Genomic DNA, 123,424 nt, shown 5'->3' on the forward strand with positions numbered 1-123,424 from the left:
AGAAAAACTTAATAAATAACACAGTAAAAATATCTGTTGATCATCAATCCTGATAGGCTTCCTTAATCTGATTTGCAATTTGTTTTCGATATGCTTCCCATTTTTGTTGTTGCGTACCACCTACCACATTTACAATATTCACAACATCATCATCATCACTATCAGTATCGTTATCTTCATCATCAAACTCTCCCCTCTCTGCTTTTTCAAAAAGCCAATCCGATGCTATTTGCTTTCTGATAAAGTTGTGTATTGTCACACAAGCAATCACAATCAATACTTGTGTCTTGAAACTATATTTGGGCATCATCTTTAAAATAGGAAAACGTTTCTTCAAGACTCCAAATGATCTCTCAATAACGGTTCTTAATGATGAATGTGCAAAATTAAATAGCTCCTCTACTCCTTGTGGTTCTCTATGTTTAAAATCTTGTTGATGATAGTATTTTCCTACAAAATTAAGATTAACAATTAGAATTCAAAGCGGCCACCTAGATAAAAATCAATTTAATAACGCTACAAAATAAAAAATATGAACTATTACCTGGTAGTGGATGGGGAAATTTCAAACGAGGAATGTTGATGGCTTCCCATAATATTCGATTGTCATATGTTGTTCCCTCCCAACCAGCCCAAACCCAAGTGAAGCACATATCAAACGAACATATAGCACATACGTTTTGGGTAACTTCATTTTTTCTACCAAACCTATATGAAACTTGTTTTGCAACTGGAATTGATGCACTTATGTGTGTTCCATCTATTACTCCAATGCAATTGGCAAAAAATGGATAATACTTTCAATTGGATTTGATGTGAGGTGGTTTTTCCTCAAATGAGGGTGGTTGTACCATCTCCCTAGCAAATGTTTGTAGTGCTTCTAATACATTATGGAAGTGACGACTCACTGTTTCACCTGAATGTTGAAAGCATTCCTGGATGACATCATTTCTAACATTGTGAGCCATCACGAATATTGTCATTGACAATTGTTCCTCAACCATGGTGTTCTTTGTGTTTGCCATTAAACTTCTCTCTTTTAATGCACGTACCAACCTAGTGAAATGCTCCCTTGACATACGAAATAGTCTTCGAAACCTTCTTGGAAGTGTACTGGGGTTTAGCATTTCAAATATCTAGGCATGACCTGTGAGTTGGCGTGTGTGCATTGGTTGTTTTGTAATTTGGGAAGTGATCTCATCATCATCACTGTCGTCATCAATTCTCTTCTTTTGCTCCAATTGATGATGTATACAGCTCAAAATAATTGGCACCAATGAGCCCTCCTCATTGAGAAATATTTCATCGTCACCATCCATAACAACTGATCATACATAATAACTCATATTAACACATATAAATTCAACTTAGAAGATTCACAATGAAAAAAAAAAAATATCACACACATAAATTCAACTTAGAAGATTCAAACTACATACATATATAGGTCCAACTTTCAAAATATTAAATGGCCATAACATGACACGCATAGTTTTAGCATGAAAAGAATGGAAAACTAAAGTAATTTCATAAGCATGATCTTCTTGTGGTCATGAGGCTAGATCAATACTTGCTTTTTGGTTCTCCATATAAGTTACTATCATTAGGGTCTAGATATCAATACTTGTTTTTTTGTTCTCATTAGGGTTACATAATGAAAACATGTTCAAAGGCACTTACATAGAAAGAAAAAAATAATCCTTGAGAATAACAACCATTGAATTTTCTAAATTCATGCCTCTTTGGGAATTACATTAGTGAGAATAACACCAAAGCAATATAAATATGTAGTCCCCCCCCCCCCCCACCCCCAATCAATTTGGAATTGAATAAAATGAATTGATTTGGTTTGGTTGTTGCCATTGATGGCTGAGGAGTTTTCACTCCCCATCCCACACTAGCTTTCTTCCTCTTTTCTCTCTCACAAATGGACTCGTTCTTCTCTCTCGATTTAGTAAGGGACATCTTTTCTCTATTTCTTATTTTCTTATCTTGTCTCTCCTTTCACATCATCTCTCTCTTTCTTCATTCTTTTTTTAACCAATTTCTGTTTTCACATGATCAATTTGTTAGTTTCCTATTTTTTCTCCCATCGTTCTCTCTCTCCTAGATCCTATTTTTGGATGGAATCTCCATTCTCCTACCACCCATCTATCACTTGTTTTCTCTCCCTTATATTCCCACGGTTGACAGGGTACCGTGGTACGGGAATTTGAAACTTATGGAGAAAGGATATGGTAAAAGATAGAAAGGAGAGATCGCATGGAAGGAAGCAGAGAGGGTGAAAGGTTGCACACACAACTCTATTGGCAGCACCGATAAGCACTTCTTTCAATTTCAATCAAAACAATCCAACCTCAATCGTTGGGTACAACCAAGTATTTAAAGGAAAATCAAATCCTAACCCTACCTTGAAACTGAAATAGAGTTAGACTCTATATGGGACTTGAACTGAAACAAACTCTACCTCTAACTCCACGTACGACTATACCAGCCAAGTATGTTCAGTTCAGGTGTTTAATAGATGATGGTTTGATGGTCGAAATATGCAGGAAAAAGCTGGGCATAAGGCATGTGTAGGTGCTATTGATACCCCGAATAAAAATGAAGCAAAAGAACAAATAATCAGCTACCATGGCAACTGAAGGCTGCTTTGGGGATGAAGGAGCAGGCAACAGGTGTGAGTCGATAAGGATTTAATGGATAAAATAAGGTAAATGGATAGCCATTCAATTGGAAGAGAACTGGTGAGAACTTGAACCAGAAATAGGGAGGCGAAAAAGAGAGGAAGACGATTAGTCACCTTAGACTCCACCATAAATTTTCTTTGAACCTACCTATACAGCAGCTTGTCCGTTTTCAAAGGAGGTGGGAGACCACTTCTTGCTCAAACTTGTGCTGGAAATCCAGTCTTCCTATAGTTACTTGCCATGACATGAAACAGAAGTACTCACCAAAAAACAAACAAACTCTTACTAACACTAAAAAAAACTTGTACAAGCTCTAGAAACCACAAATGATATACACTGAAAGCCCATAAAAAACATAGAGAACCCCAAATCCAGGGCCCATACAAAATCAAAGAAAACCCCCTACAACTTTCAATGACTTGCACTCCTCCCAGATCCATTTGACCCAGATACTTGAAACATTTTAAATTAATTTATTGAAATCCTAAGAAATGCCCTCCATGGTCTGCATAGACCAAAAAACCTCAGAAAAGCTTGCTACACCCATCTGGAAGCCTGCAACAGTATTCTTCTCAACATCAAACCCTCAAGTTGTATTAGATAGAACCCAGCCCTGACTTGAATCTGAATTGGATTAACTATCTTCAACCTAAACATGCTGCTAATTTGATGGTGCTAAACAGAACCCACCCCTGCTTACTCATTTAACCCATGCAGGCATCAGCCCGTACAATGAGACCAATCTACTATTAAATTTATTAGAGTAAATTATATATAGCTGAGGTACTCAATGTTTGGGGTACCTCATATTTGAAATATTAAGTTTAGGGTTCCTGAACTTTAATATTTGAAGTATTATCCATTTTTGTCTGCTCACTGGAATTGTAGGCTCACATTGCCTTTTTCCCCTACAATAAAAATAACCAAGTGGTGATTCTACGCCACCATTTTTTACCACTCAACAGTCACCACATAATTTCAAAATACTGCTCGACAAATGCATAGCAACACAGATAAGCACAAACTGGAAATAAAAAATATTAAGTTATATATTTCTAGAATCAATCTTCTTCACGACAAAACCTGTGCTGGTTCAAAATTTAAACACTCATCCAGCCTTCAATGTCCCAATAGGATCAATTGAAGGAACTCCCAACGGAGCACCCAATACGTTTATTTCATTCAGATTGATTGTCAAGCAACATTCAATCAAATCCCCAAAACAGTTAGCACTCATCACACATCCCCAAAACAGTTAGCACTCATCACACAAACAAAATTCCAAAAGCCAGACCCAAGAACAACAGAAAACCCCCAAATAGAAAACCCCCAAATCGTCCAAACAAAGAGAGAGAGAGAGTGTTAGGTTTACCTTAGAACAGATATGAACTCAATACAAGGCTTGTGGCTGACCAAATATTCGAACCAAACGCAAGAGTGGTGAGAATATGCAAAACCAAAGTCAGAAATCAAAACTCTATACATATACACACACACACACACACACACACAGAGAGAGAGAGAGAGACCCAAATGGTGTTGTAATGGAGGGAAGGAGGCCGCAGAGAGTTGAGTTTTAGGGTTGGAGGCAGCAGAGTTCAGCGTAGGGTTCGAAGAGGTAAAGAAGAGAATAGAGGTAAGAGATGAGGGACGAGAGAGAGAGAGAATGAGAGAGGAGGGTTTTGTTTTTCTTATTTTTGGCCAATTTACAATTTGAACCCTCCAATAGAGCCGTTGTTTACACTTGCTTTTTAATCTTCTTAATTTTAGCGCACAAATAGCGAAAAACGCTTTTCAGCCAAAAATCATAAATGGCTTTCAACTTCTTTTTGATTTTTGATTTTTTTCAATCCTTTTTAAATAGAAACAGGTTCCATAAATGATACCAAACGCAACCAAAAACGTTTTTTAAATTAAAAATCAAAAATAAAAACTATACCAAAGATAGCTTTAGTAACAAAACGAAACCAATTCAGCCCAACTAAATCGGACCAAACCGACCTATTGACACCCTTGGGCCTCGAGCCCACCAAGCCCGAACTCGAAGGAAACCTGGAATTATGAGACTCCTCGAAGTGGGTTGAGTAACCTCCCCCCTCTTTATTCTCTACTCTGCAAATCCCTCTCTTTCTTATCCGATCGCCTTCTGTGATGCCCTAACCGTAGAGTAGAGCTCTCCAGTAGCACAGTTTTGTCGAGAAGTTCTCTGAGAGCATCTGGTATCAAACGTGTTGCAGGTACGCTGTTAACCCTTATAAAAATTTCTCCTTTAGAACCTCTACGTTTCACACTGCAGAATGCGGATCCAGAATTTTAGGGTTCTTTTTTTTGACCACTTGATTTGTATATTCTTAGCAAATGCGTGAATCCAGAATTGATGCCAGATGAAAAATGCTCAGGGTTGAGTTTGATTATTCCTATTCGTGTCTTATTATATCAGCATTACTTGGTTAGTCTTCATTGCAATGAAAAATAGAGATTATAAAAAGGGGCTGCGACCTGTGGGCCTGTTTGGTTTGGAGTTTTGACAGTTTCATGGCGGTGGGGACTGGGGACGGTGTCTGGACACTGGAAGTGGGGACTAGGAAGGGGAGGCGTGAGAGACTTGGGTAGGATGGGTGATTGGGTAAAAAACCCTTCTTGAAATTTGAAAAGGATATTTTCTGGTTCCTTAAGTAGCGTTGAGCATTCCTTTTTTTCCCCCCCTTCCCTTTAATGGATGTTCGATTGAAACTCTATCACCGATTTGATTCTTCTATAATGGATTAAGTTGAACATTACAAAATCATCCTGTTTCGTTTATCCAAACTAATGGGGTATTCTAATCACCTAAGGATTAGAGTTAGAAAATCTCATGTAATCCAGGAGCCCATTGGGACCCTGATTCAGGTTCATCATAGAAATTGGCTTATTTCTTTAGAAACAGGCCTAAGGTTGGGTTATATACATGTTGGGTCTTTGTTCCCAAGGGTTTTCTATATATTAGGCCACTTTAATGAGCCTAAACTAGGGGTACATAGGTTGCATACGGGATTAGCCCAATACTCAGTTGATTTTTTTGTTTTTTTTTTCATTTATAATTAAATACCTCTCCTTCACAAAAACGTGGAAGGGAGAGGTTTAAGTCTAATTAATTACTTAAAATAGTGTAATGACTTAACTACCCCTACTAACTTAAAAATAAAAGAATCTAACTTAGAACAATTAACTTAAGTGAAGATTCCATACTAGCCAATAGGATATAAGAACCTATTAGCCAATAGGAACATTTCACTTAAATTAGACCAATTGAACCAATTGGATGCAACCAATTTAAGCCGGTTCAATCTAAAAAACAGAAAAATAACTAAGTATGGAAAAATAGAAATCCTAGCCTACGGCTCCCTATTTAAACCCTAAGTTCAGGGTTTCTTCTTCTTCTTCTTCCTTCTTGGAGTTGCATCAACTCTCCCCGTCTTGAAAACATTCATCCCCGATGAATGGCTGGAGATCACAGAATGGTCTTCCAAATCAGGGTCGAGTTGCTTGAGTTCATCTTCAGCGGATGGTGCAATTTTGTATGCGGACAGCAGCTCTTTGGAGGATGAAGAAGATTGCAAATCTGGCTGGACAACAGCCTCTTGACGATTTACAGGAACACCTTGTAAATCTTCATCATCAAAATAATGTTTATCATCGTCAGGGGGAAGTGCATGAATGTGAATGCCGCCTTGGTCTTCATCTTCACCTTGAACTTTTTCTTTTTCAGCCACGATGAGAGGCTTCTTCTTATGTGGGCAGTCCCTAGCGGTATGTCCCTTGTCTTGACAATAACAGCAAGTAAGGGGGTCATTTCGGCCCATAGGAGTCTTGCCCTTGTCATCCACACATGGGGGAACAGCAGGACGAGAAGTGCTGCCTATAGAGGAACCTTGTTTAGAGGTGCTAGTGTTGATGTTGGCCGGCTTGGAAGTAGAACCCGGCTGTTTACATGAAGTTAATAGCTCCACTGCTTTCAAGGCCTTCTCAAAACAATCTCGAACATCTACAACATCAACCACTCCAATTGTCCTGTTGATCTCACTTGATAGTCCCAATTTGAACCTGGAAAGCATTGGGATGCCCTCCTCCCTAATGCCAATGCGAGAAGAAAGAGCATTGAATTGCCTCATGTACTCAGTTACAATCATGGTCCCTTGGCAGAGGGAGTTGAATTTATCCTGCATCTGAGACCGAAAGTGCCTTGGTAAGTATTGCTTGCTCAGGTCATATTTCATGTCTTCCCAAGTGCGAGGTGCAGTACCATTGAAGTCCATCTCTCTTTTAGCAGTTCTCCACCACTCACATGCAGCTCCGACAAGCTTAGCACGGATTAACTTCATTTTCCCTTCTTCAGATAGATCATACCAATCGAAATAGTCTTCTATTGTAGCAAGCCAATCATAAAACACTTGAGGGTCAGAATTACCATCGAATTCTTTCAGCTCAAGCTTCACCTTTTGGTTATCTGTATGTCATCGATTAGTACCTTGGTCTCCAGTGAAGTAGGACCTCATATACTCTTCAAAAGTGGGCTGCCGACCTCTGTCTCTATCCCGGTCTTCTCTATCTCTGTCTCTATAGCCTCGGTGGTGATCTCTGTGTTCCCGAGAAGACTCACGGGCATATCTAGGTCTGTCCCGACGATCTCTATAGTTGTCTCTATCATCTCTGTCATCTCGATCAGTCCTGAATCTGTCCCTGTGACCTATATGTCCATCTCTATAACCCCGTAGTCATCTCTAGGGCTTCCATCTCTCGTTAGGCGTCTCTGTACCACCTGAATGGGGTTGATACTGTCCTCTTCTATGGGTACATTGCTGTCCCCCATTAGTGTAAGCTGCCTATGTTCAATTACTTGCAGCCTTTCAGCCATAGCTCTCTGTTCAACCCTAAGGTCTTCAAACAAGGTCTTCTGGTCTGCAGTAAATTTCCTGAACATCTCTAGCATGGCTGCCATGGGGTTGGGTGGTTGTGGCAGCACCGGGTTGCCATGTTCATCCATGGTTTTGATACCAAAATAATGTAGTCCTAGAATAGGAAATAATCCTACTAGGAGCCAGGTAGAATCAAGCTCTGGTTAAGCCTGCTGTTTAGGGCTGATTAGGGGATGTTTTAGGGCAAAATTAGGGTTTAGGATGGGAATTTGGGAATGGGGTTTATAGGGTTTTAATCAGAGGTTTAGAGGGTCATTATGGTATAAAAATATCGGATTTGGTTAGGTTTCAAAATGCAGATTTAGGGTTAGGGTTTAGGGTTTTTAAAATTAGGAAAATAGCCAAAACTAGGGTTTGATAGGATTCGGGGGTAGGGGTTAAGGTCGAGTGTTAGAGGGACTAGGGGAAGGTTCGATTGCAGCGGGAAGGTTTTACGATGATTGAGTAGGTTTGGACTGAAATTAGGGTTTCGAGGTTTATAGTGATTAATGGGGAGTTAGGGTTTAGAGTGATGGAAAGGCAAGAAGCGAGATCGAGTATAGGCAGGGTGTGATGGAGCTATGGTCTGAATCTGATTGAATTCGATGGGTGATGAGTATTAAAAATAACCTAGATGATCTAGGGTTTAAGGGAAATCGATAGGGAGGGAGAGGAGAATGAATGGAAAAACAGAAATTAAAGAGCAAACTTACTACTAGATTCCACTGGCAGCAGCTTGATTGAAGAAGGATGAAGCCACCTTCGAATGAGAGATCCTCCCAGTCGTCATGGCGTAAGGAGTCGCAGGATTCCACCCACCTTTCCACCTTGATGTACCCACAAGGATGCAAACACTCTTGAAGAGCAAGGAGCGACGCGGCGAGTGGTCGGCCAGAGAAAACGAGGTTTTTTTACCAATTTCAATTGTGGGGGAGCCTCCCACGATCTCTTATATTTATAATAAGGCCATAGGCCAATTCCTACTACAAATTAAATACCTCTCCTTCACAAAAAACGTGGAAGGGAGAGGTTTTAGTCTAATTAATTACTTAAAACAGTGTAATAACTTAACTACCCCTACTAACTTAAAAATAAAAGAATCTAACTTAGAACAATTAACTTAAGTGAAGATTCCATACTAGCCAATAGGATATAAGAACCTATTAGCCAATAGGAACATTTCACTTAAATTAGACCAATTGAACCAATTGGATGCAACCAATTTAAGCCGGTTCAATCTAAAAAATAGAAAAATAACTAAGTATGGAAAAATAGAATGGAAAGAGGCAGCAACTGAGATCGAGTATAGGCAGGGGTGTGATGGAGCTATGGTCTGAATCTGATTGAAATGTTTCTACTGGGTAATAGGTTCTTATATCCTATTGGCTAGTATGGAATCTTCACTTAAGTTAATTGTTTTAAGTTACCCTAAGTTAGATTCTTTTATTTTTAAGTTAGTAGGGGTAGTTAAGTCATTACACTGTTTTAAGTAATTAATTAAACTTAAACCTCTCCCTTCCACGTTTTTGTGAAGGAGAGGTATTTAATTTGTAGTAGGAATTGGCCTATGGCCTTATTATAAATATAAGAGATCGTGGGAGGCTCCCCCACAATTGAAATTGGAAAAAACCTTGTTTTTCGCCGCCGCCGCCAACTATCGCCGCCGCCGCTTCCTGCTCTTCAAGAGTGTTTGCATCCTTGTGGGTACATCAAGGTGGAAGGGTGGGTGGAATCCTGCGACTCTTACGCCGTGACGGCTGGGAGGGTCTCTCATTCAAGGTGGCTTCATCCTTCTTCAATCAAGCCGCTGGAATCTAGTAGTAAGTTTGCTCTTTAATTTCTGTTTTTCCATTCATTCTCCTCTCCTCCCTATCGATTTCCCTTAAACCCTAGATCATCTAGGTTATTTTTAATACTTATCACCCATCTCGAATTCAATCGATTCGCACCATAGCTCCATCACACCCCGCCTATACTCGATCTCGCTGTCGCCCTTTTCCATCACTCTAAACCCTAACTCCTCATTAATCACTATAAACCTAAGAAACCCTAATTTCAGTCCAAACCTATTCAGCCATCAGAAAACCTTCCTGCGCAGCCAAACCTTCCCCTAGTCCCTCTAACACTCGACCTTAACCCCGCTCGAATCCCATCGTAAACCCTAGTTTTGGCTATTTTCCTAATTTTAAAAACCCTAACCCTAAATCTGCAGAATTTTGAAACCTAACCAAATCCAGATATTTTTATACCATAATGACCCTCTAAACCTGCAGATTAAAACCCTATAAACCCCATTCCCAAATTCCCATCCTAAACCCTAATTTTGCCCTAAAACAGCCCCTAATCAGCCCTAAACAGCAGGCTTAACCAGAGCTTGATTCTACCTGGCTCCTAGTAGGATTATTTCCTATTCTAGGACTACATTATTTAGGGTTAGGGATAAGTAATGACAATGAGGTTTATAGGGTTTTAAAAGGCAGGTTTCAGAGGTCTTAATGGTATAAAGATATTAGGGTTTGGAGAAGTTTTGAATTTCTGCAATTTTGGGCAGAATCGGGTCACAGGCTTTAGGGTTTAATGGAGTGAAGAGATGAAGGGGTTAGAGTGGGAATTATGGGCTAGGGCTGAGGTCGAGTGTGGGAATGATGTAGGGAAGGTGGACTGAGAATAGGGTTTGATGGTGATGGTTAGATCTGGAATTATAATGGAGTCCTAGTTGAAGTAGGAGTTGCAGGTTTAATGGGGTTGAAGGTTGAATGGATAAATTGCAGGGTTAATGTGCAGGAGCAGCAACATCTTGAAGATTGAAGAAGACCTCCGACCTTCACAAGGCAAGGAGTCGTAGGAGAACCCACCCTTAACCACCTTGAGTCCACAAGGATGTAGCTCATGCAGAAGGAGCGCAGCGCTTGAGAGCAGAGCCCGGATCCGGAAAACATATATTTTTTGATGTTTAAAGTTGTGGGGAGCCTCCCACGATTCTGCTATTTATAATAATGAAAGGTGGCCAAAGGCCTTACACAAGTATGACTTGGAATCCTAATTCCAAGTCCTAATCCAACTAGGATTAGTGACAACAAAACTGAAAATCTAATTACAACTCACTCACTTGTATTCTAATTAGGAATACAAGTTTCAACAAATAAAATAAATAATAAAAAGAACCACCTATCCCTCTAAAATCGTGGAGGGATGCTAAGCCAACTAAAAGACTGTTTTACCCCTACTTAAGAAAAAACAAACTTCAAAGAAATGAAAAGGCTCCAACGAAAATAAGAGACAGCCACTCATGGTTTCGGCTTCTTCTTCCTAGTGTTTGGATTTGCATCAGCTCTCCCCGGCTTAGAAACATTCATCTCCGATGAATGGGTGAATGCCATGTAGCGATCATACAACTCCGGATCGAGCCTCTTGAAATCATCAACATGTATCCAAGTGCTGTCCTGGCGTGGGCGACCTTTCCACTTGACATGGAAAGAGTGATAACCGGCGCCTTGACGAGTTGTCTTGTGCATATCATCCAGAACTTCTTCAATTACATCGTCTGGAGGTGGCTTTAGTTGGGGCACCCGTATCATGTGCTCAGAATCGCCATCATCAGAATGATGCCCCGTGTACAGATATAGATCAGCCACATTGAAAATATTGCTTATGCCCATATCATCAGGCAACTCTAGAACATAAGCATTAGGGCCAATACGTTTCAACACCTTGTATGGACCCATCTTCTTTGGACGGAGCTTACTGTTGACACCCGGTTGGTGTCTCTCTGGATTCACCCGTACCATGACCATGTCTCCTGGCTTGAACTCAACGAACCGGCGATGCTTGTCAGCAGTGACCTTGTAGTGATCATAACTGAGTGCAATTTTGCGCCGAACATCTGCATGCACTTCGGTGATATGACGAATAAACTCATCGGCTTCAACTCTTACCCGAGCTTGAGGGGGTAAGGGAATGAGATCAATCGGGCGGCGGGGTTGTATCCCAAGAAGAATCTCGAAGGGAGTACGACAGGTGGTCCTGTTCACAGAGTTGTTGTATGCAAACTCAGCAATGTCAAGGATAGAGGGCCATGTCTTCTCATAATCTCGGACCAGACACCACAACAAATTATCAAGGCTTCTGTTAACTACCTCTGTCTGACCGTTAGTCTGGGGATGGAATGCAGTAGAGAACAAGAGCTTGGTGTTTGTCTTCAGCCATAGAGTCTTCCAGAAATAACTCATAAACTTCACATCACGATCGGATACAATGGTACTGGGTAACCCATGGATGCGAACAATCTCCTTGAAGAATAGCTAGGCAATGTGGGAAGCATCAAGTGTTCTTCGACAAGGAATGAAGTGAGCCATCTTGGTGAATCTGTCAACCACCACCATGATGGAGTCAAATCTTTCTTTAGTAGGGGGAAGACCAAGTACGAAATCCATACTGAGATCAACCCATGGCTGGTGAGGGATCGGCAATGGTGAATAGAGGCCTGTGTTTTGCTTGGTACCTTTAGCTAGCTGGCAAACTCGGCATTGCTTGATTACATGCTCTACATCCTTGGCCAAGTGAGGCCAATAGTACCAATCAGTCACCTGTAAGATGGTTTTATCTTTCCCGAAGTGTCCTCCTAAACCTCCTCCATGTAACTCCCGGATAATGTGGTGTTGTAAGGACGAATCGGGAATGCACAGCCGGATTCCTAAGAACAAGTAACCATCATGTAATGAGTACTTAGGGTGCTGTCCACCCTGCTTCAAATCAGCATATAGGACTTGAAAGTCCTTGTCACTAGCATACTCGTCTCTGATCTGCTCGATGTTAAGTGCATGGGCTGAGAAAGTGTTCAAGGTCAGGACTTTTCTACTCAGTGCATCAGCCACTGTATTTTCCTTTCCTGACTTGTATTTGAGGGCAAAGTTGAAATCCTGTAAATATGCAACCCATTTAGCATGCCTGGTGCTAATGGACTTCTGTGAGTGGAGGTGCTTGAGTGCCTCATGATCAGTGTACAGGACGAACTCTTTGCCAATAAGGTAGTGTCTCCAATGCCGCAAGACCTGAGCAACAGCATAAAGCTCTATATCACAAGTAGAGTACTGAGTCTTGGCATCATTAAGTTTCTCACTGTAGAATGCAATAGGATGCCCACTCTGCATAAGAACTCAGCCTAAACCAACATGGGAAGCATCTGTAGCAACTTCAAAAATATGGTCAAAGTTGGGCAGGCGTAGTACTGGAGCTTCAGTCATCTTCTTCTTGATCAGCTGGAAGGCCTTTTGAGCGGCTGCTGTCCATGTGAACGGACCCTTGTTCTGTTTGGTGCATTCGGTTATGGGTGCCATGATGGCACTGAAATTGTGAATGAATCGCCTGTAAAAAGAAGCCAAACTGTGGAAACTCCGTGCTTCAGTGAATGTCTTCGGAATAGGCCACTCAACAATGCTTCGAACCTTTTCCGGATTAGCTTCAACACCCTTGGATGAGATTATAAAGCCAAGAAAAACAACCTTGGGCAGCATGAAGGAACATTTCTTTAAATTGATAAACAACTTCTCTTGCCGGAGTACTCTGAGAATTTAGGCAGGTTTTGGGGAGTTTAGAAAGCTAGATTTGGTTAGGTTTAGATGAGAATTCAAAATTCCAGAAATTAGGGTTAGGGTTTCAGGTTTTAGAAATTAGGTCAAATTTAGGGGTTTTGAAAGGCAAATAGGGGCAGCAGCTTAGGTCGAGTGTAGGGGGTGTTAGGGAGAGGCTATGGTTTGAATTTGAAATAATTCTAATGGTTAAATATGGCTGGGCAGCAAGATTTAGGGTTTAATGGAGTTAGGGTTTACGGGATTCAAACCAAAAATAAAGGGGGATCAATTGGGGGGAAGGATTAGAGGATTAGAAGAACAAATTGGGTGTCAAACTTACTGGAGATTCCACTGGCAGCAGCTTGAACAGATGTGAAGGATAGAACAACCTTCGAATTGAAGAAGATCCTCCCAGCCGTCACGGCGTAAGGAGTCAACCGGATTCCACCAGTCCCTTTCCACCTTGATATCCACAAGGATGCACACTCACAAGGAGCAACACTCAACAGAGTAGGGCAGCAGCAATGACAGCAAACAAAAGCTTTTCATTAATCAAATTCGTGTTTCATATTTGGTCCCCTTACAACCTTATATAAAAGACTCAAAATTAGACTCCTACACTAAAAAGGAAAGGCCTAACCCAATCCTTAACCTATTAGGCAACTTAAACTAATTAGAAAACTAAAATACTAAAAGAAATAGACTCAAAACATGGCTAGACTTATAGAGTCCTAATCCAGCCCAACTTACATCACATGACCACTTAAGTTGTCACATGACCACTTAACCAAGTCACATGATTACTTAAATTGAACCAATTGGATGCAACCAATTTGAACCGGTTCAATTAAAAAAACAAAAAAATAAACCGAGTATTGGGCTAATCCCGTATGCAACCTATGTACCCCTAGTTTAGGCTCATTAAAGTGGCCTAATATATAGAAAACCCTTGAGAACAAATGCCCAACATTTATATAACCCAACTTTAGGCCTGTTTCTAAAGAAATAAGCCAATTTTTATGATGAACCTGCATCAACTCTCCCCAACTTGAAAAAATTTGTCCTCGAATTTTGCAGTGATGGGGGGGAATCAACATGTGATCAGTAGCTTTGACCATCCCCAAACAAAATTCCAATGTGGCAGGAACATTGGGGATAAAGTCTTCAATGCATGGAGCTTTCTCTTCGAAGAACCATAGTGGCATAACAAACTCTATGTGTTCTTTCTTTGAATCAGCAGCAACTGTCAATGTCTCCTCTATAGAGCCTTCAATATTAGCAACCTTCTCATCTAATGCGTGAGACACAAGCTCCACCTCTTCAAGAATAGCATCTTAAAGGTCATTGTTTTCCTTTGGAATGCTCTCAATCAACTTTTCATCTTCTACTGTTTCAGCTCTGTCCACTTTGTTCTCTTCAATGTATACCTCTTCAGTAGAATCTTCTACAATTGTGTTTTGGACCTCCGCATCAATTTGATGGCCGAGCTTCTCAATTATGATCTCAACTACTGGTGTAGCTTGGTCTACTTGAATTTCTTTAGCTATCGGTTCTTGAATCTCTTCAACACAAACCGCCTTAGTAAAATCTTCTGTTGGTACATCCGCCATTGGTGAAACTTCAAACACAGTCGATGCCACTTGCGTTTGAGTTGACATGTTTGGCAGTCCCTGTGGTTGTACAGTCGATGTGGTCACCTTTGGTTGTAACCCTTTTAGAGTAAACAAATGGTATAGACGGTGTCGATCAGGTAGGGCACGCGAGTTGTTTTCAGGTTCAATCCAACCTTGTCGCTCGTCCAACCAATCACAACCTACTGCAATAAAGCTCTTTGGAAATGGTACCAGGCCGACACCAAGCACCGTCAAAGTATGAGGAATGCTCAAATTCAACAAAGACTTTACCTGTAGGCATGATGTAAATCTCTCCTGATTGGGACAACATATCCACCACGGATTGTGAAATAATGTTGTTACGTCGCTTCTCATCAACAATTAATATGACTGTGCTCCCATTGGGTAGACGAACTCGGGTCTTGAAAACAAAGGGAGATAGGTCTTTCGAGGCTTGGTTGGAGCTTCCCTTCGCCATAGCTCTTATACCAATTTAATGTAGTCCTAGATAGGTAGGAGAGCTACTAGGAGCCAAACAACAGGATCAAATAACAAAAGGGGCTGCTGGTTTGAATGGACAACACTAGGATTTAGGTCAATTCCTAGGGTTAGGATAGGATAATGGGAATATAGTTTATACGATTAAACTAGGCAGGTTTTGGGGAGTTTAGAAAGCTAGATTTGGTTAGGTTTAGATGAGAATTCAAAATTCCAGAAATTAGGGTTAGGGTTTCAGGTTTTAGAAATTAGGTCAAATTTAGGGGTTTTGAAAGGCAAATAGGGGCAGCAGCTTAGGTCGAGTGTAGGGGGTGTTAAGGAGAGGCTGTGGTTTGAATTTGAAATAATTCTAATGGTTAAATATGGCTGGGCAGCAAGATCTAGGGTTTAATGGAGTTAGGGTTTATGGAATTCAAACCAAAATAAAGGGGGATTAATTGGGCGGATGGATTAGAGGATTAGAAGAACAAATTGGGTGTCAAACTTACTGGAGATTCCACTGGCAGCAGCTTGAACAGATGTGAAGGATAGAACAACCTTCGAATTGAAGAAGATCCTCTCAGCCGTCACGGCGTAAGGAGTCAACCGGATTCCACCAATCCCTTTCCACCTTGATATCCACGAGGATGCTCACTCACAAGGAGCAACACTCAACAGAGTAGGGCAGCAACAATGGCAGCAAACAAAAGCTTTTCATTAATCAAATTCGTGTTCCATACTTTGCCCCCTTACAACCTTATATAAAAGATTCAAAATTAGACTCCTACACTAAAAAGGAAAGGCCTAACCCAATCCTTAACCTATTAGGCAACTTAAACTAATTAGGAAACTAAAATACTAAAAGAAATAGACTCAAAACATGGCTAGACTTATAGAGTCCTAATCTAGCTCAACTTACATCACATGACCGCTTAAGTTGTCACATGACCACTTAACCAAGTCACATGATCACTTAAATTGAACCAATTGGATGCAACCAATTTGAACCGGTTCAATTAAAAAAACAAAAAAATAAACTGAGTATTGGGCTAATCCCGTATGCAACCTATGTACCCCTAGTTTAAGCTCATTAAAGTGGCTTAATATATAGAAAACCCTTGGGAACAAAGGCCCAACATATATATAACCCAACCTTAGGCCTGTTTCTAAAGAAATAAGCCAATTTCTATGATGAACCTGCATCAGACCCAAAATTGAAACCGAAATTTAATGACTTCCCAAACTGCAACTCAATCCATGAAGCACAAACTTAAGGCCAAAAATAGAAAGTTTCATCAAGTAGAAGTCAGAATTAGTAACTCAAAAATTCATAAATCAGAACAGAAATCAGACCAAAAAAAAGAAACATGTTTGAAATTAGTGACTGAAACCAGAATAGAAAGCATTAACCGATCAGATTTAGAAAATGAATTTAGAACCTGCAGTAACAATGTCCAGAATTAGAAACTATGTAGATCTGAATATAGAAACTCTAGCTGAATTCTGTTCAGCAACTACAGGAAACAAATTAGTGAGTGAGTTGGGAAATAGAAATTAGCAGTAACATGGCAGAACTCTAGAGTAAGGCATTGTACGGCCAATAAGTTGTGAAATCAATGGAAGAGAGGATGGCGACATCAATTGCAAAAATCTGATTTGAAAACTGAGAAAAAAATTACTCAATGGAAATTAGTGGACAGAAATAGCTCCTAGAAGATCAAATAGAATAGTAACTATTATGTGCATGAATGAGATAACACAAGAAGAAAGAAGATCTGTTAGGCCTCTTGCCTAACTGCGGAGAAGGAATCCCACCAACTCCAAAGAAAATAGAAGATATGTTAGGCCTCTCACCAAATTGCGGAGAAGGAATCCCACCAACTCCAGCTTTGGCTTCTCACCAGGGTTTCCCTACTGCTACTGTGGAGCAGTTTTGATTCTTTTGAGTCCCTTTAAAACCATGCTCTGTCTCTCAACAAACTCATAAGCTCAAGGCTAAATTATTTCTCAAATCAATGGCAGTGGGTAATTGATGCAGCACAAGTCCATCAGTTGGATCCAAGGCAGGCCCATATTTTGGGGCTATTTAAGCCCAGGTTTCTGGACAGAATTTCCCCACCGATCCCGTGTTTGTGGGCCATATTTTTATATTATTTAAATCCACAAACCAAGCCCTCATTGCAGCCATTGAACAGCCTGTTCAGAGAGGGGATTCTTTCAGATTTGGTCTATCCCATGGCCAGCTCACATGGAAGAGATTAGGGAGAAGAACTTGGAAAATTTTTTTCCAGATTTTTATGGGCCCCATTCTATCTATAGTGTGGAGATAACTAAGGGTATAGTTGCACTTAAGATGGAGCTTAATCTGTGGAAGATTTGACAGATTTTGTGGGTCCTTGGTAGCTGTTGTGTAGAGAGATTTCATGGTAGTTATTTCTTTGCTTGAGAAGATTTGGAGGACAGCTGTAATGGACACTTAGTCAATGTGTGGAGGACTGTTATGGCTTTTATAGTTAGTTTATTAATTTGTTAGTAGGCTGTCAAAAATTGTTATGTTAATAGTTCCTATTTGTGTGCTACAAGTAAGGATCAAGAACTCGGGTTTCGACCGAGATTTGGTTGAAACCAGTTACTTTTTCCAATCCATCTCGAAACCTTGGTTTCGGTGCCCAAAAATGCTTTTTTAGGTATGATTTTTTGCATATAGCGTATTTTTTGACATTTTAAACACAATCCATGAATTATTTCACCAAAAAATATTCAAAATGGTACTTGTGGTTATTGACCCAAGTTTACTAATGTACATGTTGATACACTAAATTGGTATTATAAATACTTAGTTCACATAAATTTAAAGTACGAGAACCTTAAAGAATACATATTATCCAAACAAAACATTAAGCTGCTCCTTTCTCAATTACATGCAGAGTTTCTTGGTGGGTCTAATCCACGAACAGCGTACCACTGAAGATTGCGAAGCCGTTCCTCTGAATGCACCACATATGTATCCCATGACATGTTATGGGACCAATTGTTCTCATAGTCCATAGCGGCCCATTGATAAGCCCCATCATCAACTTGTCTAAGATATACCAATCTAGGGAAGGGCTCACCGAAAGTGTAAGAAGGTGGAGCCGGCACACATGGCTGGGATAGATACCCTAAGATACTGTCGGCAAGAGATGATCTAGCACCTGATCCATCCCCATATCCACTTGTTAGAGATGGCCAGTGCTTTGATGTTTGCAAGGAATGTCCCATCTCAATATTGGGGGGATGCGGTTCTCACTGCGGCCTATCTCATCAATAGGCTACCTTCTTGGGTTCTTAACTCCCGTAGCCCCTCTGATGTTTTACTGGGAAATTCCTCCTTTATTGTGCCTCCCAAGGTGTTTGGTTGTGTGTGTTATGCTAGAGATACCAAAATTCCAGGCAAACTTGAACCTCGGGGGCTCCGTTGTATTTTCTTGGGTTATTCTCTAACCCAGAAAGGTTGTAAGTGTTATCATCCCCCTTCCCGCCGTACCTTGGTTAGTATGGATGTTATTTTCCATGAGTCCCTTTCTTTTTATTCTTTGCCACCTCTTCAGGGGGAGAGTTTTAGTGAAGATGTGTCTTTTGAGATTCCTCTACTTGAGGTTCCTCTGGCTGCTACCCTGCCTTCTTTACCACCACCCACAGTTGCTGTCCATCTTCCCATGATGCTTTATTGTGACAATAAACAATAAAGCTGCCATTAGCATTGCTCATAACCCTATCCAGTATGATCGTACTAAACACGTGGAGGCTGACCGACATTTCATCAAGGAGAAGCTTGAAGCTGGCCTCATTTGTGTTCACTTTGTGAAGTCTACTGATCAACTGGCTGATATGTTCACTAAGGGACTGAGCAGCAAACTGTTTCATCCTATCTTAGTCAAGTTGGGCATGCATGACATATATGCTCCAACTTGAGGGGGAGTGTTAGATATATGGGCCAAAATACCGTGGGGGTATTTTGGACCTTTTTTCCTTTGTTATTATGTCTTGTTTCTTGTATGTGGTTTAGTCCCACATTGCTCATGTAATTATTTTATTTGTTTCATTATGATTATAAATATAGATGTGCTTAGGATGAATTGATCATCCAAGCCTTACCCTAAGTCCCTAATTTTAAATCTCTCTACATAGTTAGTATGAAACAATCCACACAGGTGTTGGTAAATTATAAAAAAAAGTCATTAAAATCATAAGAAATTTAGGATAAATCACAATAAAATACGAAAACTTTGACTAGCATTAGACTGGTTAGATCAATATGATCCCGTATGGAAGCCTAGGTGCAAGCTTGGGAGGCCCACAAGGTGCTGGTGGCAGTCCAATGGGCTGAAAACAAGCTTTAGGTAGTTAAATTATAGGTTGGGCCTTTTATTTTCTTGGGTTTTATTGTCATAGGTCTAAGTTATAAGCCCATAAAGTGGGTTTGAAGTTAGTGCACAAGATTAGTAGTTAAGTGTTTAAGTTTATTTAGGATACTAAATAACTTTTAGGAGTTCTGATTAGAGTCTATTAAGTCAGTGTATGATTAGATATATATATATATATATATATATATATCATACTATATAATAAATGTAGAAACTCAAAAAGTCATGGCAAATCTTTTCATACCAAAAATACCGTTCAACAATATCAATAAGCCCAAAAAAGTACCCTTCATTAATTATTAATTGTTATAATTTTCAGCTAAATTAAATTCTTCCGCCATTAATAAACCCCCCCCCCCTCAATGTTACATTAATTATTCTTTTATAAAAATTAATGGACCAATCGTTTCCCTACTCAATTTTCTCACGTTTTTTCAGATAAATTCAAAAAGAGATAATTATTATTAATTAGAAATTAGAAATTATAAAGAGAGTAAAATAATCCCATTTTTCGTTGAACAATCTATAAAACCCCACTCTCCAATGTATAAAATAATCCCATCTTATCTTACCAAAAAAAAAAATTACAATATTATCCATTATTCCTTGAACAATCGATAAACCCCCCTCAATTAATTGTTATAATTTTGAAAATACCCTTCATTAATTATTAATTATTAATTGTTATAATTTTCAGCTAAATTAAATTCTTCCTCCATTAATAAACCCCCCTCAATGTAATGTAGTCCTAGGTAGGTAGGAGTCCTACTAGGAGCCAGACAACAAGATCAATCGCAAAAGGGGTTGCTGGTTCGAATGGACAATACTAGGATTTAGGTTAATTCTAGGGTTTAAGATGGGAATTTGGGAATGGGTCTTATATGGCTTTAATATGCAGGTCTAGGGGGTTATTATGGGATAAAAATAATTGGATTTGGGAAGGTTTTAAAATTCTGCAATTCTGGACAGAATTGAGTTGCAGGTTTTGGGTTTAATGGAGTGGAGGAATGGAGGGGATATAGTGGGGATTATGAACTGGGTTTAAGGTCGAGTATAGGGAGAGGTGTGGGGGATATAGGCTGGAAGTATGGTTCAAAATTTATGGCCAGATCTATAGTTATAAGGGAGTCCTAGTTGAAGTAGGAGTTGCAGGTTTAATGGAGATTAGGGTTTGATGGATGGAAGGGGAAGGTGGATTAGATCTAAGGGAAGGATGAAGGATGATAGAAGAAGGTTTAAAATAAGAAAACAGGTTCAAACTCACTGTATTGCAGGAAAATGGCAGCAGCTTGATGATTTGAAAGAACCTCCCGATCTTCACAATGCAAGGAGTCGCAGGAGTCCACCTACCCTTCACCACCTTGAGATCCACAAGGATATACACTCACAAAGAGCAGCAGCAGCAATGGTAGCAAGCATAAAGCTAATTTTTATTAATCAAATTCGTATGTAATGCTGGCCTCCCTTACAAACTTATATAGAAGACTCAAAAATAGATTTAGACACTAAAAAGGAATGGCCTAACCCTATCCCTAACCTATTAGGAAACTAGAATACTAACTAGGAAATTAGAATACTAAAGGAAATAGACTCAAAACATGGCTGGACTTATAGAGTCCTAATCCAGCCCAACCTACATCACATGACCACTTAAGTTGTCACATGACCACTTAAGTTATCACATGACCACTTAACCAAGTCACATGATCACTTAAATTGAACCAATTGGATGCAACCAATTTGAACCGGTTCAATTAAAAAAACATAAAAATAAACTAAGTATTGGGCTAATCCTGTATGCAACCTATATACCCATATTTTAGACCCATAAAAGTGGCCTATTACATTAGAAACCCATGGGATCAAAGGCCCAACATGTATGTAACCCAATCCTAGCCTTATTCCCAATGAAACAAGCCCTATTTGGTGATGAATCTGCATCACAACAGATGTATCATGACCATAGCTCAAGATCTCTCGATTTCTCGCCATTTTGGGTTGGTCAAGATATCCGAAATTTACCGAAATTTCGCCGAAATATGGTATTTTTTCTGCCATATTTCGGCAGTCCATCTCGGTGGATTTTTTGCCATATTAAGGCCTAATACTTCATGTACACCCTTATTTAAGCTAAATAAACACATTTAAACCTTCATATTGCAAAAAAGTGAACTCAAAGTGCTGTTTTGGGTTTGCACCCTTGATTGACAGTATACGGTCGGACCCTGATGTATAAATAGTTAAATACACATTGTATAAGTACATAATATACAATGCACTTAAAAAACATGTAGAAATTACTTTCATATTTTTTCATGATTTTTCAAACCAAAACCTAATATTTTCCTTATTTATTTATTAAAATTTTTCTTAATTTCTAAAAATAAAAATAATTATTTATGGGTAGAAAAATATTTTTGACACCGTGAAGCCGTAGATCGACCATTGGTGTCTAACATATATTTAATTGATCCCCATCCAATTTATATTACTCCTAATTCTTTCCTATTTTTGTTGTAGGAAAATCAATTTTTATAATAAGAAAATATAAAATATAAAATACATATTTTAAAAAAATTTCTACACCGTGAGGTTGTAGATTGACCTTCGGTGTCTAACATATATAAATATCATCACCATCCAACAACTCTTGAACATAGTATTTTCAAAGAATAGTTTTAGAGGGAAAAAAATTACCTTAGATAGTGAAAAATCCTTCACAATCTTGGGAGGAGGTGTTTCTGATGTGTTTCCTGCCATGATCCGTCGAAAAGGATGAAGAACAAGGTACAAGATGCTTAGAATCCAAGTTGGAAGAGTAGAAAAGAAGAAAAACCCCCCAAAATGTGCTTCTGCCCAGCTCTCGTTTGATATTTCGACTGTTAGCAACAAAATGTGGCATTTATAAGGAGGCTTTAATGAGTCACGCGGAGGGGGGGTTGTAACATTTTGGCGATATTTTGGTATATCGCCGAAATATGCCGAAATGGTCCGAAATATCACCAAAATATGGACTTTTTTCATTTCGCCATGCCATTTCGTCTCGGTAGGCTCGAAATTACCGAAATTTACTGATATATCTGCGAAATTTCGCGAAATTTACTGATATATCGGCAAAATTTCGCGAAATTTTGAACCATGTTCATGACCACTCCCATATCCAAATAAACCAATGCTCTTAAAGGATGGTCCACCAGCATATCCACGCCCATACAGTCATACCCAACCGGAGTTGTCAAGGTGTCGCCTAGGCAACGCCTAGGCGTCTAGGCGCTTTGGTCGACTTGGGCGTATAGTTGTCACGACGTGTAGGTGACCCAAGGAGGTGAAGAGGGATAAAATCAAGGCGGCACCAATTAGGCGGCGTCCAAGTCGGGCAAGGTGCCTAGGTGTCGCTTAGGCGACGCCTTGGCAACTATGCTTGGGCGCCTAGGTCGCCTAGGCGGGCGCCTACTTGGTGTCGCCTTGATTTTTTACCCTCTCCAATGCCTTGGGATGCCTAACCGCCGTGACAACTATAACCAAACATGTGATGCTGATCTGACGCTCTCAACTTGTACATGCACCAAATGTCGCCAATATGCAAAGAAATCAAGCCTTGGAGGCCAAAAATGTAGAAATCCCCCAAGTTTCCCACCTTTTCTGTCGAAACCTTGAGTTCTTTGTCGAAATTAGGAGCTTTCGATCGAAACTTGTGAAATATCACAAGTTTCGACCGAGATGGGTGATTTTATGTTAAAGGTTTGGGTCGGTTCAACTGGTTTCGACCGAAACCAGTTATTTTTTAAATTCCCCATTGGTTTCGTCTCGGTTTTCCACGAAACCGAGATATCTTGGTTGGTTTCGACCAAGATGATGTTCCAAGGCTACAAGTAACCATGGAATGAGGTCTCACCGAGATCTCTGAGATATCTCAGTTTTTTGAAGGTCTGAGACGAGACAGAGGATGAGTCAAGGAAACAACATCGACTCGAGATCTCGGTATTATCTAGGTATTTTGCATTAATTGTATGCTTTCTCCTACTAAATTATGTGGAATAGGGCCTATTAATACGTTGTAGCCTACCAACCTAGGGTCCGAAGACAAACTCTTACTTGGACTTGATATTTCAAAATCTGATAGTACCATTGTGTTTAAATGGCCCCAAATAGGTTGTATACCAAGTTTCATGACCTAACTAGGTCAAAAACCCATTGAAACCTAGCTTTGAGTTAGAAAAAAAATTGCACCAACTCGCTGGGATCTAGGCCCAACTCGGTTTTCTGCCTGGACAAAACCAGATCCGAAATCGAGACCTTGAACCATGCAAGTGACTAGTAGGTAGTTTCTATTTTAGTTACTTGCAACCTGCTAGCAGAATTGAGAGAACACAATGCTTGGATGAATTGAACTCCATCCCAAGCCTTCTATTTATAATAATAAAAAACTTAAAAGACAAGTAAATTTGGGAAACAAGAATTCCTAATCATAGTAGACTCCAACTAGGATTCCTAGTAGGAGTCTACTTAACACAATCCTACTCATACCAAAATACCCCCACGGTATTTTGGTTTACATATAATAAAAATAAATAAATAAATAAAGTGTAAAAGGACCAGAATACCCCCACGATTTTCTGGTAGAACATAACAGAGACAAAAAGGTCAAAATACCTCCACGGTATTCTGGTTATTACAACACTCCCCCTTAAGTTGGTGTGTGTAGATGTCGAAAATGCCCAACATCCCCTCTATTTCTGGATATTGTACCTTTGTAGGAGGTAACCTGGTTACTTGGCATAGCAAGGAAGAAAAATGTAGTGGCACGTTCCAATGCTGAAGCAGTTTTCGTGCAATGGCACAAGGTATTTGTGAGTTGTTATGGCTCTAGGGTTTACTAGAAGATCTTGCTGTTCCTTTTTGACAACCTATGATGTATTGCGATAACAAGACAGCCATCAGTATAGCACATAATCCGGTACAGCATGACTGGACCCAACATGTTGAAGTTGACAGGCATTTCATCAAAGAGAAGTTGGAAGGAGGACTGATTTGTGTTCCTTTTGTGAAGTCTTCAGATCAGCTGGCCGGTATCTTCACAAAGGGACTATGTACCAAGGTGTGCAAAGGGACTATCCACCAAGGCGTTTCATCCTATCTTAGTCAAGTTGGGTATGTTCGACATCTACACGCCAACTTGAGGGGGAGTGTTGAAATATATATATATTACCAGAATACCGTGGGGGTGTTCTGGTCCTTTTACACTTTATGTATGTAATTTCTTTTTATTATATGTTTCTGGGTATGGGTAGGATTGTGTTAAGTAGGCTTCTACTAGGAATCCTAGTTGGAGTCTACTATGATTAGGAATTCTTATTTACTAAGTTTACTTGTCTTTCAAGTTTTTGATTATTATAAATAGAAGGCTTGGGATGGAGTTCGATTCATCCAAACATTGTGTTCTCTCAAAGCTTGGATAAATTGAACTCCATCCCAAGCCTTCTATTTATAATAATAAAAAACTTGAAAGACAAGTAAACTTGGGAAACAAGAATTCCTAATCATAGTAGACTCCAACTAGGATTCCTAGTAGGAGTCTACTTAACACAATTCTACCCATACTAGAATACCCCCTACCGAGGGGGTATTCTGGTTTACATATAATAAGAAGAAATTAAATAAATAAAGTGTTGAAGGACCAAAATACCCCCACGGTATTCTGGTAGAACATAACAGAGACAAAAAGACCAGAATATCCCCATCGTATTCTGGTAATATATATATCAAGTTTTCAGCACAACCAATAGAGGTTAGTTTCTATTTTTTATTTTCCTTGGTGTACAAGACTATAAGGTATCCAGAGCTATGCATGGGCCTTTATTGGTGACTTTCTATTTTCCTTTCTTCCTTCTGGAGTTTACCACAGTCCTCTCTATGTAAGGGCCTTAGTACCTACAGTAAAGATATATTTTGAAGATGAAAATATTGGCTTTATGCCAGAATGCTGAGAGATTCAGTAGCTCTGTGAGAGAGTATGGTGAGATACTGAGATGCCATTGGTGAGAGACCAAAATACGGTGAGAGGCCATGGGTGAGAGACCCTTCCCTATTTCCCTTCTTCCCCTCTTGAGTGGATGGGGGAGTCAAGATTTCTACCCCTTAACAGATAGGGTGGCGAAACAATTCGGCCTGGAGCCTTAATAAAAAAACACACATGGGCAACAGTCCAAAATCAAGCGGGCTAAAGTGTGTGATCCCGTATGCTTTCTCTATCGTGTATGCTTTCGATATCCTTGTTTTTATTTTCTGTTCTGTGACATATCCCACATCTGAGACACATTTGAAGGCCTGTTGTGTTGCTAGAAATCTTGCTGTAATCTATTGATTAGATATTGTCACCTTAAGATCCTCCTGTGAGACCAGTACCAGTAGTCTATTGGTGAACTGGCCTTACATCAGTAATGGATATGATCCCCTACTCTTTATTTGTAACTTAATTGGAAACAAGCATGTTCAAACTAAAAGCAAAAGCAACAACAGAAAAACGCAAAGGCATTTAACGTGGTTCAGCCATGGTGGGCTACGTCCAGTCTCAAACCCCATTTCTTCTTATCATCTTGGGGTGATTTCATTACTCTTAAATAGAGGATTACAACGGTGGGTGTGGTTACCCAAATTACAGTCCTTCAATAATTCTAATTGATCTCTTTCCATATAGGTGAGATTTCTTTGATCCATATGAATTCCTATTAAGGAAAGGCACAGCTTGCCAATCTCATCTCTATCTCACAGCTTGGCATCCTTATCTGAGTCGATCCTTCTGGCGACTTAATCGATTCAACACTCCCCCTCCAAGTTGGAGCGAAAACGTCCTCTGAGGTCAACTTGGACACAATATTTCTGAATGCTCCCTTGGGCAATGCCTTAGTAAAAACATCTGCAAGTTGATCTGTGCTCCGGATGTAGGGAGTTTCAATAGTCTTATCTTGGACCTTTTCCCGCACAAAGTGACAATCCACCTCTATATGTTTTGTCCTCTCATGGAAGATAGGGTTGGAAGCAATATGAGTGGCAGCTTGATTGTCACAGAATAGTTTCATAGGATTTTTGGAAGAGTTAACCCCCAATTCCTTTAACAGCAGACGAAGCCAAACAAGTTCACTGGTGGCAGCAACCATTGCCCTGTATTCAGCTTCAGCACTTGATCTCGCAACGACACTTTGTTTCTTGCTCTTCCAAGTGACAATGTTTCCTCCAACAAACGTACAGAAGCCAGTAGTCGATCTTCTGTCAATAGGATTTCCAGCCCAGTCAGCATCAGCATACCCAACAATCTCAGTATTTCCATTCTTTTTCATCCATACACCTCTTCCAGGACAAGATTTCAAATAGCACAATATGCGATTAACCAGATTCATGTTTCCTTTCGTAGGAGCATGCATAAATTGACTGACATAACTGACAGCATAAGTGATGTCAGGCCTGGTGATGGTTAAGTATATCAGACGCCCCACGAGTCTCTGGAATCGACCAGCATCAGGCAAAGGAGATTGGTCATCTTGGAACTTACTATTGTAGTCCATGGGTGAATCAACAGGTTTAGCACATAACTTCCCAGTTTCTTTTAGCAAGTCCAAAATATATTTCCTTTGTGAGATGAACAGCCCCTTCTGCAAACTTGCAACTTCAATTCCAAGGAAATAGCGTAATTTTCCCAGGTCCTTGATGTCAAACTTTTCATTCAAGTGCTGTTTGAGCTTGGTGATTTCAAGCTGGCTATCACCTGTAATGACAATGTCATCAACATAGACAAGGACCACAACAGTCCCTTCAGGTCGTCTTTTAACAAACACAGAGGAATCAGATTCACATTTTATAAAACCAAAGTTTAGCAGGGCTGTACTCAATTTACCATACCAAGCTCTTGGTGATTGTTTCAAGCCATAGATGGCTTTGTTGAGCTTACACGCAACACCTTCCGTGTTTTCAAAAGGATGACCTGGTGGAATGGTCATGTAGACTTCTTCTTCTAAGTTACCTTGCAAGAAAGCATTCTTCACGTCCATTTGATATAGGGATCAACTAAGGTTAACAGCTACAGACAAAAGTACTCTGACTGTACTCATTTTGGCAACTGGAGCAAACGTCTCTTTGTAATCGATGCCGTAAGTTTGGGTGTAACCCTTAGCAACAAGCCTTGCCTTGTATCTTTCAATAGAGCCATTGCTATTGTATTTGATTTTATATATCCAACGACACCCTACTGGACGAACCCCCTGAGGTAAGTTAACAACATCCCAAGTGTGGTTCTTATCAAGAGCTTTCAATTCTTCATCCATAGCTTTTACCCAGTTTGGGAATTTCTTTGCTTTCATAAAGCTAACCGGTTCCCTGTGGGTATCAATGGCCGTGATAAAGGCCCGAAAATTGGAAGATATATTCTCATAGCTCACATGAGCTTGTATGGGAAACGCTACTGTATGGTAAGTTTCGTAATCCCTCAGTCTGGTAGAAGGTTGAATGGCACGGGTAGATCTTCGAAGAGCTGTAGTGCCTTCAATGTCACCATTATTGTTAATGGTACCGATTTCATCACCGTTTTCAACATTTTCCACGGTTTCCAAAGTCGGGTTTGGAGCTGGATCTTCAGCCACTTCAACCGAAGTGTTTGGTGTCTCATTATCAACAACTGGTACAGGGGTGGTACCAATATTAAAGTCAAGGTAATCAATAGGCACATTCTCCCCCTGAATCTGATTCCTGCTAGGAAAATACATGTGAGCTTCATCAAATTTAACGTCACGAGAAATAAACAGTTTCCTGGTTGCAGGGTCGTAACATTTGTAACCCTTCTTGACAGGAGAATAGCCCACAAAGACACATTTACGAGCTCTAGGGTCAAGTTTCCCCCCCCCCCCCCCCGATTGGGAATGCACAAAACATGTACACCCAAACACACGTAAGTGTGAAACATTAAAGGGGCGACCATAGAGCACCTCCAATGGAGACTTGGAGTTTAGGACCTTACTAGGAAGACGATTTATCAGGTAACAACTGGTAAGAACAGCATCAGACCAGTAATGTTTAGGAAAATTCCCATGAAACAGTAAGGAGCGTGTGACCTCCAAGAGAAGCCTATTTTTACGCTCCGCCACTCCATTCTGTTGAGGAGTGCCAACACATTAAGTCTGGTGGACAATACCAAGATTCTTGAGTTAGGTTGCAAAGGGTATATTGGTATATTCAGTGCCATTGTCAGTTCGCAAAACCTTTATCTTTGTAGCAAATTGATTTTCAACCAAGTGACAAAATTCTTGAAATACTTGTAAAACCTCAGTCTTAGAGTGAAGCAAATAGAGCCAAGTGGCCCGAGACTTGTCATCAATGAAAGTAATAAAATACTTATATCCTTCTCTAGAGTCAACAGGGGCATGGCCCCATACATCCGAATGCACCAGATCAAAAATATTAGTCGAAAGATGAGTACTACTAGAAAAAGGTAATCTATGCAACTTTGAAAATTGACAAGTTTCACATGAACTAGAATCCAAAGATAAAGAGGAATCAAATGAATGAAGCACTTTATCAGATGGGTACCCCATACGCCAGTGCCATAGGTAAGACTTCTCAGTATTATTCCGGTGAGCAACGAACACGTCATGAGACACATCCAACAAATACAACCCTTGATGAAATCTTCCTTCACCAATCGTCCTCCCTGAAGTTCTGTCCTGAAATAAGACCTTGTTGGGCAGAAACATAACATTACACTTTAATTCTTCAGTGAGCTTATTGACAGATAATAAATTGGATGCAAGAGAAGGCACAAAAAGAACATCAGTGGTAGTAAAAAATAAGGTGAGTTTCCCAACTCCCTCAACCAAAACCTGAGCACCATTAGCAACAGTTATAGGAGGATGATTCTTATCAACCTTAATATCAAATAGGTGATGCCTGGAACAACACATGTGATCGGTGGCTCCCGAATCAATAATAAAATAATTTTGAGCTAATGAAGTAAAGGCCAGAGTATTACCAGTGTTTTGAGCAACATTACTGGATTCGGGTGTGGCCTGAGCAGCATTGGTATGTTGAATGAGCTGTTGGAGTTGCTTAGCAATCTTGCCTAAAGAGTCCTGAAAATCACTCCCATTAGCTTGAGCCGCCACCTTAGTTGCCTCAGTTCCCTTATCTTTATTAAGGCGAAGATGAGGAAACAAAATCCAGCATCTGTCTTTGGTGTGACCATCTTTGTTACAATGGTCACAATGGTAAGGGGGACGAGGTCCAGATCCACGACCTCTCCCTCTACCTCTTGTAGATTGAGATCTTCCACTATTGTCACTTTTATTAGTGTTTGCAGTGTGGGCAGAATTTTCAGTATTCACTCCCCCTGTTTTGGATTCAGAATGCATAGCTCTACGCCTGGTTTCTTCTCTTTGTATAGTGGCACAAACAGTAGAGAAATTTGGGAGGGGTGTGCTCATCAACAGTTGTCTTTTTAGGTCTTCATAATCAGATCCAATACTAGCCAGTAATTGAAAATTTTTATCTTGCTCTTCACGTTGAGCATAGACATCAACAGATTGAGTAGGAGGTCTATATTGACGGACCTCATCCCACTTCTTTTTGAGGCTGCCCAGATGGGCGGTGAAGGACTGATCTGGAGCTTGCTTGATATGAGCAAGCTCTTGTTGCAATTCAAAAACACGGGCAGCATTGTAAACATTACCATACATCTCTTTAACCGAATCCCAAAGGGATTTAGAGGTCTCAGAATAGGCAAATATCTCATATATATGAGATTCCATTGAGTTGAATAACCAAGACATAACCATATTATCAGTTGCACTCCAATCGGCATATTTAGCATCAGCCACATCAGGGGCCTTACTCTGCCCAGTAATATGTCCAAGTTTTGATCTTCCTCCCAAAGCAACAGACACAGCACGAGACCATGGAAGGTAGTTCAACCCGTTAAGCATAATGGAGGTGAGACGATTATTCATCTCAGCCCCACTAATTTTATTAGAAGCATTAGATGTGGTATTGGAATCTCCCATAATGAAGAAAGGAAGAAACACACTTATCTAAGAAACCCAAAGTTCAGAGAAACCGCAGGTGATACGGCTCAGAGGTCGACAGAAGATGATGATAACCCCAGCAAAATAGCAGAAATTTCTGCAGAAAGCATGATCAACCAAACTGCCGAAGGAGACGCTGCAGTAGGGGGAAGATACGCCGGCAGAACTGCGACAAGATGAACACGATTTGGATGCACAGCAGAGAGGAGAGCACGAACGATCAGCAGCTTCCCAGAATGAGTTGCTCTGATACCATGTTCAAACTAAAAGCAAAAGCAACAACAGAAAAACGCAAAGGCATTTAACGTGGTTCAGCCATGGTGGCCTACGTCCAGTCTCAAACTCCATTTCTTCTTATCATCTTGGGGTGATTTCATTACTCTTAAATAGAGGATTACAACGGTGGGTGTGGTTACCCAAATTACAGTCCTTCAATAATTCTAATTGATCTCTTTCCCTATAGGTGAGATTTCCTTGATCCATATGAATTCCTGTTAAAGAAGGAAAGGCACAGCTTGCCGATCTCATCTCTATCTCACAGCTTGGCATCCTTATCTGAGTCGATCCTTCTGGCGACTTAATCGGTTCAACAAAGCAAAATAGGGAACCCCCATGTATGGTAGGGAGTATCCCTTACAACTAAAGTCTCTCTTCAAAATAGAAGCTATTCTAGAACATTACAAAATAGAAATGAGCTACTTAATCCCGTATAGGACTTAAATCCTTAATACCTGGGCTTATAGAATTGGCCATTACAATAGTGAACCCAAAAGTATAAAGCCCATGGCTAATGCAACCCATTGGGCACTCGAATTTAGCCTATTAATCCATTCTTGGTCCTATTTGATCGCCTGGTTTTGCTGCTGACCTTATTGTTCTTTTGAACTATATCACAAACTACGAGACTTATCTCCTACTGGAGCTTGGCTTGCAACATATATGCATCTTGCTTCTAAGTATTGAGTGGCACCCCTCTGTTACACCCTTCCGTTCAAAAGAATTCATTGACTAATGGGAGAATCATATAGGCTCCCCAACAAACTCTGTATAGGAACACCATTGTCTTAAAATTGTTCATGTAGGTCAAATCTTTCCTTTCTTTCTTGGAGTGGTTACTGCTTTCCAATGACCTTCCTTCTGGAGACTCTTTGGTTGGTTCTTTTTTTTTTTTTTTTGCTTGCACTTTTGCTATAATTAAAGCTTGTAGGAACTTTCTATGTGCTTGACGTGTGGGTTTCTTGCCCAACAGTTATGATTCATGTTAGCAGGCAACCTCCATACCAACTGAAGCATGGAATCCAATAGCATGTGGCAAGAACGTATAAATTGCAATATCACACACACCCAACATCTTTATTGTAATTATGTTTGTTGGATGTCCTTAAACTTGAGTATAGTTCTTGTTGAGGACATGATATCCTGTGATTGATCATTACAATTCTTTGTGTCTATTCCACATTCTATTTGAATATTTGAAGGTATGGCTAGCGGTACAAACTACGATCAAGAGTCAGCAAAATGGACAAAAACTGAAGTAGATACTTTTGTAATGTTAATGGTAGATGTAATTCCACTGATTTTTGTTCTCAGGGAATAGTTTGGGAGCAGGATTGCGTTTGGTAAATCCGACTTGATTTTATGCTCTTGCATATCGAACTGGTCTATATATTGATGTGGGAGCAAGAGATCAAGAAAAAAAAGATGCTCTTGCAATTTGGAACAACATTAAAAAGAGCGTCCCAGTGCACGAGGCTCCTGCTACTGCAGGGTCTGAGAGGGGCAAAATGTTCGCAGCTTTACCCCCGCCTCGCGGAGAGGCTGTTACCATGTTTTGAACCCGCAACCTGATGGTTGCAATAGTGCAACTTAACCGTTGCGCCAAGGCTCGCACAACGTAACAATTCCGGAACAACATTACGGGATCAAATTAACCCTGAGCCTTGATATTTTCCTCTCTTTTGATTGCAGTTCTCATGGAACCTGCAACTATGAGTCTCGGATCACAGCGGATGATGGAGTGCTTCAAAAGGACACACACTTTGAACGAAGAAGACGATGGTCTGGCTATAGAAAATTATGGAACAACCAAGAGATGTGTTCCGCTCGCTTGAGCGCAGGAATATGACGAAAAAACGGAGCACGAGAAAGGGGAAAAGTATGAAGGTCATCATTATTGTTTCATAAATGTTGCACGAAATGTGGAAATCAGTAAGCAGATTGGGAGGGATATTTATTTTGATCTTGTGGATTACGCTAAAGTCAGATGCTTTGACATTCAAAAACAATTTCCTTTTATCCTTTTCAAAGAAGAGGTTGCTAAAGAGTTTGGCATTCCAGTGCAGTACCTGCGCTTTTGGCTGTGGGCCAAGCATCAAAACAATACCTATCGTCCAAGCAGGACATTGACTAGTATGGAAGAGGATCAATCTGTTGAACAATTAATGGAGGTTTCAAATGAAGCACATAATGCAGAACTTAAATTATTCTTGGAAGTGGAGCTTGGGCCGGATGGGTGTGCTATTCCTCTACCGGACAGAACAAAAGGCGATATTCTGCTTTTCTTCAAGCTATAAGACCCGGAGAAAGATGAGCTCCGGTATGTTGGAAAGCTTTTTGTTAATGGTATTGATAAGCCTATGGATATACTAAAAAAACTAAATCAAATGGCTGGCTTTGACCCTAATGAAGAAATAGAACTCTATGAGGAAATTGAGTTTCAGCCTATTGTGAAGTGTGAACACATTGACAAAGAACTCACTTTTCAATCTAGACAGATTAAAAATGGGGACATTATTTGTTTTCAGAAGTCTTCTCCTTTTCATAGTTCTAGACAATACAGATATCTTAGTGTTCCATCATTTTTGGAATATGTACAAAATCAGAAGCTGTTGCTTGTATAGTGGACTTGATTGCTGATCCGTAGCAAATTGGGTTTTTGGTATTAGTTGATGGTGGCAGGCTGGCAGCACTTGGCAGTTGTGAGGCTTTATGGTGAATTGATGATATTATGTCTGAAAGTAAAATGCTTACTTGATCCCCCACCCCTCCCCTACCCCTTTTTTACAGGATTTGTGATACACCCAAATACATGTTTGTACTTTGTATTTGAATTTGGAGCAAAATCATCCTAGTTTTTGTGACCTTGGCAAAACCATAAGTTGAATTTCCCATGTTTGTACTTTGTATTTCAAATTCTTTCATGGTTCATCGACTTGAAAGCTGCCATAGTGGATTGAAAGTTTTAGGTATGCCATGCAGTAGGCCTCGTTTTACCACTTCTCTACACCTCTCCATACCTCAATCTCTCTCTCTCTTTCTCTTTGAAACTTGTCCAACAGCAGTGGGGGTGCTTCGATCGGCCTCCATTACTCTCCGTCTCTCATCACCCTCTTTCCCTTTTTACCTGGACCTCTCCATTATCTCTTTGACCTTTATCTTCTTCCTCTCTCCCTCTCTACGTGTCTCCAACCTTGTGCTTCGTCCTCTTTCCCACCTTGATCTGCTCCCTATTTCTCACTGCCTCTATCTCTGTGTATCCTGATTCTTGTCTCTGAGCTTAGGGTTTACAACCTCAAACCCTAGAGCAACACACATACACACACAATTTAATGTATTTTTCATTCATCAATCATTGACCATTTATTCCTAAAATGACCTCAAGTCCCATCCACAGTGAACGAGTATTCCCATTATTCTTCTGCTGGGATATTCCAACTTTTCCCCTAACCCTGCAATTTTATCTATTTCCATTTGGGCCCATATAGTTGCAAAAAAAGCCCACATGTCTCCGATCAACTCTCAATCTCTCTCAATTTCCCATTTTCTCAACACCTCCACCTTGTGAAAATTGTTCCATCCGGGCTTTGTCCTCCTCTCAAGTGCCGAATTCATCATCACTCCACAACCTCTGGAGTTCAAATCTTTCAAGATCCAAAACACCCAACCCAGGTACGTTTAAAATTTGTTTCCCATTTCTTTAGTTTAATGTTTAAGAATAAGAAGAAAAAGAACCAATTGGCATTCTGTTATTCAACCTTAACCCATTTTTTGTTTTCCCTTTCTGGGTCTCCAGAGTCGGACCACGAGGAGCAGTAGTTGTTCATACATGGTGACCATAAAAACGAGCTGTTCATCAGAAATAAATGTTATTTTTCATGTTTTAGTTCAAGAAATTCTCAATTTGAGGGAATTGACTAATGAGAGCTATACATGATTAAACCATGGTCATTCGCGCATCCCAAATTTTGAAATAAATGTTATTTTTCAACTTTTTGTATTGCATTTCAGTAAAACATTTTCTCCTTTCTAATACTTATATAATTTTGTATTGATTTTTAATGAATCTTGTAAAATATTTTATAACGAAATAAATGCAACCTAAGTAAAAGTTTCTTTAATGTAACGTATAAGAAACATTTAATAAAGAGAAAAATAACTCTGTCCGGGAGCGTGGCATATTCTAGTGCTCCTCTCATGTATCTATCTCTCTCCTCCCCTGTAAAAAGACATCTCTACCCCTTGTTTGAGGAGGAGAGAGATATAGACACAGGGAGTGCTGGTGTAGGGAGCACTGGCATAGGCTGCGCTCTTGGATAGAGAACCACTTCCCCATAATAAATTAGGAAAAGGGTTCTCTAAACCTACATCATTTCCTACACCTTCTCACAGGGAATTTTTTAGGTTCAATTTTTTAAGAGACAGAAAGAGGTTCCCCAACAGGTTTGGACCGGTCCAAGGAATTGCTCCTGCATCAGATTGTGTAAGCCTTCTTTGTCCTGATAAAGACATTTACTTCGAAGCCCATTAATTAATCGTCAAGGTAGGGTCTCTTACCTATCCAACAGTTGAATCAACCAAATCAGGCCTCAATGTGCCTCAGATATTTGACCATGTTAACAAGCCTCTCTCATAGCAAGGCCATGATGAAAAAATTTTCCTTAAATTTTATAAATGGTGTTTTTAATAGGGTTAAGGTTTATCTCGTCTTCCCAATCAGATAAGCTTTTCAATCTAATCAATCCAAAAATCTTGTCACGAGTCATGTCATATGAGGCTCAAATTTTATAGACAGATAGACCCCAAGGTTGCCTGCCCACCTGCCAAGTTTTAGCCTAATTGCAGCTGGCCAAGCACCAAAATAAATCTACAAGATAATGCAGATCAATACATGGACAACTAAAAATACATGAGTGCATAGTCATAAAAAAGATTTATCAAAAAAAAAAAAAAAAAAGAAGACATACATGGGAGGATATTTGATTGAATTTTTGTTTGGAATTCATCAAAGGACCAATCCGGACATTGCCATTTCTATCCAATGGTTGTAATCACCACGTGATGGTAGAATTACATGGACAAACTACAAAACCTTATCTGGTTGGGCCTTATGAATTTGGCTACATATTTCCTATTTTGCCATTCCACCCTGTTTAGAGATATGTTTGAAGTCATGCTATTTTCATATATTTTCTTACTATATTCCACTTGGTCTTTTACTCTATAATCATATGGTTCATGCTCTGTTTTTTTCTTAATTTATTTTTCTATTTTACATCAAAACAAACAGATCCATATATGTGAAAAATCCTGATTATTCATCCAAGTTCTTAAATAGGAAGGATTTTTTTTTCTTCCACTTTTGTATTTTCTAGCTTCCAATTGAAAGAGTCCATTTTAATGGATACGTTTTTGCTATTTCCAAAGTCAAAGATCTCACTTCAGTGAATACAAAAATTTCCAAACTGAATCATATTCTTCAACTAGAACCCAAAAAAAAAAAAAGGACGTGTGGTTACTTTAAATTGCGTTTCAGTTTCAAATTGAATTAGTATTGGTTTCAACAACTTTTTGGAAAGTATCATTTTGAGTTCCCCTCAAATCATGTATAATTGGTACTCATAGAATAGGTCAAGATTTTACTAAAGAAAAAGAAAGAAAAAAAGATAGAATAGGTCAAGAAATTAGAAATCAATACAACCATGTTCTAAAAGTAGTGGAGGATGGAAACCATTCCCCATGGATGGTGGAATCATTTTTACAACTTAGGTTCCATTTTTTTAACAGGAAAAATAAAATATTACATGTAAAATTCATTTGAAAAGTTTTATATAAATATTTCTAATGTGTAATAGATAAAAGAATGATAGAAAATACTATTGTAAGATTTTATAATGTTTGTTTTCGATTAATTTCACATTGTAAAATCAAATTATACAATATGAGAATTAAATATGAATGAGTCTTATAGATTTGAAAGTTTACGAGAGATGATTTTAGGTCAAACGACATGTAAAAGTTGCTAGAGAAAAATCTAAAAATATGTGGTTCCCTTATAAAATTCTTCCGTATTTTAAAAACAAACATTGACAAATTAGATTTTGCGATAATTTTTTTTTCTCTCAAATTACTTTATGCCGAAACAAACGAAGACTAAACAAGTTTTTACGAACCTTGAAAATGATCACCTCCAACTCTTCACATCTTAGAATGTCAGAAAGAAAAATGACGGTGAGAATGAAATCAAGTTTATATGCTACAAAAATGTGATGAAACCAAAAATCTACATTTCTAGCTTTGCACTAAACATAAAAGGAGATTCGAGGTGTTTTGCCGTCGAATTTAGACATACAAGTGGGGTATGATATGGTTGAGTTTATTCTAATCCAAGGGTGTAGAGAAACCATATATAACCAGCCATGCATCAATTTTTCCCCCCCTTTATGCATCCTAAAAAGGACCATATTGCATAAGTGCATGTATCGTTCACTTTATGTTTGTGTAAAAGAAAAATCGTTAAACACAGTGAAAAGGGCTCATTTTTCATATGCTTAATTAATCTTTTCTTTCAAGAATATATGTGTCACTTTGTTGCCAGAAACTAAAAGTAATAGAGAAAAGCAAATTTCTGTGTGTGAAATAGAGACAAAGTAACCAAGGAATCTAACTCTAAAAGTTCAAATTTCCAATACTTCATTTTTTTCTGTGTCACTCTCTTTATATGTTCTAGTTCTCTCTTTTCTCTTTGTGGGAGAGAAAAGGTGGGGAGAAAACTAAAGAGTGAGGGAATCATGACCTCATATTTCTTACTATACTACAGACCAGCATCTGTAAATAAGGTTTATTGACTTAAAAAAAACATTGAATGGATGTTTGTATTGGAAAGACCAAATAAATGAACTTGAAGCAAAATTGAGGTGGAGAAGTAAACTAACCTAAAGAGACTATGGACGGTGCAGATCAGCTTTTGATATAGAAAATGGCAAGTGTCAAGTACCCATACACTGATAAACCACATAGTCCAAAGTCCTTTTAAGAAAGAGATGTGAAATAAGACTCTCTCTTTATTAAGCTTTCATCTTAAAATCAATTGATTCAAAATGGTGTGGTCTCTTGTGGCTCTTAAACTTGATGGTCGGAGCATCTATAGCCGATGTGGGATTACCTCAATACTCCCCCTTAGGTGCAGGCTTTTTTGTGGGATTTGTTTTCGTGGGTGGAGCACATCATTGACGGAAGCTCAATGTACCCTCTCTGATACCATATTAAGTTTTCATCTTAAAACCAATTGGTTCAAAGTAAGGGGGCCGCTTATGGCTCTTATACTTGATAGTTGGAGCACCCAACAACCGATGTGGGATTACCTCAATACTCTTGTATTTGTTTTTCTATATTCGTGTGGGTATACCTGTCATTCAGGGGGGCAAGGTGGTCATTTCGTCAAGGTGGTCATTTTGCCAACCCCATGTGTCTGGGCGCAGCCTACGCCCCAGAACATTTGGCCTTTCTTATCTTTTTAATATATATTTTTTTTATTTTTTAGCAAAAAAAAACCTCCCTCTTGATCCTTTCTTAATTTGAGATTCTATATCTTTTTTCTGATTCCTCCTCAAGATCCTAGTATCCCCGAACCAATGGTGAACAAGACTCCCTCTAGTTCTCAATGGTATCCTCCCTCTCTCTTATTTTTCTTTACGGGAGAAGGTTCCTCACAATGCAAATATGGATGGAATCTCCTCGGTCAAACCAATGATGATGTAGGAAATGATATCAATCATAGAAGGCGGGGAGAGAAAATAGAGAATTAAAAAAACCTATGTGAGAGGACAATAGTACATTAGCATGGTAAAAAAAAATAAAAAAAATTGGATATAAATAGATTCTACATTGACTAACCTTGTCCAAGGGTAAAAACTTGGCCATAATTCCCTATGTTTTTTTCTTCTTTCTTTTGTAGAGGATCCATCCAGTCAGTTGCTACAATGCTTAAAAGCATTCTGAGTACATGCAGAAGAAAAGCTCACCACCAGCTTTGTTTGGAGTGAAAACAGCTAAAGATATTGAATGCAATAATGTATTGGATTGGAACCTATATTCATTTCATATTTGGGTATATAATTGGTGAGGATAGATTACATACCTTTCGCATCCTATTGAAATGGTTCTCTCTCTCTCTCTCTCTCTCTCTCTCTCTCTCTCTCTCTCTCTCTCTCTCTCTCTATATATATATATATATATATATATATATATATATATATATATATATATATATATATATATATATATATATATCTAGAGGAAGGATCCATTTGGTTTATCTCACCTATGATATCTACCTTTTATCAATATCATAAACCAATAACTAGAAATGGGAGTCCATATATATTATTATCTTTCTAAGGTGGACCCTCAAAAATATCAATTTCTATACTCCTTACATGCTACCATATGGGAAATCTTGAATTGGATACATAGGCTGTATTGGTATGCATTTTTGGGATAAATTCTTGGTCCAGAACATATTTTAATTTTGGAATCCAAAAAATAGAGATCAGAATGCGTTCTAGACCCAGGATCTATTTCAAGAATTCATACCGAACACAATTTTATAAACATAAAATAAAGTGAGTGGATAAATAAAAACTCATGCTAATGTGAGGATAATCATATTTTATTAGTACCAATGTTATATTTAGAGAAGGTCTAGATATCACTATTCCTAGTGAAGTATAATACTTGGGTAAGTCCTTGGGAGTGAGGACTGGATAATCATCTCATTGGTATAATTTCAGCTTAAATAATGAGGAAATGCTTTAAATTACATAATTTTTATATTTTATATTGATTTATGTTTAATGACATTATCATAATTTTACCAAACATTTGAATTAGGGTTATTTAGAGCCACTTTCCTTACTCATTTAGGGTTAAAATTTAATCCTCAATCACATAGACTAACATATGTACTGTTAAGTGGCAAATAGTGAAGCTTTATATTTCACTAGACACAGTGACGCCTAGACAAACCCATTATTTATTAAATCTAAAAAGTTTTAGGAAAGAAAATCGTCAAGCTAACAATGCTACGAGTAAGCCTAAAGCTAGTTATTCAATCGTTCAACTAGCATTAATGCTTTAAGAAAGCATGCAAGACTCTGGAAGAGTGTAGTTGTCCAGCAGATGTCCAGCTCAAAAGCTGTCCGTTCTTTAGAATAAAGAAAGAAGAAAGTTCCGTCTCATTCCGTTGGTCTTAAAACTTTTTAGAGACTCATACTTAGAATTACATCAGATGATTAAAAGTCATTTGATCACTCTTTTTAGAACTTAATTAGATCAGATGGGTAAAAATAATCTGATTTTCTTGTCCATGTAATATCTAAAGATGGGACCTACTCAATTGCAAGTCTTGATAATTTCAAAGTGTAATATGTGGCACATAATGGGCACACCAGACTTGTGTAGAGGTTGGGGAGGAAAATCAATAATTTCCTACTCTTTTTTTACTTCCACACCAAGCAAGAAAGATGTGAATGTCTGATTTTGCAGGAGAGAGAGAGAGAGAGAGAGAGAGAGAGAGAGAGAGATGATGATAGCTAGGAATGGGCAAATGATACTTCCCCAAAATAAAGGCACTTGCATATTTCTATATTTGAGCAGAAGGACTAGGGGTATACCTCACAAGGAATCATCCATTCTAGTCAAAAAGCCCTTTCTTTTCCAAGATGGTCAAGACTGATGAAAGAGTTTGAACCAACAAGGGAAAGGCAAAAAAAGAGTGAGTTCCATTGGTTTCTTAATGGGAGCATTATACCCACATCATGGGGGTGTTTGGAGAATATTGATTGGTCGGTTAGTCCTCGTCCTTTTCAGGTTACCTCCAAACACGTGGCAAAAACCCAACTGGATTAGGGATATTCACTCATAAGTCATAACCCACCCATTTGCATCATTCTTAACTATTAAATTATAGGATTAATTTATCCCAACTAAACGGGTCGGCTACACGAAACCTTGCAACGACAAAACCCTTCAATCAGTTTTATTCGAGGTTATACTTGAAACAAGACCTATAAGTTATGTATGTTTTTCCTCACCACTTCTTCCAGTGTCATTTTATGTTTGTCCATAGTTCAATCTTTTAATTAGTACCTTCAATTTGAATCAAGTCACTCCAAACTGTAGCATCTGAAGGCCTCCATAGAAGATAATCATACCACTTTAAACGACTTTCTCGAATCTTTTCTTGAATTGGGGCAACTCCCAAATCATCTCTAATATTATCATTCTTTATTTTATTAGCTCTAATTATAAGATTCTTCCATGACAACCCAAAAGGATTGGATCCAATTTTCCTTAAGCTATGGTGAAAGACGAATTCCTTAATCGATGACTATCATTATGATTAGATGAGTAAAAAAGACAATAGAAGGCATTTTGAATCTTCAACATATAGGGGGATCGAATATTAATGATGATCATAGATTTGTAAGTGAACCCTTCACCGTAGATGAAGGAAAACTTTAACCAAAAAGGTATATACAATGAATCATCTAATTTTGATCCATTTCTAATCTTAGATATCTCTATTAGAGATCAGTCATGATCCGACGGCTGATAATATCCGGTGCTTGAGGTGGGCCCTGCTAAAATATTTTTAATAAATTTCTTATTCCATAAGATTGGTTTCACTAAATTAAACTAATGAAACTCCAGAGTTGGATTATTGGAATCCCAAAGCAGATCTTTCTTTTTTGACATAACAAAGTAGGTTTTTTTTATTTAACAATGACAGGTTCATTAGTGGGGTTTACTTAATTATTCAATTAAATCACTAAAATTGTGTTAAAGAAATATGAAATCACTTTCTTTATTGGAAGCTTCTCTTCTAAGAACCAATGGAAATTTCAAAGCCAAACATTGTGCTCCCCGGAATCATTCTCCCACTTTAAATGGTGTAATCTATATATAAAAAAAATCCATAAATATCCACAATGTTCTCTATTTTTTTTTAAACACTTTATTGTCTATTTTATTATCCTTAATGGTGACACTTGTTGGTGATCGATTAGCAAATAGTAAGATCTTTGTTAAGTTAATCATATTTTGATTCGTCTCCGCGGCGTAAAAATATAATAAGATCATGGCCGAAAACCAATGATTAATAATTCTAATTAGTGCCAATATTATTTGATCATCATATAAACAATAGGAACATGTCTAACCCACATTAATTAAAGCCAGATCTTAGGGAAAACAATTTGAAACTGATTAAGATAACTGTTCACAAGGAGACATTATGGTTAAGTTTTGAATTAATGTTGAGTTCAAATTAAGGCAAAGAGATAAAGAGAAACACTAATGTCACTGTTACAATACATAATAGTTATGGTCTATTGGAGGCATTGCTCTTGGGAGATGATAAACATAAGGTGGGGGCCATGAGACACCCCGAGTTTTAGATTGGCTTGTTTGATTATCACACTCTTTTTGGACGGTTTCAAAAGCCAATCCAAATTAAGAACAAAAATTAGAAAACCTAGAGACCAAGTAATGGTCATCCTACAAAGTTGACTTTTGACTAAGAAGATCCTTCCTTAGATGTTTTTTTTTATTTTTTGGAAAGCAATTAAATGTAGACTAGGTGTCGCTGAGGAGACTTGAACCACCGATCAAGCTCCTGACGCTGTTTTTCCAAAAGAGCAGCAAACCAACAGGGCAAGTCCTTGATCAACCTTCCGTAGATGTTACTCATAGATTCTTGGGTAGCACCCCCACATGCCTTGAAGTTCAATCACTTTGATTTTTTTAGTTTTGGAATTTTTTTATTGACATTTTTAAAGGGTACATTTTTAAGGCCCTGTTTGTTTGATGGATAAAAAAAGATGAGAACTTGTGAGGATGGGTATTTACTTCCCAAATGATGGCTTCATTAATGCAAGTGCCAGTTCCCAAACCATAATGGGCATGTCAAAGCATCATTAGAAGTAGAAATCCTTCAAAAAAGTATGTTGTGGATGATTGGTAATATGGGCGATTGGTGCATTTATGGGAGATCCATGGATACCACAACTGACTTGGGTATAAGCTGGATTACCAAAAAAAAAGGCTTAGGTATAAGCTGCAATCAAATGGACTTGTAGATTGTATAGATATGGTATCCGATATTCGGTACGGTACACCATATATTTACCTCATATTGATATGTATAGGTATTTCATACTAATATCATACTAAATCTATTCGGTACGGTATTGATATGATATGATTTGTTTTTACTATTTTATCCATATCGATATCGTACTGAATATCAACTCATTGGTAAAAATATCTCATATCGATATCGTACTGAATATCAACTCATTGGTAAAAATATCTCATATCAATATCGTATGATACAATACGGTATGGTTTTGATATTGGCACACAATATACGGTATGAGTTGACACCCTTAACTACTATAGATATACATATTGCAAAATTGAGAAGAGTCTTCATTTATCATGAGATGGGAAAAATTCTTAAGATTCCTCTTGGTACTGAAGATGGTCAAGACAAGCTATGTTGGGGCCCGTATCCAAAAGGTACTTTTATTGTGAGTTCTGGTTATAGGCTTGGGACTTCCATCTAAACCCCACAACCACAACAACTTTTACTATTATGGGTAAACCATATTAAGCTAGTTTTAAGGATTATATGGAACTCAAAGATCCCTCCAAAGATTCAAGTCTTCTTATGGGTAAGCTTCTCTCAAATGCAATTGTTGTCTATGCATGTTAACCCAACTAGAGGAAATATTATGCATTCTGACATCTGTGGGGGGAATAAGGTGGGAAGCACGTAGAGTTGAACTCCAAACCTCCTGCGTCTTATGATCAGACCATAGCTGGCAGCGCCCATTGAACTACAAACTCTTTCCCCCATCATCAGTAATTGTCGATGAGGCGTTAGCGCTTAGATTCGGATTGGAAACAGCTCATTTGAAAAGAATCCGCCGTGTTGTGCTGCACACAAATTCTCAGCTACTTATTCGTTGAATGATTGATTAAAATTTTCAACCATCGATCGAAATTACCAACCTCCTTAAGAATATAAAAACCCTTTTTAGAAAAAATTGGATTTTTGTCCTTTCTCTCATGTAAATAGGCTGAAGAACTTGCATGCTTATTACCCTATGCAAGGATTGTGGGAATCCTCAATTCCTCAGGATTTACTTCCTTTTGTAGATCTCTTTTTGCTCAAAGTGGATCAATGAAATTATCCCCTCAGCAAGGATTGTAATCTTACTTTTTGTCCCTCTTAATATAACATATTTTTTTTTTTAGTGAAGTTAAAATCTTATTATCCTATATATATACTCAACATATATGGGAGACAATGACAGTTTTTGAAAATGACACGATGATAAATATACTTTCAAACTACCTTGAAAACTATTTTTTTTATAATCTTTTATTTAATTGAATTTTTGAAATAACATAAGAGGCAAACAAGAGGAGGTTACATGTTATAAGTACACCTATAAAAGTGTCATTGAGATAGTATTCTGTTTTTCAAAATCATTCGTACATTGTGTCAACTTCACTTCCTCTATTATAAGGCAAAGAGCAATTTTACAGCTTTTTCTATGGGTTAAACAATCTACAACCTTAGGGTTAAACTTTTTCCCTTTATATTTCAATGGTTTCTCTGGAAATCATGTTTTTGTTTTTTTAAACTTTAAAGTTTAACATTGAATGGATGATAGTGTGCATAACATGTTCACCAATTTTAGGCTCACCAAACTCCCACATGGCCATTAGGAAATATAACTGAGGGAATTCCAAATGTAGACGTGACAAAATTCTGCTTCCTAAATTAAAATCTAAAACTAAGGGAAAGAGTTCTTGCACGCCCATGGTACATAGGAACCCATTTCCACACACTATTCTTTTGCCACATGGACACTTGATGTCACTATTCCAACCATTGGATAGAAAAGTAATGGTCTGGATAAGCCATTGAAAAATCAAAATCAAATTTCAGTGCGTAATTCAATCAAACAACCTCCTTATACTGGCATGCATCCCATGTATGTGCATTCACATCTACGATGTTTTGACTACTATTGTGCACTCTTTCATAGCCTCCATTTTCAAAGCTTTATTCTCCAAGTGACAAACTTTGATAAGGCTAAAACTTGACATGTGAACAAGGGCCCTAAGGTTTATACTTGTCTAACAGACCCAACTGATGTGCCATGTGGTAGGATTGAAAGGGCAATAGAAAAGGTTCCTACGAAAATCTTGCAGGAATTAAGCTCCCATAAAACTATCGGCACCATACTTTAAAGTTAGAATGATTCTAAATTTGAACCTAAATTGCAACCAAGGCTCCAATATAATATAAATGTCTCAGAAGTAAAATATAGCAAGGAAATAAAATATTATACTTCACCTAATTTAATTTTGGGAGAAGGATGGATACACTATCCCCTTGTATTAGCACCATACACGCTTAGAGGGGAGAGAAGTTTCAGTAGGTATAGTTTTGTATACAAGTAGGGTCCATGTTTTAATGAAGAGAGACCAAAGAGGAGAGAGGAGAGAGTTTGTGAAGGTACATGTACACCACAGTCTTGTGCCAGCCTTTTTCGCTTTGGTTTATACTTTTTTAACATAGAATAGTAATCCCCATATTTATGTTTCAATAAAACAAATCTATCATAGAATATTCCTTGAGCCGCAGTGCAGCCTGCGCCCAGGCACATGGGCAGCCTGTGCAAAGGGGCAAGGTGATCATTGTGCCCACCCCCATGTGCCTGGATGCAGGCTACGCTGCGGCACAGAGAACAGCACCCCTTGAAAGTTTTACAATTCTTATTGGAGAGGGTTTTAATGAAACAAATCTATCATTGAAAGTTCTACAATTCTTATTGGGGGAGGATTTTAGTGTACAATTGCTTGTGGAAATTGGACCATTCATCCATAGGGGGGATGGGATTTCTATCCCCATCCAAGGGTTTCAAGTACCATGCACAGCTATACATGAAACCTTTTTGCATTCTTAGTTTTTAACTTATGACTGGAAAATTCTTGTTGTAATCAAGGTTGTTACAACAAAATTATAATTTTACCTTTTTGCCTTTTTTTTATAGCACATTTTTTTTTCCAACGAGGATAAATCCTAGCATTTCACACAAAAACTGAATTAAATAATTTTAAAAATTTTAAATCCTTTTTTACCCTTACACTAAATAACTTTTGAGAATAAACAAGAAACAATTAAAAACAAAAGGTTACAACTTCTTAATTTACCACTTTGAAGACAAGAAGTTGTTCATGAAGCCCACAAGTAGTCAAACCCCACCCAGTAATTGAGTTCGGTTCCTCCAACCACTTGTCCTAATTTTGCCATTTACAAGGGGAGGAGGGGTTTTCATGGAAACAAAATTAAAATTGACTCTGAGATGTACATTAGTACGTGCAGTTGATCCATTCTCCCAGTAATTTGCCTTTTCTTTCCAATGATGACCTCAATCAGTGGGTAATTATCACCCCCTTACGTTAACCAGTTTAATTTTCTTGATTCTTTCTAAGCATGGATCCCCCAAGCAAAGAACAAAAAGCCTCTCAATTTCCAAATATTCTCTGATGCCCAACCCACATCTCAATTTTTTTGCAACTCAACTACTACTGATACCAAATTAGGAAGTAGTGGATCACTACAACCATCTTCCAGATGATGACCATTTCTGCTTACACATTTAGATACTGCAAATGCAAGCTTAGATAATTGAATCAAGTCACTTAATCGTACGTGTATATTTCATGTACAATTAGGTGATGATATATGTCCTTTTGTTTCTATAAAATTTTTTCTTGCACTCATAATTGAACTCAGATCACCTACCCATAGATGTAAGCTCAAAGAATTCAGCTATCAAGCCACAAGAGGATCTAAGTAAATTAAACACTGATCAAAAAAAGAAACAAAGTTTTCTTTAATTACATAAATATATATATAAACTGGTATCAACTTATGATAATAGTTAACTTTCATTACACCATTCAAATCCTTCAGAGACTAAAATTACATTATAGAGCATGCATTTGGGTTATCATCACTGAAGAGGGTTGTGAGCTTCTCGTCTGGTGCATTTGGGCTAGGGAGTGCCTGAACTACATTCCGGACAAATCCGGCCGGAGCTTTCTTGTCATAGGCCTGAGAAACATATGGGTAAGATACCAAGTTGTAAGGAACATAAGGCCAGAATTCTGCTTTCTTTCCTGTGCTTTTAATCCTCTTCAAGACTTTATTTGGATCTACATAGCCTGAAACCGTCACCCTGCTCTGTTTCCTGCTTAGATCCACTGATTTCACTCCTGAAACAATAACAAATGAACAACAAATCAGTAAAAATTGAATTGGGTTTTTTGGTGTTTTTGTGTTAGATTTAGGTGGGGTAATGCAGTTTTATCTTTTCTTTTTTTTTTTTTAATTTAAGATCAAGAGAATTGCTTTTCTACTAGAAGGAAAGGAACCTAAAACCTGCCCCCCAAGTCAGGTTACAAAACCAGTAGAGTAAAATATATATAAGAAGCCGACAGAAAGGTAAATTTTTTTAGAGTTTTTTGTTTATTTTATTTTCAGGTTAGAGCCAAAACATCATTTCTAATTTCTCACAGTTTTTCTACTAAAATTCATTTTTTAAAATTTAATTTAATTTCTTCTTTGTCTTTTACTGCAAGAAACTAACTTCAGACACAGAGAGGGAAAAAGAGGAGAGAAGAAGAAGCAACCATGGTGGGAAACAGGGGTCTGCCTGAGAAAATGAAAACCCACTTCAGAATCTCATATAGTCTTAACATCTATTACCAGAAAGAGAATTTTTCCTCATTCTGTCAATGTGGAAGCCAAACCGCATTAGCTTTAGGAGAGAGAGAGAGAAAGAGAGAAGCTTTTGGAACCTTTCATGGAGGAAACAGCATGTTTAACTCTCCTTTCACAGCCATCACAGTCCATTTTCACCTTGATATCCACTGTCTGAGAAAGAAACAAATCACATCTTTGAAATAGAACAAAACAATACTGGAACAATCCAAAAAGGAAGTGTAAAGAGGGATAGAGAAACAAGGGGTGGGGGCAGAGAGCAGGGGTACAAAGTGTTCCAATTCTCTTTGCAGAGAGAAAAGAAGTTGAAAAGATGCAAAGAACAAATGGGTTTATGAGTACCTGCATTGGCTTGCGTTTGCTTCTGCTTCTTGTGCTTGTAACAGTGCAAAAGTTAGACAGATAGTCAAGAGCTCCCATTTTTCTTCTCTTTTGGCAGTACACAAGCAATTAGTTTCAAACTACAGAGAGAGAGAGATTGGTTGGTTTGGGAAGAGAGGAATGGGTTTATGGAGATACATGTAGTGTGATTTGGTATTTATATAAGAAGGGAATGATGGGTTGGGTTTGGAGGAGCTAGAGGAGAGAAGTGTGAACTGTGAACAAGTTGTGTTTCAATTAATTAGTTTATTTTTTTCAATTAAAAATAAAATAAAATTTTATGAACCCAAATCAAGCTAAGTGTCCAGGCCAAGGGGTCATGAGGGAGCAGTAAGGCCAAGGCTTTTAGGTCTATTATTTGTTTATAATTATTATATTTGGTGGGTTAATGGGTAACTGTTGTAAAGTGCTTTTGTGTTTGCTTTGATTATATTCAAATATGGGTGCCCTGATTTCCTTTTCCTGACTGACTAAATGACCATAATGTCCTGCCACTTTCACCATTTTTTTTTTTAAATTTTCTTTGGTTGAGTCTTTCATTTTCTATACCCATTGGTATTGGAGAGCTAGCACCCTTTGTGTCTATCTCTCTCCTCGTATGAAAAGATTTCGCTGTCTCTCGATATACGATATCATATTATCACATTTTATTGGTGCACTCACATATATGCTACTTGTTTAAAGAACCCTCTCCTTAAAATCTATTACCTGCAGCCAAACCACACTAATAACTTGGCCTAAGCTCACTTACGCGGTAACCATTTTCAAATTGATCATGGAGCGTATCAAATTGCATTTATGAAAATAATAAGCAATAATACTTAAGGCTCTTTTTAGTATCATTCTTACTTTTGATTTTTTTGACACAAAAATGTTTTGCAGGTATTTGATATCATTTTTGGACCCTATTTCTATTTTAAGTTAATCAAAATAATTAAAAAATCATAATAGAGTCAAGACCTTATTATGTATTTTGTTCAAAAACCATTTTTGATCATTTTTGCGGACACTTTAATGAGCACATGCTCATAAGTCCCAAAAGTGAGGGGTAAAATCATTCTAGATATAAGCATATTTTTCATTCCACAATCAATTATGTTTAGCAATTACCAAACAGTTTTCATTTTTTGATCGAAAATGGTTGATCAAAAATGGTTTTCAACAGTGATTTTTTTTAATAGACCATAAATAAAAACAAAAATGATACCAAAACGACCTTAAATGCCATGTAATTTATTTTTTCATGTTTTGGGATTTACTATTATTTTAATTTTAATTTTTGGAGGCTGTGGTAGGGCTTGGGTTCCATACCCCCTATCTAAAGAAAAAATCACTTAAGAAAGAAATGCACTTTGGAAACTCATCATCATTTTTAGTTACATAAGCCACCACGAGAGAGAAATAACTTATACCCAAAAAAAATGGGTGCACGAAAGAATGTCCGTATAGTGCATGTATAGGAGGCCCACATGGTCAGAAAATGAGAGAACGGTGTACACTCCACGACGTCCACATCCTTTTCCTCAATATTATATAAAATTTGAAAAAAATTTATACATAAAAAAAAAAACTCCAAAATGTATCACTTGAATGACTCAAATTCTCTCTTGATTCATTTTGTTTTAATTGTTTTTTGGTGGTTATCATTTTTGGTGCATTGAATTTGCTATGATGATGGGGATGGTATTAGATATGTAAAAGAACTTCCAATGACATCATAGAGTAAATGCCATGGGGGCCATCTCTCAGTGTATTATTGAAATAGAAGTCCACACTAGTCAAGAAGCTAGCTAGCATATACACACAAAGCCCTGAACTTATTTCTTTCCTCTGCTCTACTCTTAATTTTTATTTGTTTCAAAATCTTGCCTATTTTCAATTTAACAGAGTTTGTGTTTGATCTTTCATGAATCACATGAGATGGGTTCATTTATGTCCTATCCCCATCCTACCAACTTGGTTTGCTTGTAGTTTTCATGTCCCTTGTCCAACATTTAAACCACTCAAATGGTTGATAAACTCAGTCATCTACCTTCAAGATGAATAGTGAATACAAATACATAAAAGGATTTAATTTCTCTCATGCCCTTTTTATTTCTTTAATTTGTAAATTTTTTTCATGCAAATTATATTCTACATGAAAATTTTCTCCTACTGATTTTTTTAATTTTTTCAATATATATTATGTTAAACAAATAGTTTAAAAATAAAAAATCCTATTTTTAGAAGAAGAAAAAATCATTTTTGATATATTTTTTCCATTTGTCCAACGAATTTCTTGAGTGTCCAAGTTTATTTATGGCATGAGACAACTCGTAGTATGATTCTAGTTTATTGATATGTTCCATAAAACTCCAATCGAATCCATTTGATATCTCAGTAAAACTCAGTAATGTACAAGAGCAATACAAATGCATACAAAGGTTTTAATTTCTCCTCATGTCCTATTTGTTCCTTTTGTAAATTTTTTCATGCAAATTATATTTTAATTGAAATTTAATTTTACTTCCCTTGTCTGATGTGTCACTAATAGGCCGGAGCAATACTTGAAGCGTCTTAGTCTCTACTTAACACCTGCAAAAAAGCAATATTCGTCAATTCTTATCAATCAGTACAATAGTGTTTTTGGCAAGAAGTACTATAACTCTTCCTGTCTTTTATAGATAAAATTTATCTTCAATTCTCTTGTAACAGAAGCTAGTATATATATACGGTAATTTTTATCTCCTCCAATTCTGACACCTTCCAATTCCCTCAAATCCCTCACATGGGAGTGAAATGACCACTTATCCACTACCTTGGGAAGTGTGTCCAGACAGTGGGTAAGTGGTCATTTCAGTTCCCATGTGAGGGATTGAAGGGGAATTGAAGGGTGTCAGAATTGGAGGTGATAATAGTCTATATATGACTCGCAGTTGTTCAATCGCTTCTGACGGAGATGTGCCGCTGATTGGATTCAAGACACAACCATGTAAGATTTTTCTATTTTTAATAAATTTTATATTAAACAAATAATGAAAAATCCTTTATTTTAGAAGAAGAAAAAAAATCCAATTTTTTTACATGGAAACAAATGAAGCGTCATGGGAACTGAGGCCCATATATATATATATTAACTATCCGGTTCAGCCAACCGGGCCAAAAAATATTTACCCATTTTTAATGGATTTGGATACACTTAACTTAGCCGAATAACTTTTATTTTGACAAACCTTAACTTGGTCAATAATTGTAATGGGCATGTTTTTTTGTTTTTTCATTTTTGGGTTTCAAACTTGGGGTGGCAATGGGTGATGCCAACTTGGGACCCTATATGTGAAATGGCAATTTCAAATTTCAAGTGTACATTGACGTTTGGGACCAACTTCACTATTGGCCCGGCCAACTAGGCAGGGTTGGTTAGTTGTTGGTAAACTTCGCTGTAAACATCACTGTTGGGCCATGAATTAAGTGACAAGAAATCTGTGGATATTAAACATTTGGAGTTTTTGATTTCATAAGATACTTAGACAAAACATCCAATGTTCAATCCTTCACGGCTGTGATGGAAGGTAGGACCATATGCTCCATCCTCTTCATGGTTTAAAAACCCAGAATCAGGATCCGAATCAGTCTCGGCCGATTTTGATCTAGATCGGATCAATGAGAAATCAGTCAGAATACCCTCCTATGATTGGTTGATTGGTTGACAGGTGACGTGAGATCCAATCAAAGTGAAAAATTAAGGTGAATATTATATCAATTATTTAATCATAAACCTTTGGGTCATATAACAGTCGTTGTGACAAAAGATCTTCCACGAGGGAACTTTCTTTACTTCCTCGACACGATACTCAATTCTACCTTCATACACCCTATGTATATGAGGGTACTGTTCAAGATAATGGGATGCTTAATCACGTTATTGATTTTGGTTTTTTTTAAGGGACTCTCACGTAATTGAATTCATCTTCCCTAGTCAATTAGTCAAAGTTTCCAAATCTAATAGAGACAAAATTAAATTTTGATTTGAACCCATTAGAGGAGGTCCTTAAATTTGGAATCATAGCCTGATATTTAGGACTCTTTCCCCCCGTCATGTCGTACAACAGTGCCAAATTCATGGCAATAATATACATATACCAATTCTTTAGATTCTGCATTACAGAATGAGATGTAGGGTCCACATTGACACATTTTCTTTCATCATGATGTATTTAAATCTTATGTTAATGATAGATACTTTTTCCTGCATTGCCGTTGGTATGACATGCAAATTCTTTCTTACACTGGCGTGAAGGGCATGTTAACTTCCTTTTGCTATCGCTCTCTTCCTCACATTAAATAACCTCGTTGCCCTCTTATATACGAAATTGTTTATTGTATTTTATTAATGCACTCCCATCGCTTCAAAAATCCCAATCTGATTGATCGAATCAACCATGATCAATCCCAATTCGGATTGAGTCTAGGATTTTTGGGATTGATTTCGAATTTGATAACCTTGTGTGCTCCTCTATACCACTTGCTCAAAAAATCTTTTCCCATATATAATATATTAAAAAAATTAATTTAACGGTTATCCAAAATGAAGGGTAAGTGAAGCCCAGTGGTACAAGTTTGCTGTGATTTAAGAGACACAATGCGTGGCTACCCATGAATCCAAATTTTCGTAGTGTTGGAGCACTCCTCATGGACTAATGTAACAGATTGCATTGATCTGTACTATTGAATCTTTAGTCATAATTTATTAATGAAATTTTTTTGTCTCTAATACACTATAAGATTTGATTCATATAACACAGCAAGAAAACGCGCATTCTATGAAGTAACCCCAGCTAATATCTATCTATCTTTGCATAGGGCACAAGTCATTGAGAATCTGGCAGCTCAACAACATTAGTTGTGCTTAAACCCACAGGATTTGAAACTATTTGTTAAGCACTTAAACCCCCCATCAATTGATTGCATTGGCCATGAAGACTAGAGGTAGGGCACGTCATTTGTGGTTGTTGGGGTTGTGTCTTGTATTTTTTGGGGTTCCTTTTTTTTTTTTAATTATTGGGCTTGTATATGTTTTACTAAATCAGTTTTTGAGTCCATTGAATCTATGTATAAGGGTAAAATTATAATTATGTGGGAATCAGGGTTTATAGGATATATATGTCTTTTTGAGAAAAAAAAAACCCTTAGGGTACTAGAATCAAGGTTGTCAATTGGTTCGGTTCAGGATCAAATAGATGTAAAAAATCTTAAACCAAAAGCAAACCGGTTCAGTTCAGTTCGTATTTTGTCTAGTTCGGTTCAACCTATTCAATTTGCATTTGGTTTTTCGGTTCAGGTTTGGTTTTATTCACCTTATGTTGTTTTTCATCGGTTCGAGTTCAGTTCAAATCACTTTTAACTTATAAACCAAAATCGAATAGATTAACTGTCATTTTTCAAAACCAAACCCAAACCGTTTTTTTCCGGTTTTTTTAAATGGTGGTTTCGGTTTCAGTTTTCAGTTTTATGTTCTAAACTGACACCCTTATATTAGATCTGGCAATAAAGTGGAGAGAACTGTAATATTTTTTAAATGAGAGGATTCCCTGAAAGGTAGCATAGTCCCTGCATCAGTGCTTGGTCAATGGAAGAGTGTGTAGAAGCATCAATAGGGGCGGGGTTTCTACCTTTCATGAAGGGTACTGGTCATTTTGCAACCCCCCTCCCCCTTTCTTCCAAGAAATCCGAAAGAGGTTTGATTGTATTTTTTTTTTTTTTCCGATATGCCGCTTTGTGAGTAAGCAACGAATGAACATCAATCTTCATACCAACATATGAATATCCTTCGCTTGTTGTCTCCTCATCTTCTTACTGTGATTAAGTGAGACGCCACACTGCCTTTTAGGTTTTTTTAATCATTTTTTAATTAATAGAAAATTCTTTAATCTCTGAGGTGGATGTAGGCATTCGTTTTGAACTACAGTAAATTTCTTATGTTTATATATTATTGTCCACATTTTGTTATAGGAGATAAAACACTATTTGGGCACGTTTGGTGCGCTACTCCTACTCCTAGATAATGGGCGGGTGAAATGATCGCTAGGACCCATGGAAAAGGAAGAATTTCCTCAGGGTGTGGCCAGTCATTTCACCCACATTGTGTCTTGGCGCAGGAGCTATTATTTTCACATCTCATAGTGGTTTGGGCTGATACCACCGTAGGTAGTCTTTAAACTTAAGCAAGCACAAAGTATTTCCAAAGCAAAAAGTGAAAAACACAAATTTGGGCCAAGGCCGAGTGTTAATGTTTCTTCAACCTAAAGACTTCTTGGAGTGAGGCCCATAGAGGCATAGATAATAAAATTCCTCTTCTCAAACTGCATGCTAAGCACTATTAACAATTGTTAAGTCAAGATAAGTAGAAAGAAAAAGTAGCATAGTTGAACTGGTTAATGATAGATTATTATTTAAGCCTTCACTAACCAAAACTTGGCTAACCCGGATGGCATCAAATTATCAAAGGAGTGCTTGATGAATTCAGTTCAAGCAGCATTTCAAATTTTCAATAATCGGGATCGGACCGATCTGGATTGAAATCGATCAAGGCCAATCATGATTCTGATTGAAAACAAAGGTTAGAGCATTATAACACTGAATTTGGGACCAATCCAGGCTGATTCCATTCTGATTCCTTTTTTTTGATAACCCGGCCTGACTTCAAGTATGCCCGAGTTAAGGGTGTCAAAGTTCAATCTGAACCGGTCAGACCAACTGAAATTGATCGGTTCAACTTGGATAGAACCGAACCTTCAGCGGGTTATTTCAGTTGATAAACAACCAGACCAAACCCGATAAAAAAATCGAGAATATATTGATAGTAACCCCATAAAAAACCAAAAACCTGAAGAAAAAAAAAGAAAAAAAAAGGAAATTCCCATTGTTTTCCTTATATATACATGTAAACTCGAAATCAGAACACACCAAACTCGATACTCAATAGTAGTCAGTCCAATTTCAAACTGATAATAAATTCCTAAAAAAAAATCAGATGGAAACCAAAAACGTCCTTAACAATTTAGTTTTGGGTTGATCCAATAACAGACCAAAAACAATTCAATCTAATTGAAATCAAACCAAACCGACCAATTGACACCCTTAAGTAAGTCCCGAGTCAAGGTTCAACTCGGTCAATCAGCCAAGTCATTTATTAGTGAAGAGTGAAAATGACATATCTGGCAGAGAGGAGGGACCCAGTATTTCAAACTGAGAAAAACGACCGCAGGCATCATCTTCTCTGTATTTTAACTCTCCTTTTAGATCTCTCTAGTCCTCTCAACCGCACGTTATCTTCCTGATAGGAACTTTGAGCACCTTTCTGCTGTAAAGTAGATTAAAAAAAAGTTTATCAAAAGAAGGGAAAAAGAAAGAAGGGAAAAAGAAGACCGCGGGGTGGGGGGGGTCCTCCTTGGGGAGCTATTGCTCCAATTTTAAATTAATTGATGTCCTTTCAACATTCTTATCTGCCATTCCGTATCTACAGTACTATCTAATCATAACACCTACCAAAGTAGCTTTGTAGACTTCAAAACCCCTACTAAATGATTAAGTATAATTATCAAATGCATCCAGTTTTCCTAATCTATTTCATCCAAAAATGTATCTTTCCGTTTCAACTTTTTGTATTATTATGAGACGCATTATGATAGAACTAAGGTGTTTGTGACTTGTCAGTGAAAGGTTTTATTCATTCATGGTTTTTTAAATAAATAAATAAATAAATAACAACATCTTATCATGCACATTTAAAATAATAAACTATTGAGGTTTGGATTTGTATAGTTTACCATCTTAGTTTTATGTCCTGGATGAAGCCATTGGTGTCCTATTTCAAGCCTGATACTGCAATGTTGAATAAGAATCTTATGAAGCTGCGCAAGATAGAGGGAGGATTTAAATCTCTTTTTTTATATATACTATAATTTCTAGCATCTTATAGCGATTAAAAATTATAAGAAATGAATATCTCACTAATCTACAATCACCACAAATATAAGAGTGAGGAAGTCCAAGTTGGGAGATGTTGTATAACATCTATGTGACTCGATCAGATGCGTCAATAAAATAGGAAAGAAATTATTATTAAAATTTAAAATAAAAAAAAAAAAAAAAAAAGATCTATGTATGGGAGTGTGGCCTACATGTATTTGCATGAATCTATCTCTCTCTTCCTGATATGAAAAGACACATTTGCCTCCTTGTTTTGAGGAAGAGATAGATAGACACATGGGACTATGAGAGTGTTGGCATAGGCCACACTGTCGGACAGAAAATTACTTTCCTAATATAAAAATATCCTACAGTTAGAACATATCCTCTCATTGATTTGTTTAGATGTTGAGATTTATAGAGGTATAAATTTATATCGATTATCTAGCTAATGTCTTGAGGTTTTGAATTGAACACTCCAACATGGTATCAGAACTCAGATTCTTTATTTATATCATCCATAAGTTATTTATCCACGGCAAAGCCAGGTATGTCCAAGCTGAGGTATAGAATTAGTTTGTTCTTGGTGCCTTCTTTTACTTGAGGAGCTTTCTCTACTTGATGCTTTTAAGGTTTTCTATTAAACCCCTAAATAATATTAAAATATTATTTTAATCTAAAATCAAAATGATATGTATTGATACGGGTCTATATGGATCGATATTAATATTTGTATTGACAACGATCAACACTATCACCGATACCAATACCGATACCGATACTGATACCGTGAACTAAATCCATGTTTAACATTGATGAAAGAGCATACCTTCCTAAAAAGTCGCTTTGAATTAGATCTCCTTCACATCAAACCACAGAGCTAGACTAGTTGCAATGGCAGTTTCAAATAGGGGAGGGCCAGTCAAGAATGTTTAATATTTAGTGGTGCAAAATTGTCCACAATTGACAGAAGGCCCACATCAAGGCCTGAATTGATGTAATTTAACTTATAGGGCACTAGACCTTCTTGGGTGGCCCTTGCACACCCCCTCCTATACATGTGAAGTGTAGGCATCGAGTAGGGTCAGGTGGAGATAGATATTATTGGAGTGGTGCTTTGGGTTAAAAGATGGCCATTGTTGGGGAAAAAAGAGCAGAATAGAAAGTCCTCCAATGGGTGTTAATGGAAGTGGTTAGGTATTTCATGATGGCTTCAAGAAACAACCATTCACCAGAATTCCTGAAAAGGTGATTCAGTTAAATATGTATTTGAATGCATGAACTGACCCTTCTAAGGAGCCAAAAGGCTCTACCCAACAAGGATTTTAAACTTAATAGAATCCGGGATTGAATCGGCTGGAATTCTTATTTCAACAAAACCTAGAATCAACCTCTTCTTTTTTTTCTTTTTTGGGGTAGAAGAATCAACCTCTTCTGAACAGTCAAAACTGTTGAAATCAGGATGGGTCATGTTCGATTTTGATTCAAATTGGATCGGACCGATTTGACCAATCTGGTTCTGGTTTTGGAAACAATGCTTTCCACCCAAGCCTGCTTATTTTAATGAACATGAAAGTTCATAGATGTCAAGGCATCGCCTAGGTGATGCCAAAGTGGCACCTCGGTGCCTTCTTGGTGTCACCTCCAGGCCTCCTCCAATGCCTTGGATCGCTTAAAAACTATGACAATTATGCATGAAACTGGTCAGTGAAATAATCCAGCAAGCTAAATAAACCCTTTTAAGTTGGGTCACTCTTTCCCTAAGCTGTTCATTAATGTTGTTACATTTTGAGCACAAGAAAACCCATGGGAGAAAGTTCTGTTCACCCTGAAGAGGGTTCACTCTCGAATCTAAGGTGATTTCCCAAATATATGTTGGAGGTTTGAAATACCCTTCACTAGGTCAAAGAACTCATTCTTTGCTGTGATTGAAGGAAAACTTGGTCTAAACTCGTAATCCAAAGTGAATGGATTTTTTAGAGGTTGGTTTACTGATGGTCCCCTTTTCTTATGCTCAATTATGTGCCTCCTTGGTCTTCAACCGAACTGATTTTTTATCCTTGAAGTGAACCCAACCCCCCTTTTTTTTGGGTAGACATTCTTGGTGTGTAATTCCAAACAATAATAAAGTGGACGCCTCAAATGGAACTTCCTAGAAAACTTGGGCAGCGTTTGGTGTGCATTCTAGGTCGATATCACATTCTCAAATGATTTAAAAAAAAAAAAAAATTTATCACCCAAAAATGCAAAATTGACTTAGAATGCATTCCAAGATTGTAAACCAAACACAGCCTTTCTACCCTATATCTTGTTTAAGACTGACGCAATTCATTGTTTCAGCATCAGTATTTTGGAGCTAAGATCCTATTTGTTTTGTTGTAAGTGGTTCATCATATAAAAATTACTCTATGTACAATTTTTTTGTATTTTACATCAAAACAAATAGTGAGAAATTAATTCTATTTTATAGGAAAAAATTCCTTATCCACCCTTTTACAGGGAAACAAGCAGAGCCTTAGCAGCCAGAGAGAAGAGAGAGCTGTTCTCAGGATATCAGGAGAAATTTCTGAGACGAAAAATACTGGTCAATAGTCTTGCAAGCCTCTAGCCTGAAGATTATGATGAACATTTAAAAAAAAAAAAGTGAGAATCATTTGGGCAACTCTAATCTAGATGCCTTGATTCTTACAGTTAATTAGGAAATATGTAAATCATTATTTTGATAAACACAAATCTCAAAACTTAAAAAAAATAAATAAATTCTATCAAATGCAGTTATGGAAATAATTATGCAAATATTTTTCCCAACACAACTATTTAGGAAAGAATCTCCTTAACAAGTACACCAGTTTTGTCACATGGAAGGATGCAGCAAATCTGATTGTTAGATTTTCCGAATGACCTGAATAGGCCACAAATTAAATTTCAGCCTCAAATTCATTCATTACCTTCCCATCTAATGTCATACTCACAGTGAATTTCTGTACACCCTTTTGGTAGTCCTATATTTTGAAATTTCTTGATTTACCACTTGAAAAAACTTGAATGTCTAAAATGTGATATTAGACATTTTAGGAGAAAAGTTTGAACCAATGGAGAATGATATTATTGAGTTTGAACTTCGAACTATGAGATACAACATGTGGATGTGGTATTGTTGAGTTTGGACTATGAGATACAACAAGAGGCCACATCCACATGACATTTATCCAACAATTGGAATGGCCAAATCAGCTGACCCTAGTCCGATGACTGAGTGAATACAAAAGCAAAAAGTTCATTACATGGTAAATCATACAATTGAGGTGGGCCACAAAATTTGACGTGTGAACAACTCAAGGAGAACCCAATCTATCTGATTTTCAGGATCATATAAATAGCCCCCATTTTGCTACCTACCTCTTGGGTGACTGATGCCTATGTAGGGGTGTCGTAGGAACCTCCACCGAACAAAAGTGAGAATAATAAAACAAAACAAAAATTGCTCAACCCGCAGCCAGTAATGCCGCCAAAATAGGATACCTTCTATTGCAATTTCTTCAGTTTTCTGCCTCGCAAGCCATTCCAAAATGCAGTTGCACTCACAACTTTCTTCCCAGGAAGCTGAAGTTCCAACACCTGATTTGGTTGCCACAGTGCCGAAATTAGCAGGAGCCATGAAATAGATCTAGTAAGCGTTGTCCCTGATTGCCCAAACCTCAACCCATTTTTCTTTTTCCGTTATTACATTCAGCGGGATTGCATCGAGGACATTCAGGACATCAGAAGCTGGCCTTGTCCAATTCTTTGTCTGTCCTGGACATCTAACAACATAAATAATGACAGAAAATGACAGCTCTTACCTCAAGAGCAGATTTCCCACCGCTTGGAAACACCAATGCACCTCCGACAAAATTCACACTATCCTCATCACCATCCTGAATATAGCTATGGCTGCGAACTCTTGTGGTGATAATTTTAAGCTCTAGGATACTTTGCTGACCATTGCTGCTGTCAAGAGCGCAAACTTTGGCTCTAGTACCAGGCCAACCTGCAAATGCCCGAACCTATAGAGGTGGTTTTTAGTGATTATGCGGGAAATCAAATTAAGAAGAGAGCTCACCTTGTTGTGTAGAACTAAGGCATCTTCATTGAAGCATAGCCATGACTCCTCAGGTGTAAGCTGCAAAAGAAAACACTTGCTTTTGGGTCATTTTATATCTATCACAAGAAAAGACGTGTTGTCTAGAAGATCATCCAGCCAACCCCATTAAATTTAGGCAAGTGTATGGTGCACAAACAAGCCTGCCAAATATTTGGCTTCATCCTTTTACCAATCCCCATACTGATCGAGTTGATCCTAAATACAAGATCAGACAAATTGTCTTCATGCAAACTACAAACTATTAAAATGGTTGTAACTTGATTAGTAAAGGATTGGAGACACAGAAAGGCTGCTATTTCCTTCCTTCTAGGTTCTATTCATTTAGGGCAATTAGGGGGCTGAATCCTCTGAAGTTGCGACAGTTGTATTTGACGGACATTTCTTGGATGGCAATAATGAAGATGCAGAATATTACATTAGAACAGAAGATTGCAAATGCAGTAGGCACATTCAAGACTACAGCAGCTGTGTTCTGAGCCATCCAAAGCCCATCATCTATGACCAAACCAGGGTTTATAAATGAGAAACCCATCTAACTATTTAGCTGACGCGACTCCTATTATTTACAACTCGTGGATACATGGTTCGGTAGTCAGTGTACAGAAAATTCTGTAACAACTGGAAATCCAATGCCCTCTCCTTCCCTCCTGCAGATCAGCAGCCTCATACGAAACCCTAATGACTGAAACACATGAAAAGAAGGCCTAATCTGTGCCATGATAATCCTGAGGAAGCCAGCACCCAAGCCATAGCCAAAAGCAATAATCTACTTTGCAAATAAGCCAGAAAGTTTTTTGATAATTTTATGGACCTAAAGGTATTACTTCTTATCAACCACTAATTACCTCCGAAAACCACTTGGCAATCCCTAATCAAATCATCCATTATATTTCTAGACAACTCCCACACCAAGGTCAAGAAATAAAAGAATACAAGTGTTACACTTCAGAGGAAATTTTCAGGAAATTTCCACCGCCAAAGAAGAAACATATGCCTTCAACAATTTTCAGAAGATGAAACTCTAAGTGTAAAAGTAGATTCAGCACTCTCCGTTGTCTATTTCAACCAATAATTATTTATCTCAATGTTAGTTGCCATTAATGAAAGGTCTTCTATTCTGATGCTCATGTTTCCAAGCCTAGGTGTTCTCTTTTCATTTATTTCCAAGTTTGAGGGGAGTAAATAGTTCTTGCAATCCCTAAACTTGACAAAAAAATATTGAGCAAACAATGAAAATATTGTGTTGCAGTATTGCTAGTAGGCAGCACCACAATCACCACCCTAAGAACAATGGAGAGATGGACTTCAACAAGGTCATAGAAAAAAATTGACAGATATCTCTATAAATGCAGTTGCTTACATATTCAGGAAACAAGCTTATTCAACCCTCTCCTTAGCTGCATTATATGACCCATGGTGAATTTCGATAAGATGTGAACACTAAAGCCACCTCCTAAGATAAAAAGCAATTTTCAATAATACAACATTCAATCTCCAACAAATGAGTAATAAGAATATTAACCAGCGAGTTTCTTTCAGTCTTCACATAGAGCCCAAATGCATAAACAGATAAACAGGATTCATTTCTAAGTAAATGTTATTATTTAATTGACATCCAAAAAAGCTTTAAAAAGGGGAAATGTCACATCCTTCTGATGAGAATGTTCTCAGGTGAGGATCATTGTACACTCCTTGAGACTCATGCTTGAGAGTCTCAAGGACCACTGAATGATATGGACCTATGGATGATGAAGGCTGCTTCCATGGAACACCAATCTTTTTCCTTTAAAAAGTGCTATTGAGAAATTCAAATAGATACTTTATTGTTGGAATATGCAATCCAGAATACCGTGGGGGTATTCTGGTCCTTTTGGGGTTAGTTTATTTATTATGTTATTAGGTACAGTCAGCTATGTGGGTTTTAGTCCCACATCTCCTAATTTAGTCTCTTTGTATTTTCCCCTCTATTATAAATAGAGGTGCTTACCTATCAATTAATTAACTCAAGCATTACAAACAATTCTTCTTCTATCTTCTCTTCTTTCTCAAGTTACTGGTTACAGGTCCTAGGTTTTCTACATGGTATCAGAGACGTCGTAACCAATGATTGATTCTCTTCTGGTTTGCAGTTTTAAGAGTCGTTTCAAAGTTCTCCAATTTATGGAGAAACCCTAGTTCATAGAAAGAAAAGAAGAACTAGGGTTTCCTACCCATTTAATCTCTATCGATTTTTTTTTAATCTTCCACGGTCGTTTGTTGGTCTTCACGGGTTCACGCTGCAGATTTATTCAGTGGATATTTCTGGAATCCTTTCTGGTATCGCTACTGCTATCGTTTCTGGTTTTCTGGAGTCGATTGGATTCCTGGTATGATGGCTTGACCTGGAGGTGTTTCCAAATAGGATTTCTGCCTCTGTTTTTGAAAGTGGGTTGGTATACACCCTCTTCTCTCATGCTATTTTTCTGCCATTGATCGAGTTTCGGGCAGAAGACGACACTGCAGATTTGTGATATTATTGCCATAGTTGTCACGGCGTCACGGCGATCCAAGTCGGTGGAGGGGTGTCACGTCGATATATCGACATGTCGCCCGCCATGGCAATGTCGACCATGTTTTATTTTTTATTTTCTCTATTTTTAATGTGTTAATAGATGTATACTCAAGCCATGTTTTATTTTTTCTCTATTGTTTCTCAAGTTTTAAGAAGAAAATTCAGAAATCGAAGAAGAAATCGAAGAGGGAAAGAAGACAGGAAGAAGAAATCGAAGAGGGAAAGAAGACAGGAAGAAGAAATCGAAGAAGAAATTGAAAGAAATTGAAGAGGGAAAGAAGAAATCGAAGAGGGAAGAAGAAATCGAAGAGGGAAGAAGAAATCGAAGACAGGAAGAAGAAATCGAAGAGGGTCGCCATGGCGTAGGTCGCCATGCAGCCCTCTCCAGCGCCAGGACGCCATGACAACTATGATTATTGCCCTGGTTTGCTGCTGTGCAATCGAACTCTGGTTTCCTGCTGTGCAATTTCTGTCTGGTTGAAGAATCCTGCTGTTGATTTCTGATATTTGTGGAATCAAATTCTGCTTTGATTGCTGCTGTTGATTTGTTTCTGTTTCCCTGTTTTCGACTGCTAGTCTGCCAAGGAAGAAGACACATCGCTGGTTTTGTGAGGAATCTTCTCTTTTCTCGCAAAGGGGGTGCTGATTGCGTGAAGAGGAGACCCGATATTTCAGAATGGGTTTCCTTTTATGAGTTGGTATCGATTTGAACTACCAGAGCCTTCTGAAATGATATTGGTATGATCGATTCCCAGGTTCTGTCTCTGGTTCCAGCTGAAGATGGGAGACCACTGCTATTCTTCGATTTTCAGGTTTTTTTATTACGAATGGGTTTCTTTTTGAGTTGGTTTTCCTGCCATTTGTTTGCTTTATTGGTTCCGTGACTGTCAAGGATAAGAAGACAGTCACGTTACCTTCTTGTCTCCTTATGTCCATATCTTTTTAAAGTTAGTTTTCCTCTTTAGCCCCTCACTTCTTAAGTTAATCTCCTTATGTCCATATTTTACCATGCATTCCAAGTATGTCCCCCATTTATAAATCTAATTCCCTACATGACCCATTACTTTCTTATTTATCAGGGGCCCCTTGCATAATTCTGGTTATTTACGGAACTGCCATTAATTTTTCATACATTCCCCTATTTGACTACCCAATTGACCCTTGAAAATTCTGGTTTATTACCAGTTTGCCCTTTGGCTTGGTTTGTATTTAAAAATGGATTTCCACCAAATTACAGCCATGCCATCATTTTTATCCAACGCCGTTTCCTTTCAATAATTCTAATTCCTTTCATATCCCATACCTTTGGCATATACCCATAACCCCTTTGGAAGTTAATGGTATTCTCTAATTTGCCATTTCTTCCTTTTTTTTTCCATTACCCTTGGCACCTCTTGGAAAAATCTGGAATATTATGTTTTTGCCCTATTTCTTACATCATCTCTGTTATGTCCACGTGTACTACACGTGAGGGGGGGATTATGTACAGTACACCTACAGACATTGCAGAACGCAGAACTTGCAGGAACATTGGTACAAAACATAGAACATCAGTTTTCTCCACCATTGCCATTGGGTATCATTCGTTATTGGGTTGAGTTTGCCGTAAGGGGGAGATTGAAGTATTGAAGATATTTGGTTGTTGCCTATTTGAGGACTTTCAGTTGGGTTGATACAATTTTTTCCCGCTGCCTGATTCAGTTTGTTTCCGCTGCTTGCTGCTCTAGTTATTTCACTTCAAGATTCTGTGTCACTATGACAATCTGAGATTCATCACTGGATAGCTATTGAAAATCATTGAAAACTGCCTTTTTTGGAAGACATTCCAGTCCCGGTTTGTTGATCATGCCTGTCCAAGTTTTGAAGATCTTTTTTTTTCAAGTTCTTGAAGGTTTATTTGAGAGATGCGTTCATATGTCAAGCCAGATTCTGCTGCACCTTAGTTTTTTTCCCATTTTGTTCAAGTTGGGCATTAGTACATTGTATGCGCCAACTTGAGGGGGAGTGTTAGCATTATTAGGAGTTCTTTTTTTCTTTAGTTCAAGCTGGATCTTCTTTATTTACTTATTTGTATAATCCAGCTTGAGGGGGAGTGTTGGAATATGCAATTCAGAATACCATGGGGGTATTCTGGTCCTTTTGGGGTTAGTTTATTTATTATGTTATTAGGTACAGTCGGCTATGTGGGTTTTAGTCCCACATCGCCTAGTTTAGTCTCTTTGTAAATTCCCCTCTATTATAAATAGAGGGGCTTACCTATCAATTAATTAACTCAAGCATTACAATCAATTCTTCTTCTATCTTCTCTTCTCTCTCAAGTTACTGGTTACAGGTCCTAGGTTTTCTACATTTATCATTGTTTTATTTTAGTTTTGATGACAAAGTAACTCTATGTGTGTGACAGACGACAGTGTGGTAGATATGTAATGAAAGAATGTATTGTAAAATATACAATCATGTGCTTTAATCATGTAAAATAAAAATGGAGAATTATGAGCATGTATGATTGACACCACACAGCTCCAGGCTCCCCAAACCCAACCATGTATGCAAGCAACTCTAGTGTGAACTTGTAAAGAAGAGAAATTATAGAGGAAATGAGAAATCAAAATGCACAGGTAATGCTAGCACAAATTTCACCCAACCCTCTCCCTCGTGCGGTGTGCAACATGCCTGCAACTTCAATAGGAAGACAGAGACATGGGATACCTTAGGAGCCAAAGTAGCCTTAGAGTCGTCTTGGGGTTGGGCCTTCACCATTGCAGATCCATCAAATATCGAGGATAGTTCATGTATCAAAAGTTTAGATCCTAAATAATTAAAGATAACATCACTCATCAGAAATGACGTTAAAAACAAAGAAATAATAGCAAAGCAATGAAGTCAAGGGGGGCAATACTATCTGTTTAGAACGAAAGTAGAGCAAATAGAAAGCAGTAATGATGAACATAAGCGTCATGGATACAACAAATGGAACTCCACTATTTTGATGAAGGTCACTGTAAAGATTACAAGCCAAAGAAGTTCAGCTGACTGAGAATAACCAGCAACAGTAATTAGTTTAAACAAATTAGATCTTTCAAAAACTAACAACAAACACCCCAATGGTATGGACGAAAGTTATGGGACTCCAGAAGTCAACTGCATCAGGAAATTCGAGCATAAGAAATTTCAACTGGATAATTCTGGAAGATTATGGTAACCTAAGATTAAGGAAATTGAAGAATGCAGCACACAGAAAATAACCTACGTACAGGATTAGGTGCAGTTGCCAGTTATCAACCTCTAAATATACCAGCTCCTGTTTCTAAGCAATGGTTACCAGATTATGGTCCAGCTATGTCGTTTTCTTGCATTTATACAACAACAACAAACTCAGCCTTATCCCAACTTAATGGGGTCGGCTACATGGATCCAACAAAACAATAAAACAAATGTCTAAAAAAGAAAAGGGGGATGAAGAGATGGCCAAACAAGGACGGGGGAGGAGATGAGAAATGAGAAAAAGGAAACATCACAAATGAAAGATGGAAAATAACGGCAAAATACAATATGAAATATGAAAGTAAGAGGAAGGAGGCACAGCCCAGCAAGTAAGGAGAATCACAGCTAAATGGGGTCTGCAACATAATTCACTACAGAACCACTAGCTTTTAAAACATTAGTGTGAAGTTATTGATATCATTCCAAAATAAAATCTTTGACCTTGAAGATAAAATAAAATTACATAAAAAGTGAAAAATATATATATATATAACTTAAAATACAAAAGTATAGGAAAAAGCAGCTGACCAACTATTCTATGTCCCTGTCATCTTACCAATAAATTGTTATTCCACCAAGAAAATGGAAAGGTAATTTGGTTAAAGATAGGTCTGGTATATTCAAATATATCGATATACATAAAGAGATACAGATGCTAAACCTGTACCATGTCCAAAACAAAAATTATTTTCTTCAATAAAGCTGATTTTTTAATGGAGTTTCTTCATATTACCAGAACTGATTCCATTCCTAATATATGGCTGGTATGGAGAAAATGTATCAAGAAACCTGCAACAGATCAACATCTTGCTGTCTCTGTTGATTGATTAGGGCAGAAGATTTTTATATCAGCTGTGCATGCTAATTTCTTTCGAGCACGTAGAAGAGAATTATGGCTTGATCAACATTCTCTTAATATCACCTCTGAACCTTGGATGGTTATCGGTGACTTCAATGCAACTTTATTCTCTCATGAAAAAAGGGTCCAGGTGCTTTCAGTTTGGATTCGGCTGAGGAATTTGAGCTATGATTGATGCTTGCTCTCTTTTTCCTATTTTTTCTCATGATAAAAAATATACTTGGTCTAATAATCGAAAGAATGCTAATGTTTCTGCAGTTCTTGACAGAAGTTTCTGTAATAGTGCTTGGTTATCTTTCTTTCATGATTGTTCTCAAAAGGTTCTTCCCAGAGCAGCGTCGGATCATTCAGCCGTTGTGATTATTTTGGAAGCACTTCCCAAACCAAAAAATTTTCCTTTCAGATTTCACAAATTCTGGATGGATCACAATGATTTTCTTCAGGTTGTTTTTTATTCTTGGCACGTTCCTATTGTGGGTTCTCCAATTTTTGATTCTCACAAAAGTTAAAACATCAAAACATGGTCCAGAGAAGCATTTACAAATATTGATAATGATATTAAGGGCAGGCCTTGGTGCAACGGTAAGGTTGCTCCATTGTGACTAGGAAGGAGGTAACAGGTTCGAGTCTGGAAACAGCCTCTCTGCGAAAGCAGGGGAAAGTCTGCGTACATTATGACCCTCCCCAGACCCCGCAGTGGCTGGAGCCTCGTGCACTGTGTACACCCTTATTATTATTATGTTAAAACTTCAAAGCTGATCCTGGAAGATATTCAGGAAACAATGGAACCTGTATGCATCAATGACACTCTATTTGATATGGAGTTGGAGGCAACAGAAAAGTACATGAAAGCTCTTGAAGTTCAAGAAAAACTTATGGGCAGAGAAGTCTCGTACCAAATGGTTGAAGTGTGGCGACAGAAATTCCAAGTTCTTTCATCAATCCGCCAAATTTCGAAGATCCAAGAACCTGATTCATTCTATCAAGAAACCTGATGGCTCTTTCTTAATTGATCAAACACAGATCGGCTCTTATGTTACTGAGTATTTTGAGAGCTTCCACAAAGCTAATCCTTGTGTTCAACATACTGAGCTTCATTCTTGCATCCCAGCTATTATTGATCAGGTAGATTCTTTATCTCTTGATGGGGCCCTTCTTCAGATGAAATTAAAAGTGCAGTTTGGGACTTAGATCCAGACAGCTCTCAAGGACCAGATGGGTTTTCAGGTGCTTTCTTTCGTGGTTGCTGGCATATTGTGGAGAATGATATGTGTTGTGTAGTTAAATTATTTTTCATTTCTGGTATTATGCCTAAAGGAGTAAACAATAATTTCATTACTCATCCCTAAGGTTGAAGGAGCATTTTCTCTAGACAGATTCCATCCCATATGCATGGGAATTTTTTTTGCAAATTTATTACTAAAATCTTGTCTATGAGACTTATTCCACTTCTTCCTAGAATTATTTCAGAAGAACAGGGTGCTTTTCAGAAAGGAAAATCACCAAAGTAACCGAGGAGATATTGGTCTTAAACTTGATATTCGAAAAGCTTTTGACACTCCCTCTTGGGACTTTCTATTTGCTGTTCTGAGGAAATTCGGTTTCAGTGAAAAGTGGATAAACTGGCTACATCAGATATTCCTATCAACTCGGATTTCCATTCTACTTAATGGGGGGCTTGTAGGGTTTTTTGGTGTTGAGAGTGGATTACGTCAAGGCGATCCTATTTCTCCAATTCTATTCATCATTGCCGAAGATGTTTTATGCAGAGGCCTAAGCTCCTTGGTTGCTGAAAAGAAAATTCTGCCATTAAGAGGTCCACGTGGTACCTCTGTTCCTGCACATCTTCTATTTGCAGATGATCTCTTTATCTTTATGAATGGCTCTATTAGCTTAGTCAGGAATCTCAAGGACTTCCTAATTCCTATTGATGTATCAAGAATATTCTGGGCAACATACCAACCTTGAAAAAACGCAAGCATTTTTTGGGAAATATCAATCCTTCATGAAGACATCAAATTTCAGAAGCTATTGGTGTTCTTGCAGATTCCCAACTCTTTATCTTGGAGTGGAAATCTTCAAAGGTAGAGTCAAAAAGGACCCTTTACTACCTCTCATGGATAAAATCAAAGGTAGATTGATTGAGATGCCTTGTATCTCTCTCACATAGTATTTGTTTCAAAGCAGTCATTTTGGGAGTTGCATCTCCTCCCCCTTCTATGAAAGTTTCAAAGCACCTGCACCACCCATCAGTCGCTGCCCCTACCCCTGCCCCCATCATGTTGTCTGCCTGAGGAATCATTTTCCACCAAGATTGTCATGATGCCTATTTTTTCTTTCTCCTATTGGGGATATTGACTGTTGAGCAAGGGTTTTAACAAGGCCCCTCCACTGCCTACTCATCTTGTTAAGATCTATGGACTTGACAAGATCATTGCCAGTCAAGAAACCGAGAAAGGATGGGGGGTGCTCCCGGGAGTTGAGGAGAGAGAGAGAGATGTATAGCTCTCCCTAAAAGATGTGATTAGAGGTGAATTTACAAATTTTATCTCTTCACTTCAATTAACCAAAACGATTCATAAGGATATATAAAAAGATAGTGAAGTGAACTGCTTCACTCTATAGTGACAAATAGAAGGACCCAAAAAGAAAAAATTAAAACAAGCACATTTTATAATATTTGATAAGTTTTGCAATTCCTCCAGGACAATAGAAAATTTACGGCATTATTACATAAAGCAAGAAGTAGAAATTCGAATACAAGGGATATATAGGCCACTTCTATACTGACAAATAAAATAATTAAAATACACACCTTCATTAAAAAGCAATTCAAGTAACTCTGGTGCCTGCATGTCAAGCATCCAACAACATTGAATATAAAAATTTAGTTGAGAGCCAATGTTTTTTATATCAGAAATATCTTTACCCTTAAACCAAATACAGAAATTTCTACGATATATTTGAAACGCCAAGACTGAAGCTGAAATAGGAAACAAAACACTAAAACATTCTGCATTCAGATGATTAAGCTAATTGCTTCAAATAAATGAAGTAAAAAAAAAAAACTAATACCAAATTTATTCATTTTTTATATAGCACAGTCTAGTCAATTGAACCATGGCTAGATGGTTTCCTACTGTGTGTATCATTTCAGGTCTTTAGATCTAGTGGTTCAAGCTGTAGAAAACATACACATGCACACACAGATGCATAAGGACACTGGAAGCATACTTCACATACACACACACACACATATCATATATTTGCACGGTGGCTTAAGATCTGTACTGCATCAATAGTGAGAGATTAGAAATTGTTCATTTCCCGACAGCAAGAATATGACTAGCAATGGGTATGCATTTACCCACCTTATCCTACCCTAGTATGGAGTCTAAGGGGAAGGATTTCTTACCCTATAAGAAAATAGGTTGCATAAGGATAAGGGGTTCTTTCCCTCCCCCTTTAACCCAGGAAACAAATAGGTAATTTGGAAACCATAGTCTCATACCCATACTTACCCAAGTATTCATAATTCATAGGCTACAAGCCCAAAAGTCCCAATTTAAAATTCCCATTTCCCAAGCCCAAAAAATCTGAAACACTACCCAAACTTACCATTAATGATGCTTTACCTGCTTTATCAGTTTACCCATTAAGTACTTGGAATTTTCACCCATATACTACAGCACATGTTGAGGGAGAGTAAGGGTTAAAGACCTCCTACATCCTTAAAGTGTACGGATAAGGCCATTATCTGACCCTACCCCACCTGTTGCCACCCCTAAACAAGATCAACTTTTGACAAGAGAGAGAGAAGGTGCTGCAACCACCATGCAGTCCAGTGGTTCAATCCAGCCAGTCTTCAGTACCTTTAATTAATGAACGTTAAGATAAAAGAAATTTTTGTTTGTGACCCATATAGTTATTTACTCCATGGTCATCTGAATACACTTAGCATCAAGTCCCTAAGTCTGTCTGTTCACCAAAATACTTCGTGGGGTAAAGTAATTACATTGTTCATTTTGAGATATTTCAATGAAGACTTAATGATCTAGATTTTGCTTTGTAAAGAAGCCAGTTTTAGGTTGGTATTTAAGAAGTTAGAGAATGAATTTAAATTAAAGGAAATCACAAAATCATAGGCAAAACAATCCCTCAAGGCCCCTGATCGACTCTCATGTTAGTCTAATTCCCAAGATAGCTTAGCTACTTCTCTCAGATTGCACGTTTTCCCCCAATAAAAAAAAATAATTTAGATAGCTATGAGAAGCATAATCCGAGAACTCGCGAGATCTCGGCGAGTTTCTCGGTTTTTTGAGAAATTGAGACGAGATGGAATACGATATTAAAAAGTACAAGATCTTGCCGAGATCTCGGGTTGACCCATAAAATGACCCATCTACCAATTTATTTACTTACAATCACAGGCTCAGGATGATGACATGTGTATGAACACCATACTTGTAATTTTCGGAAGCATGAGTATAGATACTACTAGTGAGCGATAGTCGTGGCATTCATCTCAGCCTCATCATGACTATGTGATGCAGATCCTAGCCTCCTCGAATTGAAGAAGCCACCCTAAACCTAGGGTTTTAGTAGGAGCCTTAGTTTAGTTTATTTCAGCTCTATACTTAGTTTTTATTTTGTGTTTTTAATTGAACCAGTTTAAATTGGTTGCATCCAATTGGTTCAATTGGTCTAATTTAAGTAAAGTGATCCTATTGGCTAAGAGCTTCTTATATCCTATTGACTAGTAGGGAATCTTCTTTTATTTTAAGTAGGTAAGTTGTTTTTAAGTCATTAGGGGTAGATAAGTCTTTTTCTTTAAGTTTTTAAGTTGTTTTTAAATTGGTCCACCTCTCCACGATTTAAGTGAGAGATTTTATTTGTAATAGAGTTAGGAATAAGGCCTTTGGCCTCTTATTTAATAAGAATCGTGGGAGAGACTCCCCCCACCTATTATGCTTTAAAAAATTTTGTTTCTCTATGCTGCTGCTTGCTCTTTGAGAGTGTTCCTTGTGGGTAATATCAAGGAGCCCTTGTGAATCATATCAAGGGTGAGGGCTGGTGGGCTCCGGTGACTCCTTGCATCTTGTAGATCGAGAGGTCCTTCTTCTTCTTCAATCAAGTTTCTCCAAGCTGCCATTGAAGAACCTGCATATTCCAGTAAGTATTTTACAGTTTATTCATCCCTTTCTTCTCCTAATCCTCTACAGCCTACCCTAACATCCCCCCTTCTATTTTATTTGAATTTTCTGAACCCTAGTTCACTTACAGCCTTAACCATCCATTAAAATCCATCCAATTTTTAATCATGGCATCCTTGCATCCATCCCTACACTCGATCTCAGTTGCAGCCTCAACTGTCCATTAAAAAACCCTAATTCCCTCCATCACCATTAAGACCTAAAACCCTAAAGCTTACCTAGACCTAACCAGCCTACAGAATCTAACCCTATTACACTCGAACCTTCCCCATACTGCCCTTATCACTCGGCCAGAACCCCTGTCCAGAATTCCCCCTCCCAACCCTAAATTGATCTCTTTTCCTAAAACCTAAAACCCGAAACCCTAACCCTAGAATTTCAGAATTTTAATTTTCTATTTAAACCTAGTTAAAACCTATATCATTAGCTTCCTTTTGACCTGCACATCATTACTAAATAATACCCTAGCTCCAACTCCTAGTCCCAACCCTAATTCTGCCCTAATTAGCCTAAGCTGTCCCAATCGGCCAGCCTTTGTGTGACCCCGTTACCCTGGCTCCTAGTGGGATTACTCCTACCTAGGACTACATCAACTTGGTATCAGAGCCATGGCTGAACATGGCACCCCTAGTGTGGACCCCACACAACCACCCCCACTCAATTCCCTTGCTGCAATTATGACTATGCTGCAGAAGATTTCAACAGACCAACAAGCTCTTGGTAATCGAATGACAGCAATGGAACAAAGGCAAGCTATGCCTCTTGTAAGCAACCCTCTATATGTAGAGGAGGATAGATTCCAAGTGCATTCTGAAGTGCACGGAACTCTGGGAAGGGATGAATATCGCAGAGATCATCCCAGACGTCACAGGGACCATAGAGATCATTCCAGACACGACAGGGATTACAGGGACCAACGTAGACCTGACAAAGATGACTACAGAGAAGACAGGGACAGAATTACAGAAGCACCTCGAAGACCTAACTTTGAGGAATAAATGAGATCCTACTTCACTGGAGATGAAGCTACTAATAGGAGGCACGATACACAAAAGGTCAAACTAGAGCTAAAGGAGTATAATGGGCATGGTGATCCACAAGTATTCACCTACTAATTGGGAGGATATGAAGTATGATTTGAAAGAGAAATACTTGCCCAGACATTACAGAGCCCAGATGCAAGATCAACTTAACTCCCTACGGCAAGGGACTATGACTGTAGCTGAGTACATGCAGCAGTTCGATGCTCTTTCTTCTCGTACTGACACCAGCGAATATAATACTCAGATGCTATCTCGATTTCGGTTGGGATTGAGATCAGACATTATTAAAGCTATTGGAGTTGTTGACGTTCTGGACATCAAGGACTGTTTCAAGAAGGCATTGAAAGCTGAAGAATTATTGGCTGGAAATAGAAGATTTGATTCCTCCATTGAAAGTACCAACATAACTTTGTCAGCATTTAAGTCTACTACCACTGGTCACAATCGAGCTGGAAATTCTACTGCTGGTTCTACTAGATCAGGCTACTCTGTTGGTACGTCTTCCCGCTCTACAACCCCTCCACGTGCTGATCATAAAGGTAAAGCTCCCATGGACAGCAATGAACCCCACAAGTGTTTCCACTGCAATGAGCTTGGGCACTATGCCAAAGATTGCCCACAAAAACATAAACCTGTTAATGTGGCTGCCAAGGTAGAGGAAACCCCTGAAGGGCACGATGAGCAAGGTATATATGCACTACCCCATGATAAGGGTGTCAATTTGGGACCGGAACCGGGAACCGTCCCAATACCGTCCAGCTAAAACCCGGTACCGGACCGTCCCATTAGTAAATGGGACAGTACTGGTATCTGATTTTGGTACCGAATGATAAATGGGACAGGACGGTTTTGGGACGGGATTCCCAACGGTACTAGTACCGAAATACCAATTAGGTATCGGATGGTACCGAAACTACTAGTACCGTCTAAAAATAAAGAGTATATAAGAACTTTTTTAAAAAAAGAAAAAGAAAAAGAGGGTATAAGAATTACGACTCATTAGGGTTTCAGTAATTGCCTTTTGAATACGAAGAGGAACAACAGGTCAACAGTCGTAGCTTGAAGTCTCTCCTCACATAACCTGCTATAGTGCTACTCCCTCTTCCCTCGATCAACTACATCTACCGGGTTCTTCCTTTTTGCACTTGTACTTTGTACCATACTTCCATGTGACACGTGCGATAAATAGAGTTTTGTTTGGGATAATCAAAGAGGAAACACAACAGGATTCTTCTATTTTGTAGGACTTCTCTAGATTTAAAAAAATGAGAAACTTATTACATGTGATCTTATGGAGTTTGAAGAAGTAAAACTATGATTTTATAATTTAAGTTGCTTTACAAAGAGCAGTAGACAACTTAGATTTCATGATAGTGAAAAAATTCTACAACACTAATAAACCCGCCTTGTTAGAAGCAATTAAACTTCTCTTTTTTTCTACAGTGCCTAGAACCGTTTAAGAATCGGTACCGTCCCATCCCGCTAGTAATCGGGACTGGGATCTAGATTTGGTTCCGTTAACTAAATGGGACGGTACTGGGATTGGCACTTTTGATACCGGTACCGTCACGTCCCAAATACCGGGAACCGTCCCAATTGACACCCTTACCCCATGATAGTGATGAAGACTTAGAATGTTACCTTGAAGATATAAATGGTGGTGCTCGAGGTGTCCATATGATTGCGCTAGTTCTCATGGATGATGTGGTTGATTGTGACGAGGTAATTGGGAACATTTCACAGGGACACAATGACAAGCAAGTTGCTGTTCTTGAAGAAGTGGGGCTGAATGAGAAGGTTATCAATATTGAAGACCCTATGGAGGTTGAACACATTGACTTTGTGATGCCCCCTTGGTTCTTCGAAGAGAAGGCCCCACGACTTGAAGACCATATTCGCACTGTTCTAACCTCAACAGAATTCTGCCAGGGAAGTATTGAAGCTGCTGCCCACATGTTGCTTCCTCCTCCTCATCACAAGGTTCATGGACGAGTTTCTTCACACAAGCATAGTACTTGAACTCCCACTCATGATATCAACAAGCTCAGCCCCAAGTTGCCAGAGTGTTGCATGGATTTCACCCATTCATCAGAGATGAATGTTTCTAAGTCGGGGAGAGTTGATGCAGATCCTAGCCTCCTCGAATTGAAGAAGCCACCCTAAACCTAGGGTTTTAGTAGGAGCCTTAGTTTAGTTTATTTCAGCTCTATACTTAGTTTTTATTTTGTGTTTTTAATTGAACCGATTTAAATTGGTTGCATCCAATTGGTTCAATTGGTCTAATTTAAGTGAAGTGATCCTATTGGCTAAGAGCTTTTTATATCCTATTGGCTAGTAGGGAATCTTCTTTTATTTTAAGTAGTTAAGTTGTTTTTAAGTCATTAGGAGTAGATAAGTCTTTTTCTTTAAGTTTTTAAGTTGTTTTTAAATTGGTCCATCTCTCCACGATTTAAGTGAGAGATTTGATTTGTAATAGAGTTAGAAATAAGGCCTTTGGCCTCTTATTTAATAAGAATCGTGGGAGGGGCTCCCCCCACCTATTATGCTTTAAAAAATTTCTTTTCTCTATGCTGCTGCCATGATTGCTGCTGCTTGCTCTTTGAGAGTGTTCCTTGTGGGTAATATCAAGGAGCCCTTGTGAGTCATATCAAGGGTGAGGGCTGGTGGACTCCGGCGACTCCTTGCATCTTGTAGATCGGGAGGTCCTTCTTCTTCTTCAATCAAGTTTCTCCAAGCTGCCATTGAAGAACCTACATATTCCAGTAAGTATTTTACAGTTTATTCATCCCCTTCTTCTCCTAATCCTCTACAGCCTACCCTAACATCCCCCCTTCTATTTTATTTGAATTTTCTGAACCCTAGTTCACTTTCAGCCTTAACCATCCATTAAAATCCATCCCATTTTTAATCACGGCATCCTTGCATCCATCCCTACACTCGATCTCAGTTGCAGCCTCAACTGTCCATTAAAAAACCCTAATTCCCTCCATCACCATTAAGACCTAAAACCCTAAAGCTTACCTAGACCTAACCAGCCTACAGAATCTAACCCTATTACACTCGAACCTTCCCCATACTGCCCTTATCACTCGGCCAGAACCCCTGTCCAGAATTCCCCCTCCCAACCCTAAATTGATCTCTTTTCCTGAAACCTACAACCCGAAACCCTAACCCTAGAATTTCAGAATTTTAATTTTCTGTTTAAACCTAGTTAAAACCTATATCATTAGCTTCCTTTTGACCTGCACATCATTACGAAATAAAACCCTAGCTCCAACTCCTAGTCCTAACCCTAATTCTGCCCTAATTAGCCTAAGCTGTCCCAATCGGCCAGCATTTGTGTGTGACCCCGTTACCCTGGCTCCTAGTGGGATTACTCCTACCCAGGACTACATCACTATGATTATGGCCAGGAGAGCACCGGTTCCGAATATAGTGGCTATGGTCAGTTTGGGCAGTTACATAGGGAGTTGGAATATGTTGATGACAACACTTATATGAGTGTTGTGGCAAACTATGTGCAAAACTACAACAACACTATGACATGGGAATTCTATGTGGATATGGTTAGGACTGAATACATTAACATATCATATTTTATGTAACATTTGTTTAAAGGTTGATGTATTGTACACTTTAATATTTCTAATGCTTATTTAAGTTGTTTTACATTAATGAATGTTTTGATTGTTTTCTATTACTAAACTATGTGTAGAGTAAGGTATTTTAGTACGTTGTCGCCTAACAACCTATGGTCCGAAGTGAAACTCATATTTGGACTTTATTTCTGCAAAATCTGATAATGCCATTGTGTTTAAATGGCCTAAAATATGCTGAATACCAAGTTTCAGACCCAAACTAGGTCTAAAACCCACCGAGTTGAGGCTTCGAGTCGGGAAAAAAAAAATGCACCAACTCGGCAAGATCTCGCCGAGATCTCAACTCGACTAGATCTCGCCGAGATCTCAACTCGACTCGGTTTTTCCAAGGGTCGAGTTGGTACCGAGTTCCAAGTTCTCGAACCATGATGAGAAGTTAAGAAGACTTCAGCTGTCTAAATGGCAGAGCAGAATGTCGACGCCTCCGAACATAGCTTCTAAACTTCTAATTAAAGCTTCCCACCCCAAAGCCCAGGCATGCATTAAAGAAAAAAAACATAAATTACGAGCAGTGCATTTTAGTGCTCAAATCAACTCAATTCTGGTAAACTCTTACAAAGAGTTCAGGGCATATTACTAGCATGTCTTAGTTATCTGACCTCAGGATGATATTGTGCTCACATTAATTCAAAACATGGATTAAATTCAATACCTTTATATGATCATCAACTTCTACTTTTTCAGAGGCAATGACTGGTCCTGCATCCAGGGCACGAACTGTGAATGCAAGTGATACTCCTGTTTCTTTAATGCCATCCTAGCCCAGAAAGTAGAGGCAATGGTATAAATTATTAAGAGAATGATTACATAAGTAAGCATTTGGAATGAACACATCTTGGTTAAAAATCTTAAAAGGATAAAGAACCTGCAATGCTCTTTGAACAGGAGCAGCTCCACGGTAGAGAGGCAGCAGACTTGGGTGTATATTGACTGTACCTGAGACAACGAAGTTTGAACCAACAGACAGGAAGAAATTCTCCTCAGGATAAAACTAACCATTTAAATGAAAAGAGATAATAAATAACATCTGTCAGCATATTTCCCAGATTAGTTGCTTTGCAATAAAGGATACCAAAATGAAAAGATATAGGATCCAAATAAACTACAAGATATAGGATCCTAATAAGCTATAAGAAAATTAATATTACGATTAGACTAATAATGATTACCAATGATAACAAATTAACCAATCATAAGAACAATTCAAAGAAAAAAAAAAGTGGTAAATCAATTAAAAAAATTAGATTATTCATTGATGAGGATCAAAACCAATCCCAATCCTAAGAATATGAACTGTTGCGATGGTTGAAATCATTCCAATGGCTGGAGCAACTATACAATTTGAGAACTCAACAATTTTTGCCATTCATGCCATTAGCCCTAGACACCACAGATTATCTACTAACTATTATTTGGTTAACGAAATATTGCGCTAACTATCTGAAGTATCTTGATCCTTATAATGCACTAGTTTACCCATGCAGATGACATATGAAAAATATTGCTGATGAACTCATATCAAGTACAGATCAGTGTCTCCTCAATAAAGTACATTAGGAAGGTGTTTTGAGAGTTTAAAAGTATTTAAAAATCAGAAGAAATGGACATGGACACATCGTTGATCAGATTGATTCTATCATTTGACTGGTCATATATGATTTCATAACCCATCAACCTTTTCAACTTATAACTAATGTTTGTAGCTTGATACCCGAGATCAGCTAGCAACTTTAATATGCCTAGTCCTCTATTGGTTAAGCAGTTAAACCCTTTCAAAAGATTGCATTAGCCATGAAGCTTACAGGTAGACCACGTCATTTGTGATTGTTGGGGTTGTGTCTTATGTTATGTAGGGCCCACATAGTTATTATTAGGCTAGTATATGTTTTACCAGGTCTGTTCTGAGTCCATTAAATGTTCAAAGGTAAAATTGTAATTGTGTGGGAGTCAAGGTTTCTAGGGTCCATAATTTTTTGCCTCTTTGGGGAAACCTTCGAGGGATTAGACCAAACAATGAAGTGTAGAAAAATATAATATTTTCTGGTTAATAGAAAATTTTGAAATATAGTATTTTCTGGTTAATAGAAAATTTTGGTTCTCTCGGGTAGAAGTAGGCAGTTACCCCGATTAGTGATAAGCTTCGAGAATGTCGTCTAAAGGTGGTTTGGCCATGTGCAACGGAGGCCTGGGGATGCCCCAATAAGGGGGAGTGATCAGATTCCGATTGAAGGCGCTAAAAGAGCTAGGGGCAGGCCTAAAATGACCATAAGTGAGGTTGTGAAGAATGACATCCATAGTCTGGGTATTGTGCCAACTATGACTTCAGATAGAGCCTACTAGAGGGCAAGGATCCACGTTGTTGACACCATGTAGCTGGGATTTTTCCTGATTTTATGGGCTATCCTCTTTCCTCTTACTTTAATTTTTCATTTTCCATTTCTCACTTTGTTATCTCATTCCTTCTTTTTCTTTTCTTTGAGGACCTCAGTTTTTCCCTACGTTGTTTTGAAAGGATCCATGTAGCCGACACCATTTAGTTGGGATAAGGCTGAGTTGTTGTTGTTGGGTAGATGTAGACATTCGTGTTGAACCACAATAAATTTCTTGTGCCTGTGCATGATATTCTGCGTTGTTTTTTTTTTTTTTTTTTTTGGTGTTTGTGTTTGCGCTCACGTCACAACAGTGGTTTGGGCTGATAATACCTTAGCTAATCTAAGGCTGAGTTTTAATGTTTCTTCAACCACTTGGAGTGAGGCCCATAGATGATAAAATTCCCCATCTCAAGCTGCATGTTAAGCACCATTAACAACTGTTAAGTCAAGATATGTAGAAAGAAAAACTGCATGGTTGAACTAATTATTGAATGGATTTACTGTTTAAGCCTTCACTAACCAAAACTCGGCTAACTCAGATGGCATCAAACTCAAAGGAATGCCTGAACTCATTTGTCGATCTGATTCTGGCCAATCCGGTTCATCCGATCCTCGTAAAGAGACTCGGGTTAGCGCATTAAAAGTTAAAACACCAATTCCGGGACACATTCAAATAGTCAGCAACAGATAAATACAAAATAAGCAAGTTTTGCCTTAAACGAGTATTGCAGTCCATCAAAAGAGTGTAAAGGTATCACAAGCTCAACTTTTCAACTCACCCAATAGTGGAATCTTCAGAAACTTGCTAGGTAAAATATTCCCATATGCTGCTGTAACACAAAGGTGTGGCTGCAAAGCTCTCAAATTGGACAAGAATGTTTCCTGCATGATATTTACAAGCAATGATGCTCTTCATGAACAAAACATATGCACAAAATACCAAATAGCTAATTGCATAGAAATAAATAAACACGACAGAGTATTCATCTAAAAGAAGCTTGGTGGTGGATGACGTTCAAACAACAATTAGAGTTGAAGCTCTCACTATAAAGTTGTTGAACATCCTCATAGTCTAGTCAATGGAGAGGCTGTCATGCATCATAGAGGTCAGTGGAGGGAAAAAATGTTTGTAATCATTCTTATAAGGCTCAGCAAAGACTCTGAATAAGGAAAATACAGAAGGATATAAAAATGCAAAGAATAGAATCTTAGAGAAGTGGTAGATGAGGCTGAAGTTAAGGCCATGAAAACTTCTAGTCTTTTACCCTAAGTGCCAAGGAGCTGAGGGAGATATAAACAGAGTATCCGGAAACAGGGAGGGAAAAACATATCACTCGAGGAAAAAGCCTTATTGAAAGATGAGGAGATTAAGAAGGCAGGTTGAACTATTACCATAATATATGTTGTAGGTGAATAAATGGCAATTATCCGCACAGTGGACAACCTAGACATTATAGCCTATGATTACTCAAGAACATTTAATGGAGGAAGATCCTTCATCGGCTAATAAAGTTTCACAGACCAGCAGATTCAACACTCAAAATGTATTAGTCAATTACCTCTCCAGCTCGTTCAGGTGTCAAAATGAGGTCATGTGGGAAACCTCTATCATTAGCACGCTGTGCCACAGGTGAAGGCAGCACCTTTCTCCCTCTCTCTCTTCCAGAAGGTGGCTGTGTTACAATTGCTGCAACCTAAATTGAATCAACTAAGAATTCAAATATCACTGTTTCACTCTAAATTCGTCTATTAATCAAATCATCTTAAGAACAATTAATAGTCTTTACAGAGTAATTTTTTAGCTCAGTAGGCTCAAAAGCATAATAATAGAGGATGGAAAACCATAAAGATTCAAAACATCAGGGGGCTCAAATATATGAGAATTTCTGAGGGGGAAAGATACAGCTAGACTCTTTTTTTTTTTTTGCTCATATTCCAAATCAAAGCCTCCATTATGATGGTGACTGAGAAACTTATGTACCCAACGAAACAAATATCTTCTCTGGAATGCCAAAAACAGCTCAGGTAATATTCCAAGATTTTTTAAAATTGATACAAACCCGTAATTAAAAATCCGAATAACCATCTGAAATTCATGTAGCCGTGACATTGATTAAAAAATATCGAGGAAATCTTGTCGGTCAGATACCCAAATTGCGATTGCAGGTGCTGAAGTAAATGCAAAGGGCTAACACCAATGGAGATGAAACCCCATACCTGAAACATGGAGTCGGGAGCTGTAGATGCATCGAGAAGGGCGTCGAGAACTGATGCAGAGACCTGTAATGTAGCCGTTAAGACCAATTACGGAAAGATTGAAGGAGAATGAGAAAGAGAAGGAGAGAGTACCTGAGGAGAACCCATGAAGACAAGCTGCTTCTTCTTGTGTGTGGGGTTGAGAGAAGAAGAAGCTCCATTGATACAACAAAACCGTCGAAGCATCAACGCAGAATGCATCTTTCGGTGGCAGCTTCACCTTCCTCTGGCGTTCAATTATCCATTCAGGTCTAGTATACCCAGGAAGAAGACACCGATGCACGAGCGAAAAAGAGTATCTTCAATGTTTATTTACCAGCTTGCCCATAAAGATGCTTTTCTTTACCCGCTTACTGGATCTAAAGGTGTGCGTGCAATCAGGGTTTTAAAGGGCGGAATTGGGATCCTAATCTGTCCGGCGGATTCCGATCCGACTCGACCACAATCAGTTAGAAATTGGTCGGGATATTCTGGCCTAACCCAAAGGATCCGGTTCATTTCCAGGGAGCTCAGCGCCTAGTGCCCAAGGAGAGAATCCAACGGCTGGGTTGTGCCACACACATCCCGAAGGCTGACTAGCACATCCAAGCGCATGCCAGTCGGCCATCGAGATGTGTGCGGCACAGCCCAATCGTTGGTCCCCCTAAGCACTCCCTGGGCATTGTACTCCCTAGAGAGGAGCTCGAGGCAACCCAAGAAATGCGGTATCAATCGGCAATTTATTTTTTATAAAGAAAATAAAGGGATAAATATGCGTATCCTCCTGTAATGCACCCAATATTCCTCGTACCCCCTAAGCTTCTAATAAGTCCACGTACCACCCCTGCTTTATCCCCTTAATGTCATTTAAGTCCACACCAGGTATTAAATGCTATAAAATGACCAAACTACCGTTTCTTCTATCTTTTCTAAAATTTGAAAAGACCTAATTACCCTGATCTATTTACTAAATTTTGAAAAGACCAAAATGCCCTCATCTTCCCCAAATCATCATCTTCTTTTACATACCCACCACCCCCCCCCCCCCCCCAAAAGCCAATGACGGTGGTGGTGGTGGTGTAAAAGAAGATAGATGAATTTTGCTATTTCGCATGTAAATCCTTGACAGGCAGCATAGACAGATGTGTGATGAAAGATCAAAAAATAATGCAAGAGATTAAATTATTAAAGCACAGAACCAAGTAATTGTAAAGCAAGAACATTTGGAGGAGAAACAAAATGAAGACCAAGAAACAGGATCGGGGAAGAAACATCACCTTAGCAACATGTTCAAGGGTAATGGCCTCCGGCACAATTGCAGTCCTCAGCCTGATCTCAACCCACCCACTGCTTCCAGATAGAGGAAAACACTGCCCTGGCTCTCCAAAATTTGGCTGCAACATCTTCTGCGCATCACTATGAACCCCAATTGGGCCGGTTGTTGCAGAAAACCAACTTCGGGCCTTACCAGGGAAGTAGGGCTCTGAATGTCTAACCACCATGCCTCCACCAGAGGCCAAAGCATAGTCTACCCGTCCAAGCCCATCCGCCGCATGCTTTTCAATCTCCTTTGTCACAATCTCTCTAGCTAAGGCCCTAAAGTCATCCAAAGCCCAACCTTTACCACTCTCTTCAGGGCTTCTACTCTTCTTCACCTCATCCAGAAACCGCTCAAAATCTTCTTTAGGAATGATTCCAGCAGCCATCAACTCACCCAAAGACCTGTCCATGCCTTCAGTCCTATCCACCAATTTCTTCATTTCGTTCTCAAGTAAGGCTCCTTTCTCTTCCACTTTCGTCAATTTTCTATCTACAACCTCAACCTGAATCTGCATCATTTTTGTCGTTGTCTTCACAAACTTCTCGACGTCCGCAATCCTTCCTTCGAAATCCGAAATACCCAATCGACCAATAGCACTATCCTCAGACTTGTAGGCTTTCCACATCAGTTGGGCAAGAACTAACACAATAAGAAGAGACAACAGATTTCAAACTACTTAACCTTCTCTGCCACCAATGTTTCTCCGGTTTCAAAACCACCTTCCTGGAACGCCTAGGTGAAATAGTGGAATTAATTAAATTCTTCTTCGCCTGCAACAAATCTTTGGGTCTCTCAAGAACCGTCTCACCCCTAATCGAATGGCTGAGATCCTTCCCACCAGAAAACTTCTCATCCCCGCCGCCGGCTTCCGATACTCCATCTTCACCGACCATTTCGATATTCGATTTCTTCTCCGCAACAACGATAGTCCTTTTCTTCGCATTTGTCTTAGAACCCAAAGCCAATGGTGGGTGGTGGCGGTGGCGGTGGCGGTGGCGGCAGTGGCAGTGGCAGTGGTGGTGGTGGTGGGTATGTAAAAGAAGATGATGATTTGGGAAAGATGAGGGCATTTTGGTCTAAGTTAGGGCAATTAGGTCTTTTCAAATTTTAAAAAAGACAGAAGAAATGGTAGTTTGATCATTTTATAGCATTTAATACCTGATGTGGACTTAAATGACATTTGGGGGATAAAACAGGGGTGGTACGTGGAATATTGAAAGGTGGTATGTGGACATATCAGAAACTTAGAAGTACGAAGAATATTGGATGCATTACAAAAAGGTTGGCATACTTATCCCGAAAACAAACTATACCAAAGAGAAAACAAAAATAACATTCACATGTCTCTAGAAACTGAGCAACTCGGAGATACGAGTTTACAAAATGGTAAATTTAGTCATTCAACAAAATCTTGGAACCCAAATAAAGAGACTGAGAGACTAAATCTTGGGCTTGACAAAGGTGTTGCGTGGTGTATAGATCACAGCTCTGACTAAAATGGATTGAACTCTTGTCAAAATTAATTTGTTGTCGTGACACATCCTCAAACAAGTGAAGATGGATTTAAGTGCAAGAGCATCCTTCTCAAAAGCTCCACAAATTTTTTTTTTTATAAAAAAGACTACTTTGTTTCTCTTGCTAGCAGAACCATATTTGTCAAGTCGATTTTAAATTTTATTCCTACTTATCAAATGTTGCTTTCAGGTTGCCTAAGTCGTTACGTTGTAAAACGAAAATACAAGGGACAAAATTGATTTACAGCCTAGTGTAAGTGTGACATCTTACATAGTTATCTATTAACTGATGTAGGGATTCAGGGAGACTATCTGTACAAAGAGAACTTTACTGTACAGAGCTACTCCCGCCCAAAAAATTGCACAAAAACTACATTCTCGAACTTCAAGTTCAAAGGAAATATCTGAGAATTGCAATGACAGCTCTTCTGTCTCATTGAAGTAGATCTATCTGAACTCAAAATAACTTGCTCCATTATTCGATGAGTCTAGGGGCTGTTTCAAGTTAAATTTTGGTCTGAAACAGGGCTGGTCAACAGTTATGCATCTTTTGCCTTCTGTTTGTCTGGAATAAAATATAAGTTGCACCCTCTCTGATTCATCTTATCAAAACTTTCAGTCATTCCAAAGGAGGTTCTGCGTTGGAGACTCCTCTAGTAACCATAGAAATAGTCATGGCGGACGTATTCTCCAACTCAACAATTTACCAGAAGAAACAGTCAAAGAGACCAAAAACTATAGAAACATAAGAATTCAACAAACCAACCTACCTGCCCAGGGTTTCAGCTATGCTCTGATCTATCCGTTGCAATGTACTCTTACGTACCAGTTCCTATATTTTTCCGATAAAAAATCAAAACAAAAATAACAGGTCTAGTGGCAGATCAATCAACCGGTCACCATTAGTATGTTGGAAAAAATTGTTGAGAATGACACAATTCTGAAGTCGCAGATCGTTGGAACCTTAAGGCACATTACATCCTTGCTTTTTTTAAGATGTAATTCGTCCTCACAAACTGTGTGCAAATAAACACGTTTTAAAGAAATCGCCTTCTAGGATACAATGATGTCCAACTTTTGTTGATTCTTTTTGGGAAAATGATCTCTGTCCGGGAGTGTGGCCTACGCTAGCACTCCCATGAGTCTATCTCTTTCCTTCTCAAGTGAAAAGACACCTCTATCCCCCTGTTTTAATGAGGAGAGAGATAGACACATGGGAGGGCTGGCGTAGGCAACACTCCTGGACAGAAAACTACTTCCCCAAGCCAAGAATAGCAGAACACCTTTCTTAATTATGTCTTGCGCCAACGGAATCAAAAACAGCAGAACACCTTTTGAGAATTATAGGGTTGCCACAAAACAGAAAAATCTATTTCTTGCATTGAAATATAAATTCTGTACAATGTCATACTATCATATCATACTATATTATAAATATAGAAACTCAAAAGTCATGGTAAATATTTTCATACAAAAAATACCCTTCAACAATATCAATAAGCCTAAAAAAATACTTTTTTATTAATTATTAATTATTAATTGTTATAATTTTCAGTTAAATTAAATTCTTCCTCCAGTAATAAACCCCATCCCCTCAATGTTATATTAATTATTCTTTTATAAAAATTAATAGACCAATCGTTTTCCCACTCAGTTTTTTCACATTTTTTCAAATGAATTCAATAAGAGATAATTATTATTAATTATTAATTATAAATTAAAAATTATAAAGAGAGAGTAAAATAATCCCATTTTTCATTGAACAATATATAAAACCCCACTTTCCAATGTATAAAATAATCCCATCTTATTTTACTAAAAAAAAAAAAATTACAATATTATCCATTATTCCTTGAACAATCAATAAACCCCCCTCAATTAATTGTTACAATTTTGAAAATACCCTTCATTAATTATTAATTATTATAATTTTTAGCTAAATTAAATTCTTCCTCCATTAATAAACCCCCCTCAATGTTACATTAATTATTCTTTAATAAAAATTAAAGGACCAATCATTTCCCTACTTAGTTTTCTCACATTTTTTCAGATAAATTCAATAAGAGATAATTATTATTAATTAAAAATTAGAAAGAGAGAGTAAAATAATCCCATTTTTCGTTGAACAATCTATAAAACCCCACTTTCCAATGTATAAAATAATCCCATCTTATCTTACCAAAAAAAATTACAATATTATCCATTTTTCCTTGAACAATCAATAAACCCTCCCTCAATTAATTGTTATAAATTTCAACTAAATTCAATTATTCCTCCATTAATAACATCTTATCTTACAAAAAAGAAAAAAATATTACAATATTATCCATGATAACCCCCCTCAATGTTGCATTAATTATTCTTTTATAAAAATTAAAGTACCATTCGTTTCACTACTTAGTTTTGTCACGATTTTAATGCTAAATTCAACTGTTCCACCATTAATAACATCTTATCTTAAATATATATATATTACAATATAAAAGAAAAAATGGATTACTGTAATGTTTGTTTATATAAATAATTTTATTATTTAAGTAAGACATCTAAAATATTGGGTGTTCATTTCGGTGATTCATACATGAAAAAAAACAAACATATGCATTTGCAGTGCAACTTTACTAGGTCAAAAGATAAAAAAGAGAGAGATTTATCTCTTTAAGGATAAAGATCCTCTCTAATTCTTTAATCTGGCAATTCCCGGCAATACCATGTTCCTTGTGCGACATATGGCACAAACTAATCGTGTGGTTGAAATTGCTTTGAACCATTTGATGAAGCCAAACCCATTTTAACAACCGGATCCCTCAACCCGGTTAGAATGTAAACCCTAAAACACAGAAATTAGAAAAAAAAAAAAAAAAAACGCAGCGAGAAGAGGGAAGGAAACCCTTTCTCATCGCATCTCTCGGTTCATCTTCTTCCCACCATTGGAGCTGCAGAGGTTACACCAGACCAACTTTCTGTGTGCAAGGATTTTACATTTGAATACATCATAGAAAAAAACGCAGAAAGAAGGAGAGGTTTTCAAATCGGCAGATTTCCGTCTCTCCGTCCATCTTATTCGGAGCACTTCTTCTTCTGGCGGAAGCCTTTTGCTTGGCTTTGTCGTCATATAAATCTATTTTCAACACTACTTTCTGTAAAAAAAAATAGCAGCAGAAATGATAAGAAGATCTAATTATCCGATAAAATTTTGAAATCTTCAAAAGTAAAACAGGAAAAGAAGAAAAGAAGAAAAAAGGTAATTGAAAAGCACATCAAAGAAGGAAGCATTTTTACTGAATTTGCGCCCAAAAAAATGATAATCTGACCTTGAATTTTCTCTGAGTTTCAAATATCTGACCGGGAAGACAAGCAAGAAACAATCACAAATCTCGAAAGCGGAACACAGAGACGATTAAACACCAAAAGAAATTAGGAGACAAAAAGAGAGACCAAGATTAGTGAGAGTTGTGTACCACTGCAGCTCCAATGGTGGGAAGAAGGGAAGAAGATGAACGAAAGAGGAAATCTGCGATTTGAAAGGGTTTCCTGTGTTTTGGGGTTTACATTCTAACCGGGTTGAGAGGATCCGGTTGCTAAAACGGGTTGGACACTTGGACTTCATTAAATGGTACAAACAATCTCCATCACACAATCAGTTTGTGCCACGTGTCGCACAGAGAAGATGGTATTGCCGAAATTGCCAGATTAAAGAATTGAAGAGGATCTTTATCCCTTTACAAAACCAAATCAAACGTAGCTTATATGGCATAAATACTACAATAGAATCAAACAGTCCGAATCAATCCATCTGGACCGCTCCTTCAAGATACCAATTGATGAAGCCAATGGCCTGGCTCGTCAACTTCTGGACGTACACCACGCGATCATATACATCCGATTTCACAGACCCAAACTCATCCACACACGTTCGCTGACTGTTAACTGCGGCGCCCAACCAGGTCGTCACGTTGAATAACCGGTGACTCATCGACTCATCGTTGATGAAGTTCTCGTGGTTCATTGCCCTGGTCGAGCGTTGCATCTGATAAATGGCGTCACCGAAGCTGCTCACGCAGACCTTTAGAACCTTATCGGGATTGGGTTTGCGTGAGAGGTTCGAAATATAAGCCATAGTCTTACGAGCACTAGAGAAGCTGACCCTGACGGCAACGACAGTTAGCTTGGCTGGGTCTCCTTGAACCTCATTGGCGTGGGCAATGAGGCTGTCGTAGCATAAGCCAGGTTCATACTTAGAGGCGCATTCGGTACGGATGTAATCGCTGTTTGTGTTGTTAGGGTTTGGGTTTGAACGGGTGGCGGAGATCGCCGGTAGAAGAAGAAAAAGGAGTATGGCGGTGGAGATTGTCATTGATGGAGCGGCCATTTTTTAGGACTCTTGAGGTTTGGGGAGCTTTGGAGATTAAAGGAAGGTCCTAAGCTCCCTGAACCTGAATCTGATGAGATGGGTTTGGACTTAAGAGAGAGGGATTTATATAGACTCATCTCTTAGTTTGCCTTTCTGGTAGGAATGGAAGGAATGAACGATATCAGATAGACTAAAATGAAAGGTCTTTTGGTTTTTTTTTTTTTTCTTTCTTTTGGCATGTAAAGAGACTTGATTAGAACCATGAGTTGGGGTGTAGAATTCGGTTTGCGACTTTAGTTCTGTGCGCGCGTGAAGTGGAACTGAATCATTAATTGTTACCCTTTTCTTTTGGGGTAAGAATTGGGGAGAAAAATCCTTTACAATACCGGCAGGGCAGTGCACATCTGATGGTACAACAAAGGTCATGTGTACCATGTATACCATGTGTGTCACGTGAGTTCAACTGCCGCCCCGCCGATAATAATATTATAGAGGATCCTGGTCCAATAATTGGATGGTAGCAAAACGCACGAACCGCCAACGTAATCTCACTTATCTTTAATTGTAGCTGTAGATTTAGTAAAAGATTAATTTATACCATTATTTGAATTTTCATAGCCACTGGTTCCAGTTTTTACTATAAAACATTTTAAAGGGATCTAACTGCAAAAACAGAGTGTGGTTACCTGATCAGAGGAAGAAGGCGGCGACGAGCCATCGACGACTCTTCCCCAGTATAGAGAAGGTTTAATGAAATGTGAAACTGGATCGATTGATTTCCAATAAATTACGTGCAAAAACAAGAAGTGGCGATTGAGACTCTGAAGACATGAGATTGTTGAAAACAACATTAAAGAAGGGGGGATTATATCAGTCCGTTGAAAGAAAATTAACTGCCTAAAATTGAAGAGGATGGAGAGAATTGGAAGAGGCGGAGAGCTGAAATTAGAAATCAAGCTCCAGGACCATTTCTGTAACGATAGAGCTTGACAAAGACGTGGACAGCGGTGACGAAGCCGATGAAGCAGAGGCTCATGACGAGGACGATGATGGGAGTGATCTTCAAGCTCGGGGCGTCGTTCGTGTAAAACCTCAACATGTTGCTTCCACTTTCGCCAACGCCAAACCCATCGGATCTGCCTTCTCCATCACCCCCACCCTTTGCCGGATGGAGTTGCCGCCACAGAACTGTGCGGGGCCTTAATACCAGACCGGGACCCTGGAGAAGAGTTGGGGGTGGGGAGGAGAGGGAAGGGGGATATGGAGAGGCGGGAGGGGGGAGAGAGATGGCGGGGAAGGGAACTGAAATGGTATAGGGTGAGGGAAGGAGATGGGGTTAGCACTAGCGGAGTTGCAGAGGGGAGAGAGCAGGGTAGAGAGAGAGAGTACGGTCCCAGCCGATCGATCTTAGGTAAGTAGTTCAATGGCTGAGATTGGATCGATTTAAATCAACGATAATGAATTGAGGAACGGATTATGTAGCTATTTTTACGCACGTACTGCTACATTTTAACCCTTTTTAAAATGGTCACAACTTTTCATATTCAAATCTGGCTCATTGACCGTTTGGCAAGATGATCTTACAGTCCAGATTAAATTACAGTTATCAACTGCCACTTAACTTATTTTTGTTACTATTGATAACAGTTACGTTGCAGATTAATCAAGACCATCTGATGGTTTAAATTCCATACTTGATCACCATTGACCAAAATCAATGATCTTGATCTGATCTTGCTTGAAGCAATGCAAGTGTGCAAAGTGCATGTACCATTAACGCTTCTATGGCCCACAGCCACGAGCACGCGATTAGACAGTAACACTATCCTCACATGTGTACCATCGTAAGTCTCATTTGATTTAACTGATATAGCATTAAATGCAACAACTTGTATTATCATTTTTCTCTTTCTTTCCTTGTTAGTAGAGACCCATTAGTATGATCCACACTTCTAAATTGGTTATACTCTATACTCGCTTCCCTTATCAAGGATTACATTGTGTTAGTTAAACTAACACTTATACGAGAAATAGTTTTTGGTGTTTTATTGTTTCGAGAAACGAAAAATATTCAAAAACCGTTTAATAACGAAGTGTTTTTTGTGAGTATTTTTGGAACATAATTCAAAATTTATGTTCCCTGAAAGACTTTTGACAGAACATGTTGGACATTCTGTCGTTTTGTGCTGAAAGTTAAAAGTTGGGCCCGATAAGCTACTCACGCCTCTAACCTCTCTCTCACCTCTCAACGTCTCTAACCTCTCTCCCACCTCTCACGCCTCTAGCCATTGAAACCTTGTACAACCTGCAACTCATCTTGGAGGTAAGATCGACCTCGTACCCTATCCCTTTTTTTTTCTCTCACTCTATCTCTTCCTTTCTCTCTCTTTCTGTCACTCACTCTCTGTGCGTGATTTGGTTCACAGAGACCCTAAGAACCACGGTTTCTGTGTTCATCCATTGGAGTGAACTAAAACCTGTGGTTATTAGGGTTTCCCCCAAAAGGGATGAGAGAAAAAGAAAAGAACAGAAGAGACGCACTTTCACGTTGTCCCTTAAGATGGGGTAGGGAGGTTCCAAGACGCAATAATACGACGAGTGACTGATCTTGGAAGAAACTTCAAAAGAGATGGTTTTCTACATATGAGCATTAAGTCCTAGATTTATAGGTCAATCTCTTACAGTTGCGTTCTCTTAAGCAAAAGGCTTCTTTTGCTTTGCTTTTCGTTTTGTCTCTTTCTGGTGCAGATCTCAAGTCTCAAGTATGGATTTAGGAACTGATATCGGATTAAGCCAATATAGATATCTAGCTGATATTGTATCGATGGTAAAAAAAAAATTGGAAGCAAAGTAGTTAAAAAAAAAAAAAAGGTTTTAAAATCTTGGGGGCAAAATCTTTTGATACAAGCCGATACGATCAATATATATCGGTATCAATAACAGTTTTGCTAGTAACCAATGCCAATACCGTTATCATGAACTTAGTACCCATTTGATAATCTTACAGTTGTTTCTGTTCTGGTTATGTGCTAAGAAACAACAGAATAGTTTTTTTCTTTTTTGTGCTAAGAAATCGTTTTTGACCCGCTTGGTAAACCTGTTCTGGAAAACATTTTTCTTTCTTCACTTTTTCCTCTTCTTCTGCTTCTCTTGATTATGGGTCTTGTCTGCAATTGCAACTTGCTTTTAAATCTTTTATCAATGGATCGTACCTTCTGTGTGTGTTTGCTTGGCGAGTCGCTGACTTGGCCGACTTGTATTTCTTCCCTTCTCCTCTTGGTACGATTCCCTTCCTCCTTTCAATTTCTTCCCTTTTTTATTTTTTCCTTACCCATGCATCCTTGTTTTGTTCTGTTCAGTCCCAGCTTGATATGATTCCACAAGAGAGACACAAATCCTTCTCAATTATTCATCTTTCCATCCCAAACTCTAGGGTTTGAATCGATTCTCTTGTATGACCCTAGCCCTTGTTTCTTACATCCTAAATCCAACCCTGCTGTCATATATCAAACTGAAATCAAATCTAATCTCTGTTCTACCGCCAGGTATGATTTTAGTGGCTTGGCTTTATTTCTGGCTTGATCTTTTGGTTGAATAAGTACTCTGTACTTAAGAGGGTAGTCCATTCGGATACCTACCCTGAAATTTTCCTTCGATTGGGCTTTTAGTGAGGGAGGTCTTCTCGTTTCTAATAATGGCGAAAACATATCGAACCGGTGATTTTGTTGAAGTTTGTAGCACCGATGAAGATTTCTTGGGTTCCTACTTTGCCGCGAAAGTTCCCAAGTTCTATTGTATTTGTGGGTTTTTTTTACCAAAAAAGAAAAAAAAATATTCGTGGGCTTTATTAATTGAAGGGTGAGTCTGTTTGTAATCAAGAAGGTTACAAACAGAATTAGTAACCGGACTTATATTACCCCCAAGCAATATGATTTTCACTTGGATTTGAGGGCACACAATGTAATTTTACACTTAAATGTTTTTTCCCTTCTTTAGTCTCCCTGATTCCATCGCTCCTTTTGCTCACCGTTGTCGCTGCCATTGCCTGCCGCTGCTATTGCTCAGCGTTGTTGCTGCCATTGCGTGGCACTGATGTTGCTCACCGTTGTTCATTTTAGGGCTCTCTCTAGGTGTCACAAATTTTTTATTACAAAATTGAAAAAGATTACAGATGCCTAACAAGAGATTAAAGATCAACATTGGTTTGATTAGTGGCTTTATGATTCTCACATGTGCCAAATTCTCCATCAAAGACCTGAGAACTCAACGTGCTTAAAGTTATTTTTTCAAAAATATCCATCTTTTGCATCAAATTTTCATTCCAAATCAAAGGGATTTTACACCAAAGAGCCCTAGCCTAAGTGTTGATGAAGAAATTTTGTGGACAATGAAAACGATTTTGAAATCGGATAACCTTTATCTTCCATTCCTTCGGAGAACGCCTTGGTGAACCAAACCCACAATTTTATTTGGAGACCCAAAACGATAAGGGAACTGAAATTTGATGAGTCCAGCTACCTCGCTTGCCCTAGATTGCCACTGCAATTGTGTAACAGGCAAAGAAAAGCTGTGAGTGAGAAAGAGAGAGAGAGAGAGAGTTATGGTGAAGGGACGGGAGAATGGTTCTCTGTGGAGAGGAGCTGTACATTGCGTGGGTGAGCTATGGTTCTCTGTGGAGAGGAGCTGCTGATGGGGGAATCTTGTGGCTGACGTAGAAGGAGGGGTTTGGGAGGAGGAGAGAGCAGGCGACGGAGAAGTGGAGAAGGACAGATGGAGAGGGAGAAGGGAAAATTACAGAAAAACACCCTATCTAAAATGTTGATAAGTGGTGTGGGATGGACAGAAAAGTCCGGTTGCAAAGATGCATCGTAACCGAACCGGTTACAAACAGCTTTACCCAAGAATTTTTTCCTTTTTTTTTTATTTTTAAAAGGTAAGAAGAATTTTTACTTGTTTAAGATTAGCTAAATGGGCTGTGAGCCTGTGAGATTGTAGTCTGGATCAAGTCCTTGTATCGAGGATGTTCACAAGAATAATTATCACCTCCACTTGTACATTGGTTGGATGCGTGTATCTTCGGCACTTGCTTACAGTCAAGATTACATTACAGTTATCAACTGCCACTTAACTTATTTTAGTTACTATTGATAATAGTTACGTTCCAGATTTAATCTAGACCATCTCATGATTTAAATTCCATACTTGATCACCATGACCAAAATCAATGACCTTGATCTGATCTTGCTTGAAACAATGTAAGTGTACAAATTGTCAAGTGCGTGTACCACTAACGCTTCTATAACCCACAACCACGAGCATGCGATTAGACAATAATACCATCCTCACATGTGCACCATAGTAAGTCTCATATGATTTAACTGATGTAGCATTTAATGCAACAACTTGAATTATCATTTTTCTCTTTCTTTCCTTGTTAGTAGAAACCCATTATATTAAAAGGGAAAATATTCTTTGTGGGAGTAGGTAGTAACACTGTCTTTTTTTTTTTGTCGTTCCCATTTTTGCTTACTATGATCCATACTTCTAAATTGGTTATACTTCATACTCGCTTCCCTTATCAAGGATTGCATTGTGTTAGTTAAACTAACACTCATACGAGAAATAGTTTTTTGCGAGTGTTTTTGGAACATAAATCAAAATTTATGCTCCCTGGAAGACTTTTGACAGAACATGTTGGAGATGTTCTGTTGTTTTGTGCTGAAAATTAAAAGTTTTGCCCGATAAACTGCTCACGCCTCTAATCTCTCTCTCACCTCTCAATGTATCTAATCTTTCTCCCACCTCTCACGCCTCTAGCCATTGAAACCTTGTACAACTTGCAACTCATCTTGGAGGTAAGATCGACCTCGTACTCTATCCCTTTCTTTCTCTCACTCTATCTCTTCCTCTTTCTCTCTCTTTCTGTCGTTCACTATGTGCGTGATTTGGTTCACAGAAACCCTAAGAACCACAGTTTCAGTGTTCATCCATTGGAGTGAATTGAAAGTTGTGGTTATTAGGGTTTCCCACTTGGGAACCTTCGCGGTGAAGTAGGAACCCAAGAAACCTTCATCGTTGCTACAAACTTCAACAAAATCACCAGTTCGATATGCTTTTGCCATTACTAGAAACAAGAAGACCTCCCTCACTAAAAGCCGCCAATCGAAGGAAAATTTCAGGATAGGTATCCGAATGGACCACCCTCTTAAGTACAGAGTACTTATTCACCCAAAAGATCAAGCTAGAAATAAAGCCAAGCCACTGAAATCACACCTGGTGGTAGAACAGATATCAGATTTGATTTCAGTTTGATATATTACAGCAGGGTTGGATTTAGGATGTAAGAAACAAGGGATAGGGTCACACAAGAGAATCAATTCAGACTCTAGAGTTTGGGATGGAAAGATGAATAATTGAGAAGGATTTGTGTCTCTCTTGTGGAACCAGATCAAGCTGTGACTGAACAGAACAAAACAAGGATGCATGGGTAAGGAAAAAATAAAAAATGAAAGAAATTGAAAGAAGGAAGGGAATCGTACGTTGGCCAAGTCAGTGACTAGCCAAGCAAACACACACAGAAGGTACGATCAATTGATAAAAGATTTAAAAACAGGTTGCAATTGCAAACAAGACCCATAACCAAGAGAAGAAGAGGAAAAAATGAAGAAAGAAAAATATTTTTTAGAACAGGTTTACCAAGCGGGTCAAAAATGGTTTCTCAGAACAGAAAAGAAAAACACTATTCTGCTGCTTCTCAACACATAACCAGAACAGAAACAACAATAAAGTTATCAAAGGGGTATTAAGTTCATGATATCGGTATTGGCATTGGTTACTAGCGAAACTGTTATTGATACCGATATATATCGACCGTATCGGCTTGTATCAAATGATTTGCCCCCAAGATTTACAAACTTTTTATTTTTTAAACTACTTTGCTTCCAATTTTTTTTTTTTACCACCGATACAATATTAGCTAGATATCTATATTGGCTTAATCCGATATCAATTCCTAAATCCATACTTGAGACTTGAGGTCTGTACCTGGAAAGAGACAAAACGAAAAGCAAAGTTTAGAGGAAAAGAAGCCTTCTGCTTAAGAGAACGCAATTTTAAGAGATTGACCTCTAAATCTAAAACTTATTGCTCATATTTGGAAAACCATCTCGTTTGAAGTTTGTTCCAAGATCAGTCACTCCTTCAACCCTTGGTGGATTCCCTAAGAAATCGCCATATTACTGCGTCTTGGAGCCTCCCTACCCCTTCTTAACGGACAATGTGAAAATGCGTTTCTTCTCTTTTCTTTTTCTCTCAGCCGTTTTGGGATTCTTTTGTATTCGTGGCTTTACTAAATATACATTTTATTCAAAAAAAAAAAAAAAAAAAAAAAAAACCGTTTTGCTTGTTAAATGACACAGTGTGGCATTCATAATAAAGCAACTCATGCATTAATTAGCCTAAAAAGCCAGAAGAACTAAATCTATATTTTTTTTAAATCCTTAAATTACCATTGACATCCAAACATAGATTTTGAAGGATAGTATTATAAATTTAATTCTAATGTTTTAGTATAAGGGTAAAATAGTCTTTTCACACCAATAACTAACAGCAGATTAACACCGTTGCCGTAGAGGGAGACGGATGAATATTTTCAAAAACTAGGACATGATTTGAGTTTCGTTTAAAAATCAGAAGGTGACATGTAATTTACATTTTTTTTTTCCCCGGTAAAAAGTAGTTCTATATATGACCACTGGTATTGTCTGTCTGTTTAATGGTATCGTCTTTCATCCTCTGGTTTGTCTCTTATTAATTCTCTCCTTCGTTCTCTACTACTCTTTAGACCATTCCTTTTTGTTGGTGGTCATATCTCTGTCAAACAGTCGGATTTCCAATCATATTATCATGTGACTTCATTAACCACCACATATCGATCTCCATCACTTCTTCTTCTTCTTCGATCTTGGGGATCCATATACCTTTTATCTCCTATCCCTTCTTTCCATTTCTTGAGATCCATAATAATCCTCTTCTGAAAACAACCTCACACCAACACCAACATGCAGACATACTAAAAGTTCCCATCATTTTCGTTTCTTTGGTTATTTTCCACTTTTTTTCCACAAGCTTTTGGCCATGTTTGCATTGTCAATGTAACGAGGACACGTGTTACTTGTCCTTAGAAAACTCTTATATTAAACTATTGATAAAAAAAGGAAAAGGTAAAAGGTTTCATGCACGGCTGTGTATGGTGCGTGATCGTGCCCGCAACCATTGGATGAGGATGAGGATCCGTGTATTATACATGATCATGCCCATCCAACAATTGAAAGCACGACCGTACACATGAGCGTCCGTGTATGAAAACTCTCCCCAAAAGATAAATTACACCTAATGTAGCTTATGTTTAAGGTATGTTTTAAGATGCTTAAACATTTGAAAAAAAAAAAAAAATACTTTTAGAGTACCAAGCATAAACAGTGTTAGTATATATTAACACATGATAATGAAATGATTAAAATGCCTTAAATTTCTATATTTATCAAAAGGGATTTTCTTATTGACACTCCTCAAGGTGTTAAATAATTTGTAAGTTTACTCTCTTTTTCTTTTAGTAATAACACAAATTTTTCTAATGAAGGTCAATATTATCATTTCACATGTGTACACGAAATATGTGGATGACAATCAAACCTTTTGATAATGACATACGGAAATATCACTTTCAAATTATTTTTGAAAATCTTTTTATACCCATGACTTAAACTTTTGGAAATAAGACTAGGGATAATTAAAAGAAGGTGTCAAGTTCTAATAAGCCTATAGAAATGTCATTCAATACTCCGTTTATCAAAAATATTATAATTGAAAGGATATAGTTCAACATAATCTAATATTTTAACCTTTCTTTTGTGTGATAATTTTAATCTTTGATTTGGATCATATATATATGGTTGTTTATATAGTGATTTAAATTACTATAAAATTTTTTTTTTTTTTTTTTGGTAGAATTTTATATTGATGGTGTGATCTTAAGTCAGACTATTTCATGAATATAAAAAATTTTTTGGATATAAAAAGCTTTTCAAAATAATGACAAGCATCATGGAATAGTTGATTTAAGTTCACATCCCTTGTCTCTCTCTCTCTCTCTCTCATGCTCCGATTTCCTCTCCCCTTCGAATCTTCTGCCCACAAGTTTTTTTAATTGTTAGTGATCACACCACATGGCTATCACGCGTGGTTAGATATGCCATATATGACATAAGACAATTCGGAACCACCAAACACGTGGGCGAAGGAAGGGATGCACGAAGATAGGATCAAAACTAGGGCTGCAACAGGGTTGGGCTTTTAAAAACTCTAGCCCAACCTTGAGTCCCCTTAGCTGGGCCCAGGCCTGTTCTTACCATAACTCAGGGCCTAAAAATCCTGACCCTAAGGGGCCAAGTCCAGCCCAAGCCCGCCTTGATTGGCCCTGATTGGTTTGGGCTTGGCCTATTGATCCCGACCTTGACCCTGACCATGACCCTGTTGCAATAAACAAATTAAAATAATTGAATATTTATATAGCAACACAATAAAGGGACAGATTCACATTAATCTGGTTATTTTATTATGTTTCTTTTTCCTTGGTACAATGGTTAGCCCCATTTTAAATAATTATATTCCTTGAACATATGTATTTAAATAATTATATAACTTGATCACATGTATCATAATTTCTATTTTTTGATAAATAAACAATTTTCTTCACGATGTACAACCCTAAAATGATGTTTTAGTGAACCATAGAGCACATACTAGAATACTAATACAATAAACAAAATCAGGGCCAAAATCAGGGTCGGGTTGACCCTGAAGTCTCAACCGTGACTCGGCTCGACCTTGACTCAGGGCCAGGAATTTTTTACCCTAATCTGCCCTCAGGGCCAGAAATCTTTAGCCCATGCCCTGTTCAGGCTCAGGTAGAGCCATGGTGCGTTCGAATCGACAGGGCTAAACTTGCAGCCCTAATCAAAACTTGCTCTGATTTCAGATTATATTTCTATCTCAAAAGATTGCTCTACTAAGTGAAGGTACTATCAGGTATATAATCCGAGTGGGGAATGAGAATCCCAATTAAAGTCGATATAGAATTTAACATATATAAGAAGAAAGATCTTTTGGCTGCTATATTTATTATTTGTAGGTGCATTTGGGTTCACATAAATGCATTATTGTTTAAGAAAGAGAGTGAAGATGCGAATTGCATTTTTTTTTTGGTGACAGATGTGAATTGGGGTCGGGATCGTCTCCAGGGAGCAAGGAACACTTAGGGCGTTGCCAGCCGTTAGGCTGTGCCGCACACATCCCTAGCTGTGCGCTAAAATGTGTGCGGCATAGCTCAACCGTTGGATGCCCCTGGCAACACCTTGAGTGCACGCCTCCCTGGAATGAGCTAAATTTTTGTTATGATTAATATTTTTTTTCTAATAAATGAAATTCTTTTAGACAAATAATAATAGAAGGGTAAAGGAAAGAATTTAGCTCGTCTCCAGCGAGGTGTGCACCCAAGGTACTGTCAGAGGACTTCTAGTTGCTGAGTTGTACCGCACACATCTCGACGCTCGCCTAGAGATATGTGCAACACAACCCAACGGCTAGCAACACCCTAGGAGTTCCCTACTCCCTGGAGACGATCTGAACCGGAGAGAGGGGCATGTTAGGCATGGAGACTTGGCTAATAAATATTGTCTCTGGTCTTTCGTGGAATGTCAACGTACGGTGGCTGGTCAATTCACATTAATCTCCTAGAAAAATTTCTTTTTTATCTGGTAGAGTCCAAGAAAAGTTTCGAATAAAGCAAAATTATATTATTATTTAAGGAAGCAGTTTTCTGTCCGGGAGTGTGGCCTACGCCAGCACTCCCATGAGTCTATCTACTCCCTTGAAGCAAGGGAGTAGATAGACTCATGGGAGTGCTGGCGTAGGCCACACTCCCGGACAGAGATCTTTTTCTCTATTATTTATCTTTTTTTGGGTAAGAAAAAACATAATATTATGAGTTCAAGGAAAGTTATAAACAAGTATAGCCACGGTCACTCGTTACGTAGAAAGATTCTCTGTCACATTCTTGATGGGTCAGTGGACTAATTCAAGTCCACAATATTGGTCTAATTTAGGATCGAGTGATTAACTGTCCTACCCCCATCATGTTACCACTTTCTCCATTCCCTCTCCCCATCTCCCTCCTCGGATTCTCTGCCCGGTCCAATTCCCTAGTGAGAGGCGGTGGACCCCACCCGGGTGAAGTATTCGGGCAGGGGTGAAATGGTCATTGTGTGTCCCTTGTTAGGGACACTAGGGGAATTGGACCGGCTAGGGAAAATAACATTGCCCAGCAATGTCCTCTGCACCCTCTCACATGGGACAGTGAAATGTCCGTTGGCCCCTCTCCTTGGATGCTCATGTTTGCGATCCCATTGGTCCCCTCACTGGCGTAGGTGCATCCTGACAGCAAACCCCTTATTATTATTAAGTAAAAATTTATGATCGACGATGTAACAACAATGTAGTAATGGGACATCATGGTCTCGACTCATCCACGGTATAAGAGAAAGTTTAATACTCCCCCTATTGAATAAAGTCTCCAAAATATCCCTCTACTCTCATGCAAGAATATTAAGGCCAAAAAAAAAAAAAAAAAAAAAAAGGAAAAAGAAAAGTAAAAAAAGGGTAGCCTAGGGAGCGATCCCATATAAAAGACCAAAAGAGAGGAAAATTATCGTCTCCAATTATCTGCCCCTCCATTTCCTCCAATTCCTATAATAGATAACCAAATGATGCTATGCACATCAAAAGACAAGTTGAAAAAAACTAATCAAAGGTCGATATATACATCAAAACAACGGGTGGTGTTTTGGGGGGGGGGGGGGGAGGAGTAGGAGAAGAAACATTGAAAATAAAAACATCAAGAAGCTAGGGAAAGCCGGAAAGGGGAGAAAATAGTTGAAGATCCTAAATGTGCCTTTACTCTTAATTTGTTTTTGGAGAAGTTCTCTGTGAGGGAGTGTATTGCCCATGCACAAACATAGGAGGGAATGACCGCCCTGCATGCCCCCATGATGCCAACACGCGTGCTCTCATTAACCCCCGCATGTGTTCAGGGCCATGTTCCCCAGCACGTGAGCAGGGGAAAAAACATTAATTGACCAAAAAATAAAAAATAAAAACACATCAAGAAGCCAGGGCAAGGGAAGAAAAGAGGAAGGTCTCAACGTGTGGTTTTACTCTTAATTTGTTATTGGAGAAAAGTTCTCTATGAGGGAGTGTACCACACACTCCCATACACAGGGAGGAATGACCACCCTACCCCAATGAAGCCAACACGCGTGCTCTCATTGGCCCCGCACGAGCCCAGGGCCATCCTCCCCCACAGAGAACACTGACCTCTTTTTTTTTTTTAAGTTCAGAGGTTGATCCATACTTCTGAACTGTTACACTCCATAGTCAGTACTGGCTCCCCATTTCAAGGGTTAAGGTGTGCTGTATTCCTGTTAGCTAAAACTAATAACTAAATTCTCATTTTTCAGCTAATCCTTGAGACTTGAGATCCCTAATTGCAAGGAAACAAAACAAAAAAAACGAAGTGTAGAGGGAAAAAGGCCTTTTGCTTGATCAATGATATATTGATATAGTGTGTGATTCATAATAAAGCAGCCCTACATTACTTAGCGAAGGAAGCTTGAAGAACTAAACCTATATATGACCACTGGTATCTTTTTTTTGTTTAATGTGTTAGATCGATCAAGGGTTTTGTCAAACCCGAATCCATCCCCATACAGATATTTAGAACACGATTGAATCAAAAGAGCAATAGGGAAATAAAGTGTACTTGGCACCCATGTATGTTGATGAAGAACAGATAAGAACGCATCCAATAGCAGCAACGATCAATCAGATAATGAATGCAAGTCCTCGAATAATCTCGAACAACCGTGATGGGGATCTTCTACAGTCTCCTAGACTCTCCCACTGAGTTCCCTTTCTTTTGGAGAAAAGAGAAAAGAGAATAGTGACTATAGGGACCCCTCATCATTAGTATTTATAATACTCCCCAATACCCTAACCCACTTCCATAATGAGCTAGGCCGGTCCGGTCCGGTCCATCTCAATAAATAGTAGCAAGCCACGTCAGCCCTTGTATTTCTTGATCCCCATTAATGATCGATCCGATAATTAATTAAGCCCACTCGTCGCAATTTGGAAAATTCCCAACATAATGGTCTCTTCTTCATTCTCTGACTGGCTTGTTTCTGATTATCTACTTTGTTCTCTAGTACTGTCTACACCATTTCTCCTTTTGTTGGTGGTCATGTGTCTAACTAACAGTCTCTTTCCGGTTTGGTAGCGGTCATTGGATTCAATTCAAGATACAAAATGCAGAAATCAAACGAAAATAGAAACATATATTCAAAACCAAAATTGAATTGTTTGGATTAGGTTTAAGTCCTATTTTCAGTGTTTGAGCTAACTTTTTCTATCTTTCACCATAAAACAAAAACCCCATCATTAGAACTCTAGGATGGTGGGTGAACCCTACAGTACAATTGGTGTAGGAAATTCTCTCTCTCTCTCTCTCTTTTATTTTATTAAAATTCTTCATTTAAGCAACATAAATCCTTGGGAAATGAGGGAGTAGCATATATATATATTTTTTGATGAAAGTGTAATCACACAAATCACACATCAATCTTAATAGGTTAACGAACTTTTAAACCTATGGAATAGTGGATATATACAATACACACCACATTCACACACCTGATGTGGGATTAAACCCACGCACCTTCTTTTTTTTTTTTTGATGAAAGTGTAATCACACAAACCAGGGAGTAGCATATATTACAATCATAATAAATATTAAATTAATTATAAACAATCACAAAGTACTCAAACTACACTCTACGGTCACATCACAAGATCTTGTACATATATAATACATATTTTGAAGTAAAATATTTTCACAGTCATCCCATGTAACAGGATAATATCATTTAAAGCCGAAGGCCTACATATAATTAACTAGATACACAACAACAACAGCAACAACAACTACTAGTACTACTAACTAGATAATCTTCTTTAATCCGGTCTATCGAGTCATGCCTTGTTGTACAACAGGAGGCATCGCTAGTTCACGGTTCTTCTTTTGCATGTTACCATGCCATCCTGCAAAAATTAAATTCACCAACCATGATTTAACCATCAGAATTCAGAACCAATAGATACAAATAGAGTTTTTATCGTCTCAAGTCCGGTGCACTGCCGGGCCCAGTGCATTCACGTGGTGCATTGGGCGGTGCACCTATAAAGTGTTTTTTATTTTTATCCTCCCAAGTGTGGATCCAGATCTTCTACGGCTCAGCTGTCCGAGCGGCCATAGCAGTGCAAACCATGTGAAGCGTGTATTTACCGCCTTACCCCTATCTGAGCGCCTTGTCCGAGCAGGGGTAAGGCGATCATTGCGCGCCTCATTGTGTCTGCGCTACTATGGCCGCTCGGGTAGCTGCATCATAGAGGATCTGTTTCGCCCAAGTGTATAGTAAGAATTAAAAAACTTGGGTTTCGACTAGGTGGAAATCGAGTTTTGGTCGAAATCTGGGATTTTTTCTCATTGATGGAGAAACCTTGGTTGGAGGGGTTTCTGTTGAAACATGGTCAAAACTGTCGAAATAAGGTATTATATAGGTCTGGTTCAAGGTGATTCAACCATATTTCAGCCAAAACATGGTCGAAACTGATCGAAATCACCGAGTTTTGATTGAAACCTTGAATTTTTTAAAATCACCTTTCAATTCGTCTCGAAAACCTGTGAAATCGAATTAATTTGATGATTTCGATAGATTTTGATCGAATTTTGATTCCATAGTGTATAGATAGCACTGTCCAATGCACCACGTGACTTGAGAGGATAAAGATTCTAACCTATGCTCATGTCGAATCCACTGGCTCTGCAGTTCTCTGTACTCTTGGCAGATGGCACATGGCTCACAGCAGCAGTGAACAAGGCAATCAACACAGGGACCCTCTTCCAGGTTATATTGCTGCCTTATCTTGGTTCGATAGAAACAAGAGTACAAACATTGACACCCACCACTAGTTAAGTACATAATTAGTGCATAGATTACTCCATTTCCTACACAGGAGGAGGTCCCTTCATCGATGATCTCGGACATCCGGCCAAAGGTAATGCATGGACACCAATATGTTAAACAACCTGCATGTGCAACAGTGCAACAGTGCAACAGTGCAAGTGCAATCAATCCTTCATATATGGTGGGAGGTAGCAAAATTAAAATTAGAGATTTATTAGACTTACAGCTCTTAATATCGGAAAAGCAATCACAGAGGCCGGAGGACCAAGGAACTGGTGTTGAACTCAGGGGAGTGCCAGTGACCGGGGCAGAAGAAGCTTGGGTGAACTTCTGGTTATCACTTTTCTCAGATGAATACATGTTTCTTACTATTCAATTGAGGCCGGAGAGATTTGTGATTCACTGGTAGTTTGTGGATAAGATAACAAAATAGTTTGAGTTGGGCTCTTGGGGTTTATGCTATATATATAGGAGGATAAAGTTTTCTCGATGACTCATTATGGAGATAGAAAGAAGAAACTGGCAAGCACGCAAAAGATGGAATCGGGTTGGACTGGCTTATTTCCTGTCCGATCTGATTCCCCGACTGATCCATTGTATTGTTTTAGAATTGAGTAGGTATAGGTTCATTAAAATACTCACCAATTATTTGATCGCTGAGTGCGGTGCAGCTCGGGGTTGAGAGGTCTGACATCTGACAGGTGCGATGTCTGATAGTGTCGAGCTTGAAAAATAAAAAACTTACTTAATCAACCTTAGACTGTTGGATGTCGTGCCTGCCAAGTGTCGATATCTCAACCCCAAATTGCACCACACTTGATGATCAAGGATTGGAGAGGACATTTTTTCCAAAAAAAAATCTTCTCCAATTCCTTAAGTGTAGTGCATCGCAATTTAGGGCTGAAAGTTCAACACGTGGAAGATATTAAATCTAATGGTGCTAAGCTCGAGAAGAAAGAAAGGAAAGAAAAAAAATTGGATCAATCGAACTTGGCACTGTTGAATTTAACATCTTCCACATGTCGAGTTCTCATTCCCAGACTGCACCACATTGCACTTTTAGGGAATTGGAGACAATTTTAATCCTATTTTTTCCATCATGGTCATAGCCCTGGAAAACTCTTCCAGTACAACACCAAAATTGCGGTTAGGGAACTGTCCACAATTTATTGTAGTAATTTTCGGGATCGATGATTGTACTGTGCAAAATAGAAATACCTTTTGTTGGATGAAGGAACAAATGACTTGATCCATTTCCCTATTGATCATGATATGCAGGGGTATCAATTCTAAATCCGCACTAGTAGGACTAACCTATCCCGACTGGTGAAAGGCTGAAACCGGCTTGACACGTTAGATAAAAATGTAGCCTGCTCGGCACATTAGCTAACAGTTGCTCACGGTGCAAGTGGATGGATTGACGGACACCCAATCGAGCCCAACACATTTAAAGGACCAACACGTTTAACCCCGTTTATGGATCGTTTATTTTACCCAAATTACCCCATAAATTTACTATTTTATTCAAAATATACCAGTATCAATTCTAAATCCGCACTAGTAAGACTGACCCGTCCCGACTCCCAACTGGTAAAAGTCTGAAACTGTTGCGACACATTAGATAAAAATGTAGCCTGCTCGGCACGTTAGCTAAATATGTTGTTAACAGTGCAAGTGGATGGATTGAGGGACGTCCAACCAAATCGAACACATTTAAAGAATCGACACGTTTAAGCCCGTTTATCGACCGTCAACTTCCAGTACCAGCCCAATTCTCATAGATTTTTGGAAAAGTTCAAAAGAAGACTATCAAATTGTGTTCCTTAAATTCATAGAAGCTGTGTGCCAATGTGGGCTCATGATATTATACAGTACAGGAAACAAGCTTAGCCATTAGCCACATTCACTCGTTACGTAGAGCCCCATATTCTAGATAAAGACTTTTATTACCCGTCAGTGGACTAATTCATTATTGTCTCTTTCCTTGGTTTATTGTCTCTTTTCAAATCTATTTAAGGTCAATATTATTGGAAGAGAGATAGGTAGGATGTAAATTTCAAAAATTCGAATCTGGATCGCAATCGTATTCGTTTTAGGATATATTTGTTTAGAGATATTCGGAAAAATATTTGAATATTTTAATAAAAATCCATCTGAAAAAATTATTCAAATATTTAATAATAAAAAATTAAGTAAATAATGATCTTGAGGATTTTTGAAGATTCAACAGGATCTAGAATATGAAAAAAGAGAATCATAATCTAAGAGATGTGGATTGATAGTGAATTGTATCTGCTAGGAGGAGGAAGGTCCAGGTTCCACAAGGCAGATAAGTAAACGGATGGTCAAAAATCTGAATTTGATCTGTATCTTAATTCATTCGAATCTGTTTAGAGGTATCCATATTCGGCCAAGGAATATCCGAATCTGATCACATCTGATCCATATCCGAGCCGAATCCGATCCGTATACATCACTAGAGATAGGCACACTGCTCATGTCTACTACACTAGTAGGTGGGCACCAATGGGAGGAGTGGGATGAGGTATCATACATGAGTATATGGGTCATTTCAGAAGGGAAAAAGAGATCAACATAGTGGATGCTAACTTATAGTACACTGGCATTATGTCCAAACATTTCTCATATTATTATCAGTATTAATATTAAATTATGGGAGAAAGAACCAATTTGGATCCTCTACTGTAGCCTGCCCATCTTGTGCCGTGCTGCGCAAACACAACAAAATGTGCATTTACTGCCTTATCCCTTCTCGAGAGCCTTGTTCGAATGAGGGTAAGGCGATAATTGTATGCTTTGCTATGTCTGCACAGAACACGATGCAGGATGGGCAAGTGACAGTAGAGGCTTTGGATTCAAGAAAGAATGCCACCTAGTCATGCAAGACACGCCACCCTTATGTTAGGGGGCAATGGCACCCCGAGTGGCGTGTTCTTCCCCTTAGGTTAATTTTTTTTTTTCTAGTTAGCATAGTAGTAATGTTACATAATGGTTTCAACTCATCAACAATCGAAAGAGTTTTATTACTCTTCCTATTGAATAATGTAGTTTCTAAAATACCCTTCTAGTCTCATTCAAGAGTCATTATGGTTCTAACTTTTTTTTAACGTTGACGGGAAAACCTTTCCCTGGGAAAGACGGGCACACCCTCAAGGTGCCCAACATGTGTTTTCCACTTTTTCTCTATTTTCTCTTTTGCTTCGTTTATTTTGTTTGTTTCGATGTAAATTTTTACCTGAAAAATTTAGAAAATTTTCACTTCAATAAATTTTAGAAGTTAAATTTTAAATGTTGAAAAGTATACCAATGCTGTTTTTTTTTTATGAAAACAAACATTAGAAAATTTTTCACCATGTAAAAATTTACATTTACAAAGTAAAATTTACTGTGAAAAAATTTTCTTTTACATGAAAACAAATGAAACCTTTAGAAAAGATTTTACGAAAATAAACATTACAAATTTTTCACCAAGTAAAATTTTATATTTAGGAAGTGAAATTTACCGTCAAAAATTTTTCATGTAAAATTTTACATCAGAGCATGTGGAAAAGATCTCCTTGCCCTTATGTGGTTAACTTATCGAAATCTGACAGCATCCCAACCCTCTCCTAAAAATAAATCTGTATATGAGTGGTCTTGTTTGTTTAATGGTCTCGTCTTTGTCCTTTTTTTTGTTTTGTTTTTTCTCTTAATATTTTCTCCTCCCGTCGCTACTACTCTTTAGACCATAGCTTTTGTAGGGATTGCATACACTTTTTATGTCTTCCATTCTCCTTTCCATTTATTGAGATCGATAATATTGCTTTTCTGAAAGCAACCTCCTACCAAATACCATTACCAACATGGAGGGAAAACATTCCAAGTTCTCATCATTTTGTGAGGGCCGAGGGGTCATTCCCCACCTTTAAGAAGTGTTGGTGGCTCGATTGATCAATTCTTCACATACTTTTCACCATTTCATTCCATATAAATATACACGTACACTTGTCAATGTCCTATTCGGCGTATTTGCATAGTGATGAGGACACAAGTTACATTGGTGATGAGGACACGTGTCATGTGACCTTAAAAAAAAATCTTATACCAAACAATTTTTTTTTTTTTTTGGATGAAATTATACCAAACTATTAAAGATAGATAAATTATACCTTACCTAGCTTACGTTTATGAAGGTATCTATGTTATAATGTAATCAAAATTTTACAATTTATTTTTAAGATACGAAGCACAAATAGTTTTAGTACATGTTAGTACATGTTAATGAGATAAGAAGGTACGTCAAGCATAAGATTTAAGTATCCATAGATGTTCTCGTACCTTTTAGCTATTTGCTCAGGAAACAGCCTTTCTATGAAATGGGGGTGAAGTTCTGACAATTATGACCCTCCCTAGACCCCGCAGTGATAGGAGCCTTGTGCATTGAATACGCCCCCCCTCTCTCTCTCTCTCTCTCTCTCTCTCAATATTGAAAAGGGAAAGGAGGGTGGGGGATCCTCCGCTAAGCCACCACCATTGGCACATCAATCGCTTAATGTGCTAAAACTTTGTCTTCCACTCACTATTATAAAGAACCAAAATATAATCGATTAAACCTGGTCTCTTCCTTCATCGCATTCAACAGCTTGAATCGTATGTTGAAGAAGAATTCCGTTGACCACAGTATTTTTTTATTTATTTTTAATGGAATTGACCATAATACCTTTGAAATCATGTTCTTCAGGTTATCTTCTTTTTAATTTGTGAAGAACGAACGCACAACAATTAGGAATAAACTTAGCAAACAATCACATAATACGAGGAATTTAATGTGGTTCGAGATAAATGCCTACATCTATTCGAGAGATTCATAGATATTTCAATAAACCTGAACAACTCTCTACACAACTCTTTACTTCACAACATGGTCTCCCTTTTGCTTGTGTTTAAATTTTCATCACGGACAATATATAGGAAAACCCGAAAAATTATAATCCCCACACGACTATAATTTTACCTCGTATATGTAATGGAACCAAAACCCGATCCAATTACAAATACAAGGTCAATAATAATTATGTGAACCCATAAAATACAAGACATATCCAACCCAACATAATTTTCAAAGGAACTAAGAAGAATATAAATGTCAAAATATAGGCAATACAAAATATTCGGCACACATGTTCCTAATAGTTCATCCTAGACAGCTAAATCAATGGATGAGAACAAGAACCAACCACAAAAACTGAGAAACAAAGATAGATCCTCCCGATTTAGCAGCAACAGTACAACCCCATCCGATAGCTCATCAAAATGAAAGGAGAAGGATATTCAATATAAGAAATGTCTAATTAAGGACAGGAAGAGTGGACAAATTAATTTCCCACTTGGAGCCCTACCTGCCAGGGAGCAGAGGACGGGGAAGGTGCAACATGTAGAAGGCGAAGGTGACTGCTCTACAAGATCCACCACATTTAAGAATTCAACCATAAAAACATGGGCAATGGCATCTTTTTATCTTCTCAAGTGTTGAGTGGATGATTGGATTCTAAAGTATACTGCACTGGACAGTGCCCAGTGCTTGTGAGGATAAATTTCCCACCGTCCAATATCCTCTATGGCGTGTTTGTATGAATTGTTATCACCTCCAATTCCTGTCCGCTCCAATTCCCTCCAATCCCTCACATAGGAGCGAAAATGACCACCTTACCCACTGCCCAAACACACTGTCCAAGGTGAGGTAGGGTGGTCATTTCTACTCTTATGTGAGGGATTGGAGGGAATTAGAGGGGACAGCGAAATAGCGAATTGGAGGTGATAAAAATTCCTGCATTGTCAATATCACCAATGAGGACATGTGATGTCCTCTTTGAAAGATCTTATATCACTGTTAAAAAAAAAAAAGGAAAAAAATTACACCTAAGGTGCCTTATATTCAAGGTATCTATGTTTTAAGGTACTTAATGCTTACAAATTCTTACAAAAAAAAAAAAATGCTAAATTTTTTTTTTGTAGGGTATCAAGCACAAACGATGTTAGTATATGTTAACAAATGATGATAAAATAATTAAAATGTCCCAAATTTTTATATTTTTCAAAAATTCTAGTTGGAAGGATATGATTCGACATTTATATATTTTTTAATATTTTTAATCTTTGATTCGGATCATATTTATTTACATTGCAATTTAAATCATTGCAAATATAATGAAATAATCTGATTTAAAGCTACACCATCAATATAAAAAGGGTAAATTACACGTCACCTCCTTATTTTCAAACAAAACTTAAATCACCCCTTGTATTAGACCCCAATATAACAAACTAGTCTCTACCGTTAGTTTGATGCTGATGTCAGTTAAATTAATTTAAATTCCTAAACTATCCTTGATCAGTGTTGATTTATGATTTGACCCTTATAACTAAAAACCCCAAATTCTATCTTCTTCCTAACACCGTTCTATTATTCACTTGCAACTCAATCTCAACTGAACTTCACCTGAGAGAAGAAAAAGAGTACAGAGAAAAAATTACAAGGAGTTGCTTGCCCAACGAGTGAGAGCATCTCGAGCCGCGGGAATCGGCTAAAGCTAATCGAAATTTCCGCGGAGAAAAAATGAAGAAAAAAAAAAAAAAAAAACTTACTGGACCATTGTAGAAGAAGACCCACATAAGGAGAAGAAAAGAGAAAGGGAAAAAATAGAAAAGAGAAGAAGAACCGAAAGGAGAAGATACTACAAAAACGGGAAAAAAAAAAACTTACTGGAATGGGTGTTGCCGGAAAATGAAGTGATTAAGTTTAGTTTAGAGAATAAAATTGCAGAAACCCAGTTGGGATCTGTTGATGGTTGCTCTCAATTTCTCAATTTCAAACGTATCTATCATACTTGCATGAATTCTTCAATTCCTCTTTTTACGAAAAGTTCCAATTTTTAGTTTTATTAAATCAGATTAGGTGCTAGTGCCCTATCTCTATTTTCTGGGATTCCAAGCTGAACTGTATTAACCTTGATTCCCTTTTCCACGAAATTTTTTTTTCTTGTTGTTTTATTGGGTTAAATAAATCCTTCCTAGTGGTGGTGGTTTGGGTTTGTGAATGGGCCGACAGGTTCACCTCTTCGAAAAGAGCTTGATACAGAGAACAAGTTGGAGCCAGAGAGAAAGACACAGCTTGCCAAGAAGCTCGGTCTGCAACCGAGGTTGGTTGCTGTGTGGTTCCAGAACCGCAGGGCTCGTTGGAAGAGGAAGCAACTCGAGAGAGACTATGATGTCCTCAACTCATTTTTTTCTTTTTTCAGTTCTTTCCTCTTTCAGAGCTGATTTTGCTTTTACTTTCTTTCATGTATTCGGCGGAGTTGCAAAAAAAGAATGGGGTATTTTAGGTTGAAGATGAAAAAAAGGTAGTATTGTAAATTTAATTCTAATGTTATAATACAAGGGTAAAATAGTTTTTTTACATCAATAACTATCAACAGACTAATATCATTTCTGTAGAAGGGGATGGATGAGTATTTTCAAAAGTCAAGGAGTGATTTGAGTTTCATTTGAAAACCCAGAGGTGACATGTAATTTATCCATATAAAAATTATTTTAATTAAAAAGATAAGGTTTAATCCCCATGAGTTCTTAATAAAAAGTGCCTTCGCCTGTTCCATAAAGTGGTTAGCTTTGAGTTCGAAAGTACTTCACATAAAATGATTATCAAGGCTATGTTTGGAAGCCAAGAAAAGAAAAGAAAAGATTTTTAAAAAAAAAAAATTGAATTTGAGGAGAGAGATAGATTACATGAATGAATCCTTGTGCTTGTGCCATCATAAATTTTGCCATATTATGTTTTTTCTTTTCTTAGCTTCCAAATATTGTTAAAAATAAACATAAAAAATGAAGTTAAAAATTAACCTTGATTTTCTTCAATTGAAATATTTTTGAAGTTATTGATGATGTGATCTTAAAAGAGATGATGATGTGATCTTAAAAGAGATTGTTGTATGATGTTTGTCATCATTTAAATGTTAAGTGAATGGGCTGCTAGCCCAACCTAATATCTCTAAATGGGCCCTCTCTTGCCCAGTGAGTTGCTTTTGAGAGACCCTTTTTCCAAGGGATCTCATGAACATCGTAACACCCTTCCTTCTTGAGTAACATGATGAATAGATTTCTTAGCACCAAAAAAAAAATAAAAAAATAAAAAAATAAATAAATCAATGTCAATGAACGGTGGCCAGGGTTGGGGTCAGCACTCCTGGTACATATATGTAAAGGGCAAACAAGGAAGTTCTGTTTTTTTTTTTTTAATTTATTACTTTTATTTTATTAAAATTCTTTATTTGAGCAACTTCCCCCCGAATATCGGAGTAGCATTACAATCATAAGTATAACAAATTTAACTTAATTATAAACAATCACAAAGAACTCAAATCACACATAACTTGAAGTTGTACCCAAAATAAAATAAAAAATTTTCAATCATCCCATGTAACAAAATAATCATCTTCATCGAGTCATGCCTTGTTGCATAGGAGCCATCGCTATTCCACGGTTCCTCTTTTCCACGTTACCTTGCCATCCTGCAAAAATAAAATCACCAACCATTATTTAACCCCATATATATCAGAATTCAGAACCATGCTAAGACACATAATCGCCTCTGGGTGTTTGGAATTTCTGCCTTTACATGGGGTAAGGTGGTCATTTCAAGATGCGCTTTATCGTCACATCAAGCACATGACCAAGTAGCATTCTTTCTCCCAATTTAATAGACATAAAAAAGAAGAAAGACGACAGAAACAAACCTAGGCTTAGGTCAAATCCACGGCTCTCCAACTCTCTGTACTCTTGGCAAATGGCACATGGCTCACAACACCAATGAACAAGGCAATCAGCACAAGGACCTTCTTCCAGGTTATATTGTTGCCTCATCTTAGAGCGATAGCAACAGGAGTACCAGAATTGACACCCACCAGTACAGTACAGGATAAGTGCATAGATTGCTCCATTTGTCACACAGGAAGAAGCCCCTTCATCCACAATCTCAGAGATCTGGCCGAAGGTAATGCATGGACACCAACATGTTATACAACCTGTGCAACTTCAATCATTAATCCTTCATGATCATCAGATTCTTAAGTTTTGGAGAAAAAGAGATTTATTAGACTTACAGCTCTTGGCATCGGAAAAGCAGTCAAAGAGGCCGGAGGACCATGGAACTGGTGCTGAACTCACCGGCACTCCAGTGGCAGGGGCTGCACCAAATTGTGCAAATGGTGGGGCAGTAGCGGCAGAAGAAGCTGGGGTGAACTTCTGGTTATCACTTTTCTCAGATGGATACATGTTTCTTCTCCTTTCAATTGATCCAATAAGAGCTAGGTGTATGGGACTCTGTTTGTGTAATTCACCAGAGAAAGAGAGAGAGAGAGAGAGAAGAGAGATTTGTGAATAAGAAAAGGAACTAATTTGGAATAGGATCTTGCGGTTTGGACTATATATATAATGGAGAAAGTCTTCATTAACCAAGATGGAGAGAGAGGAAGAAGTAATAAGAGGGAGAAGATCGAGGAAGGAAGAAGGAAGGAGGGGAGAGAGGTAGAGTCAAGCATTCAAGCTAGGCGGCTAAGCGTGTTTAGTTTCTGATCGAGAGTGGATTGGGTCAGGTGGTGCCGCGGTATGTGTTTTTTTTATATTTACCAACCGAAATGCTGTGACTAATAAAAAACATAGAAATCCAAGATGAATTTTCTCATGTTCTCATAGATATAACCTTTGGCTGAGTCAGGGTCAAACTCAATATGGATTAACTGACACGACATCGACAACTCCCTAATCCATTTCTCTGCACCTGTTTGCAAATCTTTTTGTTTTTAAATATTTTTATTGTTGGTAAACAATAAAACCATGTCGGTTTTCGAGTTGACTGATATTCATTCCAATACCGTACACTAAAAACATGGTAGGAGTCGTGTACAAGCGTCCAACTGATATAAACCCATCAAATACATTGCAGGTTTATTTTGAAAAAAAAAAATTATAGGGTTGTTGAAAATAAGTTTAAAACAATAAAAAAACAGAGTAAAAAACGGGAGAGGCCTGATTTTTGTCTTGTTTTGTTTTTCTTTTAAGATCATTATTATTAGGCAAAAAAAACACTACTTGATCGAGCGTCTCTATGGACAAACACAACATTGATGAAATAACCACCCTACCCTCCATGTTGAATGCCTAGGCACTTGTTCCAATTAGCCCTCGTGTTGGCACAGAACCATGCCACAAAACAACATCCTCTCTCCCTTTATCATTATTATTATTATTATTATTATTGGGTTGTGTCATCTCTCACACCAAATCAATGGACACGCAATCCGTGCCTCATAATCCATGCCTCATAATTTGTATACATTGGATCCACATGGTCAAAGGAAAGAGAGACACTGAAAGAAGGCATTTACAATTATACAACTGGTAATATGTACAATATTTTCCTTTATAATTTATTACCCAAAAAAAAAGAAGCATTTTCCCTTATAATTATTATTAATATTATTATTCTAATAATAAAAACCGTGGGACATAAATACGTTATTCAATAATGAGAATGGCTGGATAGGGCTTGGGCGACTCATCATTTGGTATTTGCTTATGGATTTCTTGTTGGAAAGAGATTGGTTTTTCATTTAACAAATTTCTATTTTCCCAAGGTCCCTTGATCACATATAAAATTTACCAAGTGAGAGAATACACAAAGGGTGTAGGTTTGGTCTACGAGCTTGAGCTAGCCCCTCCCAGTAGGGCCTAGGCTGGGCTTTTCAGCCCACAGAATGGGCCAACGTTGGGATTTCCAGGCTTATGGTTGGGCTGGGTTGGGTTGAGGCTCATGGTCGGGCTTGGGATAAAGCCTTGGATTGATATATCACGAAAACCCAAGTCCCCACCCCCGATTTCTTATTCCTATAGAGCTTGTTCCATCTGACCCAACATACTCCTTTCTGAAAATGTCCTTCAACCACCACTGACCAACCATCTTCGTAATGTCCCTTACAGAGCAAAGCAGGGAGTAGGAATGTTGACATTGCATACTAAGAGATATGCTAGTTGTGAATGCCAAAATTAGCGTTTCCTTCCCTGCCAACCAGTAAGTTTAGGCTTAATACGCTCAATAATACCAGCAAAGAGATACCTTTTTGATCTACCAAAGTACGTAGGAAGGCCAAGATATTTCCCATATGAAGAAACTATATCAAAAGCCCGTCAACAAAGTAATGGACATTTGGCATACAGAATCGATCTAAGGACCAAAAACAATGCTCAACCTGGCAAAATTTCTATGTTGTCCTGAGGCTTGGCAATAAGAATGCAAAGCATACATTATATTAGTGCATTCTTGGAATAATGTTTTTAAAAAAAATAAAGCAGTCATCAAAAAATAAAAGGTGTGATATCCTAGGATCCCTCCTACTAATGGGGAGGCCAGAGATTTCTTTTGAAGCCTCAGCATGCAAAAACTGCCTAGAAAGAAATTCCTGACAAAGAATGAACAAGGGCTCAAGGGACACCCTAGACGGTGCCCCCGATGTGGTTTGACTTGCCCAATAACAGACCCATTAACTTTAACAAAGTATTCAACCGTCAAAACACAATGAAGGGCCCAATTAAACTATTTACGAGTAAACCCCATACGAATTAGTTAAACTTGTTCAAGAAAACCCCACTCAACCTTGCCATTGGTCTTGCAAAGACCGAGTCTCATAGCCATGGACCGCAACTTCACACGACTTTGATGCATTTAGTGTAGTAGCTCATGAGTGACATATACATTATCGGATATGGCCCAAGAAGGAATAAAAGCACGATGGAAGGGGCTGACCAAGGACTCTAAAATTTGTTTAAGCCTATTAACTAGACATTTAGCAGTTACATTATAGGCCATAGAGCACAAACTAATAGGTCTGAGATGACCCATCTCCTCAGGAGTTTTTTTAGGGATAAGGACAAGGACCATTTTATTAAGATCTTAGAGCATAAACCCATTAATAAAAAATGTTTAGGCAACACTAATAAGGGCCGGCCGAACAATGACCCAATGTTCCTGATAAAATTTTGCAGGCAAACCATCAAGCCCTAGTGCTTTAAGGGCATTGATAAAAAGATGACTGTCCTAATTTTTTCCCATAGAAAATGAAGAACAAAGGGCAGAGTTATGTGCATCCAGAATTCTAGGTTCAATATAGTGAAGTAAGGGAAAATTAGAGGGTTGTGAAGTCGAGTAAAGAGACCGAAAATACTCCAAAACATGGAAAAAAAAGAGAGACTAGAATCCTCATATAAAAAACACCCAAGCTAGCACGAAGTTTATGAATCCGATTAACATGTTTGTAGCAAACAGTGGCCGTATGAAAAAAGGATGTGTACAGACACTAGCCTAAAACCACTGAACCTGCGAATGTTGGGCCCAATAGTCCTCTTCTTGAAGGAGAAGGGTCTCGAGCTCCAGGCGACAGGAAGCCTCCAAATTAGAGGTTTTCCTACTGAGGGTCACTTTGAATGGACCCAAGTTTATCCTCAACCTCTATAATTTTTAACCTATTATTTCTAAAATTTCTTTTACTCCATCTCAAATGAGTACTACACACCATAATTTTTTGGCACAAATTAAATAAGGAAGACCAAGGATCATTTGAAGTCGAAGCATTAGAAATAACAGAAGCTAAGTCAAGGGGGTCATCCCATTTTGCTCCATAGAGGAACCAATGTATAATCTTTGCTTGGGGGCAACAAGTGGACATTCATTGTATGAATAGAGTCAATCACGGGATGCCAACGAATAGAAATATCACTATGCATATGGATTAACTAACAATCAATAAAGACTTTGACAATGCTCAACATTATTAAATCTCTTCCCTGCCTTTTATTAGGCCAGGAGAAATTCGGTTCAGAGAAATTTAGTTGAATAAGCCCACAATTTGAGATAGTGTTAAAGAAATCAGCAAACTGACTCAAAGTCTTGGGACGTCCCCCATATTTCTCATATGTTTGGTTAATCTCATTAAAATCCCCTAGACAAAGCCAAGGCTCAGACACAATGTGCCTAAGTTGACTTAATTCATGCCAAATTGAAGTACGAAAGCATTGTTGAGGTTCTATATAAACAAAAGTCATTCTAACAGGGATGCTGAGGAAGTACTCAGAAATAATTAACCAAATTGAAGATGTGGGGGGAGGTAGAGAGGAGTGTGACAAAGGTTGTCTTTATTAAGAACACTACAGTCAGATAAAGGCCCAAAGATTGCCCAGATTGAACTGTCAGGGCCTGTCCGTTCCCCTGACAGGACCTTGATAAAGTGCAAGATCAATCTCCGTTTGATTGGATATCTGCAACAGATAGAGGCAGATCCCCAGAAAACACACCTCCAGGGAGCTGAGCATAGAAATTTAAATGATTTTCTCACAAAGTACCAAAAATTCTCAAGGCAACACTTCAATCTGGACACAAGCAAGCTCTTCATAGGAAGAATTTAGCTATTAGGAAGCATAAAATCTTTGAGGTTCTTGGGATCCCTATCTGTAGTCTCCTCACTAGGTACCTTAGTGTGGAAATTTTTAGGGGTTGTATTAAGAAAGAGGTGCTTCTCCTAGTAATGGACAAAATTAAAAGCCACCTATCTGGCTGGAAAGGAAAAATCTTATCTGTTGCAGGAAGGGTGAAACTTATCCATTCGGTGATTTCTAGCATTCCAATTCACAATTTCTTGGTCTACTAGTGGCCCTCTTCTCTTTTTTCTCAGATGAAGAAATGGATGAGAAACTTAATCTGGACGGACAATGCAAATTCATCCAAAACTATTATTGTGAGATGAGACCAAGTTTGCAAACCCAAAGATGAAGTTGCCTTTGGGATTCGCAGACTCCAGGATGTCAACAAGGCGATTCTATGCCAATTGGTGGAAGATAAGGCATGATGATACTATCATGAGTAGATTTTAAAAATTCAGGTTTGTGAACTCGGGAGGACGCATCAAAAAGGGCTACAAGCCTTCCTGAATTTGGCTTGGTACATGAAGAATGTGGAGATTTGTGTCTTCCAAGGAGCTGTGGATTGTAGACAACAAAAAATGGATAAACTTTTGGAAGGACAGGTGGTTTGGGATAGATTCTATAGAGGACCTCACACACTTGGATGAGAGCACCTTTAGCAATGCTAATTTTAATGTGTTGGACTTCATGGAAGAGTTTGAGTGGAGATTTCCAGTGGTTCATTTCAGCCTCTTGAAAGGAAGCCCTGGCTATAGCTAGCTTTGTGAAAATTCCTCATTTTGAGGTTAATGATAAACGAATGTGGAGCCTTACCACCTTTGGTAACTTTAGCATGCACTTGGCTTGGGAGGACATCAGAATGAGGCTCCCTAAGGTCCCCTGGGCTTCTCTCATTTGGAGTAGTCAGCTTCTACTTTGTCAGGCAACATTCGGGTGGTGCTTTTTGCATGGGAAACTTCCAATGGATGATGTAATTTGTAGCAAAGGTATTCACGTTGCCTCAAAATGCAATTTCTGTGGAGAGGCTAGTAAATCCGTCCATTATATTTTCTTAGGGTGTAAGCTCGTTGCAAACCTATGGAGTAATTTTATAGATTACTTTGGTGTGTTATGGGAGCAACAAGCTTCGATTCCCATCGTGGTGGTCTAGTGGATGAATATGATGCGTGGTTTAAATCTTAAAGGGCCGTGGTCCATGGGCTGCAGGTATGATCTTAGTTGCATCCAACATCTGGAGGGAAAAGAATACTAGACGACACAAAGGGAAATTAAGATTTGCTTTCTAATTTTCTGAAACAATTAGAAATGAGTTTCAAGAAATTAAACAACCTGAACCTGCAAGGTGGGGTCCCCTTGGATTAAACTTAATGTGGATGGCAGCTCTCTAGCAACCCAGGAAGATCAGGAGCGGGTGGTGTCCTTCGTGTTCACTCTGGCAAAGTGGTATTTTTTAAGACTTTTTTTTGGTGTTAAATCAATTTCTGAAGCAGAGTTCCTGCCTTATGGATTGAATCTGACTTAGGCGTTGATTTCTACTTATACTATAACCATTCCTTGGTTTGCTCTCAAAGAATGGACTTTTCTCCAGCCTGTTAAGAAAACACGCCCAAAATGGCGATTTGCAGAAGAAACGAAAAACAGAAAAGACACACAACACACAACACCAGAGATTTATGCAGTTCACCCCCAAGATGGGAAGCTACATCCACGGCCGAGCAATAGAATAGATTTCACTATCTTTTGGAAATGTTACAAAACCTTTCATACAATCCTCCCAGAGCTAAGAACATTATATAGAGAAGCCCTAACCCGAGAAAGTATAAAAATACCCCCAAACCCAAAAATGCCAAACCGATCAGGGTCGGACCAAAACATAACATACATCCCAAGTCGTTTTTTGACAATCCGAGGTCGTTTCGAGGCCGAAATGGCCCTCCAGAAATCCCAGCTGCACTTTCTGGACTGAAATCAGGCTTCACCAATATAACACATTCCTATCTAAATTCTATCATTTGGCAGATCACATACTGCTTTAGAGAGGCCAACCAAATCCTAGGCTTGTTGGCAAAAGATGCGGAAAAATTAATCTAGGATTTCATCAGGCTGATTTCCTAGGTCATATTGCCGAGGAGATTGCCTTTGATGTTATGTCTAGAACAAGATTATGAATTTCCTAGCTTGCGGTTTGCTGCCTCTGCTGATGGCATTGCCAAAGATGGGGGCTTTCTCTCCATAGTTTTGCCTGGGCCTCTAGGAGTTGTCCTATGTATTTGTAATTCTCTTTATTTATTCCACTCATTAATTCAATGAATCCATTTTGCGGGGAAAAAAATGACACATATAAGTCAATCATTGCATCATCATGATTTTTTGGAATCCAAACATAGTCTAAATTCCAAGAGAAACTGCCATTAACTAGGCGTTTACAGAAGTAGTGTTATAGTATGGGCCCATGATATTATTTTTATTGAAGGAAACAAGCATAGATACTTTGGCATTGGCTTGTTACAAAGAGAAATTCTTTTTAGATTAAGTTTTCTTTCACTTGTGGAAAAGGAAGGAGAAATTCCTTCACCATTGGTGATGTGATCTTGTGATTAGTATTGTTGTAGTCATCAACACTAAATTGATACGGTATGGGTGAAATGGATTATGAAACGCTCAATTTTAGGTTAAAAAAAGTGAAATTTTGATCTCATATCGGATCCAATGCAGAACGATACTGACAATACATAACAGTTCTGTATTGATATTAGTATTGATCGATAATCGGTATCTTTGTATCAATGATAGATTGATACCGATGCGCATACTACATAATAAAACCTCATTGATTAGACTCTTTTGTGATCATTAGTTCCCACTAGAATAGGTCGAAAATACCTTTTTTGCATGCTAATCAATTGGGTCGGATCTCCATGGTGATCATAAGGTCCCTTTTCTTTTTTTTTTTTTTTTTTATTTTTATTTTTTGATGGGAGAAAGTTCTCTATCCGGGAGTGTGGCCTATGCCAACACTTCCATGAGTCTATCTCTCTTCTCCCCATTTGAAAAGACACCTATGCCCCTTTATTTTGAAGAGGAGAGAGATAGACATATGGGAGTGCTGGCCAGACAAAAAACTACTGCCCTTTTTTTTTTAGTATAGTTTCGGACTCTTCTAGGTCACATACTTGATGAGTCAGTGAACCATTTCATGAACAAATTTAAGGTTCATCATATTTAGATGGATGCTCTATACTCATCAGGATTTCATTAATGTATAATATTGTTTTATTTCTTTGATGGACAAAATTAAGTTTTCTTGTTTGGCAGATCGAATCCGGTTTAGTCCTAGTCCAATATTCAATAATCAATGAACCCACTTGCTTTTACTCTTATTTTATTTTGTATCGTTTCACTAAAACTCTTCATTGGAGCTACTTCCTTTGGATATAAGAGAGTAGCATTACTGTCTTAATTAAATCAAGTTTAACTTAATTATAAACAATTAATCTCAAACTACTCAATGCAAACTCTAAAGTCACCTCACATCTTGTACATTTTTTGTATAAATTTTGAAGTAAAATGTTCCAATCAATCCATGTAACAGAATAATCTTTTATAGCCTGAACTAAAAGCTTCCATTACTAGATAATATGCATTAATCCAGTCTATCGAGTCATTCCTTGTTGTAGAATAGGAGGCATCGTTGCAAAATCAAATTCATCAACCAAGATTTAACCATCAGAATTCAGAATCAAATAATCAATCTCATTCAATTTAATGAATGTTAGGAAGCAAAGTTTTCCCGTCTATGTGAGTCATAGATAAAATAATTCGTAAATATATATGTTCAAATGTTCGATGGCAAAAACAAAAAACCCAGAAAATCCCAGGGAAATCCCATAAAATCTCCTCCTTTTCTTTCTTCTCTCTCTCCTCTCTTATTTTCTAACTTTTGGTTTATGTGAGAAATGAACCATAACCCACTTAAAAGCCCTATTTCGAGCTCATCTGGTTGACTGCCTCAACCATCTGTTTGATCGATTGACTATCCAGCTACTGCCGGTTTGCTCTTGGAGAATCTTGTTTGAAGCATCCGATTGACCGCCAACATGAACCAGTCGACCGGATCCTATTTTGAGGATCTGATCTACTGACCTCTGCCTATTCAATTTTTTGTATCTTTCTCCTTCGAACTCCGATTGTTCCGATTTTTTTTCCATTGGAAAGACAAATCAATTATCTTCACTTATCTTGTTTTAGGTTTTCTTAAATTCTAACTAAAAGATTTCTTAACAATCAAAACTGTATAACTGACAGTTAATGTGGACCATCACTAGGGTCCAAGCTAACCCTAGGGTTAACCTAACCCATCTTAAGCCCTTAGAAATCACATTGGCTCCTCTAAGCCATTTATTATTAAAATAATCATATTAAATTCACTTATCTTAAATCAATAAAATTATGGTCCATAATTACTTGTAGGTGTAATACTCCTCAGTTAGACCAACATAAACCCAATTCCGGCCATCGAAAGGAACCCGTATGATGTCTATCAACCATAAATAATCTTAAGTAATCCTTTTCTGAGTACAAGGTATAACAAGAGTGCAACCCATATATCTACAAAAAAAAAAAAGTGCAATCCATACGGACTTTGAGTCCTGATCCTCTACTTCCGTTTGCCCGGTACTATCGTGCGCCCCACACACAAGCAAGGTGGAAAATACCGCCTTACCCCCGCTTGGACAAGGCATTCGGGTAGGGGTAAGACGATATTTTTTACCTTGTTTATGTGTGGGGCGCACATGACAGCACCGGACAGACGGAAGTAGATGATTTTGAATCTACGGACTCTTCGCTAATTGTGTGGTTTCTTTTTTCATACTGTGTGTGTTAAGATTCTGTTCTTGATGTTGGTCCTTTCTTCTCTACTGTTGTTGGCTTCCTCCTTTTTGGTAGGATTGTCCATTGATGGTAGGTTGTTGGTCCTTGCCCTGGACCCTTCTAGGGGCTTTCCCCTCCCTTGTTTATATTTTATTCTTTTAGAGTATATTGATATTATTTATATAAAAAAACAAAAAAGAAAAGGGTTCTTTCAAGGGAAAAGTACGTGATTAGCTACTTTTGGATTTTCATTAACAAAATTGTCTACCCTATGTTTGAGTTAACAAAAATAGACAAAAACAAGTTTAGTTTTACAAAACTAGACAAAACAGTGACTCTCCTTCCTTTCTCGGCAGTTTTCCTTTGAAAAAATCTCTTTTTTTTTTTCCTCTGTCACTTGGGGTAGCAGAGAATGGCGGTGGCTGGGACAAGGATAAGGTTGCAGGGAATGGAGGATGCCTGAGCGAGAAGGCAATGATAGGGGTAAAAATGTTTAAAAAAGTAAATGTGGGAGGGAGAGACACTATTTTGTCCAGTTTTATAAACCTAACTTATTTTTATCTATTTTTGTTAACTCGAACATAGGGTGGACAGTTTTGTAAATGAAAACCCAAAAATAGCTAATCATGTAATTTTCCCTTCTTTCAATATGAGGCATTGCCTATGACAGATACATGAGAATTTTTTATGTAGAGAGGGAATATATAATAAAAGAAAGTAAAAAAGAACGTCCGGTCGCACCCCCTACACCTAGACACGAATCTAACTCCTCTCAGGTTCCTTGCCCGGTCAGGTTCGTAGGTTCCTCTCATAGGGGGTCAGAAATGACGACCTCACCCCCTGCCCGAACACACTGCCCGAGTGGGGTGAGGTCGTCATTTTTGCCCTCCTATGAGAAGAACCTACGAACCTAACCGGATAGGGAACCTGAGAGGAGAAAAATTCCCTAGACATACGGTGGTGAATTGACTACCGTACCTCCCATATTGGATGCTTGGGTGTGTGCTTCATTGGTCCTGCTGGCATAGGGGCCACATGACAAGTAGTGTTCTCAATCTCTAAAAGAAAAATGAGTTGTGAGTGAGCGTACCTCATGTTCAATATGGAAGAGACAATTGGTTGAGAC

At 38.2% G+C, this 123,424-nt stretch overlaps 3 protein-coding genes and 2 pseudogenes across 4 annotated transcripts; all 5 read right to left on the reverse strand.

Moving 5' to 3' along the window:
- Positions 1–46,990: 46,990 nt before the first annotated feature.
- On the reverse strand, positions 46,991–48,378 carry LOC122652036 (heavy metal-associated isoprenylated plant protein 21-like). The gene is made up of 3 exons (XM_043845666.1): positions 48,242–48,378; positions 47,977–48,052; positions 46,991–47,391 (listed from the first exon to the last, which is right to left on the reverse strand). The coding sequence occupies exons 1-3, from the start codon at positions 48,317–48,319 to the stop codon at positions 47,099–47,101; spliced, it is 447 nt and encodes a 148-aa protein (XP_043701601.1). The 5' UTR covers positions 48,320–48,378; the 3' UTR covers positions 46,991–47,098.
- Positions 48,379–59,582: 11,204 nt separating this feature from the next.
- LOC122652035 (methionyl-tRNA formyltransferase) lies at positions 59,583–81,900 on the reverse strand. 2 transcript variants are annotated; one of them, XM_043845664.1, is made up of 11 exons: positions 81,685–81,899; positions 81,553–81,615; positions 80,895–81,029; positions 80,115–80,217; positions 77,829–77,899; positions 77,616–77,720; positions 69,864–69,897; positions 65,635–65,735; positions 60,333–60,392; positions 60,073–60,276; positions 59,583–59,848 (listed from the first exon to the last, which is right to left on the reverse strand). In XM_043845664.1, exons 1-11 carry the CDS (start codon positions 81,790–81,792, stop codon positions 59,756–59,758), a joined length of 1,077 nt encoding a protein of 358 aa, XP_043701599.1. In that variant the 5' UTR covers positions 81,793–81,899; the 3' UTR covers positions 59,583–59,755. The 2 variants fall into 2 exon arrangements, with proteins under 2 accessions (XP_043701599.1, XP_043701600.1); XM_043845665.1 differs by lacking the exon at positions 80,895–81,029 and having other exon boundaries at positions 81,685–81,900.
- Positions 81,901–82,727: 827 nt separating this feature from the next.
- LOC122650922 lies at positions 82,728–83,856 on the reverse strand (annotated as a pseudogene).
- A 4,336-nt stretch (positions 83,857–88,192) lies between these two features.
- On the reverse strand, positions 88,193–88,777 carry LOC122650923 (pectinesterase inhibitor 10-like). Its single transcript, XM_043844283.1, has one exon. It carries the CDS (start codon positions 88,775–88,777, stop codon positions 88,193–88,195), a length of 585 nt encoding a protein of 194 aa, XP_043700218.1.
- A 14,079-nt stretch (positions 88,778–102,856) lies between these two features.
- LOC122653152 lies at positions 102,857–113,257 on the reverse strand (annotated as a pseudogene).
- Between the last annotated feature and the right edge of the window lie 10,167 nt (positions 113,258–123,424).

Source organism: Telopea speciosissima, chromosome 2 (genome assembly GCF_018873765.1).
Source record: "Telopea speciosissima isolate NSW1024214 ecotype Mountain lineage chromosome 2, Tspe_v1, whole genome shotgun sequence".
NCBI lineage: Eukaryota > Viridiplantae > Streptophyta > Magnoliopsida > Proteales > Proteaceae > Telopea > Telopea speciosissima.

Bases quoted from the DNA above. Each gene is read 5' to 3' on its own strand.
- LOC122650923 (XM_043844283.1), bottom strand. From the start codon at position 88,777: ATGGCCGCTCCATCAATGACAATCTCCACCGCCATACTCCTTTTTCTT.
- LOC122652036 (XM_043845666.1), bottom strand. From the start codon at position 48,319: ATGGGAGCTCTTGACTATCTGTCTAACTTTTGCACTGTTACAAGCACA. The intron at 48,053-48,241 runs GTACTCATAAAC...TTTCTTTCTCAG, and splicing joins GCAAACGCAAGCCAATGCAG to ACAGTGGATATCAAGGTGAA. The intron at 47,392-47,976 runs GTTCCAAAAGCT...TTATTGTTTCAG, and splicing joins TGCTGTTTCCTCCATGAAAG to GAGTGAAATCAGTGGATCTA.
- LOC122652035 (XM_043845664.1), bottom strand. From the start codon at position 81,792: ATGCATTCTGCGTTGATGCTTCGACGGTTTTGTTGTATCAATGGAGCT. The intron at 81,030-81,552 runs GTATGGGGTTTC...GATTCAATTTAG, and splicing joins CTCCCGACTCCATGTTTCAG to GTTGCAGCAATTGTAACACA. The intron at 77,721-77,828 runs GTTCTTTATCCT...TTTCTGGGCTAG, and splicing joins CTGTTCAAAGAGCATTGCAG to GATGGCATTAAAGAAACAGG.